A 144,179-nucleotide genomic window follows, 5' to 3' on the forward strand; every position below is an offset into this window, starting at 1 on the left:
CACTATATGTGAGATGAGCGACTCCACTATATGTGAGATGAGTGAATCAACTATACATGAGCTTGAGTGCCTCCACCTTGAGGATATGAGTGATACACCGAGTGAGATGAGAGTGGTAGTTGATAGGTCATGTGAGGCCATTTCGAATTCTAACAACTTACCCTCTACCTCTAGTGTGTTTCCTTGTGTCTCATTAGGTACCATGGATGACGAGTTCCCGATCATGGAGAAGATGTACATGGTGCATGAAGATGATGCTATCACACCATGCTTGATTGAAGATGAACATGGAGGCCACATGGATCCTACCTCTTCCACAACACCAACTTCAAATGAGTCGGACTACAAAGGTACCTATATGGGTGTTGATGATGCCATGATCCCACTAGTGGACATGATGATTTGTGAGTTCATGCATGATGATGATGATACAATTGCTATTTCATATGCTTCGCTCATTCCTCCATGTGATGCTTTGCTTGATAACATTGTTGATCATGTGGAATTACCTGCTTGTGACAATATGATCATGCCATGCCATGAGTGTTTCAATATATCTCCCATTGCATGCAACTTGTCGAACAATTTCTCTTTCCCATGTGTTGCTTGCAATGACGATAATGAGAATGCTAACGCTTGTGTTGTGACAACCTTGATGAACAATTGCTCTTTCCCTAGGTTTGTCGACAACAATGATAAAATGTTAAACATGTTTTGTGCTAGATGCTTGCAATACTCTCCCATTAATGCAACCAAAATGTTGAATACTTGCTCTTTCCAATGCTTGGTTTGCAATGATGTTAATATGCTTGTAAATGAGATTGCCCCCATAGCTCTCTCAAATTTTGGAGACTTTGCATATATCCATGTTGAGCATGTTTGATGCGGGGTGGCTTTCGGACACCTCCACCTCAAGACCGTCAAGTGCAGCCCCGCCTATCGTCGACGCTACACCATGGCCAAGGAGTTTCCCAAGTGGACCGACAACCCGAACCCAAGCCATAGACGTCAAGGTGAACTCTATCCTCTCTACCCTCGATCTCGGTATCCACTTGAATGGTGTACTACCTCATGCAAGTTTATGTGTCATTAGGTATAAGTCTAATCAAGGACATGAGGAGGAGGAGGATACGCCATTGTTCAAGGAAGAAGAAGCTAAAGTCAATGGAAAGGAAGAAGAAGAAAGGAAGAAGAACATGAGAAGAGGAGAAGAAGGAAAGAGGAAAGAAGAGGAGAAGGAGGGAGGGCCGGAGCCTCCAGGCTGCCATGGCCGGAGCCTCCACCCTCCACATGGCCGGTACCACATCCAGGAGAGGCACACGTGGGAGGAGGCAGGACCGGTACTACCGGCCACATCTGGCCGGTACTACCGGCCTACCCCAAGCGCCCCAACTCCAGCCCGCGGAAAGAGAAGGCAAGACCGGTACCTCCGGCCGAGGTACCGCCCAAGGTACCGCTCGCGCGCGAGGCTTAAAGTACACTTCGCTTGCTTTTGATGTTGTTTCCGGTACCATGGCCGGAGCCTCCGCCCGATGTACCGCTCGCACGCGAATGAACTCGGATCTGAGCCATTGAAGGAAATCCAACGGTTGTAACTTAATTAGCCTTTGCCCCAAACTACCCTTGGACGAATCTGCTCCTATATGTATCTCTTCCCCCTCCCCAAATTAGGGTTAGACAAGATTTGGCTTAGAATAGATTTTGAGCTTTGTCTCCCTAGGGTATCATCCCTCTGTAATCAAGGCAACCCTTGTTGTTGATTGGATTTGTGAGTCAGATTCTAGTGTGGTGCACTCTCTCTCCCTCACCGATCTCCGTCTCCTACACCGGTCTCTCACCTCGGAATTATACCGCGGTCTCTGCCGTGGGTGATTCTATTGGCGTGGTCCATCGAGCCACGGGGGTAAGTATCGATTGTATCGGGTTGGTGTGCATGCGTGTGTCCTCGTGTTCTTCGCGTTTGTCGTGTTCATCGTGTTCTTCGTTTTCCCTCTTTTCCCCTTTCGATTCCGGGTCAATTCACGAGATCGGGTCACAAACGGGGTCTTAGACCACATCAATGTTCCCATGTTTACTCCGCATATTCACCATATCTATTATGATGCTTCGCTTAACGCTAATGGTGATGTGCAAAAGACATGGACCATCATGATGGATGATGTGTTCATATACCATGCACACACGTTCTTTGCTTTACCTATTGTGTGTGTATGTACAAGAATGCCAATGTCAACCTCGATTGAGCACGAGTTGACAAAGAGAGCTCTAGAGAGCATAATACAGGTGAGTTCAAGATCGAACCCGGCTCTAATACCTTTCCCATGCTTTGCATTGAACATGTCGAACAATTTCTCTTTCTCTTGGTTCCTTTGCAAGCATGATGATGTGATTCTTACTGTGGGTGTTGCCTCAAACAAGTTGACCAATTCCTCTTTTATTTGGTTTGTTGGCACACACGGTTGTGCAAATTTCTACTTGGTGAACATTTTGGAAGATATGTTGTGTGTTGCACCAAATATGAGGACCAATTTCTCTTTCCAATGGTTTGTGTGCACACGTGTTGATGATATTTTGGACACTCTTCCGTATGTGTTTTTGCCAAATTCTCCACTTGTTGCTTCAAGGATGTTGAACAATTTCTCTTTCCGATGCCTTGAGAGCAACAGTGACAATGAGTTTCTACATGAGATGGACACCACGATCGTCTCACAATTGGGAGTTTTTCTGTTTCCACATTTGGAAGATGTTCATACGGAGTTCTTACACATTGACCTTGCACATGCCTTATTCTTGATAAATTTGTGTTGTGCTAACGGTGTTGTGAACATGAATGGACATGTCGTTGATGATATGCTCCTCTATCACGCACACATATACTTTGCTTAGTCTTTGTTGTGTGAAGGTACATGTGACTTGTGGATGAGCGTCAATGAGTGGTTCTGCCCACATACTTCGACGACCCAAGATCTATCGATGAGAGCACACCGACATTATGCAAAGGTGACCTCCTTCTACTTGCGCTCTCTTGCTAAACCCATGCAACATTGGCTATGCTTTGAGTGTTGTTTGACTTTTCTTGTGCTATTGATAGGGCTCTTGACAAGTGAAGCGACATTCAAGCGTTGGTGTCTTCTACCTCCTCTACACATTCATGAAGATTTATCGTCGAGGACGACTCTTTTGCAAGTGGGGGGAGATGATGCAGCCCGACCTTCGGTCTTCACCGCATCATGTGCTTCATCGCCAAGACGGCACGCTAAGGTGAATCTTCTCCTTTACGCGTGCCTCGAATCGCCTACTTGGGATGATATACTACTTCATACTCCGTCATACCTTGATGATAGGAACTCGACGACAAGTACGGAGGGAAGAGAGGATGCCATGGAGACCCGAGGACGCAAGGCCGATGTCACGGAAACATGGAAGAGAAGGAGAAAGAGGAGCTGGACGCTCCAGGCCGGAACTTCCGCCCGACACAGCCGGAACATCCGCCCAGATTCCATCCAAGACTGAAGATGCTCATGCTGAAGAGCTGCGGCCGGAACTTCCGCCCCTGATGGCCGGAACTTCCGCCCAGGATGGCCGGAACTTCCGCCTCGGAGGACCGGAACTTCTGCCCGCCGGAACTTCCGCCCAAGTTCCGCCCAAGTTCCGAAAGTCCGTCAAATGCTACACATCACATTTTTGACACTTTACAAACCAAACTTTTACATGCACAAACTTTTGCCGCACCAAATTTTGAATACATCGACACTCTTTTGGCTTCCATTTTTGCCAAATGCCTCTTGGAGAAACGACTTGACGCTTCGTATTTGATTGAGAGCCTCTTGTTCGCCGATCACCAAATTGGCATCCACAAGCTTTCCATTCGCAAGTTGTTTTTCCCCAAGTTCTTCTTCGACCGCGGCTTTGTCCATCCATTACTACATGGGAGAACCGTCATGGCCTACATCATCGTTGAGGAGGAACAAGAGTCGAGGGCGACTCTTCCCCAAGGGGGGGGGGAGATGATGCGGGGTGGCCTTCGGACACCTCCACCTCAAGACCGTCAAGTGCAGCCCCGCCTATCGTCGACGCTACACCATGGCCAAGGAGTCCCCCAAGTGGACCAACAACACAAACCCCCGCCATATATGTCAAGGTGAACTCTTTCCTCTCTATGGTCAACCTCAACACCAACTTGAATGGTATGCTACCTCATGCCTATCATCATTGTGTCTATAGGTGCCGACATCGACAAGGACCAAGAGAGAAGGAACTCCCATGGTGCAAGGAAGAGAGAAGAAGAAGAAGGAAAGAAGAGAAGAAGGAAGAGGAAGAAGAGGCGAAAGGAAGAGGCCCAGCCTGGCCGGTCCAGGACCCGGTCAGACCGGACCCACAACCGGGCCATCCGGTCCTAGGCCCGGTCAACCGGGCGCCCAACCGGATTCCCCTGCATCGTACCGGAAGGCAACCGGAAACTTCGCAAGATCCCAGTTGGCGCGCGGTCGACCGGACCCAGGACCGAACCACCCGGTCACAGGCCCGGTCTGACCGGATCCCAAACCGGATTTGACGGGAATGACTCACCAAGCTGCCTAAGTTATCCACTTGCGTACGTTTTCGGCCCAAGTTGCCTTGTACCTCTATATAAGCACCTAGGACCCCTCCTTTACCCCTTAGACAAGATTTAGGCTTAGACATGAAGTTGAGCTTTGTCTCCCAAGGGTTTCATCCCCTTTGTATCAAGGCTACCCTTGTTGGAAGTATGGATTTGTGAGTGTGAGATTCTAGTGCTACCCACTCTCTCTCCCACTCCTAGATTCATCTCCCTCACCAATCTCTCCGCTCGGAATTCTACCGCGTGTCTCTTCCGGGTTGATTCTATTGGCGTGGTCCATCGAGCCACGGGGTAAGTAATCGATTGTATCGGGTTGGTGTGCGTGCGTGAGTTCATCGTGTTCTTCGTGTTCATCGTGTTCTTCGCGCTCTCCCTCTCTTCCTCCTGACGTGGACTAAGTCCAAGGATGTGCCCGATCTTCACGGATTTGGGTGGAATTCGTGGGGGTAGGTGGATGAACGCGATGAACATGAAGAACGCGAGGGGAATCGTGGGGATACAACACACACACGCACACAAACCGGTTTTCCCTCGTAGGCCCGATACACCTACTCGATTGAGGTTGCGAGAAAAGACCTTCCGGTAGAAGTCCCGCAAAGAGATCGACAAATCGAAGCTCGCAAGATCTAGAAGGATGAAAAGACCGGAAGGTTGATAGAAGTGCAAGCAAAAGACCAAATAGGTAGAAGTGCAAGCAAAAGATCAAACAAACGGTAGAAGTCACCAAAGAGATCTTGACAAGTCGATAGGAGCCCGGGTGGGTACAAGATCATAGATCTAGGTAGGGTTCCCACAAGGGTGAGCTAAGCTCGGGTTTAATTTCACATCAAGTCTAATCTCAGATCTGAGGCAACCAGCCTATTTATAGGTGGGGGCGAAGGGGTAAGTTACAAGCTGAAAAGTCTTTGTCGTCTTTGAAGTTCGATGGGGCGGAAGTTCCGGTCAACTTGGGCGGAAGTTCCGCCAGGCGGAAGTTCCGGTCTGGAGGGGCGGAAGTTCCGGTCGGGGCGGAAGTTCCGGCCAAGTTCCGGCCTTGTTCCGGAATTGCGCCATTGTCCCGCAGTAACATCCAGGGGGGTTTTCGCCGACTTTCGGAACTTGGGCGGAACTTGGGCGGAAGTTCCGGTGGGCGGAAGTTCCGGTCCCTCGGGGCGGAAGTTCCGGCCTGATCCTGTCTTCTGGGCGCTGGAAGGCATCTGGAGGGAATCTGGAGGGCATCTGGGTGGAAGTTTCGGGCCTGGAGGGCGGAAGTTCCGGCCTGGTAGCTGTAGCTCCATCTTCGTCATTTCCAGCTCTCTCTCCATTGGCTTGGTCTTCATGGCTCGCTTCTTGGTCGATGTACCTGATTGAACATAGGGTATTGGCATGAAGTAGCAAGCCATCCAAAGGGGTGTCAAAAGCATACATGGAGAGGAGCGAATTCACCTCTTGGTGTAGGGCTTGAGCTCGAGCTCGTGTCATTGGACCACGAGGAGGGCTTGTCGGTCTTGAGGCGGTGGTGTCCGAAGGCCGCCCCGTATCATCTCCCCCCCCTTGGGAAAGAGTCGTCCTCGACTCTAACGTCTCTTCATCTCCATGGTATGGCGAGAGGTCGGACACATTGAATGTGTTGCTCACCAAGTACTTGGATGTTGGTATGTCGATGACGTAGGCGTTGTCGTTGATTCGCTTGAGGACCTTGAAGGGACCATCACCTCGGGGCTTGAGCTTGGAGTTTCTTTCTTGAGGGAAACGGTCCTTGCGAAGATGTATCCACACTAGGTCCCCTTCGTTGAAGATCCGTGCCTTTTTCTTCATGTTGAGGCGTGTTGCTTGACGAAGAACTTGTTGCTCGATTGTTGCCCTTGTATCTTCATGTAGCTTCTTCACGGCGGCGGTGCGCTTGTCAAAGTCCATGTTTGTCCGCTCATGAAGTGGAAGTGGTAGTATTTCGAGTGCCGTGAGCGGCTCAAACCCGTAGACGACCATGAAGGGACTCCTTGACGTAGTCGTGTGCTTGGCGCGGTTGTAGGCGAACTCCGCGTGTGGGAGGCACTCTTCCCATGACTTCAAGTTTTTCTTCACGAGGATGCGTAGAAGAGAGGATAGGCTTCTATTGACCACTTCCGTTTGGCCGTCCGTTTGCGGGTGCGAGGATGATGAGAATAAGAGCTTCACTCCAAACTTCGCCATGAGCGACTTCCAAAGATAACTCATGAACTTGACGTCTCGATCCGACACAATGCTTTGCGGTACTCCATGTAGGCGAACAATTTCCCTGAAAAACAATGAAGCAATGTGTGAAGCATCGTCGCTCTTATGGCAAGGTATGAAATGAGCCATCTTAGAGAATCTATCCACTACCACAAATATAGAATCATGACCATGCTTAGTGCGAGGCAAGCCTAGAACGAAATCCATGCTAATGTCGGTCCATGGTGCGTATGGAATAGGCAACGGAGTGTAAAGACCATAAGGGTTGGAGGTAGACTTAGCTTGTAAGCATGTTGTAAACCGTCGGCAAAGGCGCTCCACGTCGCGGTACATTCTTGGCCAATAATAGTGAGTGGAGAGCATGGCATATGTCTTCTCTCGTCCAAAGTGTCCCATAAGACCACCACCATGCGATTCTTGTAAGAGCAAAAGGCGAAGCGAAGACGTGGGAATACAAAGTTTGTTGCCCTTGAACAAGAATCCTTGGTGCAAATAGAAATCATCGATGCCCTTGTCACTAGAACACTTTGCAAAGATTGGGCCAAAGAAAGGATCGGAAGCATATAAATCTTTGATTTCATCAAGACCCAAAACACTAATGTCCAAACGAGTGAGTAAGAGGGTGAGTTTGCGGGAAAGAGCATCCGCCACAACATTGTCCTTGCCCTTCTTGTATTTGATCACATATGGAAAGGACTCAATGAACTCAACCCACTTTGCATGTCTTTTGTTCAAATTGTGTTGACTTTTCAAATATTTCAAGGATTCATGGTCGGAGTGGATAATAAACTCTTTTGGCCAAAGATAGTGTTGCCAAACTTCAAGAACACGAACCAAAGCATAAAGTTCCTTGTCATATATAGGATAGTTGAGGCGTGCGCCATCCAACTTCTCGCTATAGTATGCCACGGGTTTTCCATCTTGCATAAGCACTCCACCAATACCGAGTCCACTTGCATCGCACTCAATCTCAAAAGTTTTGGAAAAGTTTGGAAGAACAAGGAGTGGTGCCTCGGTAAGGCGTTTCTTCAACTCATCAAAAGCATTTTGTTGGGCCTTGCCCCAAACAAACGGAACATTCTTTTTGGTAAGCTCATTCAAAGGGCAAGCAATGGTGCTAAAGTCTTTCACAAAGCGGCGATAAAAACCGGCGAGTCCATGGAAACTTCGGACTTGAGCAACATTGGTAGGAGTGGGCCAATTGTGGATGGCCTCAACCTTAGAAGAATCAACTTCAATACCATTAGCGGAAACCACAAAGCCAAGGAAAACCAATTTGTTTTGAGCAAATGTGCATTTAGGGAGGTTAGCATAAAGCTTTTCATGTCGCAAGATGCACAAGACTTCTCTCACATGTTGCACATGGTCCTCGAGGTTTTTGCTATAAATAAGAATATCATCGAAGTAGACAACCACGCTCTTGCCAATGAGAGGACGCAAGATGTGATTCATGAGGCGCATGAAAGTAGATGGAGCATTGGAAAGACCGAAAGGCATAACGAGCCATTCATAGAGACCGAGTTTGGTCTTGAATGCCGTTTTCCATTCATCACCAATAGCCATGCGGATTTGATGGTAACCACTACGCAAATCAATCTTAGAGAAAATCGTGGCACCACTAAGTTCATCAAGCATGTCATCTAAACGCGGAATGGGATGGCGGTAGCGAACGGTAATGGCATTGATGGGGCGACAATCCATACACATTCGTTGCGTCTCATCCGGTTTAGGAACAAGAATCACGGGAACCGCACAAGGGCTTAGGCTTTCACGAACATACCCTTTTTCGAGGAGGTCTTGTATTTGGCGTTGAATCTCCTTTGTGTCTTCGGGGTTGGTGCGGTAGGCGGCGCGGTTTGGTAGAGGAGCGCCGGGTATGAGGTCGATGCGGTGCTCAATCCCTCGAAGCGGTGGTAGTCCATGAGGAAGCTCGTCGGGGAAGACATCTTGGAACTCCTTCAAAAGAGACAACAAAGACGAAGGAAGTGTTGTTAAGTTGTTAGTCTCCGAAGATGGCCCCTTGCAAATGAGCACGTAGTGCAATATGGTGGATGGGTTGTGGTGCAATTCTCTCATCTCACTCTTGGTAGCTATGAGGACACTCTTCATCTCACTCATATATGGCTTGTGGCGCTCACTTTCCTTTTGGTGGGTCACTCTCTCACCACTCATCTCACTAGTAGTGGTAGCTTCCTTAGCCCTCGCTAAAGCCTTTGCATTGTCCGCAATTACTTGGCTAGGAGTCATGGGGCGTAGGATGAATGTCTTGTCGCCGACCTTGAAGCTATAGGCATTTGTGTAGCCATCATGGCTTGCTCTTTTGTCATATTGCCAAGGGCGACCAAGTAGCATGTGGCACACCGTCATGGGCACTACATCACAATCAACGGTGTCTTCATAGGCACCAATCTTGAAGGATACGGAGACGGTGTGTTGTATCTTGACATTTCCATTGTCACTTAGCCATTGCACATGGTAAGGATGGGGGTGTTTCCGGAGTGTGAGGTTGAGCTTGGAGCATAGGTCGGTGCTTGCAAGATTGTGGCAACTCCCTCCATCGATGATAACCTTTATTGACTTGCCATTGATTCCGGTTCTTGTTTGGAAGATGTTGTGATGTAGCCCCGGTCACCGACGTCGCTACACCAAGACCAACAAGTCCCCCAAGTGGACCGATGACACGAGCCCGAGTCAAAGCACTACATGATGAGGTGAACTCGCTCCTCACCACCCTTGATCTTGGTACACCTTTGGATGGATTGCTACCTCATGCCGACGTGTTATGTGTCATTAGGTACAAGGAGCATCAAGGTCACCAAGAGGAGGATACGCCATGGTCAAAGGGAGGAGAGGAGCAGCTGGACAAGAAGATGGACATGAAGATGGACAGGAAGTCGCCCGAAGAGCGCAAGTGATGAGGTCTGAGACCCGTGTGTGGCCCGATCTCGCGGATTGACTTCGAAACCAAGGGGGAAGATGGGAAAAACGCGAGGAACACGAAGAACACGGCGATGAACACGAGGAACTCCGAGACTCACGCACACACACACCCCGATACACCCGATGCTTACCTCCGTGGCTCGATGGACCACGCCAATAGAATCACCCGGAAGAGGCACGCGGCAGAATTCCCGGTGAGAGATTGGGATTGGAGAAGAAGAGCTTGGTGAGGGAGAGAGAGTATCTTGTACTAGAATCTCACTCAACAAGTTCCAAATCAACAACCAAGGTGCCTTGATTACAGAGGGATGATACCCAAGGGAGACTAAGCTCAAATTTAGGTTTGAGTTCAAAACAAGTCTAAAGAGCTAATGAGGGGTTCCAGCTACTTATATAGTCATACACGGCCAGCAAGGGCGAACAGGTACGCGAATGGATAAGTTAAGGCAGTTTGGTGGGGCATTCTCGTCAGGTCCGGTTTGGGGCCGGTCGGACCGGGCCTGGGACCGGGCTGTCCGGTTTGGGGCCGGTCGATCGGGCCGTGGACCGGGCCGTCCGGTCATGGGTCCGGTCGACCGGGCGCAAACCGGAAACTGCGGTTTCCGGTCCTGGTCCGGTCGTCGTCCGGTACGAGGGAGCTGGCCGGTTTGCGCCCGATCGGCCGGGCCTATGACCGGGCGTCCGGTTGTAGGTCCGGTCGACCGGGTCTGGACCGGCCGGCGTCCGTCTCTTCCTTGGAGCGCTTCGTGCGACGTCGGCTTCGGCTTCATGTTCATCTCCATGTCCAGCTTGCTTCTCTCCTTCCCTTGACCTTGGCGTCTTCTCCTCCCCGTGGTCTTGACGCGCCTTGTACCTAATGACACATAGCACGTCGGCATGAGGTAGCAATCCATCCAAAGGGGTACCAAGATCAAGGGTGGTGAGGAGCGAGTTCACCTCATCATGAAGAGCTTTGACTCGGGCTCGTGTCATCGGTCCACTAGGGGGACTTGTTGGTCTTGGTGTAGCGACGTCGGTGACCGGGGCTACATCATCTCCCCTTGGGAAAGAGTCGTCTCGACTCTTGCACCTCCTCATCTCCATGATAGGGTGACAAGTCCGAGACGTTGAACGTGTTGCTCACCAAGTACTTGGATGTTGGTATGTCGATGACGTAAGCGTTGTCATTGATGCGCTTGAGGACCTTGAAGGGGCCATCTCCTCTTGGCTTGAGCTTGGAGTTTCGCTCATGGGGAAACCGGTCCTTCCGAGGTGGATCCAAACGAGGTCTCCTTCTTCGAATATCCTTGCCTTCTTCTTGGCGTTGATGTGGTTGGCTTGACGAAGAACATGTGCTTGTATGGTTGCCCTTGTCTCTTCATGTAGTTTCTTGACGGCGGCGGCGCGCTTGTCGAAGTCCATGTTGATGCGCTCGTGGAGGGGAAGCGGAAGTATGTCGAGTGCCGTGTAAGGTTCGAAGCCGTAGACGACCATGAAGGGGCTCCTTGATGTAGTCTTGTGCTTGGCGCGGTTGTAGGCGAACTCGGCGTGAGGAAGGCACTCCTCCCATGACCTCAAGTTTTTCTTCACGAGGACCCGTAGGAGGGTGGAGAGGCTTCGATTGACCACTTCCGTTTGGCCGTCCGTTTGCGGGTGCGATGATGATGAGAACAAGAGCTTGACTCCAAACTTCGCCATGATCGACTTCCAAAGATAGCTCATGAACTTGACGTCTCGATCCGACACAATGCTTTGCGGTACTCCATGTAGGCGAACGATTTCCCTGAAAAACAATGAAGCAATGTGTGAAGCATCGTCGCTCTTATGGCAAGGTATGAAATGAGCCATCTTAGAGAATCTATCCACTACAACAAATATGGAATCATGACCATGCTTAGTGCGAGGCAAGCCTAGAACGAAATCCATGCTAATATCTGTCCATGGTGCAAAAGGAATAGGCAATGGCATGTAGAGACCATAAGGGTTGGAGGTAGACTTAGCTTGTAAGCATGTTGTGCACCGACGGCAAAGGCGCTCCACATCTCGCTTCATCTTTGGCCAATAGTAGTGGGTTGAGAGCATGGCATATGTCTTGTCACGGCCAAAGTGGCCCATAAGACCTCCTCCATGAGATTCTTGCAAAAGCAATTTTCGAAGCGAAGACGCGGGAATGCAAATCTTGTTGGCTTTGAACAAATAGCCGTCATGCAAATAGAAATCATCCACTCCTCGCTCAACGGAGCATTTCTCAAAAATGGGAGCAAAGAAAGAATCGGAAGGATAGAGTTCTTTGATCTCTTCAAGTCCCAAAACATGAAAATCCAAACGAGTTAGCAAAAGGGTGTTTTTGCGGGAAAGAGCATCCGCCACAACATTGTCCTTGCCCTTCTTATATTTGATCACATATGGGAAGGACTCAATGAACTCGACCCATTTTGCATGTCTTTTGTTCAAGTTGTGTTGGCTTTTCAAATATTTCAAGGACTCATGGTCGGAATGAATGATAAACTCTTTTGGCCAAAGATAGTGTTGCCAAACTTCAAGAACACGAACCAAAGCGTAGAGCTCCTTGTCATATATAGGATAGTTGAGGCGTGCGCCATCTAACTTCTCACTATAGTATGCCACGGGTTTGCCCTCTTGCATAAGAACACCGCCAATACCAAGCCCACTTGCATCACACTCAATCTCAAAAGTTTTGGCAAAATTTGGAAGAACAAGAAGTGGAGCTTCGGTAAGACGTTTCTTCAACTCATCAAAAGCATTTTGTTGGGCCTTGCCCCAAACAAACGGAACATTCTTCTTGGTAAGCTCATTCAAAGGGCAAGCGATGGTGCTAAAATCTTTCACAAAGCGGCGATAAAACCCGGCAAGTCCATGGAAGCTTCGGACTTGGCCAACATTTGTAGGGGTAGGCCAATTATGGATGGCCTCCACCTTGGAAGAATCAACTTCAATCCCATTAGCGGAAACCACAAAACCAAGAAAAACCAATTTGTTTTGAGCAAATGTGCATTTGGGGAGGTTAGCATAAAGCTTTTCATGGCGCAAGATGCACAAGACTTCTCTCACATGTTGCACATGGTCCTCGAGGTTTTTGCTATAAATAAGAATATCATCGAAGTAGACAACCACGCTCTTGCCAATGAGAGGACGCAAGATGTGATTCATGAGGCGCATGAAAGTAGATGGTGCATTGGAAAGACCAAAAGGCATAACGAGCCATTCATAGAGACCAAGTTTGGTCTTGAATGCCGTTTTCCATTCGTCACCAATAGCCATGCGGATTTGATGGTAACCACTACGCAAATCGACTTTAGAGAAAATCGTGGCACCACTAAGTTCATCAAGCATGTCATCTAAACGCGGAATGGGATGGCGGTAACGGACGGTAATGGCATTGATGGGCGACAATCCATACACATCCGTTGCGTCTCATCCGGTTTAGGCACAAGAATCACGGGAACCGCACAAGGGCTAAGGCTTTCTCGGACGTACCCTTTTGCGAGGAGATCTTGAATTTGGCGATTGATCTCCTTGGTCTCTTCGGGATTGGTGCGGTAGGCGGCACGGTTTGGGAGCGGAGCGCCGGGTATGAGGTCGATGCGGTGTTCTATGCCGCGGAGTGGTGGTAGTCCATGAGGGAGCTCGTCGGGAAGACGTCTTGAAATTCCTGCAAAAGAGACAACAAAGACGGAGGAATGTTGGTTAAGTCGTTAGTCTCAGACGAGGGTCCCTTGCATATGAGCACATAGTGCAATATGGTGGATGGGTTCTCTTGGAGCTCTCTCCACTCACTCTTGGTGGCTAGAAGGACACTCTTGGGCTCACTCATATATGGCTTGTGGCGCTCACTCTCTTTGTGGTGGGTCGCTCCCTCTCCTCTCATCTCACTATGGATGCGGAGTTGTGCCCTCGCTAAAGCCTTCGCATTATCCGCGATGATTTGGCTAGGAGTCATCGGGCGCAACTCGAACTTCTTGTCGTTGACCTTGAAGGTGTATGTGTTGGAGAGTCCATCATGTATAGCCTTCTTGTCATATTGCCAAGGGCGGCCAAGCAACATGTGGCACACCGTCATGGGTACCACGTCACACTCGATGGTGTCCTCATAAGGGCCGATCTTGAAGTTGACGGTGACGGTATGTTGTATCTTGACGTTGCCCTTGTCACTCAACCATTGGATATGGTAGGGGTGAGGATGCTTGCGGAGAGTGAGGTGGAGCTTCTCACACAACTCGGTGCTCGCAAGGTTATGGCAACTTCCACCATCGATGATGACCTTGATAGACTTGCCACCAATTCCGGCACGTGTTTGGAAGATGTTGCACCGTTGTTCTTCCATATCATGAGGTTGTGTGGTTAGCACCCTTGTGACCACAAGTGAGGGACTTGGGTCATGCTCACATAAGAGAGGATCTTCTCCACTTTCTTGTTCATAGGCTTCTTCACTTGCCACGGCGGCTTGCACAAGGGCTTCATATTCATCTTCATCAAGAGTCTCGATGTCACCATTCTCCATAGTGATCATGACCTTGGTGTTCTTGCACTCAAACGATTTGTGACCTTGGGTGCCACACTTGAAGCAAGTGACACTAGAGGGTCCCGTGGATGCCTTAGAGGAGGCGGTGGAGGAGACCGTTTGCTTCATGCGACTTTGGATAGTCGTCTTCTTGGACGGTGTAGAGGATGCGTCGGCCTTGGCACTTGTAGCATAAGGAGTTGATGTAGTAGGAGGAGTCGATGTAGCGAGCTTGGAGGAGAAATAGGACTTGGCCTTGGAGTACTTGATGTCCTCAATCACTTGGCGCTCGGCCTTCGATGCTTGGTGGACTAGCTCAACCATGTTGGAGTAAGGTTGGAACTCGACAATCCTCTTGATGGGATAAGTAAGGCCATTGAAGAAGCGAGCAATTGTTTGTTCTTCGGACTCTTGGATGTTGGCTCGCATCATAGTGAGCTCCATCTCCTTGTAGAACTCCTCAACGGTTTTGGTGCCTTGCTTCAAGTTTTGTAGCTTGTTGAAGAGGTCTTTCATGTAATGCTTTGGGACAAAGCGAACATGCATCTCCTTCTTCATATCTTCCCAAGTGTCAATAGGAGGTTCACCCTTCTCTTCGCGAAGAGTGAGGACTTGCTCCCACCAAGTGTTGGCGTAGTCTTCAAACTCGAGTGATGCCATAGCCACTTTCTTGGCACCGGAGTAGTTGTGGATGCGGAAGATCTTGTCCACCTTGAGTGCCCATGAGAGGTAAGCTTCGGCGTCGTCTTCACCTTTGAACTTGGGCATGTTGAACTTGAGCTTGCCATACATGTTCTCTTCATCCTCCAAGTTTCTTCTACGAGGAGGGGCGCCGTCAACTCTTGCGGCTAGAGGTGGAATAGGAGGTCTTCTACGGCCAACCATAGCATTGGGTTGGTGGTGGAGTTGAACACTTGCTTCACTTGGTTCACGGTGAGGATGTGGTTGAAGATCTTGTCGCGGTTGAGGACGATGCTCAATGTTGGGTCTCTCATCTTGATCATGGTGAGGCTCTCCTCGTCCACGTTGGTCATGGTGAGGGTGGCGACGAAGATCTCGCCGAGGTGGATCTTGAGGATCTTGGTCTTGTGGATGGCCATCACGCCCATGGTGAGCATGGCGATCCGCTTGGTGACGATCTTGTTGAAGGCCTTGAGCTTGTGGAGGACGCTCATGCGGACGAGCATGGCGATGTATTTCTCCACGCCTAGAGTTGGAGCGGGAGTCTTCATGACGAGCAAGTGAGCGATGAGGTCGATGATGGTCTTCACGCCTTGAAGAAGAGCTTGGGGACGAAATGCCACCATGAGAGTAATGGTCTTCATGCCTTGAGGAGGAGCTTGATGAAGAGGAAGTAGAGCGGTGTCGACGATGACGACCCAAGTTGGTGATGGCGCGCTCGAGGCTATCCATGCGCCGCTCCATGTTGGCATCATTGGCCGCCATTTGGCCATTCAAGTTGTCCGTAGCTTCACGAAGAAGGGCCAAGTCGTGGTTCCACGGTGGAGAAGTTGTGAGCCACTTCATTGTATTGCTCATCGATGCGCGTCTCGAAGAGGAGAGTTGCTCCTTGAACTCTTGTCGTTGCGTCCATAGGTTGTGTTGAGTAGCCAACCTCTCGGTGTTGCGAAGGATCTCTTCATCCCTATTGGTATCTCCGGTCCTATCCATGATGCAAAGACAAGAACTATGTTGTGTATGTTAGTGGAAGGAGACTACCTCGTACCCTTACCAAGGTAAGATAGTATTGAGGCAATCCACCAAACCGAAAGCAAGATCAAGTGTATCGGGGACACACGCAAAACCACACGCAAAAGCTAGCAAATATGGTGTTAGGCGAGTGTTGTGGAAAGCCAAAAGACAAATCCAAGATCAAGTATGTTGTTAAAAGTGGGTGAGGTCCAAAAATCCAAATGTCAATGTGAAGATCACTATAAACACGGAAAAAGGTGTGGAACACACACACGAGATAAGCGGGGTTAGTGCAACCAAAAGTGAGCGGAAAAGTGTATGTATAAGTGCTCGGTGTCACACTAACACAAGGAGAGCCAAAGCTTTGGTTGCAAAGGAAGAGACAACAAGATTCACACGTGGCCTCTCTTCTCCTATCTCTCTTTGCTTAAAAGCTTTTTCTCTTTTGTATATGGCGGCACTTGCACTCGTTTGTATCTTTGGTGGCACGTGGACACTTTTGTGTATATGGGCGTATGGATGTATGGATGTATGGATGTATGGTGCTACTCGCACTCTTTTTGTGTTTTTGGGGCTTTTTGACGCACTATGCTAGCGTTAGCCTCGCTTTTGCTATCTTGCCACACGAGTGTTTGCTTGGGTGCCTTACTCAACGCGACACACACACCTCACAATGCGGGGCCACGTGCAATGTCTCGCAACACTAGACAAGCAATGCTCGATGGGATAGATCGCAAAAGGAAGAGGGGTTACCAGGTGACCTGCAAGTTATACCTGCGATGATGGTGGTGGTGGTGGTGGTGGTGGAGATCGCCGGATGTCGAGGTCGAAGGAGGGGGCGTTGCTGCGCCCGGTCTGGGGTCCGGTTGGACCGGCTCTGACCGGCCTGTCCGGCTGCGCCCGGCCGACCGGGTTCTGTGCTGGGCCGTCCGGGGCTCGTGGGCCCGCTTGACCGGGCTCGAAACCGGATTTCGCGGGATGAAGGTTTCTCTCTCCTGTTCTTCACGAAACCAAGCCAAATCGACCAAATCGAAGGGAAACGATGGAATTGGAGGCTAAAAGTTGGGGAAATAGTAGATCAAGCACAACAACACCAGATCCACGGACCAAAACCACTCAAAACGCAACCAAATCACAGATCGGTCAAGAGGCAATTTAGGGCTATTTTTGGGGATTTTTTGAAAATTTTCTAGGAACGAAATCGAGTGGGTGGGAGGTCAAATCCGCGGTAACCAAGAGCTGCTGATACCATATGATGAGGTCTGAGACCCGTGTGTGGCCCGATCTCGCGGATTGACTTCGAAACCAAGGGGGAAGATGGGAAAAACGCGAGGAACACGAAGAACACGGCGATGAACACGAGGAACTCCGAGACTCACGCACACACACACCCCGATACACCCGATGCTTACCTCCGTGGCTCGATGGACCACGCCAATAGAATCACCCGGAAGAGGCACGCGGCAGAATTCCCGGTGAGAGATTGGGATTGGAGAAGAAGAGCTTGGTGAGGGAGAGAGAGTATCTTGTACTAGAATCTCACTCAACAAGTTCCAAATCAACAACCAAGGTGCCTTGATTACAGAGGGATGATACCCAAGGGAGACTAAGCTCAAATTTAGGTTTGAGTTCAAAACAAGTCTAAAGAGCTAATGAGGGGTTCCAGCTACTTATATAGTCATACACGGCCGCAAGGGCGAACAGTGCACGCGAATGGATAAGTTAAGGCAGTTTGGTGGGGCATTCTCGTCGGGTCCGGTTTGGGGCCGATCGGACCGGGCCTGGGACCGGGCTGTCCGGTTTGGGGCCGGTCTGACCGGGCTCGTGGACTGGCCGTCCGGTCATGGGTCCTGGTCGACCGGGCGCAAACCGGAAACTGCGGTTTCCGGTCCTGGGTCCGTCGTCGTCCCGTACGAGGGAGCTAGCCCGGTTGCGCCGGTCGGCCGACCGGGCCTATGACCGGGCGTCCGGTTGTAGGTCCGGCTCGACGGTCCTGGACCGGCCAGCGTCCGTCTCTTCCTTGGAGCGCTTCGTGCGACGTCGGCTTCGGCTTCATGTTCATCTCCATGTCCAGTTGCTTCTCTCCTTCCCTTGACCTTGGCGTCTTCTCCTCCCCGTGGTCTTGACGCGCCTTGTACCTAATGACACATAGCACGTCGGCATGAGGTAGCAATCCATCCAAAGGGGTACCAAGATCAAGGGTGGTGAGGAGCGAGTTCACCTCATCATGAAGAGCTTTGACTCGGGCTCGTGTCATCGGTCCACTAGGGGGACTTGTTGGTCTTGGTGTAGCGACGTCGGTGACCGGGGCTACATCATCAAGGAAGAGAAGACGGACGGCCGGCCCAGAACCCGGTCGACCGGCTCCCTGACCGGATCACCCGGTCCACAGCCCGGTCTGACCGGCCTCCTGACCGGACCGCCCGGTCAGCAACCGGGATTTGCGCTCGTGACATCCGGGCGCCATCCAGGGGACTTGGAGCCTCGTCCGGTCGCCGCCGGTCCTGTGCCCGGCTCGAAACCGGACCGCCCGGGCCACGAGCCGGCCGATCGGCCCCGACTGCCCGCCCGGCCACAGCCCGGCTCCGACCGGCCTCCCGACCGGCCCGCACGACTTAAGTTATATTTTCGGCCCGAACTTACCTTTTCGGCCCATGACGCCTTGTAAGACTATAAATACCCCCAGGACGCCCCTTTAGCTCTTTAGACTTGTTTTGAACTCAAACCTAAATTTGAGCTTAGTCTCCCTTGGGTATCATCCCTCTGTAATCAAGGCACCTTGGTTGTTGATTTGGAACTTGTTGAGTGAGATTCTAGTACAAGATACTCTCTCTCCCTCACCAAGCTCTTCTTCTCCAATCCCAATCTCTCCCCGGGGAATTCTACCGCGTGTCTCTTCCTCGGAGATTCTATTGGCGTGGTCCATCGAGCCACGGAGGTAAGCATCGGGTGTATCGGGGTGTGTGTGTGCGTGAGTCTCGGAGTTCCTCGTGTTCATCGCCGTGTTCTTCGTGTTCCTCGCGTTTTCCCATCTTCCCCCTTGGTTTCGAAGTCAATCCGCGAGATCGGGCCACACACGGGGTCTTAGACCTCATCATATGGTATCAGCAGCTCTTGGTTACCGCGGATTTGACCTCCCACCCACCCGATTTCGTTCCTAGAAAATTTTCCAAAAAAATCCCCAAAAATAGCCCTAAATTGCCTCTTGACCGATCTGTGATTTGGTTGCGTTTTGAGTGGTTTTGGTCCGTGGATCTGGTGTTGTTGTGCTTGATCTACTATTTCCCCAACTTTTAGCCTCCAATTCCATCGTTTCCCCTCGATTTGGTCGATTTGGCTTGGTTTTCGTGAAGAACAGGAGAGAGAAAGTTCATCCCGCGAAATCCGGTTGAGCAGCCGGTCAACCGGGCCCACCACCGGCCGAGCCGGCCCAGCACCCGGTCAACCGGGCGGCAAACCGGGCAAGCCGGTCCAGAACCCGGTCCAACCGGGCCTCCGACCGGGCGACGCAACGCCTCCTTCGACCTCGACATCCGGCGATCTCCACCACCACCACCACCACCACCACCATCATCGCAGGTATAACTTGCAGGTCACCTTGTAACCCCTCTTCCTTTTGCGATCTATCCCATCGAGCATTGCTTGTTTAGTGTTGCGAGACATTGCACGTGGCCCCGCATTGTGAGGTGTGTGTGTCGCGTTGAGTAAGGCACCCAAGCAAACACTCGTGTGGCAAGATAGCAAAAGCGAGGATAACACCATCATAGTGTGTGAAAAAGCCCCAAAAACACAAAAAGAGTGCGAGTAGCACCATACATCCATACATCCATACGCCCATACATACAAAGTGTCCACGTGCCACCAAAGATACAAACGAGTGCAAGTGCCGCCATATACAAAAGAGAAAAAGCTTTTAAGCAAAGAGAGATAGGAGAAGAGAGGCCACGTGTGAATCTTGTTGTCTCTTCCTTTGCAACCAAAGCTTTGGCTCTCCTTGTGTTAGTGTGACACCGAGCACTTATACATACACTTTTCCGCTCACTTTTGGTTGCACTAACCCCGCTTATCTCGTGTGTGTGTTCCACAACTTTTTCCGTGTTTATAGTGATCTTCACATTGACATTTGGATTTTTGGACTTTACCCACTTTTAACAACATACTCGATCTTGGATTTGTCTTTTGGCTTTCCACAACACTCGCCTAACACCATATTTGCTAGCTTTTGCGTGTGGTTTTGCGTGTGTCCCCGATACACTTGATCTTGCTTTCGGTTTGGTGGATTGCCTCAATACTATCTTACCTTGGTAAGGGTACGAGGTAGTCTCCTTCCACTAACATACACAACATAGTTCTTGTCTTTCCATCATGGATAGGAACGGAGATACCAATAGGGATGAAGAGATCCTCCGCAACACCGAGAGGTTGGCTACTCAACACAACCTATGGACGCAACGACAAGAGTTCAAGGAGCAACTCTCCCTCTTCGAGACGCGCATCGACGAGCAATACGATGAGGTGGCTCACAACTTCTCCACCGTCAACCAAGACTTGGCCCTTCTTCGCGAAGCTACGGACAACTTGAATGGCCAAATGGCGGCCAATGATGCCAACATGGAGCGGCGCATGGATAGCCTCGAGCGCGCCATCACCAACTTGGGTCGCCATCGTCGACACCGTTCTACTTCCTCTTCATCAAGCTCCTCTTCAAGGCATGAAGACCATTACTCTCATGGTGGCCTTTCGTCCCCAAGCTCTTCTTCAAGGCGTGAAGACCATCATCGACCTCATCGCTCACATGCTCGTCATGAAGACTCCCGCTCCAACTCTAGGCGTGGAGAAATACATCGCAATGCTCGTCCACATGAGCGTCCTCCACAAGCTCAAGACCTTCAACAAGATCGTCACCAAGTGGATCGCCATGCTCACCATGGGCGTGATGGCCATCCCCAAGACCAAGATCCTCAAGATCCACCTCGCGAGATCTTCGTCGCCACCCTCACCATGATCAACGTGGACGAGGAGAGCTTCACCATGATCAAGATGAGAGACCCAACATTGACCATCGTCCTCAACCGCGACAAGATCTTCAACCACATCCTCACCGCGAACCAAGTGAAGCAAGTGTTCAACTCCACCACCAACCCAATGCTATGGTTGGCCGTAGAAGACCTCCTATTCCACCTCTAGCCGCAAGAGTTGACGGCGCCTCCTCGTAGAAGAAACTTGGAGGATGAAGAGAACATGTATGGCAAGCTCAAGTTCAACATGCCCAAGTTCAAAGGTGAAGACGACGCCGAAGCTTACCTCTCATGGGCACTCAAGGTGGACAAGATCTTCCGCATCCACAACTACTCCGGTGCCAAGAAAGTGGCTATGGCATCACTCGAGTTTGAAGACTACGCCAACACTTGGTGGGAGCAAGTCCTCACTCTCCGAGAAGAGAAGGGTGAACCTCCAATTGACACTTGGGAAGATATGAAGAAGGAGATGCATGCTCGCTTTGTCCCAAAGCACTACATGAAAGACCTCTTCAACAAGCTCCAAAAGTTGAAGCAAGGCACCCAAACCGTTGAGGAGTTCTACAAGGAGATGGAGCTCACTATGATGCGAGCCAACATCCAAGAATCCGAGGAGCAAACCATTGCTCGCTTCTTCAATGGCCTTACTTATCCCATCAAGAGGATTGTCGAGTTCCAACCTTACTCCAACATGGTTGAGCTAGTCCACCAAGCATCGAAGGCCGAGCGCCAAGTGATTGAGGACATCAAGTACTCCAAGGCCAAGTCCTATTTCTCCTCCAAGCTCGCTACATCGACTCCTCCTACTACATCAACTCATTATGCTACAAGTGCCAAGGCCGACGCATCCTCTACACCTTCCAAGAAACCGACTATCCAAAGTCGCATGAAGCAAACGGTCTCCTCCACCGCCTCCTCTAAGGCATCCACGCCACCCCCTAGTGTCACTTGCTTCAAGTGTGGCACCCAAGGTCACAAATCGTTTGAGTGCAAGAACACCAAGGTCATGATCACTATGGAGAATGGTGACATCGAGACTCTTGATGAGGATGAATATGAAGCCCTTGTGCAAGCCGCCGTGGCAAGTGAAGAAGCTTATGAACAAGATAGTGGAGAAGATCCTCTCTTATGTGAGCATGACCCAAGTCCCTCACTTGTGGTCACAAGGGTGCTAACCACACAACCTCATGCTATGGAAGACCAAAGGTGCAACATCTTCCAAACCCGTGCCGGAATTGGTGGCAAGTCGATCAAGGTCATCATAGATGGTGGAAGTTGCCATAACCTTGCAAGCACCGAGTTGTGTGAGAAGCTCCACCTTACTCTCCGCAAGCATCCTCACCCCTACCATATCCAATGGTTGAGTGACAAGGGCAACGTCAAGATACAACATACCGTCACCGTCAACTTCAAGATCGGCCCTTATGAGGACACCATCGAGTGTGACGTGGTACCCATGACGGTGTGCCACATGTTGCTTGGCTGCCCTTGGCAATATGACAAGAAGGCTATACATGATGGACTCTCCAACACATACACCTTCAAGGTCAACGACAAGAAGTTCGAGTTGCGCCCGATGACTCCTAGCCAAATCATCGCGGACAATGCGAAGGCTTTAGCGAGGGCACAACTCCACACCCACCATAGTGAGATGAGAGGAGAGGGAGCGACCCACCACAAAGAGAGTGAACGCCACAAGCCATATATGAGTGAGTCCAAGAGTGTCCTTCTAGCCACCAAGAGTGAGTGGAGAGAGCTCCAAGAAAACCCATCCACCATATTGCACTATGTGCTCATATGCAAGGGACCCGCGTCGGAGACTAACGACTTAATCAACATTCCTCCGTCTTTGTTGTCTCTTTTGCAGGAATTTCAAGACGTCTTCCCCGACGAGCTCCCTCATGGACTACCACCACTCCGCGGCATAGAACACCGCATCGACCTCATACCCGGCGCTCCGCTCCCAAACCGTGCCGCCTACCGCACCAACCCCGAAGAGACCAAGGAGATCAACCGTCAAATTCAAGATCTCCTCGCCAAAGGGTATGTCCGTGAAAGCCTTAGCCCTTGTGCGGTTCCCGTGATCCTTGTGCCTAAACCGGATGAGACGCAACGGATGTGTATGGATTGTCGCCCCATCAATGCCATTACCGTCCGTTACCGCCATCCCATTCCGCGTTTAGATGACATGCTAGATGAACTTAGTGGTGCCACGATTTTCTCTAAAGTCGATTTGCGTAGTGGTTACCATCAAATCCGCATGGCTATTGGTGATGAATGGAAAACGGCATTCAAGACCAAACTTGGTCTCTATGAATGGCTCGTTATGCCTTTCGGTCTTTCCAATGCACCATCTACTTTCATGCGCCTCATGAATCACATCTTGCGTCCTCTCATTGGCAAGAGCGTGGTTGTTTACTTCGATGATATTCTTATTTATAGCAAAAACCTCGAGGACCATGTGCAACATGTGAGAGAAGTCTTGTGCATCTTGCGCCATGAAAAGCTTTATGCTAACCTCCCCAAGTGCACATTTGCTCAAAACAAATTGGTTTTTCTTGGTTTTGTGGTTTCCGCTAATGGGATTGAAGTTGATTCTTCCAAGGTGGAGGCCATCCATAATTGGCCTACCCCTACAAATGTTGGCCAAGTCCGAAGCTTCCATGGACTTGCCGGTTTTACCGCCGCTTTGTCAAAGACTTTAGCACCATTGCTTGCCCTTTGAATGAGCTTACCAAGAAGAATGTTCCGTTTGTTTGGGGCAAGGCCCAACAAAATGCTTTTGATGAGTTGAAGAAACGCCTTACCGAAGCTCCACTTCTTGTTCTTCCAAATTTTGCAAAAACTTTTGAGATTGAGTGTGACGCAAGTGGGCTTGGTATTGGTGGTGTTCTTATGCAAGAGGGCAAACCCGTGGCATACTATAGTGAGAAGTTAGATGGCGCACGCCTCAACTATCCTATATATGACAAGGAGCTCTACGCTTTGGTTCGTGTTCTTGAAGTTTGGCAACACTATCTTTGGCCAAAAGAGTTTATCATTCATTCCGACCACGAGTCCTTGAAATATTTGAAAAGCCAACACAACTTGAACAAACGACATGCAAAATGGGTCGAGTTCATTGAGTCCTTCCCATATGTGATCAAATACAAGAAGGGCAAGGACAATGTTGTGGCGGATGCTCTTTCCCGCAAAAACACCCTTTTGCTAACTCGTTTGGATTTTCATGTTTTGGGACTTGAAGAGATCAAAGAACTCTATCCTTCCGATTCTTTCTTTGCTCCCATTTTTGAGAAGTGCTCCGTTGAGCGAGGAGTGGATGATTTCTATTTGCACGATGGCTATTTGTTCAAAGCCAACAAGATTTGCATTCCCGCGTCTTCGCTTCGAAAATTGCTTTTGCAAGAGTCTCATGGAGGAGGCCTTATGGGCCACTTTGGCCGTGACAAGACATATGCCATGCTCTCAACCCACTACTATTGGCCAAAGATGAAGCGAGATGTGGAGCGCCTTTGCCGTCGGTGCACAACATGCTTACAAGCTAAGTCTACCTCCAACCCTTATGGTCTTTACATGCCATTGCCTATTCCTTATGCACCATGGACCGATATTAGCATGGATTTCGCTTCTAGGCTTGCCTCGCACTAAGCATGGTCATGATTCCATATTTGTTGTAGTGGATAGATTCTCTAAGATGGCTCATTTCATACCTTGCCATAAGAGCGACGATGCTTCACACATTGCTTCATTGTTTTTCAGGGAAATAGTTCGCCTACATGGAGTACCACAAAGCATTGTGCCGGATCGAGACGTCAAGTTCATGAGTTATCTTTGGAAGTCGATCATGGCGAAGTTTGGAGTCAAGCTCTTGTTCTCATCATCATCGCACCCGCAAACGGACGGCCAAACGGAAGTGGTCAATCGAAGCCTCTCCACCCTCCTACGGGTCCTCGTGAAGAAAAACTTGAGGTCATGGGAGGAGTGCCTTCCCCACGCCGAGTTCGCCTACAACCGCGCCAAGCACAAGACTACATCAAGGAGCCCCTTCATGGTCGTCTATGGCTTCGAACCTTACACGGCACTCAACATACTTCCGCTTCCTCTCCACGAGCGCATCAACATGGACTTCGACAAGCGCGCCGCCGCCGTCAAGAAACTACATGAAGAGACAAGGGCAACCATACAAGAACATGTTCTTCGTCAAGCCAACCGCCTCAACGCCAAGAAGAAGGCAAGGATATTCGAAGAAGGAGACCTCGTTTGGATCCACCTCCGAAAGGAAAGGTTCCCTCATGAGCGCAACTCCAAGCTCAAGCCAAGAGGAGATGGCCCCTTCAAGGTCCTCAAGCGCATCAATGACAACGCTTACGTCATCGACATACCAACATCCAAGTACTTGGTGAGCAACACGTTCAACGTCTCGGACTTGTCACCCTATCATGGAGATGAGGAGGTACAAGAGTCGAGGACGACTCTTTCCCAAGGGGGGGGAGATGATGTAGCCCCGGTCACCGACGTCGCTACACCAAGACCAACAAGTCCCCCAAGTGGACCGATGACACGAGCCCGAGTCAAAGCACTACATGATGAGGTGAACTCGCTCCTCACCACCCTTGATCTTGGTACACCTTTGGATGGATTGCTACCTCATGCCGACGTGTTATGTGTCATTAGGTACAAGGAGCATCAAGGTCACCAAGAGGAGGATACGCCATGGTCAAAGGGAGGAGAGGAGCAGCTGGACAAGAAGATGGACATGAAGATGGACATGGAGCTGGACAGAAGTCGCCCGAAGAGCGCAAGGAAGAGAAGACGGACGGCGGCCCAGAACCCGGCCGACCGGCTCGACTGGCCGGATCACTCGGTCCACGGCTCCGTCCGACCGGCCTCCTGACCGGACCGCCTTGGTCAAGAACCGGGATTTGCGCTCGTGACATCCGGCGCCATCCAGGGACTTGGAGCCTCGTCCGGTCGCCGCCCGGTCCCAGGCCCGGTCTGAAACCGGACCGCCGATCCACAAGCCCGGTCGGCCGGCCCCCTGACCGGCCCGCCCGGTCACAGGCCCGGTCTGACCGGCCTCCTGACCGGCCTGCACGACTTAAGTTATATTTTCGGCCCGAACTTACCTTTTCGGCCCATGACGCCTTGTAAGACTATAAATACCCCCAGGACGCCCCTTTAGCTCTTTAGACTTGTTTTGAACTCAAACCTAAATTTGAGCTTAGTCTCCCTTGGGTATCATCCCTCTGTAATCAAGGCACCTTGGTTGTTGATTTGGAACTTGTTGAGTGAGATTCTAGTACAAGATACTCTCTCTCCCTCACCAAGCTCTTCTTCTCCAATCCCAATCTCTCCCCGGGGAATTCTACCGCGTGTCTCTTCCTCGGAGATTCTATTGGCGTGGTCCATCGAGCCACGGAGGTAAGCATCGGGTGTATCGGGGTGTGTGTGTGCGTGAGTCTCGGAGTTCCTCGTGTTCATCGCCGTGTTCTTCGTGTTCCTCGCGTTTTCCCATCTTCCCCCTTGGTTTCGAAGTCAATCCGCGAGATCGGGCCACACACGGGGTCTTAGACCTCATCATGTTGCACCTTTTATCTTCATTGGGAAGTGCATGGGTTGTCAACACTTTGGTCACCACAAGGGACGGGCTTGCATCATGCACACATAGGACTTGCTCTTGGTCTTCCAAGTCATCATCTTCATGATTGGTTGCGGCTTGTACCAAGGCTTCATATTCGCCTTCACTCAAGTACTCCACATCTCCATCATCTCGAGTTATCATAACTCTTGTGTTCTTGCATTCAAAGGATTTATGTCCTTGAGCTCCACACTTGAAGCAAGTGATGTTACTAGATCCCGTGGAAGCTTTGGAGGACATAGTTGATTGATCCGGCTTGAAGCTTGTTGTCTTGAAGGCACTCTTCATTTGCTTAGGAGGATCCTTGGGAGCAATAGCACTTGTGTTCTTGATGCTTGAGGAGGTATTTGTTGCATTTCTTGCGGCGAAGAAGGACTTTGTTTTTGCACTTGCTATGTCTTCTCGCACTTGGCGCTCGGCCCTTGTAGCTTGATGAAGCAATTCAACCATGTTGGTGTAAGGCAAGAATTCCACTATCCTCTTGACGGGAATGTTCAATCCATTCAAGAATCTTGCCATTGTTTGCTCTTCTCGCTCGTCCACATTTGCACTCATCATGGTCATGTGCATCTCCTTGTAGTATTCCTCAACGGACTTGTAGCTTTGCTTGAGTTGGGTAAACTTGTTGAAGAGGTCGCGTTTGTGATGGTTGGGCACAAAGCGTTTATGCATGACTTCTTGCATCTCTTCCCATGTAGCAATGGGGTCTAGGTCTTCCTTGTCACGCTTCTTGTTCACTTCTGCCCACCAAACATTTGCATACCCTTCAAACTCTAGTGATGCCATGGCCACTTTCTTTGCTTCGGAGAAGTTGTGAATGCGGAATATCTTGTCAACCTTGAGAACCCAAGAGAGGTATGCATCGGGGTCTTCTTCTCCATGGAACTTAGGCATGGTGAACTTGAGTTTCCCAAAGATTTCCTCTTCATTGCGGTCATTGCGTCTAGGGGGTGGTCTTTCTTCACCAAGGTCTTGACGTTGTTGAGGTGGATGTTGTGGACCGTGAGCATCTCTATTGTTGTTGCTATGTTGTGGACGAGGAGGTGGTCTTCCATGACCTTCATCTTGATCATCATTGTTGTGGCGGCGTCGAGGCATCACACTTTCTTCACTTGATGCTTGGTGATGACTTGATTCTTCATCTCTTGCCCTTGGAGGAGGTCTTCTAGCATGAGGGCGATCATCATGATGGCGGCGATTATCTTGACCTTGAGGGCGTTGAGGATGAACAACATTGATGATTTGGCGCTCTTGGTGCGCTTGCCTCGCTTCTTCATCATGAAAGCATTGTCTTCTGGCTTGAGCTTCTTGTGCTTGTTGTTGCCGCTCTTGTTCTTCAAGTGCTTGTTGTTGATTGCGGAGGCGCTCTTGTTCCCTTGCTCGAACTAGCTCTTGATCATGGCGAAGGCGTTCTTGCTCTTGTTGGAATTGAGCATTGAGGTCCTCTTGGTGAAGGCGCTCTTCTTCAAGGCGTTGACGTTCATGGGCAAGTCGAAGGCGAGCTTGTTCCGCTTCTTGAGCTTGTTGGTGAAGCACTTGAACATCCACATTATGGTGGCGTGGGTCTTCATTAGAATGATGGCGAGATGGTGTAGGAGCTCTTGACCTTGAGCTATGGGAGCGCGAAGACCTTGAGTGGTGTCTTCTCTCTTCTTGGCGATTGAGTGTGTGGAGGATATTGTCCAACGCCGTCTTCATTTCCCTTGTCTCTTGACCTTGTATGGCAAGTGTGGCATTCAACTCATTGCCTTGAGTTTCAATCTTCTCATTGAGGTCTTGCACTTGATTGTTGAGGTCATTCCTTTGCACTTGAGCTCTTTCTTCATAGCGGACATTGGTATCCTTGAGCATGGCTTCAAATTGATTTAGCTTTGCGTGGACGGCTTGAGTAGCTATCCAATGTTGGTGCCGCGTCATCGGTAGTTGGTTCCCTTCTCCACTAGACATGGTTACAACTAAAACAAGAACTATGTGGTGGGTGGTTAGGAAAGACTACCAAGAATGTCAAAACTTGCAAACCAAAATCGAAAAGGAGTTTCAAAGCGGAGGGAAACCGATATGTATGCACACACACAAAACAAAACTCTATATGGTGTTAGGTATGGATGTGGAAAGCCAAATGGAAGAACCAAACGAAAAGTCTATTGTCAAAAGTGGGTAAGATCCAAAAGTCACAAGTCAAAGGCGGTGATCACAAAAGGCATACACAAAGAGGAACGCACGCGTGGGACAAAATGGGGTTAGCGCGACTTGGAAAATGAGCAAGAACAAAATGGTCCTAACGAAGACTACTAGCTCGGTGTCACGCCAACACAAGAGAGACCGTGGCTTGGTTGCAAAATTGAGAAGCAACAAGATTTGCGCAAGACGCCTCTCTTCTCTTTTCTCTCTTTTGCTTAAAAGCTTTGGACTCTTTTGTGTATAGGTGTCACTCACACACTTTTTCTTTTTCTCTTTTTTTTGTATTTTTCTTTTTCTTTTTCTCACTATGTAAGGATACTACTATCTATGTAAGTATGTCACACTTCTTTTGCTTATCTTTTCACACGAGCTTGCTTCAAAGCTTTGCTCAACACACGCACACCCTCACGGTCGGGACGCTTGCGCAATGCTTCGCAACACTAGAAAGCCACTCTCGATAGGAAAGGTACGCAAAAGAGGCTAGGGCTACAAGTTAGGAGCAAGTTATACCACTTGATGATGGTGGCCGACGATCTTGAACTTGCTATGGTGGAGGTGTCAAGTGAACTGCTTGGACCCTCGGGGTGCCGTCGTCGTTGTCGATGTTGCGGAAGCTTTGGGGTAGCTGAAATGGCACTCAAACCGAAGTCCAAACACAAGGGGGTTAGTACCAAAACGAAAAACGAAGGTTGCTCTCAAAATTTCGGCCAGGCGGAACTTCCGGTCCTGAGGGGCGGAACTTCCGGTCCTTCCGGGCGGAACTTCCGGTCGCAATCAGATCTGCGGGCTGTTCGTCGATTTGGGCGGAAATCCGGGCCGAAATCCTTCGAATTCGAGGAAAATTTGGCACTAGAAGCTGTGGGAAGGTGGGGGAATTGCAGATCAACACCAAAGACAAGTTTCTATTGGAGCAAAACCACAAATAACTCAACAAATCGAGAGATCGATCCAAGGCCAATTTGGGGCTATTTTTTGGGGAAAATTTTTGGAAATTTTTTTGGGCGAAATTGGTGGAATTGGGGTATGTGGGGGTCAAATCCGTGGCAACCAAAGAGCTGCTGATACCATATGACATGGACTAAGTCCAAGGATGTGCCCGATCTTCACGGATTTGGGTGGAATTCGTGGGGGTAGGTGGATGAACGCGATGAACACGAAGAACGCGAGGGGAATCGTGGGGATACAACACACACACGCACACAAACCGGTTTTCCCTCGTAGGCCCGATACACCTACTCGATAGAGGTTGCGAGAAAAGACCTTCCGGTAGAAGTCCCGCAAAGAGATCGACAAATCGAAGCTCGCAAGATCTAGAAGGGTGAAAAGACCGGAAGGTTGATAGAAGTGCAAGCAAAAGACCAAATAGGTAGAAGTGCAAGCAAAAGATCAAACAAACGGTAGAAGTCACCAAAGAGATCTTGACAAGTCGATAGGAGCCCGGGTGGGTACAAGATCATAGATCTAGGTAGGGTTCCCACAAGGGTGAGCTAAGCTCGGGTTTAATTTCACATCAAGTCTAATCTCAGATCTGAGGCAACCAGCCTATTTATAGGTGGGGGCGAAGGGGTAAGTTACAAGATGAAAAGTGCTGTCGTGCTGAAGTTCGATGGGGCGGAAGTTCCGGTCAACTTGGGCGGAAGTTCCGGCCAGGGGCGGAAGTTCCGGTCTGGAGGGGCGGAAGTTCCGGTCGGGGCGGAAGTTCCGGCCAAGTTCCGGCCTTGTTCCGGAATTGCGCCATTGTCCCGCAGTAACATCCAGGGGGGTTTTCACCGACTTTCGGAACTTGGGCGGAACTTGGGTGGAAGTTCCGGTGGGCGGAAGTTCCGGTCCCTCGGGGCGGAAGTTCCGGCCTGATCCTGTCTTCTGGGCGCTGGAAGGCATCTGGAGGGAATCTGGAGGGCATCTGGGCGGAAGTTCCGGGCCTGGAGGGCGGAAGTTCCGGCCTGGTAGCTGTAGCTCCATCTTCGTCATTTCCAGCTCTCTCTCCATTGGCTTGGTCTTCATGGCTCGCTTCTTGGTCGATGTACCTGATTGAACATAGGGTATTGGCATGAAGTAGCAAGCCATCCAAAGGGGTGTCAAAAGCATACATGGAGAGGAGCGAATTCACCTCTTGGTGTAGGGCTTGAGCTCGAGCTCGTATCATTGGACCACGAGGAGGGCTTGTCGGTCTTGAGGCGGTGGTGTCCGAAGGCCACCCCGTATCACCTCCTTTGGATTTCGGGTCAACCGCAAGATCGGGCCACAAATGGGGTCTTAGACCTCATCATAGTGGCTACCACCAAATCCGCATGGCCATTGGTGATGAATGTAAAACGACATTCAAGACCAAGCTTGGTCTCTATGAATGGCTCGTTATGCCTTTTGGTCTTTCCAATGCTCCATCCACTTTTATGCGTCTTATGAATCACATCTTGCGTCCTCTCATTGGCAAGAGTGTGGTTGTCTATTTTGATGATATTCTCATTTATAGCAAAAATCTCGAGGACCATGTGCAACATGTGAGAGAGGTCTTATGCATCTTGCGTCATGAGAAGCTTTATGCTAACCTCCCCAAGTGCACCTTTGCTCAAAACAAGTTGGTTTTCCTTGGCTTTGTGGTTTCCGCTAATGGAATTGAAGTTGATTCTTCCAATGTGGAGGCCATCCACAATTGGCCTACCCCTACAAATGTTGGTCAAGTCCGAAGTTTTCATGGACTTGCCGGGTTCTACCGCCGCTTTGTGAAAGATTTTAGCACCATTGCTTGCCCTTTGAATGAACTTACCAAGAAGAATGTTCCGTTTGTTTGGGGCAAGGCCCAACAAAATGCTTTTGATGAGTTGAAGAAACGCCTTACCGAAGCTCCTCTTCTTGTCCTTACAAATTTTGCAAAAACTTTTGAGATTGAGTGTGATGCGAGTGGACTTGGTATTGGTGGCGTTCTTATGCAAGAGGGCAAACCCGTGGCATATTATAGTGAAAAGTTGGATGGCGCACGCCTCAACTATCCTATTTATGACAAGGAGTGATGTAGCCCCGGTCACCGACGTCGCTACACCAAGACCAACAAGTCCCCCAAGTGGACCGATGACACGAGCCCGAGTCAAAGCTCTACATGATGAGGTGAACTCGCTCCTCACCACCCTTGATCTTGGTACCCCTTTGGATGGATTGCTACCTCATGCCGACGTGTTATGTGTCATTAGGTACAAGGAGCATCAAGAGCACGAAGAGGAGGACACACCATGGTCAAGAGGAGGAGAGGAGCAGCTGGACGCGAAGATGGACATGGAGCTGTACCGGAAGTCGCCCGAAGAGCGCAAGGAAGAGAAGATGGCCGGCCGGTCCAGAATCCGGTCTGACCGGCCTCCTGACCGGGTCACCCGGTCCAAACCGGGATTTCCGCTTGTGCCATCCGGGCACTATCCCGGGGCCCCGGAACCCCGTCCGGTTGCCGCCCGGTCCAGGGCCCGGTCTGGACCGGCCTGCCCGGTCCCAGGCCCAGTCTGACCGGCCTCCTGACCGGCCTGCACCACTTAAGTTACCCAAATCGGCCCGAACCTGTTTCACTTGTACCTTTTCGGCCCGTGACGCCTTGTAAGACTATATAAGCCCCCAGGACGCCCCTTGACCTCTTTAGAGTTGTTTTGAACTCAAACCTACCTTTGAGCTTAGTCTCCCTTGGGTATCATCCCTCTGTAATCAAGGCCATCCTTGTTGTTGATTTGGATATTGTTGAGTGAGATTCTAGTACAAGCTACTCTCTCTCCCTCACCAATCTCTTCTTCTCCAACACCAATCTCTCACCGGGAATTCTGCCGCGTGCCTCTTCCGGGTGATTCTATTGGCGTGGTCCATCGAGCCACGGGGGTAAGTATCGGGTGTATCGGGTTGGTGTGCGTGCGTGAGTACCGGTGTTCTTCGTGTTCCTCGTGTTCCTCGCGCTCTCCCACCTTTTTCCCCTTGGTTTTGAAGTCAATCCGCAAGATCGGGCCACACACGGGGTCTCAGACCTCATCATATGGTATCAGCAGCTCTTGGTTACCGCGGATTTGACCTCCCACCCACCCGATTTCGTTCCTAGAAATTTTTCAAAAAATCCCCAAAAATAGCCCCAAATTGCCTCTTGACCGATCTGTGATTTGGTTGCGTTTTGAGTGGTTTTGGTCCGTGGATCTGGTGTTGTTGCGCTTGATCTACTATTTCCCCAACTTTGAGCCTCCAATTCCATCGTTTCCCTTCGTTTTGGTCGATTTGGATTTGGTTTGGGGAAGAACAGGAGAGAGAAATCGCGCTGTCCGGTTGAGCATCCGGTCAACCGGGCTGCAGACCGGCCGGGCCAGCCCAGAACCCGGTCGACCGGCCGCGTGACCGGCCAGGCCGGCCCCAGGTCCGGCCCAACCGGCCCCCAGACCGGGCGCCTCTTCGCGCCCTCCTTCGACCTCGTCTTCCGGCGATCTCCACCACCACCACTACCACCACCACCATCGCAGGTATAACTTGCAGCTTTCACCTTGTAACCCCTCTTCCTTTTGCGATCTATCCCATTGAGCATTGCTTGTCTAGTGTTGCGAGACATTGCACGTGGCCCCGCATTGTGAGGTGTGTGTGTCGCGTTGAGTAAGGCATCCAAGCAAACACTCGTGTGGCAAGATAGCAAAAGCGAGGCTAACGCTAACATAGTGCGTGAAAAAGCCCCAAAAACACAAAAAGAGTGCGAGTAGCACCATACATCCATACATCCATACATCCATACATCCATACGCCCATACATACAAAAGTGTCCACGTGCCACCAAAGATACAAACGAGTGCAAGTTACCATATACAAAAGAGAAAAAGCTTTTAAGCAAAGAGAGATACGAGAAGAGAGGCCGCGTGTGAATCTTGTTGTCTCTTCCGTCGCAACCGAAGCTTTGGCTCTCCTTGTGTTAGTGTGACACCGAGCACTTATACATACACTTTTCCGCTCACTTTTGGTTGCACTAACCCCGCTTATCTCGTGTGTGTGTTCCACAACTTTTCCGTGTTTATAGTGATCTTCACATTGACATTTGGATTTTTGGACCTCACCCACTTTTAACAACATACTCGATCTTGGATTTGTCATTTGGCTTTCCACAACACTCACCTAACACCATATTTGCTAGCTTTTGCGTGTGGTTTTGCGTGTGTTCCCGATACACTTGATCTTGCTTTCGGCTTGGTGGATTGCCTCAATACTATCTTACCTTGGTAAGAGTGCGAGGTAGTCTCCTTCCACTATCATACACAACATAGCTCTTGTCTTTCCATCATGGATAGGAACGGAGATACCACAAGGGATGAAGAGATCCTCCGCAACACCGAGGTTGGCTACTCAACACAACCTATGGACGCAACGACAAGAGTTCAAGGAGCAACTCACCCTCTTCGAGACCCGCATCGATGAGCAATACGATGAGGTGGCTCACAACTTCTCCGCCATGAACCAAGACTTGGCCCTTCTTCGTGAAGCTACGGACAACTTGAATGGCCAAATGGCGGCCAATGATGCCAACATGGAGCGACGCATGGATAGCCTCGAGCGCGCCATCACCAACTTGGGTCGTCAGCGTCGACACCGCTCTACTTCCTCTTCATCAAGCTCGCCACAAGATTACTATTCTCATGGTGGCCTTTCGTCCTCAAGCTCTTCCTCAAGGCATGAAGACCATCATCGACCTCATCGCCCACATGCTCGTCATGAAGACTCTCGCTCCAACTCTAGGCGTGGAGAAATACATCGCCATGCTCGTCCACATGAGCGTCCTCCACAAGACCAAGTCCTTCAACAAGATCGTCACCAAGCGGATCGCCATGCCCACCATGGGCGTGACGACCAACCCCAAGACCAAGGTCCTCAAGATCAACCTCGGCGAGATCTCCGCCGCCACCCTCGCCATGACCAACGTGGACGAGGAGAGCTACACCATGATCAAGATGAGAGACCCAACATTGAGCATCGTCCTCAACCGCGACAAGATCTTCAACCACATCCTCACCGTGAACCAAGTGAAGCAAGCGTTCATCTTCAACGCCAACCCAATGCTATGGTTGGCCGTAGAAGACCTCCTATTCCTCCTCAAGCCGCAAGAGATGACGTCGCCCCTCCTCGTAGAAGAACATTGGAGGATGAAGAGAACATGTTTGGAAGACTCAAGTTCACCATGCCAAAGTTCAAGGGAGAAGAAGATGCCGAGGCCTACCTCTCATGGGCACTCAAGGTTGACAAGATATTCCGCATCCACAACTACTCCGGTGCCAAGAAGGTGGCTATGGCGTCTCTTGAGTTTGAAGACTACGCTAACACTTGGTGGGAGCAAGTCCTCACTCTTCGAGAAGAAAAGGGTGAACCTCCTATTGACACTTGGGAAGACATGAAGAAAGAGATGCATGCTCGCTTTGTCCCCACGCACTACATGACCGACCTCTTCAACAAGCTCCAAAAGTTGAAGCAAGGCACCAAAACCGTTGAGGAGTTCTACAAGGAGATGGAGCTCACTATGATGCGAGCCAACATCCAAGAGTCCGAGGAACAAACCATTGCTCGTTTCTTCAATGGCCTTACTTACCCCATCAAGAGGATTGTCGAGTTCCAACCCTACTCCAACATGGTTGAGTTGGTCCACCAAGCATCGAAGGCCGAGCGCCAAGTGATTGAGGACATCAAGTACTCCAAGGCCAAGACCTATTTCTCCTCCAAGCTCGCTACATCGACTCCTCCTACTACATCAACTCCGCATGCTACAAGTGCCAAGGCCGACGCATCCTCTACACCATCCAAGAAACCGACTATCCAAAGTCGCATGAAGCAAACGGTCTCCTCCACCGCCTCCTCTAAGGCATCCACGGGACCCTCTAGTGTCACTTGCTTCAAGTGTGGCACCCAAGGTCACAAATCGTTCGAGTGCAAGAACACCAAGGTTATGATCACTATGGAGAATGGTGACATTGAGACACTAGATGAAGAAGAATATGAGGCCCTTGTGCAAGCCGCCGTGGAAAGTGAAGAAGCTTATGAGCAAGAAAGTGGAGAAGATCCTCTCTTATGTGAGCATGACCCAAATCCCTCACTTGTGGTCACAAGGGTGCTAACCACACAACCTCATGCTATGGAAGAACAACGGTGCAACATCTTCCAAACCCGTGCCGGAATTGGTGGCAAGTCAATCAAGGTCATCATAGATGGTGGAAGTTGCCATAACCTTGCAAGCACCGAGTTGTGTGAGAAGCTCAACCTCACTCTCCGCAAGCATCCTCACCCTTACCATATCCAATGGTTGAGTGACAAGGGCAACGTCAAGATACAACATACCGTCACCGTCACTTTCAAGATTGGACCTTATGAGGACACTATCGAGTGTGACGTGGTACCCATGACGGTGTGCCACATGTTGCTTGGCCGCCCTTGGCAATATGACAAGAAGGCTATACATGATGGACTCTCCAACACATACACCTTCAAGGTCAACGACAAGAAGTTCGAGTTGCGCCCGATGACTCCTAGCCAAATCATCGCGGATAATGCGAAGGCTTTAGCGAGGGCACAACTCCGCACCCACCATAGTGAGATGAGAGGAGAGGGAGTGACCCACCACAAAGATAGTGAGCGCCACAAGCCATACATGAGTGAGTCCAAGAGTGTCCTTCTAGCCACCAAGAGTGAGTGGAGAGAGCTCCAAGAGAACCCATCCACCATATTGCACTATGTGCTCATATGCAAGGGACCCTCGTCGGCGACTAACGACTTAACCAACATTCCTCCGTCTTTGTTGTCTCTTTTGCAGGAATTTCAAGATGTCTTCCCCGACGAGCTCCCTCATGGACTACCACCACTCCGAGGCATAGAACACCGCATCGACCTCATACCCGGCGCTCCGCTTCCAAACCGTGCCGCCTACCGCACCAACCCCGAAGAAACAAAGGAGATACAACGCCAAATACAAGATCTCCTCGCCAAAGGGTACGTCCGCGAAAGCCTAAGCCCTTGTGCGGTTCCCGTGATTCTTGTGCCTAAACCGGATGAGACGCAACGGATGTGTATGGATTGTCGCCCCATCAATGCCATTACCGTCCGTTACCGCCATCCCATTCCGCGTTTAGATGACATGCTTGATGAACTTAGTGGTGCCACGATTTTCTCTAAAGTCGATTTGCGTAGTGGTTACCATCAAATCCGCATGGCTATTGGTGATGAATGGAAAACGGCATTCAAGACCAAACTCGGTCTCTATGAATGGCTCGTTATGCCTTTCAGTCTTTCCAATGCCCCATCTACTTTCATGCGCCTCATGAATCACATCTTGCGTCCTCTCATTGGCAAGAGCGTGGTTGTCTACTCCGATGATATTCTTATTTATAGCAAAAACCTCGAGGACCATGTGCAACATGTGAGAGAGGTCTTGTGCATCTTGCGTCATGAAAAGCTTTATGCTAACCTCCCCAAGTGCACCTTTGCTCAAAACAAATTGGTTTTCCTTGGCTTTGTGGTTTCCGCTAATGGGATTGAAGTTGATTCTTCCAAGGTGGAGGCCATCCACAATTAGCCTACTCCTACAAATGTTGGTCAAGTCCGAAGCTTCCATGGACTTGCCGGTTTCTATCGTCGCTTTGTGAAAGATTTTAGCACCATTGCTTGCCCTTTGAATGAGCTTACCAAGAAGAATGTTCCGTTTGTTTGGGGCAAGGCCCAACAAAATGCTTTTGATGAGTTGAAGAAACGCCTTACCGAAGTTCCCCTTCTTGTTCTTCCAAATTTTGCAAAAACTTTTGAGATTGAGTGTGATGCAAGTGGGCTTGGTATTGGTGGTGTTCTTATGCAAGAGGGCAAACTCGTGGCATACTATAGTGAGAAGTTAGATGGCGCACGCCTCAACTATCCTATATATGACAAGGAGCTCTACGCTTTGGTTCGTGTTCTTGAAGTTTGGCAACACTATCTTTGGCCAAAAGAGTTTATCATTCATTCCGACCATGAGTCCTTGAAATATTTGAAAAGCCAACACAACTTGAACAAACGACATGCAAAATGGGTCGAGTTCATTGAGTCCTTCCCATATGTGATCAAATACAAGAAGGGCAAGGACAATGTTGTGGCGGATGCTCTTTCCCGCAAAAACACCCTTTTGCTAACTCGTTTGGATTTTCATGTTTTGGGACTTGAAGAGATCAAAGAACTCTATCCTTCCGATTCTTTCTTTGCTCCAATTTTTGAGAAATGCTCCATTGAGCGAGGAGTGGATGATTTCTATTTGCATGATGGCTATTTGTTTAAAGCTAACAAGATTTGCATTCCCGAGTCTTCGCTTCGAAAATTGCTTTTGCAAGAGTCTCATGGAGGAGGTCTTATGGGCCACTTTGGCCGTGATAAGACACTTGCGATGCTCTCCACTCATTACTATTGGCCAAAGATGAAGCGAGATGTGGAACGCCTTTGCCGCCGGTGCACCACTTGCTTACAAGCTAAGTCTACCTCCAACCCTTATGGTCTTTACACTCCATTGCCTATTCCTTATGCACCATGGACCGATATTAGCATGGATTTCGTTCTAGGCTTACCTCGCACTAAGCATGGTCATGATTCCATCTTTGTTGTAGTGGATAGATTCTCTAAGATGGCTCATTTCATACCTTGCCACAAGAGCGACGATGCTTCACACATTGCTTCATTGTTTTTCAGGGAAATTGTCCGCCTACATGGAGTACCGCAAAGCATTGTGTCGGATCGAGACGTCAAGTTCATGAGTTATCTTTGGAAGTCGCTCATGGCGAAGTTTGGAGTCAAGCTCTTGTTTTCATCATCATCGCACCCGCAAACGGATGGCCAAACGGAAGTGGTCAATCGAAGCCTCTCCACCCTCCTACGCATCCTCGTGAAGAAAAACTTGAAGTCATGGGAGGAGTGCCTTCCTCACGCCGAGTTCGCCTACAACCGCGCCAAGCACACGACTACGTCAAGGAGCCCCTTCATGGTCGTCTATGGCTTCGAACCTTACACGGCACTCGACATACTTCCGCTTCCCCTCCACGAGCGCATCAACATGGACTTCGACAAGCGCACCGCCGCCGTCAAGAAACTACATGAAGAGACAAGGGCAACCATACAAGAACATGTTCTTCGTCAAGCCAACCGCATCAACGCCAAGAAGAAGGCAAGAATATTCGAAGAAGGAGATCTCGTTTGGATCCACCTCCGGAAGGAACGGTTCCCTCATGAGCGCAACTCCAAGCTCAAGCCAAGAGGAGATGGCCCCTTCAAGGTCCTCAAACGCATCAACAACAACGCTTACGTCATCGACATACCGACATCCAAGTACTTGGTGAGCAACACGTTCAACGTCTCGGACTTGTCACCCTATCATGGAGCTGAGGAGGTGCAAGAGTCGAGGACGACTCTTTCCCAAGGGGGGGGAGATGATGTAGCCCCGGTCACCGACGTCGCTACACCAAGACCAACAAGTCCCCCAAGTGGACCGATGACACGAGCCCGAGTCAAAGCTCTACATGATGAGGTGAACTCGCTCCTCACCACCCTTGATCTTGGTACCCCTTTGGATGGATTGCTACCTCATGCCGACGTGTTATGTGTCATTAGGTACAAGGAGCATCAAGAGCACGAAGAGGAGGACACACCATGGTCAAGAGGAGGAGAGGAGCAGCTGGACGCGAAGATGGACATGGAGCTATACCGGAAGTCGCCCGAAGAGCGCAAGGAAGTGAAGATGGCCGGCCGGTCCAGAATCCGGTCTGACCGGCCTCCTGACCGGGTCACCCGGTCCAAACCGGGATTTCCGCTTGTGCCATCCGGGCACTATCCCGGGGCCCCGGAACCCCGTCCGGTTGCCGCCCGGTCCAGGGCCCGGTCTGGACCGGCCTGCCCGGTCCTAGGCCCGGTCTGACCGGCCTCCTGACCGGGCTGCACGACTTAAGTTACCCAAATCGGCCCGAACCTGTTTCACTTGTACCTTTTCGGCCCGTGACGCCTTGTAAGACTATATAAGCCCCCAGGACGCCCCTTGACCTCTTTAGACTTGTTTTGAACTCAAACCTACCTTTGAGCTTAGTCTCCCTTGGGTATCATCCCTCTGTAATCAAGGCCATCCTTGTTGTTGATTTGGATATTGTTGAGTGAGATTCTAGTACAAGCTACTCTCTCTCCCTCACCAATCTCTTCTTCTCCAACACCAATCTCTCACCGGGAATTCTGCCGCGTGCCTCTTCCGGGTGATTCTATTGGCGTGGTCCATCGAGCCACGGGGGTAAGTATCGGGTGTATCGGGTTGGTGTGCGTGCGTGAGTACCGGTGTTCTTCGTGTTCCTCGTGTTCCTCGCGCTCTCCCACCTTTTTCCCCTTGGTTTCGAAGTCAATCCGCAAGATCGGGCCACACACGGGGTCTCAGACCTCATCAAGGAGCTCTATACTTTGGTTCATGTTCTTGAAGTTTGGCAACACTATCTTTTGCCAAAAGAGTTTATCATTCATTCCGACCATGAATCTTTGAAGTATTTGAAAAGCCAACACAACTTGAACAAACGACATGCAAAATGGGTCGAGTTCATTGAGTCCTTCCCATATGTAATCAAATACAAGAAGGGCAAGGACAATGTAGTGGCGGATGCTCTTTCCCGCAAAAACACCCTTTTGCTTACTCGCTTGGATTTCCATGTTTTGGGACTTGAAGAGATCAAAGAACTCTATCCTTCCGATTCTTTCTTTGCACCGATATTTGAGAAGTGTTCCGTTGAACGAGGAGTGGATGATTTCTGTTTGCATGATGGCTAATTGTTTAAAGCTAACAAGATTTGCATTCCCGCGTCTTCTCTTCGAAAGTTGCTTTTGCAAGAGTCACATGGAGGTGGTCTTATGGGACACTTTGGACGTGACAAGACACTCGCGATGTTATCCACTCATTACTATTGGCCAAAGATGAAGCGGGATGTGGAGCGCCTATGCAACCGTTGCACTACATGCCTTCAAGCTAAGTCCAGCACCAACCCTTATGGTCTTTACACACCATTACCTATTCCATATGCACCATGGACCGATATTAGCATGGATTTTGTACTAGGGTTGCCTCGCACCAAACATGGTCATGATTCGATCTTTGTGGTAGTGGATAGGTTCTCTAAGATGGCACATTTCATACCTTGCCATAAGATCGATGATGCTTCACACATTGCTTCATTGTTTTTCAGGGAAATTGTCCGCCTACACGGAATACCGGCAAGCATTGTGTCGGATCGAGACGTCAAGTTCATGAGCTATCTATGGAAGTCACTCATGGCAAAGTTTGGAGTGAAGCTCTTATTCTCATCATCCTCCCACCCGCAAACGGACGGACAAACGGAAGTGGTCAATAGAAGCCTCTCAACTCTTCTACGCATCCTCGTGAAGAAAAACTTGAAGTCATGGGAAGAGTGCCTTCCGCATGCGGAGTTCGCCTACAATCGAGCCACGCAGAAGACAACATCACGGAGCCCCTTCATGATCGTCTACGTCTTCGACCCTCCCATGGCACTCGACATACTACCACTCCCCCTTCATGAGAGGACGAACATGGACTTCGACAAGCGCACCGCCGCCATGAAGAAACTACATGAAGAAACAAGAGCGACCATACAAGAACATGTGCTTCGTCAAGCCAACCGCCTCAACGCCAAGAAGAAGGAAAGAATATTTCAAGAAGGAGACCTCGTTTGGATCTACCTCCGGAAGGAAAGATTCCCTCATGAGGGCAAATCAAAGCTCAAGCCAAGAGGAGATGGCCCCTTCAAGGTCCTCAAATGCATCAACAACAATGCCTACGTCATCGACATCCCGACCTCCAAGTACTTGGTGAGTAACACGTTCAACGTCTCGGACTTGTCACTCTATCATGGAGATGAAGAGGAGCACGAGTCGATGACGACTCTTTCCCAAGGGGGGAGATGATGTAGCCCCGCTCACCGACGACACTACACCAAGACCAACAAGTCCCCCAAGCGGACCAATGACGCGGGCTCGAGTCAAAGCGCTACATGATAAGGTGAACTCACTCCTCACTACCCTTGATCTCGATACCCCATTGGATGGACTGCTACCTCAGGCCGATATTCTTTGTGTTATCAGATATGAACCTCGAGAGAAGGACGTCGCCGCAGACCCGAAGATGGACAAGGAAGAAGGAGAAGAAGAGTGCCAGCTGAAGGACGCCCCTTAGGGCCGGCACTGCCGGCCTCCAGGCACCGGCACTGCCGGCCTGCTCACTCCGGCACTACCGGCCTCCAACCCCCGGCACTGTCGGCCTGCTCACCCCGGCACTGCCGGTCCCCAGACCCTGGCACTGCTGGTGATGAGGATCTAAGATCCCGGGAGTGGCCCGATCTTGCGGTTTGACCGCGAAAACCAAGGGGAGAGGTGGTAGAACGCGAGGAACACGAAGAACACGAGGAACACCGAGACTCATGCACGCACACCAACCCGGTACACCCGATGCTTACCTCCGTGGCTCGATGGACCACGCCAATAGAATCTCCGAGGAAGAGGCACGCGGCAGAATTCCCGGAGAGAGATTGGGGATGGAGAAGAAGAGCTTGATGAGGGAGAGAGAGTAACTTGTACTAGAATCTCACTCAACAAGATCCAAGTCAACAACCAAGGTGCCTTGAATACAGAGGGATGATAACCCTAGGGATACTAAGCTCAAAGGTAGGTTTGAGTTCAAAACAAGTCTAAGGGGTAAAGGGAATGACCTAGGTGCTTATATAGAGGTACAAGGCAACTTGGGCCGAACAGGTATGCAAGTGGATAACTTAGGCAGCTTGGCGAGTAATTTCCGTCAAATCCGGTTTGGGTCCGGTCAGACCGGGCCTGTGACCGGGTGGTCCGGTCCTGGGTCCGGTCGACCGGGCGCCAACCGGATGGTCCGGTTGTGGGGCCGGTCCAACAGGGTTCTGGGCCGGCCAGCCTTCTTCTCCTCTTTCCTTCTTCTTGTTCTTCTCTTCTTCTTCTCTCTTCCTCACACCGTGGGAGTTCCTTCTCTCTTGGTCCTTGTCGATGTCGGCACCTATGGACACCATGATGATAGGCATGAGGTAGCATACCATTCAAGTTGGTGTTGAGGTCAACCATAGAGAGGAAAGAGTTCACCTTGACATATATGGCGGGGGTTTGTGTTGTTGGTCCACTTGGGGGACTCCTTGGCCATGGTGTAGCGTCGATGATAGGCGGGGCTGCACTTGACGGTCTTGAGGTGGAGGTGTCCGAAGGCCACCCCACATCATCTCCCCCCCCTTGGGGAAGAGTCGCCCTCGACTCTTTCGCCTCCTCAACGATGATGTAGGCCATGACGTGATGAGGTCTAAGACCCCGTTTGTGGCCCGATCTTGCGAATTGACCCGGAAACGAAAGGGGAAAAGAGGAAGAACACGAAGAACACGACGAACGCGATGAACACGATGAACACGGGGACACACGCACGCACACCAACCCGATACAACGATGCTTACCCTCGTGGCTCGATGGACCACGCCGAATAGAATCACCCACGGAAGAGACCGCGGTAGAATTCCGAGGTGAGAGATACGGTGTTGGAGACGGAATCGGTGAGGGAGAGAGAGTGCACACACTAGAATCTCACTCACAAACTCAATCAACAACAAGGGTGGCCTTGATTACAGAGGGATGATACCCTAGGGAGACATAGCTCAAATCCTATTCTAAGCCAAATCTTGTCTAACCTTACAAATGAGGAGTACACGAGATACATATAGCCAGATTCAAGTCAAGGGCAGTTTGGGGAAAGAGCTAAATAAGTTACAGCCACTCGATTACAATCAACGGTTCAGATCTGAGCTAAAACGCATGCGAGCGGTACCACGGGCGGAGGTACCGGTCGAGGTACCGGAAAATGCATCAAACGAAGCAAAGTATCCAGGGGGCTCGGGCGCGCGAGCGGTACCTCGGCCCGAGGCTCCACCCGAGGTACCGGGGAGCAAATCAGCATGTACTGGGAGGAAAAAGGGCTGAGCGGTACCTCGGGTGGAGCCTCCACCCGGAGGTACCGGTCTCCCCTTCATTCCCGCGCGGCCAAGAAGGAGCCTGGAGGCTCCGGCCCCCCCATGGGTGGAGGCTCCGCCCCCTTCTCTCTTTCTCTCTTCTCTTCTTCTCTTCTTCTCCTCTTCTCTTCTTCTCTTCTTTCTTCTCCTTTGCTCTTCCTTTCTTCTTCTCTTCTTCTCCCTTGCACCAAGTGAGTGGCTCCTCTTCCCTTCCTTGTCGACCCTCGTACCTAATGACACATAACACATATCCATGAGGTAGTATACCATCCAATGTATTGTCGACGTCGAGTGTCGAAAGGAATGAGTTCACCTTCTCATGTATCGCATAGGTTCGGGTTGTCGGTCCACTTGGGGGATTCCGTGGCCATGGTGTAGCGTCGTCGTTAGGCGGGGCTACATCATCTCCCCCCCCTTGGGGAAGAGTCGTCCTCGACTCTTGTTCCTCCTCATCTCCATGGTGTGGCGAGAGGTCCGAGAGGGTGAACGTCTTGCTCACCAAGTAGTTTGGAGTTTGTTTGTCGAAGAAGCGGTCAAAGAAGCACTTGGGGAAAAGCAACTTGCAAATGGAAAGCTTGTGGATGCCAATTTGGTGATCGGCGAACAAGAGGCTCTCAATCAAATACGAAGCATCAAGTCGTTTCTCCAAGAGGCATTTTGCAAAAATGGGAACCAAAAGAGTGTCGATGTATCCAAAATTTGGTGGGGCAAAAGTTTGTGCAAGTAAAGGTTTGCTTTGTAAAGTGTCAAAAATGTGGTGTGTAGCATTGTCCCACACAAATGGAACAATCAAAAGGCAAGTATCGGCGGCAAAATTTGGGGCAAAATTGTTATGTGCAATGGCAAAGTTATGGAGACTTCTAGCTTGGGAAAGTGTGGTTGGCGTGAGCCGAGTATGGGTATCCTCAAGTGTCAAAGAATCCATTGCAATTGCCAAAGATGAAATGAGAAATCCAAAGGAGAGCAACTTTTTGTGAGACATGTGGCACAAGATGCATAAGGTGTCTCTCTCATGTATGACATGGTCCATGAGATTCTCGGAGTGTATGGTGATATCATCAATACATACAACAACCTTTGTGCCAACAAGATGTTTCAAGATATGTTGCATAAGAAGCAAAAGGGGTGACGAGGAATGGCACCAAACCGGAAGCTCGACAAGAAAAATTGGAAACACACGAGGGCGAAGGCGTTTGGGAACATACCCTTTGGCATGAATCCCGCGGGTTAGGTCCTTGATGGGGTAGCTCTCAATTGCGCGTTTCGTGAGCTCATGCTCCGTAGCGGTGGAAGTGGTCGTCCGTTTACCTACACATGGAATAAACAAGACAAAGAGCGTGTGTGCATGGTAGATGAACACATCATCCATCATGATGGTCCAAGTCTTGTGCACATCACCATTAGTGTCAATCAACATAGTATGGAATGCATGGCGATGGTGCAAATGGCAAGTAGGTGCATTCATGGTATGTGGTAACTCATGAGCATCAAAAAGTGAGAAGGCTATGGGGGCCATCTCGTGGACAATGAAATAAGCATTCTTGCATACCAAGCATAAGAAAGAGCAATTGTTCGCAATCTTGGATGCAAGGATCATGGAAGAGTGTAAACATTTGGGGCAAAGCATGCGGAAGCTAATGTCATCCTTGTCATTATCATTGCAAGCAATACATGGTAAAGAGCAAGTGGTCGGCATATTGCAAGCAATGGTGGAAAAATTGAAGCTCTCATAGCATGGCATGTTCATGGTATCACAAGCACTCAATTTCACATGATCAACAATGTTATCAAGCAAAGCATCACATGGGAAAGTGAAAGTAGCATGTGAAGTAGCAAATGGATCATCGAGATCATGCATGCACTCAAAATTCATCATGTCCACTAGTGGGATCATGGCATCACCAACACCTATGTTGTTACCTTTGTAGTCCGACTCATTTGAGGTAGGTGTTGTGGAAGTAGGAGGATCCATGTGGTCGACATGTCCGTCTTGAAGAAAGCATGGTGAGATATCATCATCTTCATGCACCATGTACATCGTCTCCATGAGCGGGAACTCGTCCTCCGTGGAACCTAGTGCAACATAAGAAGACACAAACGAGGGAGAGGTTAATGTGTTAGCAAATGCGATGTCCTCCATGGACCTATCATCTACCTCTCTCAACTCACTTTGTGTATCACTCATGTCCTCCAAACGGAAGCACTCAAACTCGCATATGGGGTGGAAGTCACTCAACTCACTATCACTCTCACTCAAGTGGGCTAAGTGGCTCTCATCCGCACATGGGATTGGTACCAACTCATCATTCAAGCATATAGGAGTAGGCTCGACTTTCTCATCTCCATGCGCCTCCTTGGTTGAAGGGAAAATCCCATGCTCAACCATCTCAACTCCATCGCCTCCCAAGTCGTCCTCTATCGGTGGCACCATAGTGTTGTGGAGAGCTAGGCTCGAATCCACATCATCCTTGCGATGGCCTTGGAGGTCTTCATCTTGAAGTGTGGGCGCCGTAGGTTTCTTGGTGGCTTGGCCTTGTAGCTCGTCGAAGTAGAGCGTCTTGGTGCTTGGCTTTGTGCATTGCCATGCCTCGTGACCCTTGGCCTTGCATACCTCGCATAGGAGATTGGGACATTCCCGTGGGTGGTGGCCTTGTTGCTTGCACTTGTAGCATCGGAGTCCGTAGGCATGTGATGAGCTAGGGGCCATTGTGGTGGTGGCGCAAGAGGCGGAAGTCACCTTATGAGGAAGGTATGCTCGATGTGCACTTGCCATCCTTGGAGTGGTAGGCGCCCTATCATGGTGTTTGTCGCCTTCATGTCGAGGCTCTCGTCTTCGTGCATCATCACCATGGCTTGAGTGGTGTCGTCGAAGACTCGTGGAAGATGTTGGTCGGTGGAGATCATGAAGTGGCTTGTGGTGGCGAAGCTCATGTGGTGACGTATGTCGATGACGGTCCTTGCCATGCCTAGATGATGGCTCATGCGACTTGGCATGTTTCTTGCGGCGCCTTGTGGAGCTTGGAGAAGAGTGTCGATGACGATCATGTTGGGGACGCTCTTGTTGCTCCATATGATGTACGTGAGGTCGACGATCTTGTGCATAAGCACTCTCATGGTGGCGCCTCGTGGAGCTCGAAGAAGTGTGTTGATGGCGATCATGGTGGGGACGCTCTTGATGATCCATATGATGGTGCCATCGTGGAGGTCCTCCATCTTCATATGTAGCTCCAATGGCCAAGTGGTGGTACTTGGGAGCATCGTCGTTGCTCCTTGTGGAGACTAGGTGAGGTTCCGCCATGGTGGCGATGTTGTAGGCGTGGCGTTGCTCCACCAAGTCGTCGATGTTGTAGTCGTGGCGTTGCTCCACCATGTCGTCCATGCTTGAGGAGCCATTGTCGATGTAGAGCTCCTCGATGTCGGTCATGTCGTTGATGCTTGGGGAGCCATGGTTGATGTCGAGCTCGTCGATGTCGGACATGTCGGTGATGCTTGGTGAGGTATGGTCGGAGTAGAGCTCCACATGTTCCTCCACATCCGTGGTGCTTGAAGAGGTATCCTCCTCGAAGTGCTCCGTGTACTCCTCCGTATCTTCTTTGTCGCTATACATGTTAGCACGACAAGATCTAAATGGTGGATGTTAGCGGAAGAACACTACCTCGCATCCTTACCGTGGTATGATAAGATCGGGGTGATCCAACAAACCGAGAGTTAGAACAATTGTATCGGGTACTCACACAAAAGCACACGCAAAAGCTAGCAAATATGGTGTTAGGTGAGTATGGTGGAAAGCCAAAAGACAAAATCCAAGATCGAGTATGTTGTTAAAAGTGGGTGAGGTCCAAAAATCCAAATGTCAATGTGAAGATCACTATAAACACGGAAAAGATATGGAACGCACACACGAGATAAACGGGGTTAGTGCGACCAAGGAATGAGCGGAAAAGTGTAAGAAGCCCTTAAGCAAGGGTGCTCGGTGTCACACTAACACAAGAAGAGATCAAAGCTTTGGTTGCAAATGAAGAGACAACAAGATTCACACGCGGCCTCTCTTCTCTTATCTCTCTTTGCTTAAAAGCTTTTTCTCTTTTGTATATGGTGGCACTTGCACTCGTTTGTATCTTTGGTGGCACTTGCACACTTTTGTATGTATGGGTATATGGATGTATGGATGTATGGATGTATGGTGCTACTCGCACTCTTTTTGTGTTTTTGTGGCTTTTTCACGCACTATGTTAGCGTTAGCCTCGCTTTTGCTATCTTGCCACACGAGTGTTTGCTTGGATGCTTTACTCAACACGACACACACACCTCACAATGCGGGGCCACGTGCAATGTCTCGCAACACTCAATAAGCAATGCTCGATAGGATAGATCGCAAAAGAAGAGGGGTTACAAGGTGGGGAGCAAGTTATACCTAGATGAAAATGTTAGGCGGTGTCGGAACACACAACTTGCGATGACGGCGGTGGTGTCAAGAGTACGTTTGCAAGTTCGGGGTGCCGAGGATGTCGTCGCTTGCTTCGGAGCTGCGGGTTAGTTTCACAAACAAGGCACTCAAACCGGAACAAGCAAACACAAGTTAGCGAAAGAAAAGGGTCAAAGTAGCTTGGCGTCGATGGCGGTGGTATGCCGGTGGTGATATCGGTGAGCTTGCGGTGGCGGCGGTGGTGGTGGTGGTGCCTCGACGGTGTTTACCGATGGTTTGGGAGGGGTGGCGGTGTTTGCCGGTGATGAAGGGGGTGGCGGTGCTTGCCGGTGGTATGCCGATGGCGGTATTGGTGAGCTCGCGGTGGCGGCGGTGGTGGTGGTTTGCCGCGGCGGTGTTTCCCGATGGTTTGAGAGGGTGGCGGTGTGTGCCGGTGATTAAGGGGGGTGGCGGTGTTTGCCGATGATTAAGGGGGGTGGCGGTGCTTGCCGGCTGCGGAGAGGGGTAGTGGTGGTCGGCGGTGGTGGGGAGGAGATGGTGGTGGTGGCCGGCCTTGGGGAGGAGGGGCGGTAGTGGAGGGTGGAGCCTCCACCCAGAGGTACCGCTCGTGCACGGGTGGAGGCTCCACCCGGAGGTACCGCTCAGCCCTTCTTCCTCACGTGCACGCACACACGAGCCACTCTTTCTCTCTCCTGTTCTTCCCCAAATCCAAATCCAATTGACCCAAATCTCGAAAATCGAAGGAATTTGTGGATAGAAAGTGGGGGAATTAGTAGATCAACACTAGAGACACCAAAACCATGGACCAAAACCACTCAAAACGCAACAAAACCGTAGATCCGTCAAAAGGCAAATTAGGGCTATTTTTTGGGGATTTTTTGGGAAATTTTTCAGAGATGAAATTGGGTGGGTGGGGGGTCAAATTCGTGGAAACCAAAGGCTGCTGATACCATATGATGAGGTCTAAGACCCCGTTTGTGGCCCGATCTTGCGAATTGACCCGGAAACGAAAGGGGAAAAGAGGAAGAACACGAAGAACACGACGAACGCGATGAACACGATGAACACGGGGACACACGCACGCACACCAACCCGATACAACGATGCTTACCCTCGTGGCTCGATGGACCACGCCGAATAGAATCACCCACGGAAGAGACCGCGGTAGAATTCCGAGGTGAGAGATACGGTGTTGGAGACGGAATCGGTGAGGGAGAGAGAGTGCACACACTAGAATCTCACTCACAAACTCAATCAACAACAAGGGTGGCCTTGATTACAGAGGGATGATACCCTAGGGAGACATAGCTCAAATCCTATTCTAAGCCAAATCTTGTCTAACCTTACAAATGAGGAGTACACGAGATACATATAGCCAGATTCAAGTCAAGGGCAGTTTGGGGAAAGAGCTAAATAAGTTACAGCCACTCGATTACAATCAACGGTTCAGATCTGAGCTAAAACGCATGCGAGCGGTACCACGGGCGGAGGTACCGGTCGAGGTACCGGAAAATGCATCAAACGAAGCAAAGTATCCAGGGGGCTCGGGCGCGCGAGCGGTACCTCGGCCCGAGGCTCCACCCGAGGTACCGGGGAGCAAATCAGCATGTACTGGGAGGAAAAAGGGCTGAGCGGTACCTCGGGTGGAGCCTCCACCCGGAGGTACCGGTCTCCCCTTCATTCCCGCGCGGCCAAGAAGGAGCCTGGAGGCTCCGGCCCCCCCATGGGTGGAGGCTCCGCCCCCTTCTCTCTTTCTCTCTTCTCTTCTTCTCTTCTTCTCCTCTTCTCTTCTTCTCTTCTTTCTTCTCCTTTGCTCTTCCTTTCTTCTTCTCTTCTTCTCCCTTGCACCAAGTGAGTGGCTCCTCTTCCCTTCCTTGTCGACCCTCGTACCTAATGACACATAACACATATCCATGAGGTAGTATACCATCCAATGTATTGTCGACGTCGAGTGTCGAAAGGAATGAGTTCACCTTCTCATGTATCGCATAGGTTCGGGTTGTCGGTCCACTTGGGGGATTCCGTGGCCATGGTGTAGCGTCGTCGTTAGGCGGGGCTACATCATGACGGTTCTCCCATGTGGTAATGGATGGAAAAAGTCGCGGTCGAAGAAGAACTTGGGGAAAAACAACTTGCGAATGGGAAGCTTGTGGATGCCAATTTCGTGATCGGCGAACAAGAGGCTCTCAATCAAATACGAAGCATCAAGTCATTTCTCCAAGAGGCATTTGGCAAAAATGGGCACCAAAAGAGTGTCGATGTATCCAAAATTTGTTGGGGCAAAAGTTTGTGCATGTAAAAGTTTGGTTTGTAAAGTGTCAAAAATGTGATGTGTAGCATTGTCCCACACAAATGGAACAATCAAAAGGCAAGTATCGGCGGCAAAATTTTGGGCGAAATTGTTATGTGCAATGGCAAAGAGATGGAAACTTCTAGCTTGGGAAAGTATGGTTGGCGTGAGCCAAGTATGGGTATCCTCAAGTGTCAAAGAATCCATTTCAATTGCCAAAGATGAAATGAGAAATCCAAAGAAGAGCAACTTTATGAGTGACATGTGGCACAAGATGCATAAGGTGTCTCTCCCATGTATGACATGGTCCTTGAGATTCGTGGAGTGTATGATGATCTCATCAAGACATACAACAATCATTGTGCCAACAAGATGTGTCAAGATATGTTGCATAAGAAGCAAAAGAGGTGACGAGGCATTGGTCCAAACCGGAAGCTCGACAAGACAAGCCGGAAACACATGAGGGCGAAGGCGTTTGGGAACATACCCTTTGGCGTGAATCCCATGGGTTGGATCATGTATCTCGTCCTTGTTGGGGTAGCTCTCAATTGCGCGTTTCGTGAGCTCATGCTCCGTAGCGGTGGAAGTTGTCATTCGGGTACCTATACACACAAGAGAGGAAACAAAAAGCGTGTGTGCATGGTAGAGGAACACATCATCCATCATGATGTTCCATGTCTTGTGCACATCACCATTAGTGTCAATCAAGATAGTATGAAATGCATGGTGATGGTGCATATGGCAAGAAGGTGCATTCATGGCATGTGGTACTTCATGATCATCAAAAAGTGAGAAGGCTATGGGGGCCATCTCGTGGACAATGAAATAAGAATGCTTGCATACCAAGCATAAGAAAGAGCAATTGTTCACAATCTTGGATGCAAGGATCATGGAATGGTGTAAACATTTGGGGCAAAGCATGCGGAAGCTAATGTCATGCTGATCATTATCATTGCAAGCAATACATGGGAAAGAGCAAGTGGTCGACATATTGCAAGCAATGGTAGAAAAATTGAAGCTCTCATAGCATGGCATGGTCATGGTATCACAAGCATTCACTTCCACATGATCAACAATGTTAACAAGCAAAGTATCGCATGGGAAAATGAAAGTAGCATGTGAAGTAGCAAATGGATCATCGAGATCATGCGTGCACTCCAAAGGCATCATGTCCACTAGTGGGATCATGGCATCATCAACACCTATGTTGTTACCTTTGTAGGCCAACTCATTTGAGGTAGGTGTTGTGGAACTAGGAGGATCCATGTGGTCGACATGTCCGTCTTGACGCAAGCATGGTGAGATATCATCATCTTCATGCACCATGTACATCGTCTCCATGAGCGGGAACTCGTCCTCCGTGGAACCTAGTGCAACATAAGAAGACACCAAAGGGGGAGAGGTTAATGTGTTAGCCAAAGCGATGTCCTCCATGGACCTATCATCTACCTCTCTCAACTCACTTTGTGTATCACTCATGTCCTCCAAACGGAAGCACTCAAACTCACATATGGGGTGGAAGTCACTCAACTCACTATCACTCTCACTCAAGTGGGCTAAGTGGCTCTCATGCTCACATGGGATTGGTACCAACTCATCAATCAAGCATATAGGAGTAGGCTCGACTTTCTCATCTCCATGCGCCTCCTTGGTTGAGGGGAGATTCCCATGCTCAACCATCTCAACTCCATGCGCCTCCATAGGTGAAGGGAGAATCCCATGGTCATCATGCTCAACTCCCTCGCCTCCCAAGTCATCCTCAAGCGGTGGCGCCATAGGGGCGTAGAGAGCGAGGCGCCGATCCACATCATCCTTGAGTTGACCTTGTAGATCTTCATCTTGAAGTGTGGGCGCAATAGGCATCTTGGGGGCTTGTGCTTGTATCTTGTCGAAGTAGAGCATCTTGGCACTTGGCGTTGTGCATTGCCATGCCACGTGACCCTTGGCCTTGCACACCTCACAAAGGAGATTGGGACATTCCCGCGGAGGATGGCCTTGTTGCTTGCACTTGTAGCATCGGAGTCCATAGGCATGTGACGAGGTAGGGGCCATTGTGGTGGTGGCACAAGAGGGATAAGTCGCCTTATGAGGAAGGTCTTCTTGATGTTCCCTCTCCATCCTTGGAGTGGTAGACACCCTACGATGGTGTTTGTCGCCTTCATGTCGCGGCTCTCGTCTTCGTGCATCATCACCATGGCTTGAGTGGTGTCGTCGAAGACTCGTGGAAGATGTTGGTCGATGGCGATCATGAAGTGGCTTGTTGCGGCGAAGCTCATGTGGTGACGTATGACGATGACGGTCCTTGCCACGCCGAGATGATGGCTCAGGCAACTTGGCATGTTGCTTGCGGCGCCTTGTGGAGCTTGGAGAAGAGTGTCGATGACGATCATGTTGAGGACGCTCTTGATGCTCCATATGATGTCCTTGATGTCGATGAGCTTGTGCATAAGCACTCTCATGGTGGTGCCTTGTGGAGCTCGAAGAAGTGTGTCGATGACGCTCATGATGGGGACGCTCTTGATGATCCATATGATGGTGCCATCGTGGAGGTCCTCTATCTTCATATGTAGCTCCATTGGTCAAGTAGGTGTACGTGGGAGCATCGTCTTTGCTCATCGTGGAGCGTAGGTGAGGCTCCGCCATGGTGTCGATGTCGTACTCGTGGCGTTGCTCCACCATGTCGTCCATGAGTGGTGAGCCATTGTTGATGTAGAGCTCGTCGATGTCGTCCTCAAGATGGTGCTCCACCATGTCATCCATGCTTGAGGAGCCATTGTCGATGTAGAGCTCCTCGATGTCGGTCATGTCGGTGATGCTCGCGGAGCCATAGTCGGTTTCGAGCTCCACATGTTCCTCCACATCCGCGGTGCCTGAAGAGGAATCCTCCTCGAAGTGCTCCGTGTACTCCTCCGTATCTTCTTCGTCGCTATACATGTTAGCATGACAAGATCTATATGGTGTATGTTAGTGGAAGGAGACTACCCCGCACTCTTACCAAGGTAGTATTGAGGCAATCAACCAAGCCAAAAGCAAGATCAAGTGTATCGGGGACACACGCAAAACCACACGCAAAAGCTAGCAAATATGGTGTTAGGCGAGTGTTGTGGAAAGCCAAAAGACAAATCCAAGATCGAGTATGTTGTTAAAAGTGGGTAAGGTCCAAAAATCCAAATGTCAAAGCGATGATCACTATAAACACGGAAAATATATGGAACGCACACGCGAGATGAATGGGGTTAGTGCGACCAAGGAATGAGCGGAAAAGTGTAAGAAGCCCTTAAGCAAGGGTGCTCGTTGTCACACTAACACAAGAAGAGATCAAAGCTTTGGTTGCAAACGAAGAGACAACAAGATTCACACGCGGCCTCTCTTCTCTTATCTCTCTTTTGCTTAAAAGCTTTTTCTCTTTTGTATATGGTGGCACTTGCACTCTTTTGTATCTATGGTGGCACTTTGTACACTTTTGTATGTATGATGGCACTTGCCATCCTTGGTGACTTTGGATCTTACCATATGATGAGGATCTAAGATCCCGGGAGTGGCCCGATCTCGCGGTTTGACCCCGAAATCCAAGGGGAGAGGTGGGAGAACGCGAGGAACACGAAGAACACGAAGAACACCGAGACTCACGCACGCACACCAACCCGATACACCCGATGCTTACCTCCGTGGCTCTCATAGATCCCGGGAGTGGCCCGATCTTGCGGTTTGACCCCGAAAACCAAGGGGAGAGGTGGGAGAACGCGAGGAACACGAAGAACACGAGGAACACCGAGACTCACGCACGCACACCAACCCGATACACCCGATGCTTACCTCCGTGGCTCGATGGACCACGCCAATAGGATCTCCGAGGAAGAGGCACGCGGCAGAATTCCCGGAGAGAGATTGGGGATGGAGAAGAAGAGCTTGATGAGGGAGAGAGAGTAACTTGTACTAGAATCTCACTCAACAAGATCCAAGTCAACAACCAAGGTGCCTTGATTACAGAGGGATGATAACCCTAGGGAGACTAAGCTCAAAGGTAGGTTTGAGTTCAAAACAAGTCTAAGGGGTAAAGGGGATGACCTAGGTGCTTATATAGAGGTACAAGGCAACTTGGGCCGAACAGGTACGCAAGTGGATAACTTAGGCAGCTTGGCGAGTAATTTCCGTCAAATCCGGTTTGGGTCCGGTCAGACCGGGCCTGTGACCGGGTGGTCCGGTCCTGGGTCCGGTCGATCGGGCGCCAACCGGACGGTCCGGTTGTGGGGCCGGTCCAACCGGGTTCTGGGCCGGTCAGCCTTCTTCTCCTCTTTCCTTCTTCTTGTTCTTCTCTTCTTCTTCTCTCTTCCTCGCACCGTGGGAGTTCCTTCTCTCTTGGTCCTTGTCGATGTCGGCACCTATGGACACCATGATGATAGGCATGAGGTAGCATACCATTCAAGTTGGTGTTGAGGTCAACCATAGAGAGGAAAGAGTTCACCTTGACATATATGGCGGGGGTTTGTGTTGTTGGTCCACTTGGGGGACTCCTTGGCCATGGTGTAGCGTCGACGATAGGCGGGGCTGCACTTGACGGTCTTGAGGTGGAGGTGTCCGAAGGCCACCCCACATCAGCCGGCCCCTCCAGCTGAAGACGCGAAGAAGGCCAAGACCGGCACTGCCGGCCCAGGACCAGCGGCACTGCTGGCCAAATCTCACCGGCACTGCTGGCCCCACCCCTGTTGACTTCATCTCAACCGTTGATTCCTCATCTATGGACCAGGATAATTTATGTAATGCCTATTTTACCCCTGTACGAATCTGGACCTATAAGTACCTCACCCCTGCCTCCAGATTAGGGTTAGACTTGTATTGAGCTTAAACACTACTTTGAGCTTTGTCTCCCTAGGGTTAGCATCCCTTTGTAATCAAGGCATCCTTGTTGTTGATTTGGATAGTGTTGAGTGAGATTCTAGTACAAGTTACTCTCTCTCCCTCACCAATCTCCTCTTCTCCAACAACAATCTCTCACCGGGAATTCTGCCGCGTGTGATGCGGCCTAAGGCCACGTGGGTTGCCCGATCTCACGAATTGACCGAGAGAAAGGCGGGGGAGAGGAAGAACACGAAGAACACGGCGAAGAACACGATGAACGCACGCGAACGCACGCAACACAACCCGATACAATTCCGGTTTACTCCCGATAGCCCGAACCACTATCACGATAGAATCCCTCAAGGAGAGACACGAGGTAGAATCCCCGAGAGAAAGACCGATATACGATCTATGGAGTCACACGTGTGAGAGACCGCAGTAGAATCACAAGTGCGAAAGATAAATCATATAAGGAGTGCCTTGATACAACTCATAGATTTGTGTCTAAGAGAGGAGGGGGTTTCCCTAATCCCGGAGGGATGGTGGAGGCATAAGCCAAATTCTCACTCAAGTTATGTCTTTTCTAATGAAGGGGAGGTGGGAGCCTATATATAGGGAGCCACTAAGGAGGGGTAGTTTAGGCATAGAAGGGGGTACATGGGCCTTGGCTCTAATTGACTTGTGGCTAGCGCTTCACATAGTTCGGAGACTCTCTTGTATGTAGGCCGGAGGCTCCGGTCTTGATCTTCATGGGCCGGAGACTCCGTTGTGAGTTGGCGAGGCCGGCGACTCCGGTGTAGCTGCGCCTGGAGCTTCTTCCATGCTTCCACGACCTCGGCCTTGAGTCCTCGAGCATCCATGGCATCCTCCACTTCCTCCGTACTTAGCGATGTATTCCTATCATGGTCATATGACGGAGGATGAAGTAGCATACCATTCCACATAGGTAATTGTACGCACGCAAAAAGGAGAAGATTCACCTTTGCGTGACGTGTCGGCGTCGATGCATATGATGTGGCAAAGAGCGAAGGTCGGGCTGCATCATCTCCCCCCACTTGAAAAAGAGTCGTCCGCGACGATAACTCATCATGAACGGGTAGATGTGGGAGATGGCAACAACTCTTGAATGTGGCATCACTTATCATGAACCCTATAAATAGCACAAGACAAGCAACGCAACACTCAAAGAGTAGCCGAAGTTCCACGGGTATAGCAAGAGAGCGCAAGTTGAAGGAGGTCACCTTATCGAAGTGTCGTTGTGCTCTCATTGAGAGATCTTGTGTAGTCGAACTGTGTGGGCGAAACCACTCATTGGAGCTCACTTGTATCATGCTCTCAAGAGCTCGTTTGGTCAACTCGTGCTCAATCGAGGTTGGCCTTCTCTTCCGTGTACATACACACACAATAGGCAAAGCAAAGAACGTGTGTGCATGGTATATGAACACATCATCCATCATGATGGTCCATTTCTTTTGCACATCACCATTAGCATTAAGCAATCTATCATAGTAGATGTGGTGAATATGCGGAGTAAACATGGGAACATGCTCAACATGGATATATGCAAAGTCTCCAAAATGTGAGAGAGCTATGGGGGCAATCTCATGCACAAGCGAATTAACATTATTGCAAACCAAGCATTCAAAAGAGCAAGTATTCAACATTTTGGTTGCACTAATTGGAGAGTATTGCAAGCATCTAGAGCAAAACATGTTCAACATTGTATCATAGCATGGCATGGTCAAAGTGTCACAAGCAACTAGTTCCACATGATCAACTATAGTGGTATCACAAGTATCACAAGGGAAAGTGAAAGAAGCATATGACATAGCAATAGGATCATCCAACTCATGCAAGCACTCACAAATCATCATGTCCATTAGTGGGACCATGGCATCATCAACACCCATATATGTACCTTTGTAGTCCCGCTCATATGAGGTAGGTGTTGTGGAAGAGGTAGGCTCGATGTGGCCTCCATGTTCATCTTAAATCAAGCATGGTGTGATATCATCATCTTCATGCACCATGTACATCTTCTCCATGATCGGCGTCTCGTCATCCATGGTACCTAATGAGACATAAGAGAACACACTAGAGGTAGAGGGTAAGTTGTTAGAACTTGAAATGGCCTCACATGACCTATCAACTACCACTCTCATCTCACTTGGTGTATCGCTCATGCTCTCGAAGTGGAGGCACTCAAGCTCTCATATGGTGGAATCGCTTATCTCACATATAGTGGAGTCGCTCATCTCAAATATAGTGGAGTCCCTCATCTCCATGGAAATGGCGTCGTCGATGTCCGAGCAACCTAGCAAAGAGGGAGACTGATACGGGGCGACCTTCGGTCTTCACCGCATCATGTGCTTCATCGCCAAGACGGCACGCTAAGGTGAATCTTCTCCTTTACGCGTGATGTAGCCCCGCTCACCGACGTCGCTACAACAAGACCAACAAGTCCCCCAAGTGGACCGATGACACGAGCCCGAGTTAAAGCTCTACATGATGAGGTGAACTCGCTCCTCACCACCCTTGATCTAGGTACCCCTTTGGATGGATTGCTACCTCATGCCGACGTGCTTTGTTTCATTAGGTACAAGGCGCATCAAGACCCCGGAGAGGAGGAGACGCCAAGGTCAAGGGATGGAGAGAAGCACCTGGACATGGAGATGATCACGAAGCCGAACCCGACGTCGCTCGAAGCGCTCCAAGGAAGAGAAGGAAGCTGGCCGGTCCAGGACCCGGTCAGACCGGCCCCACAACCGGACGATCCGGTCCCAGGCCCGGTCAACCGGGCGCCCAACCGGGCGCAGCTCCATCGTACCGGAAGGAAACCGGAAACCTCGCAGATTCCCGGTTGGCGCCCGGTCGACCGGACCCAGGACCGGACCGCCCGGTCATAGGCCCGGTCAGACCGGACCCAAACCGGGTTTGACGGGAATGACCCACCAAACTGCCTAAGTTATCCATTCGCGTACCTGTTCGCCCTTGCTGGCCATGTATGCCTATATAAGTAGCCTGGACCCCTCCTTTACCCCTCAGACTTGTTTTGAACTCAAACCTACCTTTGAGCTTAGTCTCCCTAGGGTTATCATCCCTCTGTAATCAAGGCACCTTGGTTGTTGATTTGGATCTTGTTGAGTGAGATTCTAGTACAAGCTACTCTCTCTCTCTCATCAAGCTCTTCTTCTCCAACCCCAATCTCTCTCCGGGAATTCTGCCGCGTGCCTCTTCTAGGAGATTCTATTGGCGTGGTCCATCGAGCCACGGGGGTAAGTATCGGGTGTATCGGGTTGGTGTGCGTGCGTGAGTCTCGGCGTTCTTCGTGTTCTTCGTGTTCCTCGCGTTCTCCCACCTCTTCCCTTGGTTTTCGGGGTCAAACCGCGAGATTGGGCCACTCCCGGGATCTTAGATCCTCATCATATGGTATCAGCAGATCTTGGTTACCACGATTTTGACCCTCCACCCACCCGATTTCGTTTCTAGAAAATTTTCCTCAAAATCCCCAAAAATAGCCCCAAATTGCCTCTTGACCGATCTGTGATTTGGTTGCGTTTTGAGTGGTTTTGGTCCGTGGATCTAGTGTTGTTGTGCTTGATCTACTATTTCCCCAACTTTGAGCCTCCAATTCCATCGTTTTTCCCGTCGATTTGCTCTTTGGATTTGGTTTGGGGAAGAACAGGAGAGAGAAATCGACGAACCCGGTTGAGACCCGGTCAACCGGACCCCAGACCGGACGAGCCGGCCCAGAACCCAGTCGACCGGGCGGCAACCGGATCCATCCGGTCCTCGGTCCGGTCCAACCGGCCCTAGACCGGGCGCAGCTCCGCGCCCTCCTTTGAGCTCGATTTCCGGCGATCACCACCACCACCACCATCATCGCAGGTATAACTTGCAGTTTTCCCTTGTAACCCTATTCCTTTTGCGATCTATCCCATCGAGTATTGCTTGTTTAGTGTTGAGAGACATTGCACGTGGCCCCGCATTGTGAGGTGTGTGTGTCGTGTTGAGTAAAGCATCCAAGCAAACACTCGTGTGGCAAGATAGGAAAAGCGAGGCTAACGCTAACATAGTGTGTGAAAAAGCCCCAAAAACACAAAAAGAGTGCAAGTCGCACCATACATCCATACATACAAAAGTGTGAAAGTGCCACCATTGATACAAACGAGTGCAAGTGCCACCATATACAAAAGAGAAAAAGCTTTTAAGCAAAAGAGAGATAAGAGAAGAGAGGCCGCGTGTGAATCTTGTTGTCTCTTCCTTTGCAACCGAAGCTTTGGCTCTCCTTGTGTTAGTGTGACACCGAGCACTTATACATTCACTTTTCCGCTCACTTTTGGTTGCACTAACTCCGCTTGTCTCGTGTGTGTGTTCCACAACTTTTCCGTGTTCATAGTGATCTTCACATTGACATTTGGATTTTTGGACCTTACCCACTTTTAACAACATAATCGATCTTGGATTTGTCTTTTGGCTTTCCACAACACTCGCCTAACACCATATTTGCTAGCTTTTGCGTGTGGTTTTGCGTGTGTCCCGATACACTTGATCTTGCTTTTGGCTTGGTTGATTGCCTCAATACTATCTTACCTCGGTAAGAGTGCAAGGTAGTCTCCTTCCACTAACATACACAATATAGTTCTTGTCTTTCCATCATGGATAGGAACGGAGATACCACAAGGGATGAAGAAATCCTCCGCAACACCGAGAGGTTGGCTACTCAACACAACCTATGGACGCAACGACAAGAGTTCAAGGAGCAACTCACCCTCTTCGAGACGCGCATCGATGAGCAATACGATGAGGTGGCTCACAACTTCTCCGTCGTGAACCAAGACTTGGCTCTCCTTCGTGAAGCTACGGACAACTTGAATGGCCAAATGGCGGCCAATGATGCGAACATGGAGCGGCGCATGGATAGCCTCGAGCGCGCCATCACCAACTTGGGTCGCCATCGCCGACACCGCTCTACTTCATCATCATCAAGCTCGCCACAAGATTACTACTCTCATGGTGGCCTTTCGTACTCAAGCTCCTCTTCAAGGCATGAAGACCATCATCGACCTCATCGCACACAAGCTCGTCATGAAGACTCTCGCTCCAACTCTAGGCGAGGAGAAATCCATCGCCATGCTCGTCCTCATGAGCGTCCTCCACAAGACCAAGGCCTACAACAAGATCGTCACCAAGCGGATCGCCATGCCCACCATGGGCATGACGGCCATCCCCAAGACCAAGGTCCACAAGATCCACCTCGGCGAGATCTCCATCGCCATCCTCACCATGACCAACGTGGAAGAGGAGTTCCACCACATGCTCAAGATGAAAGGGCCAACAATGAGCCTCGCCAACAACCTCGACAAGATCTTCAACAACATCATCACCGTGAACCAAGTGAAGCTAGTGTCCACCTTCAACGCCAACCCAATGCTATGGTTGGTCGAGCAAGACTTCCTATCCCACCTCAAGCCGCAAGAGATGAAGGCATCCGTCCTCGCCGAAGAACCTTGGAGGATGAAAAGAACATGTTTGGACGGCTCAAGTTCACCATGCCAAAGTTCAAGGGAGAAGAAGATGCCGAGGCCTACCTCTCATGGGCACTCAAGGTTGACAAGATATTCCGCATCCACAACTACTCCGGTGCCAAGAAGGTGGCTATGGCGTCTCTTGAGTTTGAAGATTACGCCAACACTTGGTGGGAGCAAGTCCTCACTCTTAGGGAAGAAAATGGTGAACCCCCAATTGACACTTGGGAAGATATGAAGAAAGAGATGCATGCTCGCTTTGTCCCAACTCACTACATGACCGACCTCTTCAACAAGCTCCAAAAGTTGAAGCAAGGCACCAAGACCGTTGAGGAGTTCTACAAGGAGATGGAGCTCACTATGATGCGAGCCAACATCCAAGAGTCCGAGGAACAAACCATTGCTCGTTTCTTCAATGGCCTCAACTACCCCATCAAGAGAATTGTGGAGTTCCAACCATACTCCAACATCGTTGAGTTGGTCCACCAAGCATCGAAGGCCAGGCGCCAAGTGATTGAGGACATCAAGTACTCCAAGGTCAAGACCTACTTCTCCTCCAAGCTCGCTTCATCAACTCCTCCGACTACATCAACTCCTCCTACTACAAGTGCTAAGCCCGATGTGTCATCTACGACGTCCAAGAAACCGACTATCCAAAGTCGCATGAAGCAAACGGTCTCCTCCACCGCCTCCTCTAAGGCATCCACGGGACCCTCTAGTGTCACTTGCTTCAAGTGTGGCACCCAAGGTCACAAATCGTTTGAGTGCAAGAACACCAAGGTTATGATCACTATGGAGAATGGTGACATTGAGACGCTAGATGAAGATGAATACGAGGCCCTTGTGCAAGCCGCCGTGGAAAGTGAAGAAGCTTATGAGCAAGAAAGTTGAGAAGATCCTCTCTTATGCGAGCATGACCCAAGTCCCTCACTTGTGGTCACTTGGGTGCTAACAACACAACCTCACGCTATGGAAGAACAACGGTGCAACATCTTCCAAACCCGTGCCGGAATTGGTGGTAAATCAATCAAGGTCATCATAGATGGTGGAAGTTGCCATAACCTTGCAAGCACCGAGTTGTGTGAGAAGCTCAACCTCACTCTCCGCAAGCATCCTCACCCGTACCATATCCAATGGTTGAGTGACAAGGGCAACGTCAAGATACAACATACCGTCACCGTCACTTTCAAGATTGGACATTACGAGGATACTATTGAGTGTGACGTGGTACCCATGACGGTGTGCCACATGTTGCTTGGCCGCCCTTGGCAATTTGACAAGAAGGCTATACATGATGGACTCTCCAACACATACACCTTCAAGGTCAACGACAAGAAGTTCGAGTTGCGCCGATGACTCCTAGCCAAATCATCGCGGATAATGCGAAGGCTTTAGCGAGGGCACAACTCCGCACCCACCATAGTGAGATGAGAGGAGAGGGAGCGACCCACCACAAAGATAGTGAGCGCCACAAGCCATATATGAGTGAGTCTAAGAGTGTCCTTCTTGCCACCAAGAGTGAGTGGAGAGAGGCCCAAGAGAACCCATCCACCATATTGCACTATGTGCTCATATGCAAAGGACCATCGTCGGCGACTAACGACTTAACCAACATTCCTTCGTCTTTGTTGTCTCTTTTGAAGGAGTTTCAAGACGTCTTCCCCGACGAGCTCCCTCATGGACTACCACCACTCCGAGGCATAGAACACCGCATCGACCTCATACCCGGCGCTCCGCTTCCAAACCGTGCCGCCTACCACACCAACCCCGAGAAGACGAAGGAGATCCAACGCCAAATTCAAGATCTCCTCCCCAAAGGGTACGTTCGCGAAAGCCTTAGTCCTTGTGCGGTTCCCGTGATTCTTGTGCCTAAACCGGACGCGACACAACGGATGTGTATGGATTGTCGCCCCATCAATGCCATTACCGTCCGTTACCGCCATCCCATTCCACGTTTAGATGACATCCTTGATGAATTGAGTGGTGCCACGATTTTCTCTAAAGTCGATTTGCGTAGTGGCTACCACCAAATCCGCATGGCCATTGGTGATGAATGGAAAACGGCATTCAAGACCAAACTTGGTCTCTATGAATGGCTCGTTATGCCTTTTGGTCTTTCCAATGCTCCATCAACTTTCATGCGACTCATGAATCACATCTTGCGTCCTCTGATTGGCAAGAGTGTGGTTGTCTATTTCGATGATATTCTTATCTATAGCAAAAATCTCGAGGACCATGTGCAACATGTGAGAGAGGTCTTATGCATCTTGCGTCTTGAGAAGCTTTATGCCAACTTCCCTAAGTGCACCTTTGCTCAAAACAAATTGGTTTTCCTTGGCTTTGTGGTTTCCGCTAATGGTATTGAAGTTGATTCTTCCAAGGTAGAGGCCATTCACAATTGGTCTACTCCTACAAATGTTGGTCAAGTCCGAAGTTTTCATGGACTTGCCGGTTTCTACCGCCGCTTTGTGAAAGATTTTAGCACCATTGCTTGCCTTTGAATGAGCTTACCAAGAAGAATGTTCCGTTTGTTTGGGGCAAGGCCCAACAAAATGCTTTTGATGAGTTGAAGAAACGCCTTACCGAAACTCCTCTTCTTGTCCTTCCAAATTTTGCCAAAACTTTTGAGATTGAGTGTGATGCAAGTGGGCTTGGTATTGGTGGCGTTCTTATGCAAGAGGGCAAACCCGTGGCATATTATAGTGAGAAGTTAGATGGCGCACGCCTCAACTATCCTATATATGACAAGGAGCTCTACGCTTTGGTTCGTGTTCTTGAAGTTTGGCAACACTATCTTTGGCCTAAAGAGTTTATCATTCATTCCGACCATGAGTCCTTGAAATATTTGAAAAGCCAACACAACTTGAACAAACGACATGCAAAATGGGTCGAGTTCATTGAGTCCTTCCCATATGTGATCAAATACAAGAAGGGCAAGGACAATGTTGTGGCGGATGCTCTCTCCCGCAAAAACACCCTTTTGCTTACTCGTTTGGATTTCCATGTTTTGGGACTTGAAGAGATCAAAGAACTCTATCCTTCTGATTCTTTCTTTGCTCCAATTTTTGAGAAGTGCTCCGTTGAACGAGGAGTGGATGATTTCTATTTGCATGATGGCTACTTGTTTAAAGCTAACAAGATTTGCATTCCCGAGTCTTCGCTTCGAAAATTGCTTTTGCAAGAGTCACATGGAGGAGGTCTTATGGGTCACTTTGGACGTGATAAGACACTCGCGATGCTATCCACCCATTACTATTGGCCAAAGATGAAGCGAGATGTGGAGCGCCTATGCAACCGTTGCACTACATGCCTTCAAGCTAAGTCCACTTCCAACCCTTATGGTCTTTACACCCCATTGCCTATTCCTTATGCACCATGGACCGATATTAGCATGGATTTCGTTCTAGGATTGCCTCGCACTAAGCATGGTCATGATTCCATATTTGTGGTAGTGGATAGATTCTCTATGATGGCTCATTTCATACCTTGCCATAAGAGCGACGATACTTCACACATTGCTTCATTATTTTTCAGGGAAATTGTTCGCCTACACGGAATACCGGCAAGCATCGTGTCGGATCGAGATGTCAAGTTCATGAGCTATCTATGGAAGTTGCTCATGGCAAAGTTTGGAGTGAAGCTCTTGTTCTCATCATCATCGCACCCGCAAACGGACGGCCAAACGGAAGTGGTCAATCGAAGCCTCTCCACTCTCCTACGCATCCTCGTGAAGAAGAACTTGAAGTCATGGGAGGAGTGCCTTCCTCACGCGGAGTTTGCCTACAACCGCGCCAAGCACAAGACAACATCAAGGAGCCCCTTCATGGTCGTCTACGGCTTCGAACCTTACACGGCACTCGACATACTCCCGCTTCCCCTTCATGAGCGGACCAACATGGACTTCGACAAGCGCACCGCCGCCGTGAAAAGACTACATGAAGAAACAAGAGCGACCATACAAGAACATGTGCTTCGTCAAGCAAACCGCATCAACGCCAAGAAGAAGGAAAGGATATTCCAAGAAGGAGACCTCGTTTGGATCCACCTCCGGAAGGAAAGGTTCCCTCATGAGCGCAACTCCAAGCTCAAGCCAAGAGGAGATGGCCCCTTCAAGGTCCTCAAACGCATCAACAACAACGCTTACGTCATCGACATCCCGACATCCAAGTACTTGGTGAGCAACACGTTCAACGTCTCGGACTTGTCACCCTATCATGGAGATGAAGAGGTGCAAGAATCGAGGTCGACTCTTTCCCAAGGGGGGGGGAAGATGATGTAGCCCCGCTCACCGACGTCGCTACAACAAGACCAACAAGTCCCCCAAGTGGACCGATGACACGAGCCCGAGTTAAAGCTCTACATGATGAGGTGAACTCGCTCCTCACCACCCTTGATCTAGGTACCCCTTTGGATGGATTGCTACCTCATGCCGACGTGCTTTGTGTCATTAGGTACAAGGCGCATCAAGACCCCGGAGAGGAGGAGATGCCAAGGTCAAGGGAGGGAGAGAAGCAGCTGGACATGGAGATGATCACGAAGCCGAACCCGACGTCGCTCGAAGCGCTCCAAGGAAGAGAAGGAAGCTGGCCGGTCCAGTACCCGGTCAGACCGGCCCCACAACCGGACGATCCGGTCCCAGGCCCGGTCAACCGGGCGCCCAACCGGGCGCAACTCCATCGTACCGGAAGGAAACCGGAAACCTCGCAGATTCCCGGTTGGCGCCCGGTCGACCGGACCCAGGACCGGACCGCCCGGTCATAGGCCCGGTCAGACCGGACCCAAACCGGGTTTGACGGGAATGACCCACCAAACTGCCTAAGTTATCCATTCGCGTACCTGCTCGCCCTTGCTGGCCATGTATGCCTATATAAGTAGCCTGGACCCCTCCTTTACCCCTCAGACTTGTTTTGAACTCAAACCTACCTTTGAGCTTAGTCTCCCTAGGGTTATCATCCCTCTGTAATCAAGGCACCTTGGTTGTTGATTTGGATCTTGTTGAGTGAGATTCTAGTACAAGCTACTCTCTCTCTCTCATCAAGCTCTTCTTCTCCAACCCCAATCTCTCTCCGGGAATTCTGCCGCGTGCCTCTTCCAGGAGATTCTCTTGGCGTGGTCCATCGAGCCACGGGGGTAAGTATCGGGTGTATCGGGTTGGTGTGCGTGCGTGAGTCTCGGCGTTCTTCGTGTTCTTCGTGTTCCTCGCGTTCTCCCACCTCTTCCCTTGGTTTTCGGGGTCAAACCGCGAGATTGGGCCACTCCCGGGATCTTAGATCCTCATCAACGCGTGCCTCGAATCGCCTATTTGGGACGATATACTACTTCATACCCCGTCATATCTTGATGATAGGAACCCAACGACAAGTACAGGGAGAATAGAGGATACCATGGAGACCCGAGGACGCAAGGCCGATGTCACGGAAGCATGGAAGAGAAGGAGGAAGAAGCGCTGGACGCTCCAGGCCGGAACTTCCGCCCAACATCGCCGGAACTTCCGCCCAGATGCTGTCAAGACTAAAGATGCTCGCACAGCAGAGCTGCGGCCGGAACTTCCGCCCCTGATGGCCGGAACTTCCGCCCAGGACCAGAACTTCCGCCCAGGACGGCCGGAACTTCCGCCCCATCGAACCTCAGCCAGATCTCAGCCCCCTTTGGCTTGTAACTTACCACTTCATCCCCTTGCCTATAAATAGACACCTACCCCCACCTTCATGAGGGAGAGATGATGTTTAGATGAATTGGCTTATGCCTCTATTATCCCATTGTGCATTTGGGAAACCCCCACCTTAGGTTAATTCCTTTTGTATCACCCGGGCTCCGATCGAATCCTATTGTATCTCTTTGGTGACTTCTACCAATCTTGATCTTTTGCTTGCACTTCTACCTATTTGGTCTTTTGCTTGCACTTCTATTGAATTTGGTCTTTTCACCCTTCTAGATTCATAGGATCTTCGATTCGTCGATCTTTTTGCGGGACTTCTACCGAAAGGTCTTTTCCTTGCAACTTCTATCGAGTTGGTGGTTCGGGCCAACGAGAACAAACCGATTGTGGTGTGTGCGTGTGTTTGTATCGTGTTCTTCGCGTTCATCCACTTCCCCGCGAATCCCCCTCCGCAATCACACTCACCCGGGTCAAACCGTGAAGATTGGGCACACCCTCGGGCATAGCCCGCATCATATGGTATCTGAGCAAAGGTTGCCACGGATTTGGCCCTCCGATTCCACCAAATTCGCCCAAAAATTTCCCCAAAAAATTTTCCCCAAAAAATAGCTCGAATTTGGATCTCAGGATTTTGTTGCGTTGTTTGTGGTTTTGGTCCACAGATCTGTTGTTATTGGTGTTGATCTATCATCCCTCCAATTTTCTCCGTCAAATTCCACCGTTTTCCCCCTCAAATCTGTCAATTTCTGTCTCAGTTTCCGCCCCGTGCTCATCAGTTCTTGCTGTTCGCGCAAATCCAGATCTAGATCCAGAAAAAATTGTATTTCCGGAAGTGCCGCCAACTCTACCCGGAACTTCCGCTCGGGTCATTTTTCTCGATCTGGTCAGTTTCTTCGTCGTTGTGCCTCGCCTGAAACACCACGTGCCACGCCAATTCGCTCCGCCCAATTCGCCCACCAGCGCGCATCAAGCCAACACGGCCAAGCCAGGTCCCACCGCGCCGCCGCCCACGTCCCTCACGCGCGCCTTGCTCAGCGATCTGCTCGCCCGCCCGCTCCTCACCTCACTCGCGCGCAGCAACAGCACGCACGCCTCGCCTGGCCCCTCGCTCGGCCGCTCCTTCGCCCGCTCCCGCTCAACCGCGCCGCTCGCCCCTGGCCCAACTGCCGCCACCAAACACGCCCGCTTCCGCGCTGGGCCACCGCTCCGCCTCCACCGGCCCACCAGCTCGCCCCGCACCAGCCACCACCTGGCCCACCTACCGTGGGCCACCAGCTGCCTCCAACGCGCGCCTGCCTCCACGCTCGAACGCACCAGCTGCAACAGCGCAACGCAACCGCACGCCCACGCGCCACGTTCGCCCCTGGTCCTCTGCCGCACCAGCCACAGCAAAATCGATTCAGTGCAGAAAATTTCCAGGACCGGAACTTCCGGCTGTAGCCACCGGTACTTCCGGCCTGGCGGAACTTCCGCCCAACTTCCGGAATTGCACGATTTGGCTCGCAGTAATCCCTGGTTGTATGCTGTGTATTTCCGGAAGTTGACCGGAACTTGACCGGAAGTTCCGCCCGGACCAGTTTTTGACCCAAATTTTCACCAACTTTTGAACCCAGCTTTGACCCAACTTTGACCCAACTTTTGACAACTTTCCGGAGCCGTTTAACCTCAAATTTTGACCAATTCGATCGCTCATTTTGACCCAACTTTCCGGGCATTGACTTAATTTGCTCGGTTTCCGATTTGGAGTGCATTGGTTGTTTATTTTGCTTCCGCGCCTACGCCAACACCGCGACGACACCTTTGGCACCCCGGATTCCGGCGCAACTTCGACACCATCATCGACACCACCTCGATCATCGCAAGTTCGTGTGCTTGACACCGCCTAACATCAATAGGTATAACTTGCCCCACCCCTTGTAGCCCCGTTTCTTTCTTTGTGTACCTATCCCATTGAGAGTGGCTTTCCGAGTGTTGCGAAGTATTGCACAAGTGTCACGACCGTGAGAGGGTGTGTGTGTGTGCGTTGTGTTGAGCAAAGCTCCGAAGCACGCTCGGTGAGAAAGATAGACAAAAGAAGAAAAAGTGTGACATAGAGAAAAATAAAGCTTCTAAGCATAGAAAAAAAAAAGAGAAAAAGGAAAAGGAAATACAAAAAGAGTGTGTGTCCACCGATACAAAGGAGTGCAAAGCTTGTGAGCACTAATAGAGATAAGAGAAGAGTGGCATTTGTGCAAATCTAGTTGCTTCTCTCATATGCAACCAAGCTACGGTCTCTCTTGTGTTGGCGCGACACCGAGCTTATAGTCTTCGTTAGGACCATCTTTGTTACTTGCTCACATCCTTGGTCGCGCTAACCCCGTTGTTCTTCCTTGTGTGTGTTCCCGTGTTTCCTTGACATAGATCACCGCTTTTGACATTTGACTTTGGATCTTACCCACATTTGACAATAGACATTTTCTTTGGTTCTTTTCGTTTGCTACCACTTCCTCACCTACCACCATATAGAGTTCTTAGCCTTTTGCGTGTGCGTTGAGTGTGTGTGATGCGGGGTGGCCTTCGGTCACCTCCACACCAAGACCAACAAGTCCCCCAAGTGGACCGATGACACGAGCCCGAGTCAAAGCGCTACATGATGAGGTGAACTCGCTCCTCACCACCCTTGATCTTGGTACACCTTTGGATGGATTGCTACCTCATGCCGACGTGTTATGTGTCATTAGGTACAAGGAGCATCAAGGTCACCAAGAGGAGGATACGCCATGGTCAAAGGGAGGAGAGGAGCAGCTGGACAAGAAGATGGACACGAAGATGGACATGGAGCTGGACAGGAAGTCGCCCGAAGAGCGCAAGGAAGAGAAGACGGACGGCCGGTCCAGAACCCGGTCAGACCGGCTCCCTGACCGGATCACCCGGTCCACAGCCCGGTCTGACCGGCCTCCTGACCGGGCCGCCCGGTCAGAAACCGGGATTCGCGCTCGTGACATCCGGGCGCCATCCAGGGGACTTGGAGCCTCGTCCGGTCACCGCCCGGTCCCAGGCCCGGTCTGAAACCGGCCTGCCCGGTCACAGGCCCGGTCTGACCGGCCCCCTGACCGGGCGCCCGGTCACAGGCCCGGTCTGACCGGCCTCCTGACCAGCCTGCGCGACTTAAGTTATATTTTCGGCCCAAACTTACCTTTTCGGCCTGTGACGCCTTGTAAGACTATATAAGCACCCCAAGCACCCCTTTAGCTCTTTAGACTTGTTTTGAACTCAAACCTAAATTTGAGCTTAGTCTCCCTTGGGTATCATCCCTCTGTAATCAAGGCACCTTGGTTGTTGATTTGGAACTTGTTGAGTGAGATTCTAGTACAAGATACTCTCTCTCCCTCACCAAGCTCTTCTTCTCCAATCCCAATCTCTCCCCGGGGAATTCTACCGCGTGTCTCTTCCTCGGAGATTCTATTGGCGTGGTCCATCGAGCCACGGAGGTAAGCATCGGGTGTATCGGGGTGTGTGTGTGCGTGAGTCTCGGAGTTCCTCGTGTTCATCGCCGTGTTCTTCGTGTTCCTCGCGTTTTCCCATCTTCCCCCTTGGTTTCGAAGTCAATCCGCGAGATCGGACCACACACGGGGTCTTAGACCTCATCATATGGTATCAGCAGCTCTTGGTTACCGCGGATTTGACCTCCCACCCACCCGATTTCGTCCCTAGAAAATTTTCCAAAAAATCCCCAAAAATAGCTCTAAATTGCCTCTTGACCGATCTGTGATTTGGTTGCGTTTTGAGTGGTTTTGGTCCGTGGATCTGGTGTTGTTGTGCTTGATCTACTATTTCCCCAACTTTTAGCCTCCAATTCCATCGTTTCCCCTCGATTTGGTCGATTTGGCTTGGTTTTCGTGAAGAACAGGAGAGAGAAAGCTTCATCCCGCGAAATCCGGTTGAGCAGCCGGTCAACCGGGCCCACGACCGGCCGAGCCGGCCCAGAACCCGGTCAACCGGGCGGCAAACCGGGCAAGCCGGTCCACAACCCGGTCCAACCGGGCCTCCGACCGGGCGACGCAACGCCACTCCTTCGACCTCGTCTTCCGGCGATCTCCACCACCACCACCACCACCACCACCATCATCGCAGGTATAACTTGCAGGTCACCTTGTAACCCCTCTTCCTTTTGCGATCTATCCCATCGAGCATTGCTTGTTTAGTGTTGCGAGACATTGCACGTGGCCCCGCATTGTGAGGTGTGTGTGTCGCGTTGAGTAAGGCATCCAAGCAAACACTCGTGTGGCAAGATAGCAAAAGCGAGGCTAACGCTAACATAGTGCGTCAAAAAGCCCCAAAAACACAAAAAGAGTGCGAGTAGCACCATACATCCATACATCCATACATCCATACGCCCATACATACAAAGTGTCCACGTGCCACCAAAGATACAAACGAGTGCAAGTGCCGCCATATACAAAAGAGAAAAAGCTTTTAAGCAAAGAGAGATAGGAGAAGAGAGGCCACGTGTGAATCTTGTTGTCTCTTCCTTTTGCAACCAAAGCTTTGGCTCTCCTTGTGTTAGTGTGACACCGAGCACTTATACATACACTTTTCCGCTCACTTTTGGTTGCACTAACCCCATTTATCTCGTGTGTGTGTTCCACATCTTTTTCCGTGTTTATAGTGATCTTCACATTGACATTTGGATTTTTGGACTTTACCCACTTTTAACAACATACTCGATCTTGGATTTGTCTTTTGGCTTTCCACAACACTCGCCTAACACCATATTTGCTAGCTTTTGCGTGTGGTTTTGCGTGTGTCCCCGATACACTTGATCTTGCTTTCGGTTTGGTGGATTGCCTCAATACTATCTTACCTTGGTAAGGGTACGGGGTAGTCTCCTTCCACTAACATACACAACATAGTTCTTGTCTTTGCATCATGGATAGGACCGGAGATACCAATAGGGATGAAGAGATCCTTCGCAACACCGAGAGGTTGGCTACTCAACACAACCTATGGACGCAACGACAAGAGTTCAAGGAGCAACTCTCTCTCTTCGAGACGCGCATCGATGAGCAATACAATGAGGTGGCTCACAACTTCTCCACCGTCAACCAAGACTTGGCCCTTCTTCGTGAAGCTACGGACAACTTGAATGGCCAAATGGCGGCCAATGATGCCAACATGGAGCGGCGCATGGATAGCCTCGAGCGCGCCATCACCAACTTGGGTCGCCATCGTCGACACCGTTCTACTTCCTCTTCATCAAGCTCTTCCTCAAGGCATGAAGACCATTACTCTCATGGTGGCATTTCATCCCCAAGCTCTTCCTCAAGGCGTGAAGACCATCATCGACCTCATCGTCAACATGCTCATCATGAAGACTCCCGCTCCAACTCTAGGCGTGGAGAAATACATCGCCATGCTCGTCCACATGAGCGTCCTCCACAAGCTCAAGGCCTTCAACAAGATCGTCACCAAGTGGATCGCCATGCTCACCATGAGCGTGATGGCCGTCCCCAAGACCAAGACCTTCAAGATCCACCTCGGCGAGATCTTCGTCGCCACCCTCACCATGATCAACGTGGACGAGGAGAGCTTCACCATGATCAAGAGGAGAGACCCAACATTGAGCATCGTCCTCAACCGCGACAAGATCTTCAACCACATCCTCACCGTGAACCAAGTGAAGCAAGTGTTCAACTCCAACGCCAACCCAATGCTATGGTTGGCCGTAGAAGACCTCCTATTCCACCTCTAGCCGCAAGAGTTGACGGCGCCCCTCCTCGTAGAAGAAACTTGGAGGATGAAGAGAACATGTATGGCAAGCTCAAGTTCAACATGCCCAAGTTCAAAGGTGAAGACGACGCCGAAGCATACCTCTCATGGGCACTCAAGGTGGACAAGATCTTCCGCATCCACAACTACTCCGGTGCCAAGAAAGTGGCTATGGCATCACTCGAGTTTGAAGACTACGCCAACACTTGGTGGGAGCAAGTCCTCACCCTTCGCGAAGAAAAGGGTGAACCGCCAATTGACACTTGGGAAGATATGAAGAAGGAGATGCATGCTCGTTTTGTCCCAAGGCACTACATGAAAGACCTCTTCAACAAGCTCCAAAAGTTGAAGCAAGGCACCAAAACCGTTGAGGAGTTCTACAAGGAGATGGAGCTCACTATGATGCGAGCCAACATCCAAGAATCCGAGGAGCAAACCATTGCTCGCTTCTTCAATGGCCTTACTTATCCTATCAAGAGGATTGTCGAGTTCCAACCTTACTCCAACATCGTTGAGCTAGTCCACCAAGCATCGAAGGCCGAGCGCCAAGTGATTGAGGACATCAAGTACTCCAAGGCCAAGTCCTATCTCTCCTCCAAGCTCGCTACATCGACTCCTCCTACTACATCAACTCCTTATGCTACAAGTGCCAAGGCCGACGCATCCTCTACACCTTCCAAGAAGCCGACTATCCAAAGTCGCATGAAGCAAACGGTCTCCTCCACCGCCTCCTCTAAGGCATCCACGGGACCCTCTAGTGTCACTTGCTTCAAGTGTGGCACCCAAGGTCACAAATCGTTTGAGTGCAAGAACACCAAGGTCATGATCACTATGGAGAATGGTGACATCGAGACTCTTGATGAAGATGAATATGAAGCCCTTGTGCAAGCCGCCGTGGAAAGTGAAGAAGCTTATGAGCAAGAAAGTGGAGAAAATCCTCTCTTATGTGAGCATGACCCAAGTCCCTCACTTGTGGTCACAAGGGTGCTAACCACACAACCTCATGATATGGAAGAACAACGGTGCAACATCTTCCAAACCCGTGCCGGAATTGGTGGCAAGTCTATCAAGGTCATCATCGATGGTGGAAGTTGCCATAACCTTGCGAGCACCGAGTTGTGTGAGAAGCTCCACCTCACTCTCCGCAAGCATCCTCACCCCTACCATATCCAATGGCTGAGTGACAAGGGCAACGTCAAGATACAACATACCGTCACCGTCAACTTCAAGATCGGCCCTTATGAGGACACCGTCGAGTGTGACGTGGTACCCATGACGGTGTGCCACATGTTGCTTGGCCGCCCTTGGCAATATGACAAGAAGGCTATACATGATGGACTCTCCAACACATACACCTTCAAGGTCAACGACAAGAAGTTCGAGTTGCGCCCGATGACTCCTAGCCAAATCATCGCGGATAATGCGAAGGCTTTAGCGAGGGCACAACTCCGCATCCATAGTGAGTTGAGAGGAGAGGGAGCGGCCCACCATAAAGAGAGTGAGCGCCACAAGCCATACATGAGTGAGCCCAAGAGTGTCCTTCTAGCCACCAAGAGTGAGTGGAGAGAGCTCCAAGAGAACCCATCCACCATATTGCACTATGTGCTCATATGCAAGGGACCCGCGTCGGAGACTAACGACTTAACCAACATTCCTCCGTCTTTGTTGTCTCTTTTGCAGGAATTCCAAGATGTCTTCCCCGACGAGCTCCCTCATGGACTACCACCACTCCGAGGCATCGAACACCGCATCGACCTCATACCCGGCGCTCCGCTTCCTAACCGTGCCGCCTACCGCACCAATCCCGAAGAGACCAAGGAGATCAACCGCCAAATTCAAGATCTCCTCGCCAAAGGGTACGTCCGAGAAAGCCTTAGCCCTTGTGCGGTTCCCGTGATTCTTGTGCCTAAACCGGATGAGACGCAACGGATGTGTATGGATTGTCGCCCCATCAATGCCATTACCGTCCGTTACCGCCATCCCATTCCGCGTTTAGACGACATGCTTGATGAACTTAGTGGTGCCACGATTTTCTCCAAAGTCGATTTGCGTAGTGGTTACCATCAAATCCGCATGGCTATTGGTGATGAATGGAAAACGGCATTCAAGACCAAACTTGGTCTCTATGAATGGCTCGTTATGCCTTTCGGTCTTTCCAATGCTCCTTCTACTTTCATGCGCCTCATGAATCACATCTTGCGTCCTCTCATTGGCAAGAGCGTGGTTGTCTACTTCGATGATATTCTTATTTATAGCAAAAACCTCGAGGACCATGTGCAACATGTGAGAGAAGTCTTGTGCATCTTGCGCCATGAAAAGCTTTATGCTAACCTCCCCAAGTGCACATTTGCTCAAAACAAATTGGTTTTTCTTGGTTTTGTGGTTTCCGCTAATGGGATTGAAGTTGATTCTTCCAAGGTGGAGGCCATCCATAATTGGCCTACCCCTACAAATGTTGGCCAAGTCCGAAGCTTCCATGGACTTGCCGGGTTTTACCGCCGCTTTGTCAAAGACTTTAGCACCATTGCTTGCCCTTTGAATGAGCTTACCAAGAAGAATGTTCCGTTTGTTTGGGGCAAGGCCCAACAAAATGCTTTTGATGAGTTGAAGAAACGCCTTACCGAAGCTCCACTTCTTGTTCTTCCAAATTTTGCCAAAACTTTTGAGATTGAATGTGATGCAAGTGGGCTTGGTATTGGTGGTGTGCTTATGCAAGAGGGCAAACCCGTGGCATATTATAGTGAGAAGTTGGATGGCGCACGCCTCAACTATCCTATATATGACAAGGAGCTCTACGCTTTGGTTCGTGTTCTTGAAGTTTGGCAACACTATCTTTGGCCAAAAGAGTTTATCATTCATTCCGACCATGAGTCCTTGAAGTATTTGAAAAGCCAACACAACTTGAACAAACGACATGCAAAATGGGTCGAGTTCATTGAGTCCTTCCCATATGTGATCAAATACAAGAAGGGCAAGGACAATGTTGTGGCGGATGCTCTTTCCCGGAAAAACACCCTTTTGCTAACTCGTTTGGATTTTCATGTTTTGGGACTTGAAGAGATCAAAGAACTCTATCCTTCCGATTCTTTCTTTGCTCCAATTTTTGAGAAGTGCTCCGTTGAGCGAGGAGTGGATGATTTCTATTTGCATGATGGCTATTTGTTTAAAGCTAACAAGATTTGCATCCCCGAGTCTTCGCTTCGAAAATTGCTTTTGCAAGAGTCACATGGAGGAGGTCTTATGGGTCACTTTGGTCGAGAGAAGACATATGCCATGCTCTCAACCCACTACTATTGGCCAAGAATGTACCGCATGACGTCGAACGCCTTTGCCGCCGGTGCACCACATGCTTACAAGCTAAGTCTACCTCCAATCCCTATGGTCTTTATACCCCTTTGCCTATTCCACATGCACCATGGACCGATATTAGCATGGATTTTGTTCTAGGATTGCCTCGCACTAAGCATGGTCATGATTCTATATTCGTGGTAGTGGATAGATTCTCTAAGATGGCTCATTTCATACCTTGCCATAAGAGCGACGATGCTTCACACATTGCTTCATTGTTTTTCAGGGAAATCGTTCGCCTACATGGAGTACCACAAAGCATTGTGTCGGATCGAGATGTCAAGTTCATGAGTTATCTTTGGAAGACGCTCATGGCAAAGTTTGGAGTGAAGCTCTTATTCTCATCATCATCGCACCCGCAAACGGACGGCCAAACGGAAGTGGTCAATCGAAGCCTCTCCACCCTCCTACGCATCCTCGTGAAGAAAAACTTGAAGTCATGGGAGGAATGCATCCCACACGCGGAGTTCGCCTACAACCGCGCCAAGCACTCGACTACATCAAGGAGTCCATTCATGGTCGTCTACGGGTTTGAGCCGCTCACGGCACTCGACATACTACCACTTCCCCTTCATGAGCGAACGAACATGGACTTCGCCAAGCGCGCCGCCGACGTGAAGAAACTTCATGAAGAAACAAGAGCTACCATTCAAGAACATGTGCTTCGTCAAGCTACCCGCCTCAACGCCAAGAAGAAGGAAAGGATATTTCAAGAAGGAGACCTCGTTTGGATACACCTCCGGAAGGAAAGGTTCCCTCGTGAGCGCAACTCCAAGCTCAAGCCAAGAGGAGATGGTCCCTTCAAGGTTCTCAAACGCATCAACAACAATGCTTACGTCATCGACATCCCCACCTCCAAGTACTTGGTGAGCAACACCTTCAACGTTGCGGACTTGTCGCCATATCATGAAGATGAAGAGGAACAAGAGTCGAGGACGACTCTTTCCCAAGGGGGGGGAGATGATGCGGGGTGGCCTTCGGTCACCTCCACACCAAGACCAACAAGTCCCCCAAGTGGACCGATGACACGAGCCCGAGTCAAAGCGCTACATGATGAGGTGAACTCGCTCCTCACCACCCTTGATCTTGGTACACCTTTGGATGGATTGCTACCTCATGCCGACGTGTTATGTGTCATTAGGTACAAGGAGCATCAAGGTCACCAAGAGGAGGATACGCCATGGTCAAAGGGAGGAGAGGAGCAGCTGGACAAGAAGATGGACACGAAGATGGACATGGAGCTGGACAGGAAGTCGCCCGAAGAGCGCAAGGAAGAGAAGACGGACGGCCGGTCCAGAACCCGGTCAGACCGGCTCCCTGACCGGATCACCCGGTCCACAGCCCGGTCTGACCGGCCTCCTGACCGGGCCGCCCGGTCAGAAACCGGGATTCGCGCTCGTGACATCCGGGCGCCATCCAGGGGACTTGGAGCCTCGTCCGGTCACCGCCCGGTCCCAGGCCCGGTCTGAAACCGGCCTGCCCGGTCACAGGCCCGGTCTGACCGGCCTCCTGACCAGCCTGCGCGACTTAAGTTATATTTTCGGCCCAAACTTACCTTTTCGGCCTGTGACGCCTTGTAAGACTATATAAGCACCCCAAGCACCCCTTTAGCTCTTTAGACTTGTTTTGAACTCAAACCTAAATTTGAGCTTAGTCTCCCTTGGGTATCATCCCTCTGTAATCAAGGCACCTTGGTTGTTGATTTGGAACTTGTTGAGTGAGATTCTAGTACAAGATACTCTCTCTCCCTCACCAAGCTCTTCTTCTCCAATCCCAATCTCTCCACGCCAAGTGATGAGGTCTAAGACCCCGTGTGTGGCCCGATCTCGCGGATTGACTTCGAAACCAAGGGGAGAGATGGGAGGACGCGAGGAACACGAAGAACACGACGACCACGAGGAACTCCGAGACTCACGCACGCACACCAACCCGATACACCCGATGCTTACCTCCGTGGCTCGATGGACCACGCCAATAGAATCTCCGAGGAAGAGGCACGTGGCAGAATTCCCGGAGAGAGATTGGGGTTGGAGAGGAAGAGCTTGGTGAGGGAGAGAGAGTAACTTGTACTAGAATCTCACTCAACAAGATCAAAGTCAACAACCAAGGTGCCTTGATTACAGAGCGATGATACCCAAGGGAGACTAGGCTCAAAGGTAGGTTTGAGTTCAAAACAAGTCTAAAGAGCTAAGGAGGGGACCAGGCTACTTATATAGGCACACATGGCCAGCAAGGGCGAACAGGTACGCGAAGGGATAAGTTAAGGCAGTTTGGTGGGGCATTCCCGTCAGATCTGGTTTGGGTCCGGTCTGACCGGGCCTGTGACCGGGCTGGCCGGTCATGGGTCCGGTCTGACCGGGCCTGTGACCGGGCTGTCCGGTCATGGGTCCGGTCGACCGGGCGCAAACCGGGAATCTGCGTAGAATCCCGTCCTGGGTCCGGTCGTCGTCCGGTACGAGGGAGCTGGGCCGGTTTGCGCCCGGTTGACCGGGCCTGTGACCGGGGCGTCCGGTTGTGGGTCCGGTCTGACCGGTCCTGTGACCGGCCAGCTCCCGTCTCTTCCTTGGAGCGCTTCGAGCGACGTCGGCTTCGGCTTCACGATCATCTCCATGTCTAGATGCTTCTCTCCCTCCCTTGACCTTGGCGTCTCCTCCTCTCCGGGGTCTTGACGCGCCTTGTACCTAATGACACATAACACGTCGGCATGAGGTAGCAATCCATCCAAAGGGGTACCAAGATCAAGGGTGGTGAGGAGCGAGTTCACCTCATCATGTAGAGCTTTGACTCGGGCTCGTGTCATCGGTCCACTTGGGGGACTTGTTGGTCTTGGTGTAGCGACGTCGGTGACTGGGGCTACATCATCTCCCCCCCCCTTGGGAAAGAGTCACCCTCGACTCTTGTTCCTCCTCACCGACGGTGTAGTCCATGACGATTGTCCCATGTTGTAGTAGCGGGATAAAGTCGCGGTCAAAGAAGAGCTTGGGGAAAAACAACTTGCAAATGGAAAGCTTGTGGATGCCAATTTTGTGATCGGCGAACAAGAGGCTCTCAATCAAATACGAAGCATCAAGTCGTTTCTCCAAGAGGCATTTGGCAAAAATGGGAACCAAAAGAGTGTCGATGTATCCAAAATTTGGTGGGGCAAAAGTTTGTGCATGTAAAAGTTTGGTTTGTAAAGTGTCAAAAATGTGATGTGTAGCATTGTCCCACACAAATGGAACAATCAAAAGGCAAGTATCGGTGGCAAAATTTTGGGAAAAATTGTTATGTGCAATGGCAAAGAGATGGAAACTTCTAGCTTGGGAAAGTATGGTTGGCGTGAGCCAAGTATGGGTATCCTCAAGTGTCGAAGAATCCATTTCAATTGCCAAAGGTGAAATAAGAAATCCAAAGAAGAGCAACTTTATGAGTGACATGTGGCACAAGATGCATAAGGTGTCTCTCACATGTATGACATGGTCCTTGAGATTCTTGGAGTGTATGATGATAACATCAAGACATACAACAACCATTGTGCCAACAAGATGTGTCAAGATATGTTGCATAAGAGGCAAAATAGGAGACGAGGCATTGGTCCAAACCGGAAGCTCGACAAGGCAAGCCGGAAACACACGAGGGAGAAGGCGTTTGGGAACATACCCTTTGGCGTGAATCCCATGGGTTGGATCATGTATCTCGTCCGTGTTGGGGTAGCTCTCAATTGCGCGTTTCATGAGCTCATGCACCGTAGCGGTGGAAGTTGTCATTCGGGTACCTATACACACAAAAGAGAAAACAAAAAGCGTGTGTGCATGGTAGAGGAACACATCATCCATCATGATGTTCCATGTCTTGTGCACATCACCATTAGTGTCAATCAAGATATTATGAAATGCATGGCGATGGTGCATATGGCAAGAAGGTGCATTCATGGCATGTGGTAACTCATGATCATCAATGATTGAGAAGGCTATGGGGGCCATCTCATGGACAACGAAATAAGCATTCTTGCATACCAAGCATAAGAAAGGGCAATTGTTCACAATCTTGGATGCAAGGATCATGGAATGGTGTAAACATTTGGGGCAAAGCATGCGGAACATGTTATCATTGTTGTCGACAACCCTATGGAAAGAGCTAGTGTTCATCAAGGGTGTCACAACACAAGCATTATCATAATCATTATCATGGCAAGCAAGCGGGGAAAACGTGAAACTCTCGTAGCATGGCATGGTCATGGTATCACAAGCAAGCAATTTCACATGATCAACAATGTTATTAAGCAAAGCATCACATGGGAAAGTGAAAGTAGCATGTGACGTAGCAAATGTATCATCAAGATCATGCATGCACTCATAAGTCATCATGTCCACTAGTGGGATCATGGCATCATCAACACCTATGTTGTTACCTTTGTAGGCCCACTCATTTGAAGTAGGTGTTGTGGAAGTAGGAGGATCCATGTGGTCGACATGTCCATCGTGGAGCAAGCATGGTGAGATATCATCATCTTCATGCACCATGTACATCGTCTCCATGAGCTGGAACTCGTCCTCCGTGGAACCTAGTGCAACATAAGAAGACACAAACGAGGGAGAGGTTAATGTGTTAGCAAATGCGATGTCCTCCATGGACCTATCATCTACCTCTCTCAACTCACTTAGTGTATCACTCATGTCCTCCAAACGGAAGCACTCAAACTCACATATGGGGTGGAAGTCACTCAACTCACTATCACTCTCACTCAAGTGGGCTATGTGGCTCTCATGCTCACATGGGATTGGTACCAACTCATCAATGAAGCATATAGGACTAGGCTCGACTTTCTCATCTCCATGCGCCTCCTTGGTCGAAGGGAAATTCCCATGCTCAACAATCTCAACTCCATGCGCCTCCATAGGTGAAGGGAGAATCCCATGGTCACCATGCTCAACTCCATCGCCTCCCAAGTCATCCTCAAGCGGTGGCGCCGTAGTGACGAGGAGAGCTAGGCTCGGATCCACATCATCCTTGTGATGGCCTTGGAGTTCTTCATCTTGAAGTGTGGGCGCAACAGGCATCTTGGGGACTTGTGCTTGTAGCTTGTCGAAGTAGAGTGTCTTGGCACTTGGCGTTGTGCATTGCCATGCCACGTGACCCTTGGCCTTGCACACCTCACATAGGAGATTGGGACATTCCCGTGGAGGGTGGCCTTGTTGCTTGCACTTGTAGCATCGGAGTCCATAGGCACGTGACGAGGTAGAGGCCATTGTGGTGGTGGCACAAGAGGTGGAATTCGCCTTATGAGGAAGGTATGCTCGATGTGCACTTGACATCCTTGGAGTGGTAGGCACCCTATCAAGGTGTTTGTCGCCTTCATGTCGAGGCTCTCGTCTTCGTGCATCATCACCATGGCTTGAGTGGTGTCGTCGAAGACTCGTGGAAGATGTTGGTCGATGGAGATCATGAAGTGGCTTGTGTCGGCGAAGCTCATGTGGTGACGTATGTCGATGACGGTCCTTGCCATGCCTAGATGATGGCTCATGCGACTGGGCATGTTGCTTGCCGCGCCTTGTGGAGCTTGGAGAAGAGTGTCGATGACGCTCATGATGGGGACGCTCTTGATGCTCCATATGGTGTACTTGAAGTCGACGATCTTGTGCATAAGCACTCTCATGGTGGTGCCTTGTGGAGCTCGAAGAAGTGTGTCGATGACGCTCATGATGGGGACGCTCTTGATGATCCATATGATGGTGCCATCGTGGAGGTCCTCTATCTTCATATGTAGCTCCATTGGCGACGTAGGTATACTTGGGAGCATCGTCTTTGCTCATCGTGGAGCGTAGGTGAGGCTCCGCCATGGTGTCGATGTCGTAGGCGTGGCGTTGCTCCACCATGTCGTCGATGCTTGACGAGCCATAGTCGATGTAGAGCTCGTCGATGTCGTCCTCAAGGTGGTGCTCCACCATGTCGTCGATGCTTGACGAGCCATTGTCGATGTAGAGCTCGTCGATGTCGTCCTCAAGGTGGTGCTCCACCATGTCGTCCATGCTTGAGGAGCCATTGTCGATGTAGAGCTCCTCGATGTCGGTCATGTCGGTGATGCTCACGGAGCCATAGTCGGTGTCGAGCTCCACATGTTCCTCCACATCCGCGGTGCTTGAAGAGGTATCCTCCTCGAAGTGCTCCGTGTACTCCTCCGTATATTCTTCGTCGCTATACATGTTAGCATGACAATATCTATATGGTGTATGTTAGCGGAAGGAGACTACCTCGCACTCTTACCAAGGTAAGATAGTATTGAGGCAATCCACCAAGCCGAAAGCAAGATCAAGTGTATCGGGACACACGCAAAACCACACGCAAAAGCTAGCAAATATGGTGTTAGGCGAGTGTTGTGGAAAGCCAAAAGACAAATCCAAGATCGAGTATGTTGTTAAAAGTGGGTAAAATCCAAAAAATCAAATGTCAAAGCGATGATCACTATAAACACGGAAAAGATATGGAACACACACACGAGATGAATGGGGTTAGTGCGACCAAAAGTGAGCGGAAAAGTGTATGTATAAGTGCTCGGTGTCACACTAACACAAGGAGAGCCAAAGCTTCGGTTGCAAAGGAAGAGACAACAAGATTCACACGCGGCCTCTCTTCTCCTATCTCTCTTTGCTTAAAAGCTTTTTCTCTTTTGTATATGGTGGCACTTGCACTCGTTTGTATCTTTGGTGGCACTTGGACACTTTGTATGTATGGATGTATGGATGTATGGATGTATGGTGCTACTCGCACTCTTTTTGTGTTTTTGGGGCTTTTTCACGCACTATGTTAGCGTTAGCCTCGCTTTTGCTATCTTGCCACACGAGTGTTTGCTTGGGTGCCTTACTCAACGCGACACACACACCTCACAATGCGGGGCCACGTGCAATGTCTCGCAACACTAGACAAGCAATGCTCGATGGGATAGATCGCAAAAGGAAGAGGGGTTACAAGGTGAAAGCTGCAAGTTATACCTGCGATGGTGGTGGTGGTGGTGGTGGTGGTGGTGGAGATCGCCGGAAAACGAGGTCGAAGGGGGGCGCGAAGATGCGCCCGGTCTGGGGCCCGGTTGGACCGGATCCTGGACCGGCCTGTCCGGTTGCCGCCCGGTCGACCGGGTTCTGTGCTGGCTAGTCCGGTCTGTGGCCCGGTTGACCGGGTTCGAAACCGGGTTTCACGATTTGGAGCTTTCTCTCTCCTGTTCTTCCCCAAACCAAAACCAAATCGACCAAAACGAAGGGAAACGATGGAATTGGAGGCTCAAAGTTGGGGAAATAGTAGATCAAGCACAACAACACCAGATCGACGGACCAAAACCACTCAAAACGCAACCAAATCACAGATCGGTCAAGAGGCAATTTGGGGCTATTTTTGGGGATTTTTTGGAAAATTTTCTAGAAACGAAATCGGGTGGGTGGAAGGTCAAATCCGCGGTAACCAAGAGCTGCTGATACCATATGATGAGGTCTAAGACCCCGTGTGTGGCCCGATCTCGCGGATTGACTTCGAAACCAAGGGGAGAGATGGGAGAACGCGAGGAACACGAAGAACACGACGACCACGAGGAACTCCGAGACTCACGCACGCACACCAACCCGATACACCCGATGCTTACCTCCGTGGCTCGATGGACCACGCCAATAGAATCTCCGAGGAAGAGGCACGTGGCAAAATTCCCGGAGAGAGATTGGGGTTGGAGAGGAAGAGCTTGGTGAGGGAGAGAGAGTAACTTGTACTAGAATCTCACTCAACAAGATCAAAGTCAACAACCAAGGTGCCTTGATTACAGAGGGATGATACCCAAGGGAGACTAAGCTCAAAGGTAGGTTTGAGTTCAAAACAAGTCTAAAGAGCTAAGGAGGGGTCCAGGCTACTTATATAGGCACACATGGCCAGCAAGGGCGAACAGGTACGCGAAGGGATAAGTTAAGGCAGTTTGGTGGGGCATTCCCGTCAGATCCGGTTTGGGTCCGGTCTGACCGGGCCTGTGACCGGGCTGGCCGGTCATGGGTCCGGTCTGACCGGGCCTGTGACCGGGCTGTCCGGTCATGGGTCCGGTCGACCGGGCGCAAACCGGGAATCTGCGAAGAATCCGGTCCTGGGTCCGGTCGTCGTCCGGTATGAGGGAGCTGGGCCGGTTTGCGCCCGGTTGACCGGGCCTGTGACCGGGGCGTCCGGTTGTGGGTCCGGTCTGACCGGGCCTGTGACCGGCCAGCTCCCGTCTCTTCCTTGGAGCGCTTCGAGCAACGTCGGCTTCGGCTTCACGATCATCTCCATGTCCAGATGCTTCTCTCCCTCCCTTGACCTTGGCGTCTCCTCCTCTCCGGGGTCTTGACGCGCCTTGTACCTAATGACACATAACACGTCGGCATGAGGTAGCAATCCATCCAAAGGGGTACCAAGATCAAGGGTGGTGAGGAGCGAGTTCACCTCATCATGTAGAGCTTTGACTCGGGCTCGTGTCATCGGTCCACTTGGGGGACTTGTTGGTCTTGGTGTAGCGACATCGGTGACTGGGGCTACATCACCAAGCTAAATCAATTTGAAGCCATGCTCAAGGATACCAATGTCCGCTATGAAGAAAGAGCCCAAGTACAAAGGAATGACCTCAACAATCAAGTGCAAGACCTCAATGAGAAGATTGAAACTCAAGGCAATGAGTTGAAGGCCACACTTGCCATACAAGGTCAAGAAACAAGGGAAATGAAGACGGCGTTGGACAATATCCTCCACACACTCAACCATCAAGAAGAGAGAAGACACCACTCAAGGTCTTCGCGCTCTCATAGCTCAAGGTCAAGAGCTCCTACACCGTCTCTCCATGATTCTAATGAAGACCCACGCCACCATAATGTGGATGTTCAAGTGCTTCACCAACAAGCTCAAGAAGCGGAGCAAGCTCGACTTCGACTTGTCCATGAACGTCAACGCCTTGAAGAAGAGCGCCTTCACCAAGAGGACCTCAATGCTCAATTCCAACAAGAGCAAGACCGCCTTCGACATGATCAAGAGCTAGTTCGCGCAAGGGAACAAGAGCGTCTCCGCAATGAACAACAAGCACTTGAAGAACAAGAGCGGCAACGACAAGTGCAAGAAGCTCAAGCTAGAAGACAACGCCTTCATGAAGAGGAAGAAAGGCAAGCGCACCAAGAGCGCCAAATCATCAATGTTGTTCGTCCTCAACGCCCTCAAGGTCAAGATAATCGCCGCCATCATGATGATCGCCCTCATGCTAGAAGACCTCCTCCAAGGGCAAGAAATGAAGACTCAAGTCATCACCAAGCATCAAGTGAAGAAAGTGTGATGCCTCGACGCCGCCACAACAATGATGATCAAGATGAAGGTCATGGAAGACCACCTCCTCGTCAACAACAAAGCAACAACAATAGAGATGCTCAAGGTCCACAACATCCACCTCAACAACGTCAAGATATTGGTGAAGAAAGACCACCTCCTAGACGCAATGACCGCAATGAAGAGGAAATCTTTGGGAAGCTCAAGTTCACCATGCCCAAATTCCACGGAGAAGAAGACCCCGATGCATACCTCTCTAGGGTTCTCAAGGTTGACAAGATTTTCCGCATCCACAACTTCTCCGAAGCAAAGAAAGTGGCTATGGCATCACTAGAGTTTGAAGGATATGCAAATGTTTGGTGGGAAGAAGTGAACAAGAAGCGTGACAAGGAAGATCTAGACCCCATTGCTACATGGGAAGAGATGCAAGAAGTCATGCATAAGCGCTTTGTGCCCAACCACCATAAACGTGACCTCTTCAACAAGCTTACTCAACTCAAGCAAAGCTTCAAGTCCGTTGAGGAATACTACAAGGAGATGCACATGACAATGATGAGTGCCAATGTGGATGAGCGAGAAGAGCAAACAATGGCAAGATTCTTGAATGGATTGAACATTCCCGTCAAGAGGATAGTGGAGTTCTTGCCTTACACCAACATAGTTGAATTGCTTCATCAAGCAACAAGAGCTGAGCGCCAAGTGCGAGAAGACTTAGCAAGTGCAAAAACAACGTCCTTCTTCGCCGCAAGAAATGCAACAACCACCTCCTCAAGCATCAAGAACACAAGTGCTATTGCTCCCAAGGAGCCTCCTAAGCAAACGAAGAGTGCCTTCAAGACAACAAGCGTCAAGCCGGATCAACCAACTATGACCTCCAAAGCTTCCACGGGATCTAGTAACATCACTTGCTTCAAGTGTGGAGCTCAAGGACATAAATCCTTTGAATGCAAGAACACAAGAGTTATGATAACTCGAGATGATGGAGATGTGGAGTACTTGAGTGAAGGAGAATATGAAGCCTTGGTACAAGCCGCAACCAATCATGAAGATGATGACTTGGAAGACCAAGAGCAAGTCCTATGTGTGCATGATGCAAGCCCGTCCCTTGTGGTGACCAAAGTGTTGACAACCCATGCACTTGCCAATGAAGATCAAAGGTGCAACATCTTCCAAACAAGAGCCGAAATCAATGGCAAGTCAATAAAGGTTATCATCGATGGAGGGAGTTGCCACAATCTTGCAAGCACCGAACTATGCTCCAAGCTCAACCTCACACTCCGGAAGCACCCCCACCCTTACCATGTGCAATGGCTAAGTGACAATGGAAATGTCAAGATACAACACACCGTCTCCGTATCCTTCAAGATTGGCGCCTATGAAGACACCGTTGAGTGTGATGTCATACCCATGACGGTGTGCCACGTGCTACTTGGTCGCCCTTGGCAATATGACAAAAGAGCAAGCCATGATGGCTACACAAATGCCTATAGCTTCAAGGTCGGCGACAAGACGTTCATCCTACGCCCAATGACTCCTAGCCAAGTAATTGCGGACAATGCAAAGGCTTTAGCGAGGGCTAAGGAACCTACCATCACTAGTGAGATGAGTGGTGAGAGAGTGACCCACCACAAAGAAAGTGAGCGCCACAAGCCATATATGAGTGAGATGAAGAGTGTCCTCATAGCTACCAAAAGTGAGATGAGAGAATTGCACCACAACCCATCCACCATATTGCACTACGTGCTCATTTGCAAGGGGCCATCCTCGGAGACTAACAACTTAACAACACTTCCTTCGTCTTTGTTGTCTCTTTTGAAGGAATTCCAAGATGTCTTCCCCGACGAGCTTCCTCATGGACTACCACCACTTCGAGGGATTGAGCACCGCATCGACCTCATACCCGGCGCCCCACTACCAAACCGCGCCGCCTACCGCACCAACCTCGAAGACACAAAGGAGATCCAACGTCAAATACAAGACCTCCTCGAAAAAGGGTATGTTCATGAAAGCTTAAGCCCTTGTGCGGTTCCCGTGATTCTTGTTCCTAAACCGGATGAGACGCAACGAATGTGTATGGATTGTCGCCCCATCAATGCCATTACCGTTCGCTACCGCCATCCCATTCCGCGTTCAGATGACATGCTTGATGAATTGAGCGGTGCCACGATTTTCTCTAAGATTGATTTGCGTAGTGGCTCCCATCAAATCCGCATGGCAATAGGTGATGAATGGAAGACGGCATTCAAGACCAAACTTGGTCTCTATGAATGGCTTGTCATGCCATTTGGCCTTTCAAATGCTCCATCTACTTTCATGCGACTCATGAATCACATCTTGCGTCCTCTCATTGGCAAGAGTGTGGTTGTCTATTTCGATGATATTCTCATTTATAATAAAAACCTCGAGGACCATGTGCAACATGTGAGAGAGGTCTTGTGCATCTTGCGTCATGAAAAGCTTTATGCTAACCTCCCCAAGTGCACCTTTGCTCAAAACAAGTTGGTTTTTCTTGGCTTTGTGGTTTCCGCCAATGGCATTGAAGTTGATTCTTCCAAGGTTGAGGCCATCCACAATTGGCCCACTCCTACAAATGTTGGTCAAGTTCGAAGTTTTCATGGACTTGCCGGTTTCTACCGCCGCTTTGTGAAAGATTTTAGCACCATTGCTTGCCCTTTGAATGAGCTTACGAAAAAGAATGTTCCATTTGTGTGGGGCAAGGCACAACAAAAAGCTTTTGATGAGTTGAAGAAGAGACTTACCGAGGCACCACTTCTTGTTCTTCCAAACTTTTCAAAAACTTTTGAGATTGAGTGCGATGCGAGTGGACTCGGTATTGGTGGAGTGCTTATGCAAGATGGAAAACCCGTGGCATACTATAGCGAGAAGTTGGATGGCGCACGCCTCAACTATCCTATATATGACAAGGAACTTTATGCTTTGGTTCGTGTTCTTGAAGTTTGGCAACACTATCTTTGGCCAAAAGAGTTTATTATCCACTCCGACCATGAGTCTTTGAAATATTTGAAAAGTCAACACAACTTGAACAAAAGACATGCAAAGTGGGTTGAGTTCATTGAGTCCTTTCCATATGTAATCAAATACAAGAAGGGCAAGGACAATGTTGTGGCGGATGCTCTTTCCCGCAAACTCACCCTCTTACTCACTCGTTTGGATATTAGTGTTTTGGGTCTTGATGAAATCAAAGATTTATATGCTTCCGATACTTTCTTTGCCCCAATCTTTGCAAAGTGTTCTAGTGAGAAGGGCATCGATGATTTCTATTTGCACCAAGGATTCTTGTTCAAGGGCAACAAACTTTGTATTCCTATGTCTTCGCTTCGCCTTTTGCTCTTACAAGTATCGCATGGTGGTGGTCTTATGGGACACTTTGGACGAGAGAAGACATATGCCATGCTCTCCACTCACTATTATTGGCCAAGAATGTACCGCGACGTGGAGCGCTTTTGCCGACGGTGTACAACATGCTTACAAGCTAAGTCTACCTCCAACCCCTATGGTCTTTACACTCCTTTGCCTATTCCATATGCACCATGGACCGATATTAGCATGGATTTCGTTCTAGGCTTGCCTCGCACTAAGCATGGTCATGATTCTATATTTGTGGTAGTGGATAGATTCTCTAAGATGGCTCATTTCATACCGTGCCATAAGAGCGATGATGCTTCACACATTGTGATGAGGTCTAAGACCCCGTGTGTGGCCCGATCTCGCGGATTGACTTCGAAACCAAGGGGGAAGATGGGAAAACGCGAGGAACACGAAGAACACGGCGATGAACACGAGGAACTCCGAGACTCACGCACACACACACCCCGATACACCCGATGCTTACCTCCGTGGCTCGATGGACCACGCCAATAGAATCTCCGAGGAAGAGACACGCGGTAGAATTCCCCGGGGAGAGATTGGGATTGGAGAAGAAGAGCTTGGTGAGGGAGAGAGAGTATCTTGTACTAGAATCTCACTCAACAAGTTCCAAATCAACAACCAAGGTGCCTTGATTACAGAGGGATGATACCCAAGGGAGACTAAGCTCAAATTTAGGTTTGAGTTCAAAACAAGTCTAAAGAGGTAAGGGGGGTGTCTTGGGTCTATATATAGGCCTACAAGACAACACATGGCGAAAAGGTACATAAGTGGGTAACTTAGGCAGCTTGGTGGGTAGTTCCCGTCGGATCCGGTCTGGGCCGGGCCGGTCGGGCCTGGGACCGGCCGGCGGTCCGGTTGTGGAGCCGGTCGACCGGTCGCCAACCGGGCAGGTCGGTCTGGGGCCCGGTCGGACCGGACTCTGGGCCGGCTGGGCCTCCTCCTCCCTCTTCCTTCTTCTCTTCTTCTTCTTCCTTCTTCCTTCTTCCTTGCTCCATGATGAATGGCTCCTCTTCCCTTCCCTCGCTTCCTTGCACCATGGGTGTTCCTCCTCTCCGGTTCCTCGATGATTCTTGTACCTAATGATATGTAGCACACCGATATGAGGTAGCATTCCATTCAAGGTATTGACGAGGTCGAGTATCGAGAGGAAGGAGTTCACCTTGTCACGTGTAGCGTGGTTTAGGGTTGAAGGTCCACTTGGGGGACTCTTTGGCCATGGTTTAGCGTCGACACTAGGCGGGGTTGCACTTGATGGTCTTGGTGTAGCGACGTCGGTGACCGGGGCTACATCATCTCCCCCCCCTTGGGGAAGAGTCGTCCTCGACTCTTGTTCCTCCTCATCGAAGAGGTAGTCCATGACGGTTGTCCCATGTAGAGTTGGGTAGTCGCGGTCGAAGAAGAACTTGGAGAAAAACCACTTGCGAAGGGAAAGCTCCAAGAGGCATTTGGCAAAAATGGGAACCAAAAGAGTGTGGGTGTATCCAACATGTGGAAGGGCAAAAATTTGTGCATGTAAGAGTTGTATGGTGTCAAAAATGTGTGGTGTAGTATTGTCCCAAACAAGTGGAACAAACAAAAGGCAAGTGTCGGCGGCAAAATTTGGGGCAAAATTGTTATGTGCAATGGCAAAGCGACGGAGACTTCGAACTTGGGAGAGTATGGTTGGCTTGAGCCGAGTATGAGTGTCCTCAAGTGTGAAAGAATCCAATGCAATTGCCAAAGATGAAATGAGAAATCCAAAGAAGAGCAACTTTATGAGTGACATGTGGCACAAGATGCATAAGGTGTCTCTCACATGTATGACATGGTCCTTGAGATTCTTGGAGTGTATGATGATAACATCAAGACATACAACAATCATTGTGCCAACAAGATGTTTCAAGATAGTTTGCAAAAGAGGCCAAAGAGGGGACGAGGCCTTGGGCCAAACCGGAAACTCGACAAGGCAAGTCGGAAACACACGAGGGCGAAGGCTTGTGGGAACATACCCTTTGGTGTGATTCCCGCGGGTGAGGTCCTTGTTGGGGTAGCTCTCAATTGCGCGTTTCGTGAGCTCATGCTCCGTAGCGGTGGAAGTTGATGGTCGGGTACCTACACATGGAATGAGCAAAACAAAGAGCGTATGTGCATGGTAGAGGAACACATCATCCATCATGATGTTCCAAGACTTGTGCACATCACCATTAGTGTCAAGCAAGATAGTATGAAATGCATGGCGATAGTGCAAATGGCATGAAGGTGCATGCGTGGCATGTGGGAACTCATGATCATCAAAAATGGAGAAGGCTATGGGGGCCATCTCATGGACAATGAAATAAGCATTTTTGCATACCAAGCATAAGAAAGGTGAATTGTTCACAATCTTGGATGCAACGATCATGGAGTAGTGCAAACATTTTGGGCAAAGCATGCGGAAGCTAATATCATCATTGTCATTGCAAGCAATACATGTGAAAGAGCAAGTAGGTAACATATTGCAAGCAATGGTAGGAAAATTGAAGCTCTCATAGCATGGCATGGTCATGGTATCACAAACATTCAATTCCACATGATCAACAATGTTATCAAGCAAAGCATCACATGGGAAAGTGAAAGTAGCATGTGACGTAGCAAATGGGTCATCAAGATCATGCATGCATTCATGAGTCATCATGTCCACTAGTGGGATCATGGCATCACCAACACCTATGTTGTTACCTTTGTAGGCCGACTCATGTGAAGTAGGTGTGGTGGAAGTAGGAGGATCCATGTGGTCGACTTGTCCATCTTGGAGCAAGCATGGTGAGATATCATCATCTTCATGCACCATGTACATCGTCTCCATGAGCGGGAACTCGTCCTCCGTGGAACCTAGTGCAACATAAGAAGACACAAACGAGGGAGAGGTTAATGTGTTAGCTAATGCGATGTCCTCCATGGACCTATCATCTACCTCTCTCAACTCACTTAGTGTATCACTCATGTCCTCCAAATGGAAGCACTCAAACTCACATATGGGGTGGAAGTCGCTCAACTCACTATCACTCTCACTCAAGTGGGCTAAGTGGCTCTCATTCTCACATGGGATTGGTACCAACTCATCAATGAAGCATAGGGGAGTAGCCTCGACTTTCTCATCTCCATGCGCCTCCTTGGTTGAAGGGAAATTCCCATGCTCAACCATCTCAACTCCATGCGCCTCCATAGGTGAAGGGAGAATCCCACGGTCACCATGCTCAACTCCATCGCCTCCCAAGTCATCCTCAAGCGGTGGTGTCGTGGTGTAGTAGAGAGCTAGGCTCGGATCCACATCAACCTTGAGTTGACCTTGGCGATCTTCATCTTGAAGTGTGGGCGCGATAGGCATCTTGGAGATTTGTGCATTGAGCTCGTCGAAGTAGAGCTTCTTGGCGCTTGGCGTTGTGCATTGCCATGCCACGTGACCCTTGGCCTTGCACACCTCACATAGGAGATTGGGACATTCCCGTGGAGGGTGGCTTTGTTGCTTGCACTTGTTGCATCGGAGTCCATAGGCATGTGACGAGGTAGGGGCCATTGTGGTGGTGGCGCAAGAGGTAGAAGTCGCCTCATGAGGAAGGTATGCGCGATGTGCACGTGCCGTCCTTGTAGTGGTGGACACCCTATCATGGTGTTCGTCGCCTTCATGTCGAGGCTCTCGTCTTCGGGCATCATCACCATGGCTTGAGTGGTGTCGTCGAAGACTCGTGGAAGATGTTGGTCGATGGCGATCATGAAGTGGCTTGTGGCGGCGAAGCTCATGTGGTGACGTATGTCGAGGACGGTCCTTGCCATGCCTAGATGATGGCTCATGCGACTTGGCATGTTGCTTGTGGCGCCTTGTGGAGCTTGGAGAAGAGTGTCGATGATGCTCATGATGGGGACGCTCTTGATGCTCCATATGGTGTACTTGAAGTCGACGATCTTGTGCATAAGCACTCTCATGGTGGCGCCTTGTGGAGCTCGTAGGCGAGTGTCGATGACGATCATGATGAGGTCGCCCTTGACGATCCATATGATGGTGCCCTCGTGGAGGTCCTCTATCCTCATATGTAGCTCCATTGGCCAAATAGGCGTTGCTCAAGGTGGAGTCGAGGTGAGGTTCCGCCATGGTGTCGATGTCGTAGTTATGGCATTGCTCCACCATGTCGTCGATGCTTGACGAGCCATTGTCGATGTAGAGCTCGTCGATGTCGTCCTCAAGGTGGTGCTCCACCATGTCGTCCATGCTTGAGGAGCCATTGTCGATGTAGAGCTCCTCGATGTCGGTCATGTCGGTGATGCTCGCGGAGCCATAGTCGGTGTCGAGCTCCACATGTTCCTCCACATCCGCGGTGCTTGAAGAGGTATCCTCCTCGAAGTGCTCCGTGTACTCCTCCGTATCTTCTTCGTCGCTATACATGTTAGCATGACAAGATCTATATGGTGTATGTTAGTGGAAGGAGACTACCTCGCACTCTTACCAAGGTAAGATAGTATTGAGGCAATCCACCAAACCGAAAGCAAGATCAAGTGTATCGGGAACACACGCAAAACCACACGCAAAAGCTAGCAAATATGGTGTTAGGCGAGTGTTGTGGAAAGCCAAAAGACGAAATCCGAAATCAAGTTTGTTGTTAAGAGTGGGTGAAGTCCAACGAAATCAAATGTCAAAGCGATGATCACTAGAAACACGGAAAAGACATGGAACACACACACGAGATGAACGGGGTTAGTGCGACCAAGGAATGAGCGGAAAAGTGTATGAAGCCCTTAATCAAGGGTGCTCGGTGTCACACTAACACAAGAAGAGATCAAAGCTTGGTTGCAAACGAAGAGACAACAAGATTTACACGCGGCCTCTCTTCTCTTTTTCTCTCTTTTGCTTAAAAGCTTTTCCCTCTTTTGTATTTGGTGGCACTTGCACTCTTTTGTAACTATGGTGGCGCTTTGTACACTTTGGTATGTATGATGGCACTATGCACACTTGTGCTCTTTTTGTATTTTGGCGGCTTTTTCTCGCACTATGTTAGCGTTAGCTCGCTTTTGCTATCTTGCCACACGAGTTTTGCTTAGAAGCTTTACTCCACACGACACACACACCTCACAATCGGGGCCACGTGCAATGTCTCGCAACACTCGATAAGCAATGCTCGTAGGATAGATCGCAAAAGGAAGAGGGGCTACACGGTGGGGAGCAAGTTATACCTATATGAAAAGTTAGGCGGTGTCGTAACACACAACTTGCGAGGATGGCGACGATGGTGTCGTAGTTGCGCCGGAGTCCGGGGTGCCGAAGGTGTCGCCGCGGTGTTGATGTAGACGCGGAAGCTCGAAAGACAATCCTTGCACTCCAAAACGGAAACCGGGCAAAAAAAAGTCAATGCCCGAAAATTTGGGTCACGACGAGCGATCGAAGGTGTCAAAATTTTGGAGTCGAAAAATTTCGGAAACGGTGTCAAAATTAGAGTCAAGATGAAAGGGGATAACTGTGAAAGTTTGGTGTCAAACGGGCGCCGGAAAGTTGTCAAAATTTGGAGCAAAAAGTGGAGTCAGAATTGGGCGAAACTGGGTCAAACCCGGTCCAGAACCCGGTCAAACCGGATCTGGGACCGGCCCGCCCGGTCCGGACCGGATCTGGGACCGGATAGGCCCCTGGATTGGGCCCAGATGGCACCGGTCTGGGCCCCGGTTGTAGACCGGACGGCCCGGTCAGAAATCCGGTCTGACCGGATTTGGCTGAGCGCGCTAGTGGTGATGTGTTGATCTGCGCGCGTAGCTGCTAGGTGCGGAGAAGATTGAGCAGGAGCGTGGGATTGAGGCGTGGTGGTGCTGCTTGATGCGGCCAGGGACAACGCGCGCGCGGAGGGCGGACCAGGGTCAAGGCGGGCGTGCGTGGTTGGCCGGCAGCGGAGGTTGGCGCGGGCGTGGGGACTGGGGCGGGCGGGTGCCCACGCGGCGGCGTTGCGCGCTCGTGGTGGCCACGGCCGGCTGGTGGCGTGCGGCCTGCGCTCGGGAGGAGGCTCTCGGCGCGGGCGTCTGCGCGCGGGCGGCGGCCGCGTGTGGCGAGCTGCGGCTCGAGCGAGGCCTCGGGGCCGATGGCGCGCGGGCGGGCGTGCTCGAGCCTGGGGCTGAGCAAGGGAACAGCGGATGCGGCGGCGCTGTGGGCCAGGAGGTGAGCGGCGGCGGTCGGGCGTGGTGGTGGCGGGCGGGTTGCAGCTGCTGGCGGCGCGCGCCTAGGCGTGGTCGAGCGGATCGAGGCACATGTGGATGGGATCGTGCGGGAGTTGACCGAGCAACACGATGAACAGCACACAAGAACTGTGCCAAAACCGCACCGAAATACTCAGATTCGAGCCAGATTTGATGAAATTGGAGGGGAAAAGATGGGGGAAAACGTAGATCAATCACTCCAACATCAAATCCATGGACTAAAACCACTCAAAACGCAACGAAATCGCAGATCCGTCCAAAGGCAAATTAGGGCTATTTTTGGGGATTTTTGGGGAAAATTTTCAGAGACGAAATTGGATGGGTGGGGGGTCAAATCCGCGGAAACCAAAGGCTGCTGATACCATATGATGAGGTCTAAGACCCCGTGTGTGGCCCGATCTCGCGGATTGACTTCGAAACCAAGGGGGAAGATGGGAAAACGCGAGGAACACGAAGAACACGGCGATGAACACGAGGAACTCCGAGACTCACGCACACACACACCCCGATACACCCGATGCTTACCTCCGTGGCTCGATGGACCACGCCAATAGAATCTCCGAGGAAGAGACACGCGGTAGAATTCCCCGGGGAGAGATTGGGATTGGAGAAGAAGAGCTTGGTGAGGGAGAGAGAGTATCTTGTACTAGAATCTCACTCAACAAGTTCCAAATCAACAACCAAGGTGCCTTGATTACAGAGGGATGATACCCAAGGGAGACTAAGCTCAAATTTAGGTTTGAGTTCAAAACAAGTCTAAAGAGGTAAGGGGGGTGTCTTGGGTCTATATATAGGCCTACAAGACAACACATGGCGAAAAGGTACATAAGTGGGTAACTTAGGCAGCTTGGTGGGTAGTTCCCGTCGGATCCGGTCTGGGGCCGGTCAGACCGGGCCTGGGACCGGGCGGTCCGGTTGTGGAGCCGGTCGACCGGTCGCCAACCGGGCAGGTCGGTCTGGGGCCCGGTCGGACCGGACTCTGGGCCGGCTGGGCCTCCTCCTCCCTCTTCCTTCTTCTCTTCTTCTTCTTCCTTCTTCCTTCTTCCTTGCTCCATGATGAATGGCTCCTCTTCCCTTCCCTCGCTTCCTTGCACCATGGGTGTTCCTCCTCTCCGGTTCCTCGATGATTCTTGTACCTAATGATATGTAGCACACCGATATGAGGTAGCATTCCATTCAAGGTATTGACGAGGTCGAGTATCGAGAGGAAGGAGTTCACCTTGTCACGTGTAGCGTGGTTTAGGGTTGAAGGTCCACTTGGGGGACTCTTTGGCCATGGTTTAGCGTCGACACTAGGCGGGGTTGCACTTGATGGTCTTGGTGTAGCGACGTCGGTGACCGGGGCTACATCACATTGCTTCATTGTTTTTCAGGGAAATTGTTCGCCTACATGGAGTACCGCAAAGCATTGTGTCGGATCGAGACGTCAAGTTCATGAGTTATCTTTGGAAGTCGCTCATGGCAAAGTTTGGAGTGAAGCTCTTATTCTCATCATCCTCGCACCCGCAAACGGACGGCCAAACGGAAGTGGTCAATCGAAGCCTCTCCTCTCTCCTACGCATCCTCGTGAAGAAGAACTTGAAGTCATGGGAGGAGTGCCTTCCACACGCGGAGTTCTCCTACAACCGCGCCAAGCACTCGACAACATCAAGGAGTCCCTTCATGGTCGTCTACGGGTTTGAGCCGCTCACGGCACTCGACATACTACCACTCCCCCTTCATGAGCGGACGAACATGGACTTCGACAAGCGCACCACCGCCGTGAAGAAACTACATGAAGAAACAAGAGCTACCATTCAAGAACATGTGCTTCGTCAAGCTACCCGCCTCAACACCAAGAAGAAAGAACGCATATTCCAAGAAGGAGACCTCGTTTGGATCCACCTCCGGAAGGAAAGATTCCCTCATGAACGAAACTCGAAACTCAAGCCAAGAGGAGATGGCCCTTTCAAGGTCCTCAAACGCATCAACAACAACGCTTACGTCATCGACATTCCCACCTCCAAGTACTTGGTGAGCAACACATTCAATGTGTCCGACCTATCACCCTATCATGGCGACGAGGAGAACATAGAGTCGAGGACGACTCTTTCCCAACGGGGGGGAGATGATACGGGGTGGCCTTCGGACACCGCCTCCTCAAGACCGACAAGCCCTCCTCGTGGTCCAATGACACGAGCTCGAGCCCAAGCATTACACCAAGAGGTGAATTCGCTCCTTTCTACATATGCACTTGATACCCCGTTGGATGGTGTGCTACTTCATGCAAGTGCTCTATGTGTCATCAGGTACCAAGCTCACCAAGGAACTGATGGAGAAGAAGGAACGCTGCTAACGCCCCAAGAAACTGAAGAAGGATCACCATCAAATGGAGAAGGTTGCCCAGGGCCGGCACTGCCGCCGCCATCAGGCAGGCACTGCCGCCCAGAGCACCCCGGCACTGCCGGCCGGATCAGCCCGGCACTGCCGGCCGAAGCACCCCGGCACTACCGCCCCAGGAGCACCGGCACTGCCGGCCACGCCGGCACTGCCGCCCCTGAAGCCCCGGCACTGCCGGCCTCCTCGACGCCCACTGCATCTGGACCACTCATTTAAATCCTGTGGCTATGTACTTTTCATAAATGACTAAGTTACCCCTCCTCAGATCTGGGCTCTATATATAGGGCACCCCCAGCCACGAATTAGGGTTAGAGATAAACTAAGAAGAAACTTGAGCTTTGCTCTTACCCATATGGGAAACCCTAGATCTATGATCTTGTATCCACCCGGGCTCCTTATCGACGCGTGATGATCTCTTTGGTGACTTCTACCGTTTGTTGATCTTTTGTTTGCACTTCTACCGTTTGGTCTTTTGCTTGCACTTCTATCAACCTTCCGGTATTTTCACCCTACTAGATCTCGCGTGTTTCGATTTGTCGATCTCTTTGCGGGACTTCTACCGGAAGGTCTTTTCTCGCAACCTCTATCGAGTTGGTGTATTGGGCCAACGAGGAAGAACCGGTTTGTGTGCGTGTGTGTGTTGTATCCCCACGATTCCCCTCCGCGTTCGTCGTGTTCATCGCGTTCATCCACCTCCCCCACGAAATCCACCCAAATCCGTGAAGATCGGGCACATCCCGGGGCTTAGCCCTTATCATCGTGTCATTGGACCACGAGGAGGGCTTGTCGGTCTTGATGTAGTATCGATCTTGGGTAGGGCTACATCATCTCCCCCCCCCCTTGGGAAAGAGTCGTCCTCGACTCTAACGCCTCTTCATATTCATGGTATGGCGAGAGGTCGGACACATTGAATGTGTTGCTCAACAAGTACTTGGATGTTGGTATGTCGATGACGTAGGCGTTGTCGTTGATTCGCTTGAGGACCTTGAAGGGACCATTGCCTCGGGGCTTGAGCTTGGAGTTTCTTTCTTGAGGGAAACGGTCCTTGCGAAGATGTATCCACACTAGGTCCCCTTCATTGAAGATCCGTGCCTTTTTCTTCATGTTGAGGCGTGTTGCTTGACGAAGAACTTGTTGCTCGATTGTTGCCCTTGTATCTTCATGTAGCTTCTTCATGTATTGTGCTCGCTTGTCGATGTTCATGTTTACTTGCTCATGTAGCGGTAGAGGAAGGAGGTCAATCGCCGTAGGTGGTTCAAAGCCATAGACAACCATGAACGGGCTTCGCATTGTTGTAGTGTGCTTGGCGCGGTTGTAGGCAAACTCCGCATGCGGGATCAATCTTCCCATGACTTCAAATTCTACTTGACAAGGATGCGGAGTAGTGTGGAGAGGCTTCGGTTCACCACTTCGGTTTGCCCATCGGTTTGTGGGTGCGAGGATGACGAGAACAAAAGCTTGACGTTGAACTTGGCCATTAGTGTCTTCCAAAGGTAACTCATGAACTTGACATCTCGATCCGACACAATGCTTCTTGGTACACCGTGGAGTCTCACAATTTCCCTAAAAAACAAGGAGGCAATGTGTGAAGCATCATCCGTTCGGGAGCATGGTATGAAATGAGCCATTTTAGAGAATCGATCAACCACTACAAAAATTGAATCATGACCATATTTGGTTCTAGGCAATCCTAACACAAAATCCATACTTATATCAGACCAAGGAGCATGAGGAATAGGCAATGGTGTATAAAGACCATAGGGGTTGGAGGTTGACTTAGCTTGTAAGCTTGTTGTACACCGTCGGCAAAGGCGCTCCACATCGCGCTTCATTCTTGGCCAATAATAGTGAGTGCAGAGCATGGCATATGTCTTGTCTCGTCCAAAGTGTCCCATAAGACCACCACCATGCGATTCTTGTAAGAGCAAAAGGCGAAGCGAAGACATGGGAATACAAAGTTTGTTGCCCTTGAACAAGAATCCTTGGTGCAAATAGAAATCATCGATGCCCTTGTCACTAGAACACTTTGCAAAGATTGGGCCAAAGAAAGTATCGGAAGCATATAAATCTTTGATTTCATCAAGACCCAAAACATGAATATCCAAACGAGTGAGTAAGAGGGTGAGTTTGCGGGAAAGAGCATCCGCCACAACATTGTCCTTGCCCTTCTTGTATTTGATTACATATGGAAAGGACTCAATGAACTCAACCCACTTTGCATGTCTTTTGTTCAAATTGTGTTGACATTTCAAATATTTCAAATACTCATGGTCGGAGTGGATAATAAACTCTTTTGGCCAAAGGTAGTGTTGCCAAACTTCAAGAACACGAACCAAAGCATAAAGTTCCTTGTCATATATAGGATAGTTGAGGCGTGCGCCATCCAACTTCTCACTATAGTATGCCACGGGTTTTCCATCTTGCATAAGCACTCCACCAATACCGAGTCCACTCGCATCGCACTCAATCTCAAAAGTTTTGGAAAAGTTTGGAAGAACAAGAAGTGGTGCCTCGGTAAGTCTCTTCTTCAACTCATCAAAAGCTTTTTGTTGTGCCTTGCCCCACACAAATGGAACATTCTTTTTCGTAAGCTCATTCAAAGGGCAAGCAATGGTGCTAAAATCTTTCACAAAGCGGCGGTAGAAACCGGCAAGTCCATGAAAACTTCGAACTTGACCAACATTGGTAGGAGTGGGCCAATTGTGGATGGCCTCAACCTTGGAAGAATCAACTTCAATACCATTAGCGGAAACCACAAATCCAAGAAAAACCAACTTGTTTTGAGCAAAGGTGCACTTTGGAAGATTTGCATAAAGCTTCTCATGACGCAAGATGCATAAGACTTCTCTCACATGTTGCACATGGTCCTCGAGATTTTTGCTATAAATGAGAATATCATCGAAATAGACAACCACACTCTTGCCAATGAGAGGTCGCAAGATGTGATTCATGAGTCGCATGAAAGTAGATGGAGCATTTGAAAGACCAAATGGCATGACAAGCCATTCATAGAGACCAAGTTTGGTCTTGAATGCCGTCTTCCATTCATCACCTATTGCCATGCGAATTTGGTGGTAGCCACTACGCAAATCAATCTTAGAGAAAATCGTGGCACCACTCAATTCATCAAGCATGTCATCTAAACGCGGAATGGGATGGCGGTATCGAACGGTAATGGCATTGATGGGGCGACAAACCATACAGATTCGTTGCATCTCATCCGGTTTAGGAACAAGAATCACGGGAACCGCACAAGGGCTTAAGCTTTCACGAACATACCCTTTTTCGAGGAGGTCTTGTATTTGGCGTTGGATCTCCTTTGTGTCTTCGGGGTTGGTGCGGTAGGCGGCGCGGTTTGGTAGAGGGGCACCGGGTATGAGGTCAATGCGGTGCTCAATTCCTCGAAGCGGTGGTAGTCCATGAGGAAGCTCGTCGGGGAAGACATCTTGCAACTCCTTCAAAAGAGACAACAAAGACGAAGGAAGTGTTGTTAAGTTGTTAGTCTCCGAAGATGGCCCCTTGCAAATGAGCACATAGTGCAATATGGTGGATGGGTTGTGGTGCAATTCTCTCATCTCACTCTTGGTAGCTATGAGGACACTCTTCATCTCACTCATATATGGCTTGTGGCGCTCACTTTCTTTGTGGTGGGTCACTCTCTCACCACTCATCTCACTAGTGATAGTAGCTTCCTTCACCCTCACTAAAGCCTTTGCATTGTCCGCAATTACTTGGCTAGGAGTCATTGGGCGTAGGATGAATGTCTTGTCGCCGACCTGGAAGCTATAGGCATTTGTGTAGCCATCATGGCTTGCTCTTTTGTCATATTGCCAAGGGCGACCAAGTAGCATGTGGCACACCGTCATGGGCACTACATCACAATCAACTGTGTCTTCATAGGCGCCAATCTTGAAGGATACGGAGACGGTGTGTTGTATCTTGACGTTTCCATTGTCACTTAGCCATTGCACATGGTAAGGATGGGGGTGTTTCCGGAGTGTGAGGTTGAGCTTGGAGCATAGTTCGGTGCTTGCAAGATTGTGGCAACTCCCTCCATCGATGATAACCTTTATTGACTTGCCATTGATTCCGGCTCTTGTTTGGAAGATGTTGCATCTTTGATCTTCGTTGGGAAGTGCATTGGTTGTCAACACTTTGGTCACCACAAGGGATGGGCTTGCATCATGCACACATAGAACTTGTTCTTGGTCTTCCAAGTCATCATCTTCATGATTGGTTGCGGCTTGTACCAAGGCTTCATATTCACCTTCACTCAAGTACTCCACATCTCCATCATCTCGAGTTATCATAACTCTTGTGTTCTTGCATTCAAAGGATTTATGTCCTTGAGCCCCACACTTGAAGCAAGTGATGTTACTAGATCCCGTGGAAGCTTTGGAGGACATAGTTGATTGATCCGGCTTGAAGCTTGTTGTCTTGAAGGCACTCTTCGTTTGCTAGGGAGGATCCTTGGGAGCAATAGTACTTGTGTTCTTGATGCTTGAGGAGGTGTTTGTTGCATTTCGCGCGGTGAAGAAGGACTTTGTTTTTGCACTTGCTATGTCTTCTCGCACTTGGCGCTCGGATCTTGTAGCTTGATGAAGCAACTCAACCATGTTGGTGTAAGGAAAGAACTCCACTATCCTCTTGACGGGAATGTTCAATCCATTCAAGAATCTTGCCATTGTTTGCTCTTCTCGCTCATCCACATTGGCACTCATCATGGTCATGTGCATCTCCTTGTAGTACTCCTCAACGGACTTGTAGCTTTGCTTGAGTTGAGTAAGCTTGTTGAAGAGGTCGCGTTTATGGTGGTTGGGCACAAAGCGTTTGTGCATGACTTCTTGCATCTCTTCCCATGTAGCAATGGGCTCTAGATCTTCCTTGTCACGTTTCTTGTTCACTTCTTCCCACCAAACATTTCCATACCCTTCAAACTCTAGTGATGCCATGGCCACTTTCTTTGCTTCGAAGAAGTTGTGTATGCGGAAAATCTTGTCAACCTTGAGAACCCAAGATAGGTATGCATCGGGGTCTTCTTCTCCGTGGAATTTGGGCATGGTGAACTTGAGCTTCCCAAAGATTTCCTCTTCATTGCGGTCATTGCGCCTAGGAGGTGGTCTTTCTTCACCAAGGTATTGACGTTGTTGAGGTGGATGTTGTGGACCTTGAGCATCTCTATTGTTGTTGCTATGTTGTTGATGAGGAGGTGGTCTTCCATGACCTTCATCTTGATCATCATTGTTGTGGCGTCGTCGAGGCATCACACTTTCTTCACTTGATGCTTGCTGATGACTTGATTCTTCATTTCTTGCCCTTGGAGGAGGTCTTCTAGCATGAGGACGATCATCATGATGGCGGCGATTATCTTGACCTTGAGGGCATTGAGGATGAACAACATTGATGATTTGGCGCTCTTGGTGCGCTTGCCTTTGTTCCTCTTCATGAAGGCGTTGTCTTCTAGCGTGAGCTTCTTGTGCTTGTCGTTGCCGCTCTTGTTCTTCAAGTGCTTGTTGTTCATTGCGGAGACGCTCTTGTTCCCTTGCTGGAACTAGCTCTTGATCATGTCGAAGGCGTTCTTGCTCTTGTTGGAATTGAGCTTGGAGATTCTCTTGTTGAAGGCGCTCTTCTTCAAGGCGTTGACATTCTTGGACAAGTCGAAGTCGAGGTTGCTCCGCTTCTTGAGCTTGTTGGTGAAGCACTTGAGCATCCACATTATGGTGGCGTGGGTCTTCATTAGAATCATGGCGAGACGGTGTAGGAGCTCTTGACCTTGAGCTATGGGAGCGTGAAGACCTTGAGTGGTGTCTTCTATCTTCTTGACGGTTGAGTGTATGGAGGATATTGTCCAACGCCGTCTTCATTTCCCTTGTCTCTTGACCTTGTATGGCAAGTGTTGCCTTCAACTCATTGCCTTGAGTTTCAATCTTCTCATTGAGGTCTTGAACTTGATTGTTGAGGTCATTCCTTTGCACTTGAGCTCTTTCTTCATAGCGGACATTGGTATCCTTGAGCATGGCTTCAAATTGATTGAGCTTGGCGTGGACGGCTTGAGTAGCTATCCAATGTTGGTGCCGCGTCATCGGTAGTTGGTTCCCTTCTCCACTAGACATGGTTACAACTAAAACAAGAACTATGTGGTGGGTGGTTAGGAGAGACTACCAAGAATGTCAAAACTTGCAAACCAAAATCGAAAAGGTGTTTCAAGTCGGAGGGCAACCGATATGTATGCACACACACAAAAACAAAAACTCTATATGGTGTTAGGTATGGATGTGGAAAGCCAAATGGAAGAACCAAACGAAAAGTCTATTGTCAAAAGTGGGTAAGATCCAAAAGTCACAAGTCAAAGGCGGTGATCACAAAAGGCATACACAAGGAGGAACACACACGTGGGACAAAATGGGGTTAGCGCGACTTGGAAAATGAGCAAGAACAAAATGGTCCTAACGAAGACTACTAGCTCGGTGTCACGCTAACGCAAGAGAGACCGTGGCTTGGTTGCAAAATTGAGAAGCAACAAGATTTGCGCAAGACGCCTCTCTTCTCTTTTCTCTCTTTTGCTTAAAAGCTTTGGACTCTTTTGTGTATAGGTGTCACTCACACACTTTTTCTTTTTGTATTTTTCTTTCTTTTCCTCGCTATGTAAGGATACTACTATCTATGTAAGTATGTCACACTTCTTTTGCTTATGTTTTCACACGAGCTTGCTTCGAAGCTTTGCTCAACACACGCACACTCTCACGGTCGGGACGCTTGCGCAATGCTTCGCAACACTAGAAAGCCACTCTCGATAGGAAAGGTACGCAAAAGAGGCTAGGGTTACAAGTTAGGAGCAAGTTATACCACTTGATGATGGTGGCCGACGATCTTGAACTTGCTATGGTGGAGGTGTCAAATGAACCGCTTGGATCCTCGGGGTGCCGTCGTCGTTGTCGATGTTGCGGAAGCTTTGTGGTAGCTGAAATGGCACTCAAACCGAAGTCCAAACAAAAGGGGGTTAGTACCAAAACGAAAAACGAAGGTTGCTGTCAAAATTTCGGCCAGGCGGAACTTCCGGTCCTGAGGGGCGGAACTTCCGGTCCCCGGGCAGAACTTCCAGTCCTGCCGGGCGGAACTTCCGGTCGCAATCAGATCTGCGGGCTGTTCGTCGATTTGGGCGGAAATCCGGGCTGAAATCCTTCGAATTCGAGGAAAATTTGGCACTAGAAGCTGTGGGAAGGTGGGGGAATTGCAGATCAACCCCAAGACAAGTTTCTATTGGAGAAAAACCACCAAAAACTCAACAAATCGCGAGATCGATCCAAGGCCAATTTGGGGCTATTTTTTGGGAAAGAGTCGTCCTCGACTCTAACGTCTCTTTATCTTCATGGTATGGCGAGAGGTCGGACACATTGAATGTGTTGCTCACCAAGTACTTGGATGTTGGTATGTCGATGACGTAGGCGTTGTCGTTGATTCGCTTGAGGACCTTGAAGGGACCATCGCCTCGGGGCTTGAGCTTGGAGTTTCTTTCTTGAGGGAAACGGTCCTTGCGAAGATGTATCCACACTAGGTCCCCTTAATTGAAGATCCATGCCTTTTTCTTCATGTTGAGGCGTGTTGCTTGACAAAGAACTTGTTGCTCGATTGTTGCCCTTGTATCTTCATGTAGCTTCTTCATGTATTGTGCTCGCTTGTCTATGTCCATGTTTACTTGCTCATGTAGCGGTAGAGGAAGGAGGTCAATCGCCGTAGGAGGCTCAAAGCCATAGACAACCATGAACGGGCTTCTTAGTGTTGTAGTGTGCTTGGCGCGGTTGTAGGCAAACTCCGCATGCGGGATGCAATCTTCCCATGACTTCAAATTCTTCTTGACAAGGACTCGTAGTAGTGTTGAGAGGCTTCGATTCACCACTTCGGTTTGCCCATCGGTTTGTGGGTGTGAGGATGAGGAGAACAAAAGCTTGACGTTGAACTTGGCCATTAGTGTCTTCCAAAGGTAACTCATGAACTTGACATCTCGATCCGACACAATGCTTCTTGGTACACCGTGGAGTCTCACAATTTCCCTAAAAAACAAGGAAGCAATGTGTGAAGCATCATCCGTTCGGGAGCATGGTATGAAATGTGCCATTTTAGAGAATCGATCAACCACTACGAAAATGGAATCATGACCATATTTGGTTCTAGGCAATCCTAACACAAAATCCATACTAATGTCGGACCAAGGAGCATGAGGAATAGGTAATGGTGTATAAAGACCATAGGGGTTGGAAGTTGACTTAGCTTGTAAGCATGTTGTACACCGTCGGCAAAGGCGCTCCACGTCGCGGTACATTCTTGGCCAATAATAGTGAGTGGAGAGCATGGCATATGTCTTCTCTCGTCCAAAGTGTCCCATAAGACCACCACCATGCGATTCTTGTAAGAGCAAAAGGCGAAGCGAAGACATAGGAATACAAAGTTTGTTGCCCTTGAACAAGAATCCTTGGTGCAAATAGAAATCATCGATGCCCTTCTCACTAGAACACTTTGCAAAGATTGGGCCAAAGAAAGTATCGGAAGCATATAAATCTTTGATTTCATCAAGACCCAAAACACTAATATCCAAACGAGTGAGTAAGAGGGTGAGTTTGCGGGAAAGAGCATCCGCCACAACATTGTCCTTGCCCTTCTTGTATTTGATTACATATGGAAAGGACTCAATGAACTCAACCCACTTTGCATGTCTTTTGTTCAAATTGTGTTGACTTTTCAAATATTTCAAAGACTCATGGTCGGAGTGGATAATAAACTCTTTTGGTCAAAGATAGTGCTGCCAAACTTCAAGAACACGAACCAAAGCATAAAGTTCCTTGTCATATATAGGATAGTTGAGGCGTGCGCCATCCAACTTCTCGCTATAGTATGCCACGGGTTTTCCATCTTGCATAAGCACTCCACCAATACCGAGTCCACTTGCATCGCACTCAATCTCAAAAGTTTTGGAAAAGTTTGGAAGAACAAGGAGTGGTGCCTCGGTAAGTCTCTTTTTCAACTCATCAAAAGCTTTTTGTTGGGCCTTGCCCCAAACAAACGGAACATTCTTCTTGGTAAGCTCATTCAAAGGGCAAGCAATGGTGCTAAAATCTTTTACAAAGCGGCGGTAAAACCCGGCAAGTCCATGGAAACTTCGGACTTGACCAACATTTGTAGGAGTAGGCCAATTGTGGATGGCCTCCACCTTGGAAGAATCAACTTCAATCCCATTAGCGGAAACCACAAAGCCAAGGAAAACCAACTTGTTTTGAGCAAAGTTGCACTTGGGGAGGTTAGCATAAAGCTTTTCATGATGCAAGATGCACAAGACCTCTCTCACATGTTGCACATGGTCCTCGAGGTTTTTGCTATAAATGAGAATATCATCGAAATAGACAACCACACTCTTGCCAATGAGAGGTCGCAAGATGTGATTCATGAGTCGCATGAAAGTAGATGGAGCATTTGAAAGACCAAATGGCATGACAAGCCATTCATAGAGACCAAGTTTGGTCTTGAATGCCGTCTTCCATTCATCACCTATTGCCATGCGGATTTGATGGTAGCCACTACGCAAATCAATCTTAGAGAAAATCGTGGCACCGCTCAATTCATCAAGCATGTCATCTAAACGCGGAATGGGATGGCGGTATCGAACGGTAATGGCATTGATGGGGCGACAATCCATACACATTCGTTGCGTCTCATCCGGTTTAGGAACAAGAATCACGGGAACCGCACAAGGGCTTAAGCTTTCACGAACATACCCTTTTTCGAGGAGGTCTTGTATTTGTCGTTGGATCTCCTTTGTGTCTTCAGGGTTGGTGCGGTAGGCGGCGCGGTTTGGTAGAGGAGCGCCGGGTAGGAGGTCGATGCGGTGCTCAATCCCTCGAAGCAGTGGTAGTCCATGAGGAAGCTCGTCAGGGAAGACATCTTGGAACTCCTTCAAAAGAGACAACAAAGACGAAGGAAGTGTTGTTAAGTTGTTAGTCTCCGAGGATGGTCCCTTGCAAATGAGCACATAGTGCAATATGGTGCATGGGTTGTGGTGCAATTCTCTCATCTCACTCTTGGTAGCTATGAGGACACTCTTCATCTCACGCACATATGGCTTGTGGCGCTCACTTTCTTTTTGGTGGTTCACTCTCTCACCACTCATCTCACTATTGATAGTAGCTTCCTTAGCCCTCGCTAAAGCCTTTGCATTGTCCGCAATCACTTGGCTAGGAGTCATTGGGCGTAGGATGTATGTCTTATCGCCGACCTTGAAGCTATAGGCATTTGTGTAGCCATCATGGCTTGCTCTTTTGTCATATTGCCAAGGGCGACCAAGTAGCATGTGGCACACCGTCATGGGCACTACATCACAATCAACGGTGTCTTCATAGGCGCCAATCTTGAAGGATACGGAGACGGTGTGTTGTATCTTGACATTTCCATTGTCACTTAGCCATTGCACATGGTAAGGGTGGGGGTGTTTCCGTAGTGTGAGGTTGAGGTTGGAGCATAGTTCGGTGCTTGCAAGATTGTGGCAACTCCCTCCATCGATGATAACCTTTATTGACTTGCCATTGATTCCGGCTCTTGTTTGGAAGATGTTGCACCTTTGATCTTCATTGGGTAGTGCATGGGTTGTCAACACTTTGGTCACCACAAGGGATGGACTTGCATCATGCACACATAGGACTTGCTCTTGGTCTTCCAATTCATCATCTTCATGATTGGTTGCAGCTTGTACCAAGGCTTCATATTCACCTTCACTCAAGTAATCTACATCTCCATCATCTCGAGTTATCATAACTCTTGTGTTCTTGCATTCAAAGGATTTATGTCCTTGAGCCCCACACTTGAAGCAAGTGATGTTACTAGATCCCGTGGAAGCTTTGGAGGACATAGTTGATTGATCCGGCTTGAAGCTTGTTGTCTTGAAGGCACTCTTCATTTGCTTAGGAGGATCCTTGGGAGCAATAGCACTTGTGTTCTTGATGCTTGAAGAGATATTTGTTGCATTTCTTGCGGCGAAGAAGGACTTTGTTTTTGCACTTGCTATGTCTTCTCGCACTTGGCGCTCGGCTCTTGTAGCTTGATGAAGCAATTCAACCATGTTGGTGTAAGGCAAGAACTCCACTATCCTTTTGACGGGAATGTTCAATCCATTCAAGAATCTTGCCATTGTTTGCTCTTCTCGCTCGTCTACATTGGCACTCATCATGGTCATGTGCATCTCCTTGTAGTACTCCTCAACGGACTTGTAGCTTTGCTTGAGTTGAGTAAGCTTGTTGAAGAGGTCGCGTTTATGGTGGTTGGGCACAAAGCGCTTGTGCATGACTTCTTGCATCTCTTCCCATGTAGCAATGGGTTCTAGATCTTCCTTGTCACGCTTCTTGTTCACTTCTTCCCACCAAACATTTGCATATCCTTCAAACTCTAGTGATGCCATGACCACTTTCTTTGCTTCGGAAGTTGTGTATGCAGAAAATCTTGTCAACCTTGAGAACCCAAGATAAGTATGCATCGGGGTCTTCTTCTCCATGGAACTTAGGCATGGTGAACTTGAGCTTCCCAAAGATTTCCTCTTCATTGCGGTAATTGCGTCTAGGAGGTGGTCTTTCTTCACCAAGGTCTTGACGTTGTTGAGGTGGATGTTGTGAACCTTGAGCATCTCTATTGTTGTTGCTATGTTGTTGACGGGGAGGTGGTCTTCCATGACCTTCATCTTGATCATCATTGTTGTGGCGTCGTCGAGGCATCACACTTTCTTCACTTGATGCTTGGTGATGACTTGAGTCTTCATTTCTTGCCCTTGGAGGAGGTCTTCTAGCATTAGGGCGATCATCATGATGTCGGCGATTATCTTGACCTTGAGGGCGTTGAGGATGAACAACATTGATGATTTGGCGCTCTTGGTGCGCTTGCCTTTGTTCCTCTTCATGAAGGCGTTCTTCTTCAAGGCGTTGACGTTCATGGACAAGTCGAAGTCGAGCTTGCTCCGCTTCTTGGGCTTGTTGGTGAAGCACTTGAACATCCACATTATGGTGGCGTGGGTCTTCATTAGAATCATGGCGAGACGGTGTAGGAGCTCTTGACCTTGAGCTATGAGAGCGCGAAGACCTTGAGTGGTGTCTTCTCTCTTCTTGACGGTTGAGTGTATGGAGGATATGGTCCAACACCGTCTTCATTTTTCTTGTCTCTTGACCTTGTATGGCAAGTGTTGCCTTCAACTCATTGCCTTGAGTTTCAATCTTCTCATTGAGGTCTTGAACTTGATTGTTGAGGTCATTCCTTTGCACTTGAGCTCTTTCTTCATAGCGGACATTGGTATCCTTGAGCATGGCTTCAAATTGATTTAGCTTGGCGTGGACGGCTTGAGTAGCTATCCAATGTTGGTGCCGCGTCATCGGTAGTTGGTTCCCTTCTCCACTAGACATGGTTACAACTAAAACAAGAACTATGTGGTGGGTGGTTAGGAAGGACTACCAAGAATGTCAAAACTTGCAAACCAAAATCGAAAAGGTGTTTCAAGGCGGAGGGCAACCGATATGTATGCACACACACAAAAACAAAAACTCTATATGGTGTTAGGTATGGATGTGGAAAGCCAAATGGAAGAACCAAACGAAAAGTCTATTGTCAAAAGTGGGTAAGATCCAAAAGTCACAAGTCAAAGGCGGTGATCACAAAAGGCATACACAAGGAGGAACTTAGCTTGGGACAAAATGGGGTTGGCGCGACATGGAAAATGAGCAAGAACAAAATGGTCCTAACGAAGACTACTAGCTCGGTGTCACGCCAACACAAGAGAGACCGTGGCTTGGTTGCAAAATTGAGAAGCAACAAGATTTGCGCAAGACGCCTCTCTTCTCTTTTCTCTCTTTTGCTTAAAAGCTTTGGACTCTTTTGTGTATAGGTGTCACGCACACACTTTTTCTTTTTCTTTTTGTATTTTTCTTCCTTTTTCTCACTATGTAAGGATACTACTATCTATGTAAGTATGTCACACTTCTTTTGCTTATCTTTTCACACGAGCTTGCTTCGTAGCTTTGCTCAACACACGCACACCCTCACGGTCGGGACGCTTGCGCAATGCTTCGCAACACTAGAAAGCCACTCTCGATAGGAAAGGTACGCAAAAGAGGCTAGGGCTACAAGTTAGGAGCACGTTATACCACTTGATGATGGTGGCCGGCGATCTTGAACTTGCTATGGTGGAGGTGTCAAATGAACCGCTTGGATCCTCGGGGTGCCGTCGTCGTTGTCGATGTTGCGGAAGCTTTGTGGTAGCTGAAATGGCACTCAAACCGAAGTCCAAACACAAGGGGGTTAGTACCAAAACGAAAAACGAAGGTTGCTGTCAAAATTACGGCCAGGCGGAACTTCCGGTCCCGAGGGGCGGAACTTCCGGTCCCCGGGCGGAACTTCCGGTCCTTCCGGGCGGAACTTCCGGTCGCAATCAGATCTGCGGGCTGTTCGTCGATTTGGGCGGAAATCCGGGCCGAAATCCTTCGAATTCGAGGAAAATTTGGCACTAGAAGCTGTGGGAAGGTGGGGGAATTGCAGATCAACACCAAAGACAAGTTTCTATTGGAGCAAAACCACAAATAACTCAACAAATCGCGAGATCGATCCAAGGCCAATTTGGGGCTATTTTTTGGGAATTTTTTTTTTTTTGGAAATTTTTTTGGGCGAAATTGGTGGAATTGGGGGATGTGGGGGTCAAATCCGTGGCAACCAAAGAGCTGCTGATACCATATGATGAGGACTAAGTCCAAGGATGTGCCCGATCTTCACGGATTTGGGTGGAACTCGTGGGGGTAGGTGGATGAACGCGATGAACACGAAGAACGCGAGGGGGAATCGTGGGGATACAACACACACACGCACACAAACCGGTTTTCCCTCGTTGGCCCGATACACCAACTCGATAGAGGTTGCGAGAAAAGACCTTCCGGTAGAAGTCCCGCAAAGAGATCGACAAATCGAAGCTCGCAAGATCTAGAAGGGTGAAAAGACCGGAAGGTTGATAGAAGTGCAAGCAAAAGACCAAATAGGTAGAAGTGCAAGCAAAAGATCAAACAAACGGTAGAAGTCACCAAAGAGATCTTGACAAGTCGATAAGGAGCCCGGGTGGGTACAAGATCAAAGATCTAGGTAGGGTTCCCACAAGGGTGAGCTAAGCTCAGGTTTAATTTCACATCAAGTCTAATCTCAGATCTGAGCCAACAAAGCTATTTATAGGTGGGGGCGAATGGGTAAGTTACACGCTGAAAAGTGTTGTTGTGCTGAAGTTCGATGGGGCGGAAGTTTTGGTCAACTTGGGCGGAAGTTCCGGTCAGGGGCGGAAGTTCCGGTCTGGAGGGGCGGAAGTTCCGGCCAAGTTCCGGCCTTGTTCCGGAATTGCGCCATTGTCCCGCAGTAACATCCAGTATGGTTTTCGCGGACTTTCGGAACTTGGGCGGAACTTGGGCGGAAGTTCCGGTGGGCGGAAGTTCCGGTCCTCTGGGGCGGAAGTTCCGGCTGGATCCTTTCTCCTGGGCGCTGGAAGGCATCTTGAGGGCATCTGGCCGGAAGTTCCGGTCCTGGTGGGCGGAAGTTCCGGCCTGAGTGCTGTAGCTACATCTTCATCATTTCCAGCTCTCTCTTCATTGGCTTGGTCTCCATGGCTCGCTTCTTGGTCGATGTACCTGATTGAACATAGGGTATTGGCATGAAGTAGCAATCCATCCAAAGGGGTGTCAAAGGCGTACGTGGAGAGGAGCGAATTCACCTCTTGGTGTAGGGCTTGGGCTCGAGCTCGTGTCATTGGACCACGAGGAGGGCTTGTCGGTCTTGAGGCGGTGGTGTCCGAAGGCCACCCCGTATCACTTTGTGTATCACTCATGTCCTCCAAACGGAAGCACTCAAACTCACATATGGGGTGGGAGTCACTCAACTCACTATCACTCTCACTCAAGTGGGCTAGGTGGCTCTCATGCTCACATGGGATTGGTACCAACTCATCGATGAAGCATAGGGGAGTAGGCTCGACTTTCTCATCTCCATGCGCCCCCTTGGTTGAAGGGAAATTCCCATGCTCAACTATCTCAACTCCATGGCCTCCCAAGTCGTTCTCCATCGGTGGCACCGTAGTGTTGTGGAGAGCTAGGCTCGGATCCACATCATCCTTGCGATGGCCTTGGAGGTCTTCATCTTGAAGTGTGGGCGCCGTAGGCTTCTTGGTGGCTTGGGCTTGTAGCTCGTCGAAGTAGAACGTCTTGGCGCTTGGCTTTGTGCATTGCCATGCCTCGTGATCCTTGGCCTTGCATACCTCACATAGGAGATTGGGACATTCCCGTGGGCAGTGGCCTTGTTGCTTGCACTTGTAGCATCGGAGTCCATAGGCATGTGATGAGCTAGAGGCCACATTGTGGTGGTGGCGCAAGAGGCGGAAGTGGCCACATGAGGCTCTCGTCGTCGTGCTTCATCACCATGTCTTGATGAGTGTCGTTGAAGATCCTTGGGGGATGTTGGTCGATGGCGATCATGAAGTGGCTTGTGGCGGCGAAGCTGATGTCGTGACGTATGTCGATGTAGACCATGAGGTGGTAGTAGTCGACGACTATCATGAGATGGTGTGAGTCGATGACGGTCCTCGACACGCCTAGATGATGGCTCATGCAACTTGGCATGTTGCTTGTGGCGCCTTGTGGAGCTTGGAGAAGAGTGTCGATGATGATCATGTTGGGGACGCTCTTGATGCTCCATATGATGTACTTGAGGTCGACGATCTTGTGCATAAGCACTCTCATGGTGGCGCCTTGTGGAGGTCGGAGAAGTGTGTCGATGACGCTCATGATGGGGACGCTCTTGATGATCCATATGATGGTGCCATCGTGGAGGTCCTCCATCTTCATATGTAGCTCCATTGGCCAAGTAGGGGTATGTGGGAGCACCGGCGTTGTTCATGGTGGGGTCGAGGTGAGGCTCCGTCACGGTGTCGATGTCGTAGTCGTGGTGTTGCTCCACCATGTCATCCATGCTTGGTGAGCCATTGTTGATGTAGAGCTCGTCGAAGTCGTCCTCAAGGTGGCGCTCCACCATGTCGTCCATGTCGATGATGCTTGTGGAGCCATGGTCGTTGTCGAGCTCCTCGATGTCGGAGATGTCGGTGATGTTTAGGGAGCTATGGTCGGAGTAGAGCTCCACATGTTTCTCCACATCCGCGGTGCTTGAAGAGGTATCCTCCTCGAAGTGCTCCGTGTACTCCTCCGTATCTTCTTCTTCGCTATCCATGTTAGCACGACAACATCTATATGGTGGGTGTTAGTGGAAGAACGCTACCTCGCAACCTTACCGTGGTATGATAAGATCGGGGTGATCCAACAAAACCGAGAGTTAGAACAATTGTATCGGGTACTCACACAAAAACACACGCAAAAGCTGGCAAATATGGTATTAGGTGAGTATGGTGGAAAGCCAAAAGACGAAATCCGAAATCAAGTGTATTGTCAAGAGTGGGTGAAATCCAAAAATTCAAATGTCAAAGTGATGATCACTATAAACACGGAAAGTATATGGAACGCACACACGAGATAAACGGGGTTAGTGCGACCAAGGAATGAGCAGAAAAGTGTAAGAAGCCCTTAAGCAAGGGTGCTCGGTGTCACACTAACACAAGAAGAGATCAAAGCTTTGGTTGCAAATGAAGAGACAACAAGATTCACACGCGGCCTCTCTTCTCTTATCTCTCTTTTGCTTAAAAGCTTTTTCTCTTTTGTATATGGTGGCACTTGCACTCTTTTGTATCTATGGTGGCACTTTGTACACTTTTGTATGTATGATGGCACTTGCACTCTTTTTGTGCTTTTCTTTCTTTTTCACGCTCTATGTTAGCGTTAGCTCGCTTTTGCTATCTTGCCACACGAGTTTTGCTTAGAAGCTTGACTCCACACTACGCACACGCCTCACAATCGGGGCCACGTGCAATGTCTCGCAACACTCAATAAGCAATGCTCGATAGGATAGATCGCAAAAGGAAGAGGGGTTACAAGGTGGGGAGCAAGTTATACCTAGATGAAAATGTTAGGCGGTGTCGGAACACACAACTTGCGATGATGGCGGTGGTGTCAAGAGTACGTTTGCAAGTTCGGGGTGCCGAGGATGTCGTCGCTTGCTTCGGAGCTGCGGGTTAGTTTCACAAACAAGGCACTCAAACCGGAACAAGCAAACACAAGTTAGGAGAAAAGTCGGGTCAAAGTAGCTTGGCGTCGATGGCGGTGGTATGCCGGTGGTGATATCGGTGAGCTAGCGGCAGCGGCGGTGGTGGTGGGGCAGCGGCGATGTTTGCCGGTGGTATGCCGATGGCGGTATCGGTGAGCTTGCGGTGGCGGCGGTGGTGGTGGTTTGCCGCGACGGTGTTTCCCGATGGTTTGGGGGGGTGGTGGTGTTTGCCGATGATTAAGGGGTGTGGCGGTGTTTGCCGATGATTAAGGGGGTGGAGGTTCTTGCCGGCTGCGGAGAGGAGTGGTGGTGGTCGGCGGTGGTGGGGTGGAGATGGTGGTGGTGGCCGGCTTGGTAGAGGATGAGCGGTAGTGGAGGGTGGAGCCTCCACCCGGAGGTACCGCTCGTGCACGGGTGGAGCCTCCACCCGGAGGTACCGCTCAGCCTTCTTCCCTGGGAACGCACGCGAGGCCACTCTTTCTCTCTCCTGTTCTTCCCCAAATCCAAATCCAATTGACCCAAAACTCGAAAATCGAAGGAATTTGTGGATAGAAAGTAGGGGAATTAGTAGATCAACACTAGAGACACCAAATCCATGGACCAAAACCACTCAAAACACAACAAAATCGCAGATCCGTCAAAAGGCAAATTAGGGCTATTTTTTGGGGATTTTTTGGGAAATTTTTCAGAGATGAAATTGGGTGAGTGGGGGGTCAAATTCGCGGAAACCAAAGGCTGCTAATACCATATGATGAGGTCTAAGACCCCGTTTGTGGCCCGATCTCGCGAAATGACCCGGAATCGAAAGGGGAAAAGAGGGGAAACGAAGAACACGATGAACACGACGAACGCGAAGAACACGAGGACACACGCACGCACACCAACCCGATACAACCGATGCTTACCCTCGTGGCTCGATGGACCACGCCGAATAGAATCACCCACGGAAGAGACCGCGGTAGAATTCCGAGGTGAGAGACCGGTGTTGGAGACGGAGATCGGTGAGGGAGAGAGAGTGCACCACACTAGAATCTCACTCACAAATCCAATCAACAACAAGGGTGGCCTTGATTACAGAGGGGTGATACCCTAGGGAGACAAAGCTCAAAATCTATTCTAAGCCAATTCTTGTCTAACCCTAATTTGGGGAGGGAATGAGATACATATAGGTTCAGATTCGTCCAAGGGTAAAAGGGGAAAGGTTGAATAAGTTACAGCAGCTAGATGGCGAATGAACGGTTCAGATCTGGTGATGTAGCCCCGGTCACCGACGTCGCTACACCAAGACCAACAAGTCCCCCAAGTGGACCGATGACACGAGCCCGAGTCAAAGCTCTACATGATGAGGTGAACTCGCTCCTCACCACCCTTGATCTTGGTACTCCTTTGGATGGATTGCTACCTCATGCCGACGTGTTATGTGTCATTAGGTACAAGGAGCATCAAGAGCACGAAGAGGAGGACACACCATGGTCAAGAGGAGGAGAGGAGCAGCTGGACGCGAAGATGGACATGGAGCTGGACCGGAAGCCGCCCGAAGAGCTCAAGGAAGAGAAGATGGCCGGCCGGTCCAGAACCCGGTCTGACCGGCCTCCTGACCGGGCCACCCGGTCCAGAACCCGGTCTGACCGGCCTCCTGACCGGGCCACCCGGTCCCAAACCGGGTTTTGGGCTTGTGCCATCCGGGCGCTATCCAGGGGCCCCGGAACCTCGTCCGGTTGCCGCCCGGTCCCAGGCCCGGTCTGAACCGGCCTGCCCGGTCCCAGGCCCGGTCTGACCGGCCCCCTGACCGGCCTGCACGACTTAAGTCACCTATTTCGGCCCGAACCGTTTCACTTGTACCTTTTCGGCCCATGACGCCTTGTAAGACTATATAAGCCCCCAGGATGCCCCTAGACCTCTTTAGACTTGTTTTGAACTCAAACCTACCTTTGAGCTTAGTCTCCCTTGGGTATCATCCCTCTGTAATCAAGGCCATCCTTGTTGTTGATTTGGATATTGTTGAGTGAGATTCTAGTACAAGCTACTCTCTCTCCCTCACCAATCTCTTCTTCTCCAACACCAATCTCTCACCGGGAATTCTGCCGCGTGCCTCTTCCGGGTGATTCTATTGGCGTGGTCCATCGAGCCACGGGGGTAAGTATCGGGTGTATCGGGTTGGTGTGCGTGCGTGAGTCTCGGAGTTCCTCGTGTTCATCGTGTTCTTCGTGTTCCTCGCGTTTTCCCATCTTCCCTCTTGGTTTCGAAGTCAATCCGCGAGATCGGGCCACACACGGGGTCTTAGACCTCATCATATGGTATCAGCAGCTCTTGGTTACCGCGGATTTGACCTCCCACCCACCCGATTTCGTTCCTAGAAAATTTTCCAAAAAAATCCCCAAAAATCCCGACAAAATACAAGATGCGGTCGTAGTTTCAGCAAGAGGGATTGACGCAAATCCCGACAAAATACAGCAGGAGAACTTCTAGGGTTCCTAGTTTCAGCAAGAGGGATTGAAGCAAATCCCGATAAAATACAAGCTATCGTAACAATGAGGAAGCCAACAAAGTTTGATGCGGGGTGGCCTTCGGTCACCTCCACACCAAGACCAACAAGTCCCCCAAGTGGACCAATGACGCGAGCCCGAGTTAAAGCTCTTCATGATGAGGTGAACTCGCTCCTCACCACCCTTGATCTTGGTACCCCTTTGGATGGATTGCTACCTCATGCCGACGTGTTATGTGTCATTAGGTACAAGGAGCATCAAGAGCACGAAGAGGAGGACACACCATGGTCAAGAGGAGGAGAGGAGCAGCTGGACGCGAAGATGGACATGGAGCTGGACCGGAAGTCGCCCAAAGAGCGCAAGGAAGAGAAGATGGCCGGCCGGTCCAGAACCCGGTCTGACCGGCCTCCTGACCGGGTCACCCGGTCCATAACCCGGTCTGACCGGGCCACCCGGTCCAAACCGGATTTCCCGCTTGTGCCATCCGGGCGCTATCCCGGGGCCCCGGAACCTCGTCCGGTTGCCGCCCGGTCCCAGGCCCGGTCTGACCGGCCTCCTGACCGGCCTGCACGACTTAAGTCGCCAAATCGGCCCGAACTTGTTTCACTTGTACCTTTTCGGCCCGTGACGCCTTGTAAGACTAGATAAGCACCCCAGACGCCCCTTTACCTCTTTAGACTTGTTTTGAACTCAAACCTACCTTTGAGCTTAGTCTCCCTTGGGTATCATCCCTCTGTAATCAAGGCCATCCTTGTTGTTGATTTGGATATTGTTGAGTGAGATTCTAGTACAAGCTACTCTCTCTCCCTCACCAATCTCTTCTTCTCCAACACCAATCTCTCACCGGGAATTCTGCCGCGTGCCTCTTCCGGGTGATTCTATTGGCGTGGTCCATCGAGCCACGGGGGTAAGTATCGGGTGTATCGGGTTGGTGTGCGTGCGTGAGTCTCGGAGTTCCTCGTGTTCATCGTGTTCTTCGTGTTCCTCGCGTTTTCCCATCTTCCCTCTTGGTTTCGAAGTCAATCCGCGAGATCGGGCCACACACGGGGTCTTAGACCTCATCATATGGTATCAGCAGCTCTTGGTTACCACGGATTTGACCTCCCTCCCACCCGATTTCGTTCCTAGAAAATTTTCCAAAAAAATCCCCAAAAATCCCGACAAAATACAAGATGCGGTCGTAGTTTCAGCAAGAGGGATTGAAGCAAATCCCGACAAAATACAGCAGGAGAACTTCTAGGGTTCCTAGTTTCAGCAAGAGGGATTGAAGCAAATCCCGACAAAATACAAGCTATCGTAACAATGAGGAAGCCAACAAAGTTTGATGCGGGGTGGCCTTCGGTCACCTCCACACCAAGACCAACAAGTCCCCCAAGTGGACCAATGACGCGAGCCCGAGTTAAAGCTCTTCATGATGAGGTGAACTCGCTCCTCACCACCCTTGATCTTGGTACCCCTTTGGATGGATTGCTACCTCATGCCGACGTGTTATGTGTCATTAGGTACAAGGAGCATCAAGAGCACGAAGAGGAGGACACACCATGGTCAAGAGGAGGAGAGGAGCAGCTGGACGCGAAGATGGACATGGAGCTGGACCGGAAGTCGCCCGAAGAGCGCAAGGAAGAGAAGATGGCCGGCCGGTCCAGAACCCGGTCTGACCGGCCTCCTGACCGGGTCACCCGGTCCATAACCCGGTCTGACCGGGCCACCCGGTCTGACCGGGCCACCCGGTCCAAACCGGATTTCCCGCTTGTGCCATCCGGGCGCTATCCTGGGGCCCCGGAACCTCGTCCGGTTGCCGCCCGGTCCCAGGCCCGGTCTGGACCGGCCTGCCCGGTCCCAGGCCCGGTCTGACCGGCCTCCTGACCGGCCTGCACGACTTAAGTCGCCAAATCGGCCCGAACTTGTTTCACTTGTACCTTTTCGGCCCGTGACGCCTTGTAAGACTAGATAAGCACCCCAGACGCCCCTTTACCTCTTTAGACTTGTTTTGAACTCAAACCTACCTTTGAGCTTAGTCTCCCTTGGGTATCATCCCTCTGTAATCAAGGCCATCCTTGTTGTTGATTTGGATATTGTTGAGTGAGATTCTAGTACAAGCTACTCTCTCTCCCTCACCAATCTCTTCTTCTCCAACACCAATCTCTCACCGGGAATTCTGCCGCGTGCCTCTTCCGGGTGATTCTATTGGCGTGGTCCATTGAGCCACGGGGGTAAGTATCGGGTGTATCGGGTTGGTGTGCGTGCGTGAGTACCGGTGTTCTTCGTGTTCCTCGTGTTCCTCGCGTTCTCCCATCTCTTCCATTGGTTTCGAAGTCAATCCGCGAGATCGGGCCACACACGGGGTCTTAGACCTCATCATATGGTATCAGCAGCTCTTGGTTACCGCGGATTTGACCTCCCACCCACCCGATTTCGTTCCTAGAAAATTTTCCAAAAAAAAATCCCCAAATTGCCTCTTGACCGATCTGTGATTTGGTTGCGTTTTGAGTGGTTTTGGTCCGTGGATCTGGTGTTGTTGTGCTTGATCTACTATTTCCCCAACTTTGAGCCTCCGATTCCATCGTTTCCCTTCATTTTGGTCGATTTGGGTTTGGTTTGGGGAAGAACAGGAGAGAGAAAGCTCAAGCTCGCGCAATCCGGTTGAGAACCCGGTCAACCGGGCCCACGACCGGCCGAGCCAGCCCAGAACCCGGTCGACCGGGCGGCAACCGGGCAAGCCTGTCCAGGATCCGGTCCGACCGGGCCCCAGACCGGGCGCCTCCTCGCGCCCTCCTTCGACCTCGACTTCCGGCGATCTCCACCACCACCACCACCACCACCATCGCAGGTATAACTTGCAGCTTTCACCTTGTAACCCCTCTTCCTTTTGCGATCTATCCCATCGAGCATTGCTTGTCTAGTGTTGCGAGACATTGCACGTGGCCCCGCATTGTGAGGTGTGTGTGTCGCGTTGAGTAAGGCATCCAAGCAAACACTCGTGTGGCAAGATAGCAAAAGCGAGTGATGTAGCCCCGGTCACCGACGTCGCTACACCAAGACCATCAAGTGCAACCCCGCCTATCGTCGACGCTACACCATGGCCAAAGAGTCCCCCAAGTGGACCTTCAACCCTCACCCACGCTACACGCGACAAGGTGAACTCCTTCCTCTCGATACTCGACCTCGTAGATACCTTGAATGGAATGCTACCTCATGTCGACATGTTATATGTCATTAGGTACAAGAGTCATCGAGGACCGGAGAGGAGGAACACCCATGGTGCACGTAAGCGAGGGAAGGGAAGAGGAGCCATTCATCATGGTGCAAGGAAGAGAGAAGAAGAAGAGAAGAAGAAGAAGAAGAAGAAGAAGAAGAAGGAAAGAGGAGAAGAAGGCTGGCCGGCCCAGAACCCGGTTGGACCGGCCCCACGACCGGACTGTCCGGTTGCCGCCCGGTCGACCGGCCCCAGGACCGGACCACCCGGTCCCAGGCCCGGTCGGACCGGCCCCAAACCGGATCCGACGGGAATGACTCCCCAAGCTGCCTAAGTTATCCACTTGCGTACCTTTTCGGCCCAAGCTGGCTTGTACCTCTATATAAGCACCTAGGACCCCTCCTTTACCCCTTAGACAAGATGATAGCTTAAACATGAAGATGAGCTTTGTCTCCCTAGGGTTTCATCCCCTTTGTATCAAGGCAACCCATGTTGGATGATTGGATTTGGTGTGTGAGATTCTAGTGTTACCCACTCTCTCTCCCACTCCTAGATTCATCTCCCTCACCAATCTCTCCGCTCGGAATTCTACCGCGTGTCTCTTCCGGGTTGATTCTATTGGCGTGGTCCATCGAGCCACGGGGTAAGTATCGGTTGTATCGGGTTGGTGTGCGTGCGTGAGTTCATCGTGTTCTTCGTGTTCATCGTGTTCTTCGCGTTCTCCCTCTCTCCCTCCTTTGGATTTCGGGTCAACCGCAAGATCGGGCCACACACGGGGTCTTAGACCTCATCATATGGTATCAGCAGCCTTTGGTTTCCGCGGATTTGACCCCCCACCCACCGGATTTTCCCTCTAAAAATTTTCCCAAAAATCCCCAAAAATAGCCTCAAGTTGCCTCTTGACCGATCTGTGATTTGGTTGCGTTTTGAGTGGTTTTGATCCATGGATTTGGTGTTGGAGTGCTTGATCTACTATCTCCCCAACTTTTAGCCCCCAATTCCATCATTTCCCTTCGTTTTGGTCGATTTGGCTTGGTTTTCGCTCAAGAACAGGAGAGAGAAAATCTGCGCCCCGCGAAATCCGGTCGACCGGGCGCAAACCGGGCCAGTGACCGGACTGCCTGGCACCAGGGCCGGTCAACCGGGCGCCAGACCGGGCGCCAGACCGGGCGCCAACCGGGCGCCAACCGGGCGCAAACCGGGCCAGAACCCGGTCAACCGGGCTGTAGACCGGGCAGGCCGGTCCAGAGCCTGGTCAACCGGGCGCCAACCGGGCGCCACCTCCCCCACCACCTCCGCCAACCACCGCCACCCTCTCCGCCACCGGCAAGCACCACCACCCTCCCCAAACCACCGGGAAACATCACCGCGGCCCCATAACCTCCGCCGCAACCGCAAGAGCATCGACACCACCACCACCGGCTTACCACCGCCACCACCGCCAAGCTACTTTGACCGTTTTCTTCCGCTAACTTGTGTTTGCTTGTTCCGGTTTGAGTGCCTTGTTTGTGAAACTAACCCGCAGCTCCGAAGCAAGCGACGACATCCTCGGCACCCCGGACTTGCAAACGTACTCTTGACATCACCGCCTTCATCGCAAGTTGTGTGTTCCGACACCGCCTAACATCTAGGTATAACTTGCACCCCACCTTGTAACCCCTCTTCTTTTGCGATCTATCCTATCGAGCATTGCTTATTGAGTGTTGCGAGACATTGCACGTGGCCCCGATTGTGAGGTGTGTGTGTAGTGTGGAGTCAAGCTTCTAAGCAAAACTCGTGTGGCAAGATAGCAAGGCGAGCTAACGCTAACATAGAGCGTGAAAAAGAAAGAAAAGCACAAAAAGAGTGCAAGTGCCATCATACATACAAAAGTGTACAAAGTGCCACCATAGATACAAAAGAGTGCAAGTGCCACCATATACAAAAGAGAAAAAGCTTTTAAGCAAAAGAGAGATAAGAGAAGAGAGGCCGCGTGTGAATCTTGTTGTCTCTTCGTTTGCAACCAAAGCTTTGATCTCTTCTTGTGTTAGTGTGACACCGAGCACCCTTGCTTAAGGGCTTCTTACACTTTTCCGCTCATTCCTTGGTCGCACTAACCCCGTTCATCTCGTGTGTGCGTTCCATATCTTTCCGTGTTTATAGTGATCATCGCTTTGACATTTGAATTTTTGGATTTCACCCACTCTTGACAACATACTTGATTTCGGATTTCGTCTTTTGGCTTTCCACCACACTCACCTAACACCATATTTGCTAGCTTTTGCGTGTGCTTTTGTGTGAGTGCCCGATACAATTGATTTTGACCTCGGCTTTTTGGATCGCCCCGATCTTATCATACCACGGTAAGATATCGAGGTAGTCTTCTTCCACTAACATACACCATATAGATACCATCGTCCTAACATGTATAGCGACGGAGACGACACGGAGGAGTACATGGAGTACTTCGAGGAGGACACCTCCTCAAGCACCGCGGATGTGGACGAACATGTGGAGCTCGACACCGACTCTAGCTCCACAAGCATCATCGGCATGTCCGACATCGAGGAGCTCGACAACGACCATGGCTCCCCAAGCATCACCGACATGACCAACATCGAGGAGCTCTACATCGACAATGGCTCCTCATGCATGGACGACATAGTGGAGCACCACCTCGAGCACGACATGGACGACATGGTGGAGCACCACCTCGAGGACGACATGGACGACATGGTGGAGCACCACCTTGAGGACGACATCGACGAGCTCTACATCGACACTAGCTCACCACTCATGGACGACATGGTGGAGCAACGCCACGACTTCGACATCGACACCATGGCGGAGCCTCACCTAGTCTCCACATGGAGCAAAGACGATGCACCCTCGCATCCATACTTGGCCAAGGGAGCTACATATGAAGATGGAGGACATCCACGATGGCACCATCATTTGGACCACCAAGAGCGTCCTCAACATGAGCGTCATCGACACACTTCTTCGAGCTCCACAAGGCGCCACCATGAGCGTGCTTATGCACAAGATCGTCGACCTCAAGTACATCATATGGAGCATCAAGAGCGTCCCCGACATGATCGTCATCGACACTCTTCTCCAAGCTCCACAAGGCGCCACAAGCGACATGCCACGCCACATGAGCCATCATCTAGGCATGTCGAGGATCGTCATCGACATACACCATCTCATGATCGTCATCGACATACACCATCTCATGATCGTCGTCGACCATCACCACCTCATGGAGCCCATCGACATACGTCACCACATGATCACCGCCGACACAAGATACTCCATGAGCGCCATCGACACACATCTTCCACGGATCATCGACGACACTCCTCAAGCCATGGTGATGATGTCCGAAGACGAGATCCTCGACATGAAGACGACAAACACCATCATCCGGTGTCTACCACTCCAAGGATGGCAAGTGCACATCGCGCATACATTCCTCATACGGCGACTTCCACCTCTAGTGCCACCACCACAATGGCCTCTACCTCGTCACATGCCTATGGACTCCGATGCTACAAGTGCAAGCAACAAGGCCACCCTCCGCGGGAATGTCCCAATCTCCTATGTGAGGTGTGCAAGGACAAGGGTCATGAGGCATGGCAATGCACAACGCCAAGCGCCAAGACACTCTTCTTCGACAAACTCCAAGCTCAAGCCACCAAGAAGCCTTCGACGCCCACACTTCAAGATGAAGATCGACAAGGCCAACACAAGGATGATGTGGATCCGAGCATAGCTCTCCACGACACTATGGCGCCACCGATGGAGGATGACTTGGGAGGAGATGGAGTTGAGCATGGTGAGCATGGGATCTTCCCTTCACCTATGGAGGCGCATGGAGTTGAGATGGTTGAGCATGGGAATCTCCCTTCAACCAAGGAGGCGCATGGAGATGAGAAAGTCGAGCCTACTCCCATATGCTTGATTGATGAGTTGGTACCAAACCCATGTGAGCATGAGAGCCACATAGCCCACTTGAGCGAGAGTGATAGTGAGTTGAGTGACTACCACTCCACATGTGAGTTTGAGTGCTTCCAATTGGAGGACATGAGTGATACACAAAGTGAGTTGAGAGAGGTAGATGATAGGTCCATGGAGGACATCGATTTTGCTAACACATTAACCTCTCCCTCTTTGGTGTCTTCTTATGTTGCATTAGGTTCCGAGGAGGATGAGTTCCCGATCATGGAGACGATGTACATGGTGCATGACGACGATGATATCTCACCATGCTTGCTCCAAGATGGACAGGTCGACCACATGGATCCTCCTACTTCCACCACACCTACTTCAAATGAGTCGCCCTACAAAGGTAACAACATAGGTGTTGGTGATGCCATGATCCCACTAGTGGACATGACGACTTTTGAATGCATGCATGATCTTGATGACACATTTGATACATCATATGCTACTTTCATGTTCCCATGTGCTACTTTGCTTAATAACATTGTTGATCCTGTGAATTTGAGTGCTTGTGATACCTTGACCATGCCATGCTATGAGAGCTTCAATTTTTCCACCATTGCTTGCAATATGTCGACCACTTGCTCTTTGCCATGTATTGCTTGCAATGATAATGATAGTGATGACATTAGCTTCCGCATGCTTTGCCCTTCATGCTTACACCATTCCATGATCCTTGCATCCAAGATTGTGAACAATTGCTCTTTTCTATGCTTGGTATGCAAGAATGCTTATTTTGTTGTCCATGAGATGGCCCCCATAGCCTTCTCCATTTTTGATGATCATGAGTTCCCACATGCCACGCATGCACCTTCTTGCCATATGCACCATCGCCATGCATTTCATACTATCTTGCTTGACACTAATGGTGATGTGCACAAGTCTTGGAACATCATGATGGATGATGTGTTCCTCTACCATGCACATACGCTCTTTGTTTTGCTCATTCCATGTGTAGGTATCCGACCATCGACTTCCACCGCTACGGAGCATGAGCTCACGAAACGCGCAATTGAGAGCTACCCCGACAAGGACCTAACCAGCGGGAATCACACCAAAGGGTATGTTCCCACAAGCCTTCGCCCTCATGTGCTTCCGACTTGCCTTGTCGAGTTTCCGGTTTGGTCCAACTCCTCGTCGCCCCTTTTGCCTCTTATGCAACTTATCTTGAAACATCTTGTTGGCACAATGATTGTTGTATGTCTTGATGCTTTCATCATACACTCCGAGATTCTCGAGGACCATGTCATACATGTGAGAGACACCTTATGCATCTTGTGCCACATGTCACACAAAAAGTTGCTCTTCTTTGGATTTCTCATTTCATCTTTGGCATTTGCAATGGATTCTTTGACACTTGAGGATACCCATACTTGGCTCAAGCCAACCACACTTTCCCAAGCTAGAAGTCTCCAAAGCTTTGCCATTGCACATAACAATTTTGCCCACAATTTTGCCGCCGATACATGCCTTTTGCTTGTTCCATTTGTTTGGGACAAGACCACATCACACTTTCTTCACACCATACAACTCTTACATGCACAAATTTTTGACCTTCCACATTTTGGATACAAACACACTCTTTTGGTTCCCATTTTTGCCTATTGCCTCTTGGAGAAACGACTTGATGCTTCGTATTTGATTGAGAGACTCTTGTTCGCCTCTTGGAGAACCATTCGCAACTCGTTTTTCCCCAAGCTCTTCTTCGACCGCGACTTTATCCCTCTACCACAACATGGGAGAACCGTCATGGACTACACCTTCGATGAGGAGGAACAAGAGTCGAGGACGACTCTTCCCCAAGGGGGAGATGATGTAGCCCCTGGCCACCGACGTCGCTACACCAAGACCATCAAGTGCAACCCCGCCTATCGTCGACGCTACACCATGGCCAAAGAGTCCCCCAAGTGGACCTTCAACCCTCACCCACGCTACACGCGACAAGGTGAACTCCTTCCTCTCGATACTCGACCTCGTAGATACCTTGAATGGAATGCTACCTCATGTCGACATGTTATATGTCATTAGGTACAAGAGTCATCGAGGACCGGAGAGGAGGAACACCCATGGTGCACGTAAGCGAGGGAAGGGAAGAGGAGCCATTCATCATGGTGCAAGGAAGAGAGAAGAAGAAGAGAAGAAGAAGAAGAAGAAGAAGAAGAAGAAGAAGGAAAGAGGAGAAGAAGGCTGGCCGGCCCAGAACCCGGTTGGACCGGCCCCACGACCGGACTGTCCGGTTGCCGCCCGGTCGACCGGCCCCAGGACCGGACCACCCGGTCCCAGGCCCGGTCGGACCGGCCCCAAACCGGATCCGACGGGAATGACTCCCCAAGCTGCCTAAGTTATCCACTTGCGTACCTTTTCGGCCCAAGCTGGCTTGTACCTCTATATAAGCACCTAGGACCCCTCCTTTACCCCTTAGACAAGATGATAGCTTAAACATGAAGATGAGCTTTGTCTCCCTAGGGTTTCATCCCCTTTGTATCAAGGCAACCCATGTTGGATGATTGGATTTGGTGTGTGAGATTCTAGTGTTACCCACTCTCTCTCCCACTCCTAGATTCATCTCCCTCACCAATCTCTCCGCTCGGAATTCTACCGCGTGTCTCTTCCGGGTTGATTCTATTGGCGTGGTCCATCGAGCCACGGGGTAAGTATCGGTTGTATCGGGTTGGTGTGCGTGCGTGAGTTCATCGTGTTCTTCGTGTTCATCGTGTTCTTCGCGTTCTCCCTCTCTCCCTCCTTTGGATTTCGGGTCAACCGCAAGATCGGGCCACACACGGGGTCTTAGACCTCATCAGCGAGGCTAACGCTAACATAGTGCGTCAAAATGCCCCAAAAATACAAAAAGAGTGCGAGTAGCACCATACATACATCCATATATACAAAAGTGTCCAAGTGCCACCAAAGATACAAACGAGTGCAAGTGCCAACATATACAAGAGAGAAAAAGCTTTTAAGCAAAGAGAGATACGAGAAGAGAGGCCGCGTGTGAATCTTGTTGTCTCTTCGTTTGCAACCAAAGCTTTGGCTCTCCTTGTGTTAGTGTGACACCGAGCACTTATACATACACTTTTCCGCTCACTTTTGGTTGCACTAACCCCGCTTATCTCGTGTGTGTGTTCCACAACTTTTTCCGTGTTTATAGTGATCTTCACATTGACATTTGGATTTTTGGTCCTCACCCACTTTTAACAACATACTCGATCTTGGATATGTCTTTTGGCTTTCCACAACACTCGCCTAACACCATATTTGCTAGCTTTTGCGTGTGGTTTTGCGTGTGTTCCCGATACACTTGATCTTGCTTTCGGTTTGGTGGATTGCCTCAATACTATCTTACCTTGGTAAGAGTGCGAGGTAGTCTCCTTCCACTAACATACACAACATATTTCTTGTTTTTCCATCATGGATAGGAACGGAGATACCAATAGGGATGAAGAGATCCTCCGCAACACCGAGAGGTTGGCTACTCAACACAACCTATGGATGCAACGACAAGAGTTCAAGGAGCAACTCTCCCTCTTCGAGACCCGCATCGATGAGCAATACGATGAGGTGGCTCACAACTTCTCCGCCGTGAACCAAGACTTGGCTCTTCTTCGTGAAGCTACGGACAACTTGAATGGCCAAATGGCGGCCAATGATGCCAACATGGAGCGACGCATGGATAGCCTCGAGCGCGCCATCACCAACTTGGGTCGTCATCGTCGACACCGCTCTACTTCCTCTTCATCAAGCTCGCCACAAGATTACTATTCTCATGGTGGCCTTTCGTCCTCAAGCTCTTCCTCAAGGCATGAAGACCATCATCGACCTCATCGCCCACATGCTCGTCATGAAGACTCTCGCTCCAACTCTAGGCGTGGAGAAATACATCGCCATGCTCGTCCACATGAGCGTCCTCCACAAGACCAACTCCTTCACCAAGATCGTCACCAAGCGGATCGCCATGCCAACCATGGGCGTGACGACCAACCCCAAGACCAAGGTCCTCAAGATCAACCTCGGCGAGATCTCCGTCGCCACCCTCGCCATGACCAACGTGGACGAGGAGAGCTACACCATGATCAAGATGAGAGACCCAACATTGAGCATCGTCCTCAACCGCGACAAGATCTTCAACCACACCCTCACCGTGAACCAAGTGAAGCAAGCGTTCATCTTCAACGCCAACCCAATGCTATGGTTGGCCGTAGAAGACCTCCTATTCCACCTCTAGCCGCAAGAGATGACGGCGCCCCTCCTCGTAGAAGAACCTTGGAGGATGAAGAGAACATGTATGGCAAACTCAAGTTCAACATGCCCAAGTTCAAAGGTGAAGACGACGCCGAAGCCTACCTCTCATGGGCACTCAAGGTGGACAAGATCTTCCGCATCCACAACTACTCCGGTGCCAAGAAAGTGGCTATGGCATCACTCGAGTTTGAAGACTACGCCAACACTTGGTGGGAGCAAGTCCTCACTCTTCGAGAAGAGAAGGGTGAACCTCCTATTGACACTTGGGAAGACATGAAGAAAGAAATGCATGCTCGCTTTGTCCCCGCACACTACATGACCGACCTCTTCAACAAGCTCCAAAAGTTGAAGCAAGGCACCAAGACCGTTGAGGAGTTCTACAAGGAGATGGAGCTCACTATGATGCGAGCCAACATCCAAGAGTCCGAGGAACAAACCATTGCTCGTTTCTTCAATGGCCTTACTTACCCCATCAAGAGGATCGTCGAGTTCCAACCCTACTCCAACATGGTTGAGTTGGTACACCAAGCATCGAAGGCCGAGCGCCAAGTGATTGAGGACATCAAGTACTCCAAGGCCAAGACCTACTTCTCCTCCAAGCTCGCTACATCGACTAATCCTACTACATCAACTCCTCATGCTACAAGTGCCAAGGCCGACGCATCCTCTACACCATCCAAAAAACCGACTATCCAAAGTCGCATGAAGCAAACGGTCTCCTCCACCGCCTCCTCTAAGGCATCCACGGGATCCTCTAGTGTCACTTGCTTCAAGTGTGGCACCCAAGGTCACAAATCGTTTGAGTGCAAGAACACCAAGGTTATGATCACTATGGAGAATGGTGACATTGAGACTCTTGATGAGGATGAATATGAAGCCCTTGTGCAAGCCGCCGTGGAAAGTGAAGAATCTTATGAGCAAGAATGTGGAGAAGATCCTCTCTTATGTGAGCATGACCCAAGTCCCTCACTTGTGGTCACAAGGGTGCTAACCACACAACCTCATGCTATGGAAGAACAACGGTGCAACATCTTCCAAACACGTGCCGGGATTGGTGGCAAGTCGATCAAGGTCATCATAGATGGTGGAAGTTGCCATAACCTTGCGAGCACCGAGTTGTGTGAGAAGCTACACCTCACTCTCCGCAAGCATCATCACCCCTACCATATCCAATGGTTGAGTGACAAGGGCAACGTCAAGATACAACATACCGTCACCGTCACTTTCAAGATTGGACCTTATGAGGACACTATTGAGTGTGACGTGGTACCCATGACGGTGTGCCACATGTTGCTTGGCCGCCCTTGGCAATATGACAAGAAGGCTATACATGATGGACTCTCCAACACATACACCTTCAAGGTCAACGACAAGAAGTTCGAGTTGCGCCCGATGACTCCTAGCCAAATCATCGCGGATAATGCGAAGGCTTTAGCGAGGGCACAACTCCGCACCCACCATAGTGAGATGAGAGGAGAGGGAGCGACCCACCTCAAAGAGAGTGAGCGCCACAAGCCATATTGATGCGGGGTGGCCTTCGGTCACCTCCACACCAAGACCAACAAGTCCCCCAAGTGGACCGATGACACGAGCCCGAGTCAAAGCGCTACATGATGAGGTGAACTCGCTCCTCACCACCCTTGATCTTGGTACACCTTTGGATGGATTGCTACCTCATGCCGACGTGTTATGTGTCATTAGGTACAAGGAGCATCAAGGTCACCAAGAGGAGGATACGCCATGGTCAAAGGGAGGAGAGGAGCAGCTGGACAAGAAGATGGACACGAAGATGGACATGGAGCTGGACAGGAAGTCGCCCGAAGAGCGCAAGGAAGAGAAGACGGACGGCCGGTCCAGAACCCGGTCAGACCGGCTCCCTGACCGGATCACCCGGTCCACAGCCCGGTCTGACCGGCCTCCCCGACCGGCCGCCCGGTCGAAACCGGGATTCGCGCTCGTGACATCCGGGCGCCATCCAGGGGACTTGGAGCCTCGTCCGGTCACCGCCCGGTCCCAGGCCCGGTCTGAAACCGGCCTGCCCGGTCCACAGCCCGGTCGGCCGACTGCCCTCGATCGGCCCGCCCGGTCACAGGCCCGGTCTGACCGGCCTCCTGACCAGCCTGCGCAACTTAAGTTATATTTTCGGCCCAAACTTACCTTTTCGGCCTGTGACGCCTTGTAAGACTATATAAGCACCCCAAGCACCCCTTTAGCTCTTTAGACTTGTTTTGAACTCAAACCTAAATTTGAGCTTAGTCTCCCTTGGGTATCATCCCTCTGTAATCAAGGCACCTTGGTTGTTGATTTGGAACTTGTTGAGTGAGATTCTAGTACAAGATACTCTCTCTCCCTCACCAAGCTCTTCTTCTCCAATCCCAATCTCTCCCCGGGGAATTCTACCGCGTGTCTCTTCCTCGGAGATTCTATTGGCGTGGTCCATCGAGCCACGGAGGTAAGCATCGGGTGTATCGGGGTGTGTGTGTGCGTGAGTCTCGGAGTTCCTCGTGTTCATCGCCGTGTTCTTCGTGTTCCTCGCGTTTTCCCATCTTCCCCCTTGGTTTCGAAGTCAATCCGCGAGATCGGGCCACACACGGAGTCTTAGACCTCATCATATGGTATCAGCAGCTCTTGGTTACCGCGGATTTGACCTCCCACCCACCCGATTTCGTTCCTAGAAATTTTCCAAAAAATCCCCAAAAAATAGCCCTAAATTGCCTCTTGACCGATCTGTGATTTGGTTGCGTTTTGAGTGGTTTTGGTCCTTGGATCTGGTGTTGTTGTGCTTGATCTACTATTTCCCCAACTTTTAGCCTCCAATTCCATCGTTTCCCCTCGATTTGGTCGATTTGGTTTGGTTTTCGTGAAGAACAGAGAGAGAAAGTTCATCCCGCGAAATCCGGTTGAGCAGCCGGTCAACCGGGCCCACAACCGGCCGAGCCGGCCCAGCACCCGGTCAACCGGGCGGCAAACCGGGCAAGCCGGTCCATAACCCGGTCCAACCGGGCCTCCGACCGGGCGACGCAACGCCCCCTTCGACATCGACATCCGGCGATCTCCACCACCACCACCTCCACCACCACCACCACCATCGCAGGTATAACTTGCAGGTCACCTTGTAACCCCTCTTCCTTTTGCGATCTATCCCATCGAGCATCGCTTGTTTAGTGTTGCGAGACATTGCACGTGGCCCCGCATTGTGAGGTGTGTGTGTCGCGTTGAGTAAGGCACCCAAGCAAACACTCGTGTGGCAAGATAGCAAAAGCGAGGCTAACGCTAACATAGTGCGTCAAAAAGCCCCAAAAACACAAAAAGAGTGCGAGTAGCACCATACATCCATACGCCCATATACACAAAAGTGTCCACGTGCCACCAAAGATACAAACGAGTGCAAGTGCCGCCATATACAAAAGAGAAAAAGCTTTTAAGCAAAGAGAGATAGGAGAAGAGAGGCCACGTGTGAATCTTGTTGTCTCTTCCTTTGCAACCAAAGCTTTGGCTCTCCTTGTGTTAGTGTGACACCGAGCACTTATACATACACTTTTCCGCTCACTTTTGGTTGCACTAACCCCGCTTATCTCGTGTGTGTGTTCCGCAACTTCTTCCGTGTTTATAGTGATCTTCACATTGACATTTGGATTTTTGGACTTTACCCACTTTTAACAACATACTCGATCTTGGATTTGTCTTTTGGCTTTCCACAACACTCGCCTAACACCATATTTGCTAGCTTTTGCGTGTGGTTTTGCGTGTGTACCCGATACACTTGATCTTGCTTTCGGTTTGGTGGATTGCCTCAATACTATCTTACCTTGGTAAGGGTACGAGGTAGTCTCCTTCCACTAACATACACAACATAGTTCTTGTCTTTGCATCATGGATAGGACCGGAGATACCAATAGGGATGAAGAGATCCTTCGCAACACCGAGAGGTTGGCTACTCAACACAACCTATGGACGCAACGACAAGAGTTCAAGGAGCAACTCTCTCTCTTCGAGACGCGCATCGATGAGCAATACAATGAGGTGGCTCACAACTTCTCCACCGTCAACCAAGACTTGGCCCTTCTTCGTGAAGCTACGGACAACTTGAATGGCCAAATGGCGGCCAATGATGCCAACATGGAGCGGCGCATGGATAGCCTCGAGCGCGCCATCACCAACTTGGGTCGCCATCGTCGACACCGTTCTACTTCCTCTTCATCAAGCTCTTCCTCAAGGCATGAAGACCATTACTCTCATGGTGGCATTTCATCCCCAAGCTCTTCCTCAAGGCGTGAAGACCATCATCGACCTCATCGTCAACATGCTCGTCATGAAGACTCTCACTCCAACTCTAGGCGTGGAGAAATACATCGCCATGCTCGTCCACATGAGCGTCCTCCACAAGCTCAAGGCCTTCACCAAGATCGTCACCAAGCGGATCGCCATGCCCACCATGGGCGTGATGGCCATCCCCAAGACCAAGATCCTCAAGATCCACCTCGGCGAGATCTTCGTCGCCACCCTCACCATGATCAACGTGGACGAGGAGAACTACACCATGATCAAGATGAGAGACCCAACATTGAGCATCGTCCTCAACCGCGACAAGATCTTCAACCACATCCTCACCGTGAACCAAGTGAAGCAAGTGTTCAACTCCAACGCCAACCCAATGCTATGGTTGGCCATAGAAGACCTCCTATTCCACCTCTAGCCGCACGAGTTGACGGCGCCCCTCCTCGTAGAAGAAACTTGGAGGATGAAGAGAACATGTATGGCAAGCTCAAGTTCAACATGCCCAAGTTCAAAGGTGAAGACGACGCCGAAGCTTACCTCTCATGGGCACTCAAGGTGGACAAGATCTTCCGCATCCACAACTACTCCGGTGCCAAGAAAGTGGCTATGGCATCACTCGAGTTTGAAGACTACGCCAACACTTGGTGGGAGCAAGTCCTCACTCTTCGCGAAGAAAAGGGTGAACCTCCAATCGACACTTGGGAAGATATGAAGAAGGAGATGCATGCTCGCTTTGTCCCAAAGCACTACATGAAAGACCTCTTCAACAAGCTCCAAAAGTTGAAGCAAGGCACCCAAACCGTTGAGGAGTTCTACAAGGAGATGGAGCTCACTATGATGCGAGCCAACATCCAAGAATCCGAGGAGCAAACCATTGCTCGCTTCTTCAATGGCCTTACTTATCCCATCAAGAGGATTGTCGAGTTCCAACCTTACTCCAACATGGTTGAGCTAGTCCACCAAGCATCGAAGGCCGAGCGCCAAGTGATTGAGGACATCAAGTACTCCAAGGCCAAGTCCTATTTCTCCTCCAAGCTCGCTACATCGACTCCTCCTACTACATCAACTCCTTATGCTACAAGTGCCAAGGCCGACGCATCCTCTACACCTTCCAAGAAACCGACTATCCAAAGTCGCATGAAGCAAACGGTCTCCTCCACCGCCTCCTCTAAGGCATCCACGGGACCCTCTAGTGTCACTTGCTTCAAGTGTGGCACCCAAGGTCACAAATCGTTTGAGTGCAAGAACACCAAGGTCATGATCACTATGGAGAATGGTGACATCGAGACTCTTGATGAGGATGAATATGAAGCCCTTGTGCAAGCCGCCGTGGCAAGTGAAGAAGCTTATGAACAAGATAGTGGAGAAGATCCTCTCTTATGTGAGCATGACCCAAGTCCCTCACTTGTGGTCACAAGGGTGCTAACCACACAACCTCATGCTATGGAAGACCAACGGTGCAACATCTTCCAAACCCGTGCCGGAATGGGTGGCAAGTCGATCAAGGTCATCATAGATGGTGGAAGTTGCCATAACCTTGCAAGCACCGAGTTGTGTGAGAAGCTCCACCTTACTCTCCGCAAGCATCCTCACCCCTACCATATCCAATGGTTGAGTGACAAGGGCAACGTCAAGATACAACATACCGTCACCGTCAACTTCAAGATCGGCCCTTATGAGGATACCATCGAGTGTGACGTGGTACCCATGACGGTGTGCCACATGTTGCTTGGCCGCCCTTGGCAATATGACAAGAAGGCTATACATGATGGACTCTCCAACACATACACCTTCAAGGTCAACGACAAGAAGTTCGAGTTGCGCCCGATGACTCCTAGCCAAATCATCGCGGACAATGCGAAGGCTTTAGCGAGGGCACAACTCCACACCCACCATAGTGAGATGAGAGGAGAGGGAGCGACCCACCACAAAGAGAGTGAGCGCCACAAGCCATATATGAGTGAGTCCAAGAGTGTCCTTCTAGCCACCAAGAGTGAGTGGAGAGAGCTCCAAGAAAACCCATCCACCATATTGCACTATGTGCTCATATGCAAGTGACCCGCGTCGGAGACTAACGACTTAATCAACATTCCTCCGTCTTTGTTGTCTCTTTTGCAGAATTTCAAGACGTCTTCCCCGACGAGCTCCCTCATGGACTACCACCACTCCGCGGCATAGAACACCGCATCGACCTCATACCCGGCGCTCCGCTCCCAAACCGTGCCGCCTACCGCACCAACCCCGAAGAGACCAAGGAGATCAACCGTCAAATTCAAGATCTCCTCGCCAAAGGGTATGTCCGTGAAAGCCTTAGCCCTTGTGCGGTTCCCGTGATCCTTGTGCCTAAACCGGATGAGACGCAACGGATGTGTATGGATTGTCGCCCCATCAATGCCATTACCGTCCGTTACCGCCATCCCATTCCGCGTTTAGATGACATGCTAGATGAACTTAGTGGTGCCACGATTTTCTCTAAAGTCGATTTGCGTAGTGGTTACCATCAAATCCGCATGGCTATTGGTGATGAATGGAAAACGGCATTCAAGACCAAACTTGGTCTCTATGAATGGCTCGTTATGCCTTTCGGTCTTTCCAATGCACCATCTACTTTCATGCGCCTCATGAATCACATCTTGCGTCCTCTCATTGGCAAGAGCGTGGTTGTTTACTTCGATGATATTCTTATTTATAGCAAAAACCTCGAGGACCATGTGCAACATGTGAGAGAAGTCTTGTGCATCTTGCGCCATGAAAAGCTTTATGCTAACCTCCCCAAGTGCACATTTGCTCAAAACAAATTGGTTTTTCTTGGTTTTGTGGTTTCCGCTAATGGGATTGAAGTTGATTCTTCCAAGGTGGAGGCCATCCATAATTGGCCTACCCCTACAAATGTTGGCCAAGTCCGAAGCTTCCATGGACTTGCCGGGTTTTACCGCCGCTTTGTCAAAGACTTTAGCACCATTGCTTGCCCTTTGAATGAGCTTACCAAGAAGAATGTTCCGTTTGTTTGGGGCAAGGCCCAACAAAATGCTTTTGATGAGTTGAAGAAACGCCTTACCGAAGCTCCACTTCTTGTTCTTCCAAATTTTGCCAAAACTTTTGAGATTGAGTGTGATGCAAGTGGGCTTGGTATTGGTGGTGTGCTTATGCAAGAGGGCAAACCCGTGGCATATTATAGTGAGAAGTTGGATGGCGCACGCCTCAACTATCCTATATATGACAAGGAGCTCTACGCTTTGGTTCGTGTTCTTGAAGTTTGGCAACACTATCTTTGGCCAAAAGAGTTTATCATTCATTCCGACCATGAGTCCTTGAAGTATTTGAAAAGCCAACACAACTTGAACAAACGACATGCAAAATGGGTCGAGTTCATTGAGTCCTTCCCATATGTGATCAAATACAAGAAGGGCAAGGACAATGTTGTGGCGGATGCTCTTTCCCGCAAAAACACCCTTTTGCTAACTCGTTTGGATTTTCATGTTTTGGGACTTGAAGAGATCAAAGAACTCTATCCTTCCGATTCTTTCTTTGCTCCAATTTTTGAGAAGTGCTCCGTTGAGCGAGGAGTGGATGATTTCTATTTGCATGATGGCTATTTGTTTAAAGCTAACAAGATTTGCATCCCCGAGTCTTCGCTTCGAAAATTGCTTTTGCAAGAGTCACATGGAGGAGGTCTTATGGGTCACTTTGGTCGAGAGAAGACATATGCCATGCTCTCAACCCACTACTATTGGCCAAGAATGTACCGCGACGTCGAACGCCTTTGCCGCCGGTGCACCACATGCTTACAAGCTAAGTCTACCTCCAATCCCTATGGTCTTTATACCCCTTTGCCTATTCCACATGCACCATGGACCGATATTAGCATGGATTTTGTTCTAGGATTGCCTCGCACTAAGCATGGTCATGATTCTATATTCGTGGTAGTGGATAGATTCTCTAAGATGGCTCATTTCATACCTTGCCATAAGAGCGACGATGCTTCACACATTGCTTCATTGTTTTTCAGGGAAATCGTTCGCCTACATGGAGTACCACAAAGCATTGTGTCGGATCGAGATGTCAAGTTCATGAGTTATCTTTGGAAGACGCTCATGGCAAAGTTTGGAGTGAAGCTCTTATTCTCATCATCATCGCACCCGCAAACGGACGGCCAAACGGAAGTGGTCAATCGAAGCCTCTCCACCCTCCTACGCATCCTCGTGAAGAAAAACTTGAAGTCATGGGAGGAATGCATCCCACACGCGGAGTTCGCCTACAACCGCGCCAAGCACTCGACTACATCAAGGAGTCCATTCATGGTCGTATACGGGTTTGAGCCGCTCACGGCACTCGACATACTACCACTTCCCCTTCATGAGCGAACGAACATGGACTTCGCCAAGCGCGCCGCCGACGTGAAGAAACTTCATGAAGAAACAAGAGCTACCATTCAAGAACATGTGCTTCGTCAAGCTACCCGCCTCAACGCCAAGAAGAAGGAAAGGATATTTCAAGAAGGAGACCTCGTTTGGATACACCTCCGGAAGGAAAGGTTCCCTCGTGAGCGCAACTCCAAGCTCAAGCCAAGAGGAGATGGTCCCTTCAAGGTTCTCAAACGCATCAACAACAATGCTTACGTCATCGACATCCCCACCTCCAAGTACTTGGTGAGCAACACCTTCAACGTTGCGGACTTGTCGCCATATCATGAAGATGAAGAGGAACAAGAGTCGAGGACGACTCTTTCCCAAGGGGAGATGATGCGGGGTGGCCTTCGGTCACCTCCACACCAAGACCAACAAGTCCCCCAAGTGGACCGATGACACGAGCCCGAGTCAAAGCGCTACATGATGAGGTGAACTCGCTCCTCACCACCCTTGATCTTGGTACACCTTTGGATGGATTGCTACCTCATGCCGACGTGTTATGTGTCATTAGGTACAAGGAGCATCAAGGTCACCAAGAGGAGGATACGCCATGGTCAAAGGGAGGAGAGGAGCAATGGACAAGAAGATGGACACGAAGATGGACATGGAGCTGGACAGGAAGTCGCCCGAAGAGCGCAAGGAAGAGAAGACGGACGGCCGGTCCGAGAACCCGGTCAGACCGGCTCCACGACCGGATCACCCGGTCCACAGCCCGGTCGACCGGCCTCTCGACCGGGCCGCCGGTCAGAAACCGGGATTCGCGCTCGTGACATCCGGCGCCATCCAGGGGACTTGGAGCCTCGTCCGGTCACCGCCCGGTCCCCAGGCCCGGTCTGAAACCGGCCTGCCTGGTCACAGCCCGGTCGACCGGCCCTCCGACCGGCCCGCCTTGGTCACAGCCCGGGCTCGACCGGCCTCTGACTCAGCTCGCAACTTAAGTTATATTTTCGGCCCAAACTTACCTTTTCGGCCTGTGACGCCTTGTAAGACTATATAAGCACCCCAAGCACCCCTTTAGCTCTTTAGACTTGTTTTGAACTCAAACCTAAATTTGAGCTTAGTCTCCCTTGGGTATCATCCCTCTGTAATCAAGGCACCTTGGTTGTTGATTTGGAACTTGTTGAGTGAGATTCTAGTACAAGATACTCTCTCTCCCTCACCAAGCTCTTCTTCTCCAATCCCAATCTCTCCCCGGGGAATTCTACCGCGTGTCTCTTCCTCGGAGATTCTATTGGCGTGGTCCATCGAGCCACGGAGGTAAGCATCGGGTGTATCGGGGTGTGTGTGTGCGTGAGTCTCGGAGTTCCTCGTGTTCATCGCCGTGTTCTTCGTGTTCCTCGCGTTTTCCCATCTTCCCCCTTGGTTTCGAAGTCAATCCGCGAGATCGGGCCACACACGGGGTCTTAGACCTCATCACATATATGAGTGAGTCCAAGAGTGTCCTTCTAGCCACCAAGAGTGAGTAGAGAGAGCTCCAAGAAAACCCATCCACCATATTGCACTATGTGCTCATATGCAAGGGACCATCATCGGCGACTAACGACTTAACCAACATTCCTTCGTCTTTGTTGTCTCTTTTGAAGGAGTTTCAAGACGTCTTCCCCGACGAGCTTCCTCATGGACTACCACCACTCCGAGGCATAGAACACCGCATCGACCTCATACCCGGCGCTCCGCTCCCAAACCGTGCCGCCTACCGCACCAACCCCGAAGAGACCAAGGAGATCCAACGCCAAATTCACGATCTCCTCGCCAAAGGGTACGTCCGCGAAAGCCTTAGCCCGTCGAGTTCATTGAGTCCTTCCCATATGTGATCAAATACAAGAAGGGCAAGGACAATGTTGTGGCGGATGCTCTTTCCCGCAAAAACACCCTTTTGCTAACTCGTTTGGATTTTCATGTTTTGGGACTTGAAGAGATCAAAGAACTCTATCCTTCCGATTCTTTCTTTGCTCCAATTTTTGAGAAGTGCTCCGTTGAACGAGGAGTGGATGATTTCTATTTGCATGATGGCTATTTGTTCAAAGCTAACAAGATTTGCATTCCCGAGTCTTCGCTTCGAAAATTGCTTTTGCAAGAGTCACATGGAGGTGGTCTTATGGGTCACTTTGGACGTGACAAGACATATGCCATGCTCTCAACCCACTACTATTGGCCAAAGATGAAGCGAGATGTGGAGCGCCTTTGCCGTCGGTGCACAACATGCTTACAAGCTAAGTCTACCTCCAACCCTTATGGTCTTTACACCCCATTGCCTATTCCTTATGCACCATGGACCGATATTAGCATGGATTTCGTTCTAGGCTTGCCTCGCACTAAGCATGGTCATGATTCCATTTTTGTTGTAGTGGATAGATTCTCTAAGATGGCTCATTTCATACCTTGCCATAAGAGCGACGATGCTTCACACATTGCTTCATTGTTTTTCAGGGAAATTGTCCGCCTACATGGAGTACCGCAAAGCATTGTGTCAGATCGAGATGTCAAGTTCATGAGTTATCTTTGGAAGTCGCTCATGGCAAAGTTTGGAGTCAAGCTCTTGTTCTCATCATCATCGCACCCGCAAACGGATGGCCAAACGGAAGTGGTCAATCGAAGCCTCTCCACCCTCCTACGCATTCTCGTGAAGAAAAACTTGAAGTCATGGGAGGAGTGCCTTCCTCACGCCGAGTTCGCCTACAACCGCGCCAAGCGCACGACTACGTCAAGGAGCCCCTTCATGGTCGTCTATGGCTTCGAACCGTACACGGCACTCGACATACTTCCGCTTCCCCTCCACGAGCGCATCAACATGGACTTCGACAAGCGCACCGCCGCCGTCAAGAAACTACATGAAGAGACAAGGGCAACCATACAAGAACATGTTCTTCGTCAAGCCAACCGCCTCAACGCCAAGAAGAAGGAAAGAATATTCGAAGAAGGAGACCTCGTTTGGATCCACCTCCGGAAGGAACGGTTCCCTCATGAGCGCAACTCCAAGCTTAAGCCAAGAGGAGATGGCCCCTTCAAGGTCCTCAAACGCATCAACAACAATGCTTACGTCATCGACATACCGACATCCAAGTACTTGGTGAGCAACACGTTCAACGTCTCGGACTTGTCACCCTATCATGGAGATGAGGAGGTGCAAGAGTCGAGGACGACTCTTTCCCAAGGGGGGGGAGATGATGTAGCCCCGGTCACCGACGTCGCTACACCAAGACCAACAAGTCCCCCAAGTGGACCGATGACACGAGCCCGAGTCAAAGCTCTACATGATGAGGTGAACTCGCTCCTCACCACCCTTGATCTTGGTACTCTTTTGGATGGATTGCTACCTCATGCCGACGTGTTATGTGTCATTAGGTACAAGGAGCATCAAGAGCACGAAGAGGAGGACACACCATGGTCAAGAGGAGGAGAGGAGCAGCTGGACGCGAAGATGGACATGGAGCTGGACCGGAAGCCGCCCGAAGAGCTCAAGGAAGAGAAGATGGCCGGCCGGTCCAGAACCCGGTCTGACCGGCCTCCTGACCGGGCCACCCGATCCAGAACCCGGTCTGACTGGCCTCCTGACCGGGCCACCCGGTCCCAAACCGGGTTTTGCGCTTGTGCCATCCGGGCGCTATCCAGGGGCCCCGGAACCTCGTTCGGTTGCCGCCCGGTCCCAGGCCCGGTCTGAACCGGCCTGCCCGGTCCCAGGCCCGGTCTGACCGGCCCCCTGACCGGCCTGCACGACTTAAGTCACCTATTTCGGCCCGAACCGTTTCACTTGTACCTTTTCGGCCCATGACGCCTTGTAAGACTATATAAGCCCCCAGGACGCCCCTAGACCTCTTTAGACTTGTTTTGAACTCAAACCTACCTTTGAGCTTAGTCTCCCTTGGGTATCATCCCTCTGTAATCAAGGCCATCCTTGTTGTTGATTTGGATATTGTTGAGTGAGATTCTAGTACAAGCTACTCTCTCTCCCTCACCAATCTCTTCTTCTCCAACACCAATCTCTCACCGGGAATTCTGCCGCGTGCCTCTTCCGGGTGATTCTATTGGCGTGGTCCATCGAGCCACGGGGGTAAGTATCGGGTGTATCGGGTTGGTGTGCGTGCGTGAGTCTCGGAGTTCCTCGTGTTCATCGTGTTCTTCGTGTTCCTCGCGTTTTCCCATCTTCCCTCTTGGTTTCGAAGTCAATCCGCGAGATCGGGCCACACACGGGGTCTTAGACCTCATCATCTGGGCTACTTTGCGCGCGGGCGGTACCTCGGGCGGAGGCTCCGGCCATGGTACCGGAAACAGCATCAAAAAGGAAGCGAAGTGTACTGTAAGGTTGGGCGGCCGAGCGATACCTCGGGCGGTACCTCGGGTGGAGGCTCCACCCGTGCCTGGGTGGAGGTACCGGCCAAGGTACCGGTCCTGCGCCCTTCCCCGCGTGGCCTTCTCCATGAAGAGGTACCGGCCATAGGGAGCCCGGAGGCTCCGGCCAGAGCTCCCTGGAGGCTCCAGCCATGGAGGCCCTGGAGGCTCCAGCCTCCACTCCCTCCTCTTCTTTCTTCTTCTTCTCTTCTTCTTCTCTTCTTCTCTTCTTCTTCCTTCCTTCTTCTTCTCTTCTTCTCCCTTAAGCATGATGGACTCCCCCTTGTGATCTCTTGTCGATGTTTGTACCTAACCACATGTAATACATTGGCATGAAGTAGTATACCATCCAAGGTATTGACGAGGTCGAGTATCGAGAGGAAGGAGTTCACCTTGTCATGTATCACGTAGGTTCGGGTTGTCGGTCCACTTGGGGGATTCCGTGGCCATGGTGTAGCGTCGTCGTTAGGTGGGGCTGCACTTGACGGTCTTGAGGTGGAGGTGTCCGAAAGCCACCCCGCATCAAGAAGGAGGAAGAAGCGCTGGACGCTCCAGGCTGGAACTTCCGCCCAACATCGCCGGAACTTCCGCCCAGATGCTGTCAAGACTGAAGATGCTCGCACAGCAGAGCTGCGGCCGGAACTTCCGCCCCTGATGGCCGGAACTTCCGCCTAGGACCGGAACTTCCGCCCAGGATGGCCGGAACTTCCGCCCCATCGAACCTCAGCCAGATCTCAGCCCCCTTTGGCTTGTAACTTACCCCTTCATCCCCTTGCCTATAAATAGACACCTACCCTGTAACATCCCAAATTTCAATAAAAAGAAAGTTAGAAGATTCCAGAGAGCAAATTTTCAAACCAACAAAAACTTTTTAAATTGCATATAGTGGCATGCATAGGACTTGTGCATTTGAGTGATATGCCATGATGAGTGATATTATGTGTATGTGCTATAGTCTAAAACCCTAATGTGATCATATGAAGATCACCAACCAAATAAATCAAAAAGAGAAAGAAATCAAATAAAAGGAAAACCCTAAAACCCTCACATATGGCCTATAACATTTTTATAAATTTTAACCCTAGACAAATTTGGTCTTCACCAATAGTTGAACAATGTTACTAAACACTTATTACAACTTTTGGAATCAAGGAAACACAAATCAAATTGATTTCAAATTCAAATTTGGCTCACATATGATAATGGTCAAATCTGCCAATTATAGTCTGATCACTACTTTGAGCCCTTGCAATTCAAAATTTTCAAACTAAACCTTGCTAACTCTTTGCACCTCATCCAAGACAACATCAAGGTGGACACTTTTTGTAAAGATCACCATGCCAAATTCTGTCTAGATCAAATGCTATGCTCATCCAAAGTTGACACTTTTTATTATGTGGAACAATCTCCCACTTAACCAAATTTGCAATTCTTTGAATTTATCAATTCCACCACTGACAAGGTATTAACTTGTCAATGCCTACGGATTGTAGACTAGGGTTTAGTTGGAAGTAGAGGGCAAGTAGATCTCGAAGGTTTCAGCCGAAAAGTACTCGACGATTATGAAACTAGGGTTTGTAAACAATGATTCGATGATTTCTGCGTCCCTCGACTCCCCCTTATATAGGAGGTGGAGCCGAGGGATTCGTGCTGTACAAGTTACAGAGTCCGGGGAGGTTTCTACTTCTTCCCGTAAGATTACAAATAACACTTCCTATTACAACTCTAATCTTTCCTTAATAATATCTTGGGCTCCCGAATCTTCTTATTCTTCGGGTAATGGGCCTTCAATAAACCCCGGGTACTATCTTCGGCAGGCCCATTTGGGATGCCTATGTCAGTAGCCCCCGAGATTTTGCTTGAATCGTAGGGTCAAGGAAAATCTCCACTGTTTATTTTTATTCGACAACTTTAACTTTTCTATATTTCTTCTCATAAACTTCTATATTGTACAGGGATAATGGTAGTTGGGGCTAGTTCATCTGACGGATCAGGTACTAGTTAACTGCTCTAGTGGCAATCCGCAAAAACCTACTTCAAGATCACGTCTCTGGACATGGCCTCGGGATACTGGTGTAAACTTCGACAGGTGCCGCTTAAGGTCTTACCATTCTATCGAGTCCCAGTAAAATTTATCGGGTACCTAACGCGTCCGTTAGGATTTTTCTTCGTATCTGTTGATACGGATAAAAGTAGCAGAGCGCAGTCTTTGGCGATGCCACGCCCGGCAGAATGGATCTGGGGTCTTACCTTCGCAAATTTGCGGCATTCAGAAATCGATCGCAACTTTGGCGTTCTGAGAATATATTGTCGAGTGCTTTTTCGGCTGTTGGAATGGCACATTTTATCGAGTCAAAAATGACTTATATTGCGCTCCCGATGGGAGTATATTTCGAGTTAGTTATAACTTCGAAATATACTTTTTTGCTCCTCTATCTTTCTTTTTCTCTTTCTTTCTTTCTTTTCTCTCTCTCTTCTCTTTTTTTTATAATTTCATCGGGCACGCGAGAAGCGTTCCCGATGGGAGTAGCCCCCGAGGCTACAGCCAAGGACTTGTACTTGGGTGTAGGCTCCACGCCTTATGCCGCTATATTTTCTTTTATCTCCCGAAGTTTTATAATTTCTCGGGTGCGCGAACAGCGCTCCCGATGGGAGTAGCCCCCGAGGCTATGAACAAATATTTGTATTTGATCATAGGCTCACGCCATTTCTATCTTGTCTTTCTGAATCCTCTTTTTTTCTTTTTTCCAAAGTAGCCCCCAAGCATTTGATCAAAAACTTGTATTTGATCAAAGGCTCAGCATTATTTTCCCATGTCGCCTTTTATAAAACTGTTGAGTCGATTTTTTTCTTCTGCCAAGGTGACGTTATTGCTGACGATAGCCACGATTGCCAGTCAAAAATTTGCGACAAGTCTTCTCCCGCTGCCATGCGGGCCCAATTAATCCACTAACTTGACACGTCGTGCGAGTGGGGGACACACATCCTCCGCTTTTTCTGGCGCACGCACCGTAACTTCCCCAACGTTGAATTACTTTTTTACCCTTGTTGCCACGTGGCTATCATCTGCCACACATTTTCCTTATCCAACGGTTCGTCGTTTCACCGCACCCCTATATAAGATCGTCTTCTTCCTCCTTGAGCACTTCCACTCGCGCCGCCCTCCTACTCTCATCT

The sequence above is a fragment of the Lolium perenne genome, chromosome 4 (assembly GCF_019359855.2).
Source record: "Lolium perenne isolate Kyuss_39 chromosome 4, Kyuss_2.0, whole genome shotgun sequence".
In the NCBI taxonomy this organism is placed as follows: domain Eukaryota; kingdom Viridiplantae; phylum Streptophyta; class Magnoliopsida; order Poales; family Poaceae; genus Lolium; species Lolium perenne.